Source organism: Nipponia nippon, unplaced genomic scaffold (genome assembly GCF_047370975.1).
Source record: "Nipponia nippon isolate SJK-2023a ecotype South Korea unplaced genomic scaffold, ASM4737097v1 scaffold_21, whole genome shotgun sequence".
Classification (NCBI taxonomy): Eukaryota; Metazoa; Chordata; class Aves; order Pelecaniformes; family Threskiornithidae; genus Nipponia; species Nipponia nippon.
The window spans coordinates 8,411,906-8,533,801 of record NW_028262338.1 but is presented as its reverse complement, the minus strand read 5'-3'; the positions used below and the strand labels follow the sequence as shown (position 1 = coordinate 8,533,801).

General features: G+C 41.5%; 1 protein-coding gene and 1 long non-coding RNA gene across 3 annotated transcripts; both read right to left on the bottom strand.

Moving 5' to 3' along the window:
• Window positions 1–347: 347 nt before the first annotated feature.
• On the bottom strand, window positions 348–57,301 carry LOC148055545 (uncharacterized). The gene is made up of 4 exons (XR_015705318.1): window positions 57,077–57,301; window positions 54,834–54,943; window positions 6,383–6,499; window positions 348–707 (listed from the first exon to the last, which is right to left on the bottom strand). It is a non-coding gene; the product is annotated as an uncharacterized LOC148055545 (long non-coding RNA).
• Window positions 57,302–96,343: 39,042 nt separating this feature from the next.
• LOC148055544 (uncharacterized) lies at window positions 96,344–108,950 on the bottom strand. Of its 2 annotated transcripts, none has more exons than XR_015705315.1 (3): window positions 99,200–99,298; window positions 97,106–97,276; window positions 96,344–96,826 (listed from the first exon to the last, which is right to left on the bottom strand). XR_015705315.1 is itself a non-coding variant. In XM_087760147.1 (3 exons), exons 1-3 carry the CDS (start codon window positions 108,896–108,898, stop codon window positions 96,672–96,674), a joined length of 372 nt encoding a protein of 123 aa, XP_087616273.1. In that variant the 5' UTR covers window positions 108,899–108,950; the 3' UTR covers window positions 96,344–96,671. The 2 variants fall into 2 exon arrangements, 1 of the variants encoding a protein (XP_087616273.1); XM_087760147.1 differs by lacking the exon at window positions 99,200–99,298 and adding an exon at window positions 108,853–108,950.
• Window positions 108,951–121,896: the final 12,946 nt, after the last annotated feature.

Sequence of the window (121,896 nt, the reverse complement as noted above, 5' to 3'; positions counted from 1 at the left end):
ATTTTGAGGAAGAGGAGTCTACAAATGTAAAATGGGACAGCCAGTGGATGTAAAGGCATGACACACAGGTAACTCTATGAGGGGAAAAAAAATCTATCTATACTTTTCCAGACAGAAAACATACTTGCTGTTCTGGACCCCGAGACATTTAAGGTGGAGCAGGTTCCATAGTCTGTCTTTTAGAAAGACCGTACGAAGGTACGTCCCTCCCGTCTCGGTGCTGCCGTGCAGGAAATGGTTCTGGTAAGAGGGAGAACAAATTTCAGCTGCAGCTGGGAGGTTGCCTGCCCCGAAGTACAGGCCACCTTCACCTCCTGCCCCCACCCCAGCGGCAGCAGTCAGTGCGGCTTGCTTAGGCCTTCAAACGCTGGCAACGTAGCTGAAAAGGTGTTAGGCTGCTCTTCGCAACCTTCCCTCTTTGCTTTCCCCTACAACTTGCCCTTCTATGCAGGAACCCAAAGCCAGGACCTCAGCTGACCAGGCTGAGTTTTAAAGAGCTCAGCTCCTGCAAATGGCCCTGCTGAGCCACCTCCAAGTAGGACTGGAACTTGAGGCGAAGGAGAGTAAGACTGAATGTTTAACGCAGCTTCCTAATGCTCTCGGCAGCAGGTCAGAAGTCACTCATCCAGCTCTGCAGCCCCAGGACACCGTTCAGCCACTTGGAGACGCTGAGACACGGCACACCCTGTCCCTCCTTTGCCGAGGATCTGAAAAAAGGAAGGAGCCTTCCAGAGCACTGAAAATACACGGCGTCTTTAAAGATTGTAACTAAATGAAGATTCAAAGGAGAAGCAGAGGAACACACTGCTGCCATTACAAGCACTCTCTGGAGTTGGTGGAGATCTAAAAGAACATTTTAAAGGTGGCAAAGAATACAGGAGAGGGGGAATCAGATCTTCTCGGGAGAAATGGCATCGTATTGATGAGAGTCTTTCAGCACGGAACAGTTAATAGGTCTTTTCTGTTATGTATAATACACACTGGATGGTGTTTCTCAGTAGTGGTTAACCAATCAGTGTATTTACTGGAAGACGAAGCAGCGCTGAGTTCAGACAAAAAGGTATTATCATCTTTCTTTATAAATTTGTTTTGGGTAAGACCAGTAGAGCACTCTGGGTCATACTGACAGATGCAGTATGCATTGTCTGAACTGGGCGAAGCCGGTGCTGGAATGTACCACGCATCTCCGGAGTTCCCCTCAGGACCTCCAGCGTCGGGGCGCTGGCCCTACCTTCAGCATCCTCACCTGTCCACCTCAACTGCGCTGCAAGCGCTCCTGCTTTTCCCTCCGCCTCTCAGCATCTGCTGAGGCACTTCTGAAGAAAACCACCTCAACGAGGTTTTCTCTCGCTTTTTGCAATATGCAGGTAGGAGAGCAACGGACCTCCTGGGATCAGCTAGGAACTAGCCCAAATGTAAAGGCAAAAATTATTCTTTGAAAGTAAGCGTAACAGTTGCACTGCAGCTTGTAACATTTGAAAATTCATCGCTTTGAACGCTAGAGGCTAAGGGAGCTAAATTCATAAGGATTTACAGTATAGTTGTGAAAAGGATCCAGGGCAAGCACCGGACTTTGACGAGGTTAACTAGGCACTAGAGTAGATGCTGTTCAGGAGCAGGATCATCCTGTCTCTCTTTCCAGGGGCTATAGGAGGCACTTAGCCCCTATGACTAGATGTTATAAATTCCCCGCTAAATTCCAGGACTGCTTAACTTTAACAAGAAAATTTGGTTTTGGCTTTTTTTTCCTCTCTGCTAATGGCAGGGATGGAAAAAAAAGCTACATTATTTATGCTGCTCAGAATACTGTATTTCTCTGCAGGATTTGAAAAAGCAAATATGGGCTTCCAGGTTACTGCCCTGGCTGAATAACCTCACATGAAAAATCTCAGCAAATGAAAAAACAAACAAAAAGCCTCCCCTGTTGCACTATATTATGGTAGTGGTCCACTGTTTTCAAGACTACTTCTACAGCTGTTATGAACAGAATGGATATCAATAATTACAACAGATTTTTTAAAGTTAGAGGTTGATAACCCATTTCAGCTCCTCTACCATAAAAATAAGCAATAAACATTAAGGCACAATGAGTTCTACGAACATGAAGTCATTCTTTAGGTGAGGCTTGAAAGACAGCAACATCAAAAGCTATCTAGACTATTTTTAGATGGCCCAAAAGTACAGACAAGTGTGGATTTTTACCATTTGGAAGTAAAAAAAGACACCCCAAGAGGTACGGTGACCGTAAGACAATGCATATAAAGGAGGAAAACAAGAATAGACACAGCAGACAGCGAAAGTGAATAATAGCTATGGGGAGCGTTAGCCAGGGCACTGCCAACTATTTCTCCACTTCTTATCTGCTATCTGGAGTCACTGTCACAGAAGTTGGTCACTATTATCTTGACTACAGACACTTTCTCTATACAAGATTATCAAGGTGGACATTTTTATGAAATACCTTTAGAAATAAAAAAAGTTCTTTTTTATTATTTTTCATAAAGTGAAGATAACTTGATGAGGAACTTTCAAAGCGTCTGACAGTTTTCTGATATAACAAATGTATTAGCTGTAAAATCTTTAATGTAAGATCAGTTTGCTAAAAGAGATTAGTATAAATCCATATGAAAACCTTTGTGTTCTTTTAGTGGAAAGAACCTGTCAAATGTTCTCAGTTGGCAATTACTATTGTACCTGTATTTTTTTTTGCTTTTCACGTATTATGAGCTAGGTGGGAAAAAAAAAATCTTTTACATCAAAGAACAAATACAAAAATAAGTTTTAAAAGCCTTGCAAAGAAGATGCTTTAGAAAACACATCAGGTGCCATTCTAGTGTCCAAGTGAAGTAGAAATTATTAAACCACACATCTAGAGTTAAAAAGAATGGTTCACACTGCAGGAAAAAGATTAAAGCCCCCTAGGTCTTAACAGAGAGAAATAATAAGTACCTGGTATCATCTGTATGGATACGAACAGTTACAAAAGAGCGGCTGCCATCACTACTGTGCACTGGCTAAAAACTGCACACCTCGTTACGTTTGTCACCTCTTTTCTATCAGCTTCTAAACGCTTTTTCAGTTGATGTTAATCCTGTGGACTACATTTGCACAGAACACCTCTGGGTAAATACCTGGTTCTGAGATAGCTTTAATGATTCAGAGAAGATTCAGAGAAAACCAGTTCCACTTCCACGAAAAGCTGATTCATACTCCTCTTGGTGTGCTGGCTGCACTCTCTCTCAGGCCAATTCCACTCACTTGCAAGGTGGCTTTAGCTCTTTGACCTGACATCCTCAGGAACACGGACGGTGAATTGCAGCTGCTTTTCTGCAAAGCAGAAGGCTTTTACCATGTGGTGCACTGTTTTTCTGCGTTTAGATCAGACGTGTGAAGCAAGCCGTTTGTATACGCATTTACTTCTGCATGTACTGCAGGCATTTCTGCTCATTCAAAAGAAGAGGAAATCTTTGGACACAATGAATATTCTTTTTGCTTTTAAATTAAATGTAGAATTTCACTCAAATGAAAACAAAAACTTTAAAAATTGATTGGTGGGGTCATCTGAGAAATTATTTCAACAGCAGAGAAGTTTTATAGTATAAAGATGTTTGCTCCAATTCAAGAACTGATGCACAGTGGACCCTACCTTTAGAACTGTATACAGCATTACCCATTCCACAATAAACTAATCACCTTACTTTTTCATCAGTTCAGAAACACACATCCAACTCTTCTAGCATCTAGGATTTTCACACTGTTCAAGACAAGCGGCACAGTACACAGAACCATTAAAATTCTGTCTTTATGTCTCTTCGAGTCCCAAAGTCAGGTTCTTTAGCCAAAGAAGCTGTACTACAATCTTTATGAAATGTTTTATTTATTTATTTAATCATTGAGTCGATTTACCGCCCCTGAAAATAAGAGCCTACTGAACTTTCCATTTATTCCAGTCTAGCTCTGACCCACCGTTTTATTTGACATAAGCAATTCATCTTGTTGAAGCCCCTGTTTAAAGGTTATGACAGTTTGCACAGGACACGATAGAACTGGTAATGTCACCACTGACAAGGCTACAACCTTCACTTATTGACGTCTTATCAAATAGTCTCATTCTTGTTCAAATCTTGGCCTGAGTTACTTAGAATGACACTTTTCCATTGCCAGCGACTGAGTCAGCCAGTAATTGCTGCCCAAAATAATACAAATTCATAAAAATAAATGATAGAAGATAGTTATTTTTAACATGTTTGACTTGGTTCCTGAAATATCACTCAGTGACACAGAATAACAACTCATGCAAAGGGTGAACCATCTAGAAAGCTGGAGTGGATTTACTCGTGGGATTGACAGCATTGCAAGTAACAACACAGGAGGCTCTGCCACCTCCTCCTTCCTTCCCCCCACTGCTGCACCCAGCTTTGCCCAGGACCTATAAAACCCACTCATTGTGCAGGTCGTGTATCTGCTGAACTCTGCCCAAAGAGCTGGAGGCCTTGAACTGCATGGCGAGGGACGCATGAGATGAGATGGCAAATTTCTAGGGTCATTCAAGGTAGTTTTCATTTGCCGTCTAACCAGGATTTTAAAACAAGCCTTCAGAGGAGAAAGAGTTAAATATTTTAACTGTTAAGTGTCTTCTCTCCAAAGCACAAGCTTGCAGGTACTGACACAGGTACACCCTTCGTAATACTCAGATGTAGCACATGAATAAGTTAGACAAGCTGAATTTCAATATCACGAGGACCACGAATCCCAAGTCAAATCCAGGTTTACAGCTACACAAAGCATGTTATGTTGGGCAACTATACATATGAACTTTTCATTATTGGTAGCCAGAGGCTTAGCACATTCTCACATTAGCATACAGCATAGGTCAGTGCTCCTGTGGAGAAATCCCTGTCCGCAGGCGCTCGGCCAGCTGGTCAGTTGTTTTATAGCAACCACGACCCTTCAGAGCTACCGCCACCCCTGCGGGTGAAAGAAGAGCAGCCTTACAGGAGCTGAAGTAAACCGGTGACCGTCAAAGCTGGTAGTGATGCTGAAGCTGACACTAGCTACACGTCTGCATTTGGTCTGGGAAAGGCAGACTCCCTCAGGGGAGGCACAGTGACACAGAAGGTACAAGTCTAGTCTTTGAAATGGAATGCTAAACATGTTAATAAAGTTGCTGAGCAGAACTGATAGTTGGGAATAGGAAGCTTAAAAAAAAAAAAAACCAAAACCCACAAAAACTCCAAAAAACCAACAACAACAAAAAGGGAGAGATCTGAAAGATCAAGACATGAAACGTTAGCAAGAATTTACTTCGTTACTCTTCACACAGCCATTGACTTGAACATTGTTTTTTAACTCTGGGTTCCCACTGCCAGCTCGTTTCTTTTCCTGAAATAGTTCCAAGTTCAATCGGAGGGAAAAGCAATGCATTTCTAATTAGAAGACTTTTTTTAACGTAATATGAAAAAAAAGGAGTAAGTTTGAAAGATCTGGAGATGAATATATGTTTCCTTTATCTTTTCCGTTCCCAAGGTGGTGATCTAGTCATGAAGACACGTGCCCATTTTTGTTAACAGTGTCTTATTCTCATGGATGCCTGCTGCCAATAGTGGAAAAGTCAAAATAAAACTGTGATGTCTGCACTGGGTTTCATTTGGGAGACCTTTTCTAGTTTTCATTCTGCCACAGGCTTGTTGTGTGACCTGCATCCCTTTGTGACACTTTTTAAACTACCTATCTGGATTGCAAGATCTTTGGGGCATGACTTCTTATTCCAAGTATGCCACCAGGGACTAACAGCAAATATATTTATCGCAACCCTTCCCTTAAAACTCTAAAATAAAAAAAAAAAAATAGAATTTAATTAATCATTGCCTGCTGAGCATCTGTTCTGAATTTATCATAACCTGCAACAAGATTCCCCTTTTTTGCTCTTCTTCCTCTTTCTACTGAGGGTGGGATTTTTGGTTTATGACAACTCACCTATTAAAATGAACATTTGTTTCTGGATCACAGTTCTCATCCACTACTGTTTTGAACATTGATCTAGCATGTTGTTCTGAAGCTACGTGATTTGTTTTTCAAGCTGATTTTGAACCTGGTTTAATCATGCTTTACATTTGTCTGCTATCTGTTTTGGAAGACCTCACCTACGCTAATACATCCTGCTGAATTAAGTAAATCTTCTGGAAAAATCTTTATGTCATGAACCAGATCAACCTCCTAACTCTGATACTTTTAAGCTAGCTTAATCCTTACTTGCATCATTAAGCTGTTCAATTATCAAGTTGAGATCTCTAGAAGCTCCAAGTCAAGGCAAAGGAACGCGTTACTATGTCTGTCTTGCTTTGTGTAAGAAGCAGCCTCTATATATAAGATGAAAACCTACCCGTATCTGCACTGCTGGGATAAAACTTTCTGCTTCTGCCCTTCTCAGACGTCCAAGATGCAGGTCTGCTGTTTCATTTGTGGCACAGCACATCACTCTGAATCTCTTCAGTGCTAACTGGAACACGAAAAGACAATTTTTCCACTAAGCAGTTGCTGTCCATGATTCCACCATCATTTATCTTTAATTAATATCCTGTTACTGTAGACAGTATTACATTGCAATATCCAGAGATCACAGAGAGCTTCCCTTTGCTTTGGCAACAGTATACTGCATTTCTAGATCAAAGAACAGCTGTTTCTCTTCATTAATCAGTTATTTAATCAATAAGTGCATGATACGCCAAGGAGGAGTTACAACTGAAAGATGGATAAAATTTGTGCAATTGGTTCTGAAACACTTCTTTGCTTGTGCACGTGTGGCTGCGGCTTACAGCACTCGGTTTGACAGAAACTGAAGCCCAATTCTGTGTTAGCAGACAATAAACCAGGGGCTAAAGCCAACAGAATCACACATATTTCAGTTTGCCCTCCTACACGTACCTCTGCTCTTGCCAGACAGATCCAGAGAACGAGCCGGCTGACCTAGTTAAAACTGCCCAATTAGCTGAATGAATGACACAGTATTGAAGAAAGTGAAAAAGAGCAATACTCTAGGGAGGGAGCTGTCAGGGACTCTGCTGGGAGTGGGGAGGATCATCCTACTTATAACGAGACCAGACTTAAGTTTCTAATCCTGTTACTCCTACTTCTTGCAGATATAGGAAACTTAACAAGGTAGGTCAAAAGACTTAAAGTGGAGGATGTAGTGCTTTCCTATGGATGAGACAGTTTGTACCCATCCTCAAAGAAGAAAGGCCAACACTTTTTCCTGATGCTATTATAAACTACACTGACTGGGAAACAAAATAGCAAAACAAAAAACAGAGCTCATATTGATTATTTTTTAATATTTTTCACTAACAAAATACTGAATTTCTCAGCAATATGCTTAAAAGGCTTATTTGCCAAATAGTAGCACCTTGTATGTTACTAGGAAACCAAACACATTTACCTTTTATTTCCCATTATTATCCTTAAGGACATACAGATCTCACCTCAAGATAGCAGAGGAAAAAATAGTGAAAGTACAGAAATAATAGCAACACATTTTTGGATCAAGGGAATGGACCAAATTCAGTTATGCTGACTTCCTTTGACAGCAGCTCTACAGAAGCAACAGAACACAGTGGATTTACAGAACATCGTAAAGCAAAGCCTCTCTCATCACATCAGCCAAGTAAGCCTCCCTACCCTGTTACCAGAACTGCTTCGGTGGTCTTCAAGACTTCCAGGCCACTGAGAAAAAGCCTGATGATGACACATTAACTAATACATTCAGAGTAATCCGAGTGCCTCATCCTCTTGACAAGGCCAGAAACTGAAAAGGAATATTTACTATTCAGAAGTTGAGCACAATGTCAGAGATTGCACAGGGTCTGAAAAAAACCCACCTGGTGTAACCTCTTTTCTGCTATTAGATTCTTCTGTACCCAATGAAAATCAGCAGAGTGAGTGCAATGTCACTCAATCATGCCTGGTGGTCAAACAGCATGGCAGGATTTCCTTATTACCAGGCACTAAGCATGTAGCATTTATGTGTGATTATTATTACAGTGAAAGGTTGCACAGTATCTCACAGCGATAGTGTTGCCAAATGAGCAATTAAAGAAGCAGGGTTTAGAGTCATTGCTTTTGACCAGCTGTAAAAGTAGATCCTAGCTGGCGGGATGGTAATTCTTCAGCAAGGGGTGTGCTCTGGTCCCTCCAAACCATTCCTCTGTGGTTTGCACGGAATTGATGCTGTTCAGGTAAAGCATTTTCTCATATTCCAATCCCACTCTTTTATTTCTCTAACCCATAGAAATTAGCGTGTTCTGACGCTAACTTCATTTTTTGATTCACCTCATTTGCCTAGCCAAATTATTTCAGGAGCGACAAACTCATGACACTACTGCAGTGTGTGCTGTATGGTGTTTTTTCCAAGCAAACAGAAAGAGTCTGAGTGGAACGGATTTTTCCTGACAGAGATGCTGAAAGCAAGAGAGCTGGGATCCAGGCATAAATCACAAGGTATAATTTCTTCCAGATGGTACAAAGCTATAAAACAGGCTATACATCTGATCTCCAGGCCCATGGTTTGGTGCCCTGCAAGTCCTTATATCAGATGCCTATAGGTGAAGAAATAAACATTCGCAGTGCAGAACAGGTATCAGGACCTAAATTCGCAGTGCAGAGCAGGTATCAGGACCTAAATAAGACTCTAAAGTAGAAGGGCTTTAGGCTCCCTCCCTCCCAGCAGCAATGCATCAGTTTTTGCATACCAGAAGGGAAAGGGCCTTGCAGTACAAGGCTGCAGCTTACAGGGATGAATCCCCTCCTCACGTGCTGCTGGAGGAGCTGAAGGGGAGGCACTAGTGACTGCATGCTGCATCTGCGAGATTAGTGGATGTGACAAAGCTATCCTTTGCAAGGACAATCAGTACCTCGAAAGGGATGTATAGTTTAAGCAGCAGAGCACGTAGCAATTCTGGGAATAAAATCACTTTTTATTCTTCTTCCCCGTACATAATTCTCCCGCACATTTTTTGCTTCAGCCCTTTCCTCTGCGTGAAAGCAAGAGAACAATGAGAACACATACACGTAACTTAAGACAGGAGAAGCCGCTAACACGAAACACAGGTCTCGTTCCCAGTCCTCATTTCCCAACAGAGAGCTTTTCTGGTAAGGGAGAGCAGTACAGAATGACGGTGAATCATACATCCTGGAACACGAAATTTCAACATTGCTACGGAAAATTGTTAATGTGATCCTTAACCTTCAAGATTCTGCAATCATCTCATTCAGTACTTACAGGTAGGACAAAACAGTTATTTTACAAAGGCATGGGAATGCTTCTTAATTTAAAGTCTGTGAACAAAACTGAACTCCAGAACAAACAAGGTCATTATAATAATTAGGAAAGTTGAGTGAACTTCGCTGTCCTCCAACTGTTTGATGTGACTCCTCACGTACACCTTAGCCAAAATGAGCTTGCTGTACAATGTATTTTCCTCATGGATAACCGTTTCAGTCCTTTGTAAGTCTTAAAATGTTTTTATAAGTCAAGGTGGGTTTTAACAACCTTTTCCACTCACAAAGATTTTAATATTGTCAAAATTATCCCTTCATCTTTCAATCAATTACGAAAATCAACAGAAGGGGAATTTAATGTTATTTATGTAATGAACAGCTTTTAAGTACATAGAACCTATGTGGCATACAAATTCCACAATACTTATAAAATCGATACATTCTGCATGATTGCCATATTAAATTAAATCACTAAACTCCATCTGCAGACAAATTCTCCAGATACTTTGGGTTTCTTCTCATCAAATAGCCTGCAGGTGTGCAAATAAGCATTCATAGTCCATACCAGACATCGATGTCTAATTAAAATACATAATTTTAAAGTGTATGCTCTTGATGCTATCTGCGATCTGTGATTTTTCTGTACAGCATATTGCTGCTCTTCACTATCAGTATGGAACAAAAAGACGTATTGACAGAAACTGGCGAAACACACAATACAATTATTAATAAACCAAATTCTATGTAGAAGTATAACGAAATCATTAAATTAAATCCAAAGATTGCCACTACTTTCTCAAGTACCAAAAGGAGCTAGAAGTTGCTTCTTTGTCTATCCTCTCTTATTATGAAAAATGCGAGACTGATTAGTACCTAGCTCATGCACACAATTAAGAGGATGACCACTATCACGGACAGTGGGAGAAGAGGAAGCTGCATCAGTCTGGATCTTCCACTTCTGATGGACCGGTCCTACAGAATTGCCTATCAATGGAGATTTATGAAAGTTCCAGTGTTCATAATAGTGACACCTCCAACGTAAGTGTTGTGGGGGGGACACGATGACGGCAACGCTGCTTTAATACAGCGTCAATTAGCTCAGAAGAGGACAATTGCTGTTAATAATTTTCTAGACAAGTAACGAGCAAACAGTCTGGCAGACCCAAGAAATATCGTAGTCTAGGAGAAGAGCTCTCCTCCGCATCCTTAATACAGGAAATCTAGTCCCACTTCCCCCTAAGGCAACATTCTAGATTTCAGTCGCAATTTCTTCTTTGGAAAAAAGCTTAGAAAAATAAAGGTCTCTGAGCAAGTGTTGGGACACTGAAATGTTTGATAGCTTACAGATACACAAGTTGGAATTTCTTTGAAACTCTAGAAATATCCCTCTTTTTTCTTCTTACAGAACGGAACTTGTACATGTTAATGAACGCTGCATCTAGATATCAGGGGAGGAGTACAGTCTCAAGTCTCAATGCTGATATCAAAGACAACACTAAAGCTAAGATCCTGCCCTTACCACGTAAATAAGTGACAAAGACACACACACGACTTATTGAACGTAGGTTAAGCACTGAGGGTGCTCAAGAGGAGCTACTCCACAAAACAACAGGACCTGGGGGGGCTGGGTATTCTACTTTTTCACCTTTTTTTTGCAAGTCTCAAATCAAGAATTTCTATTTCTTCTTTCATTTTTAACTAGCTACAGAAATTAGTTAAAACATGTAGATAAAGCAACACAAAGACTAAGAAATTTTTCCATTATTTTAGAGTTAGAACAATTTAACTACCTTTATTTCAGAGCTCACTTCTGTTATAGCCTGAGACTCACACATTCGCGTTCAAAGCGGGGAGGATATGGCTTACATAAATGTGGCTTTTCTACCTGTGCCAACATCTTTGTTTTAATCCTTTGTATGTTCCATCTGGCAAGGAGAAACACCATTACCATCTTAGAAGTTCGTCTTCAAGTGTAGCACAGGGATTGAGCGTTTTGAAAACATCCCCCAAATCTATGTAGTTCCAGGAAAAAAAAGCCCCACAACTAATGAGAAATCATTATCATTATAAAATTATAAAATGTGTTCTTTAGGTGAATGAAATGACAAGCACCAAAGCCTATTAATTATTGTTACAGAGAAGCTGTTTAAAAGTTGGCTCCAGCAAAAAAAAAAAAAAAAAAAAAGAAAAAAAAAAGAAAAACCCAAGACAGATTCAATAAAAAATGCAGTTATGGTGTTAAAGTTTTGTACAGCAGCTGCTCCATTGTGCAGTAAACACAATTATAGCATCAAGAGGCATTAATACTGTTTACAATAGTAAGACTAAAAGCAATTAATCAAAAGGCAATATGGTGGTATAGAATGGATTCTGGCTACTTGCCTCCATAAGCAAGAACGGAGTTCATTGAAATAATAATAATTGCACAGATTTTTTTTTTTTACTGGAGTGGAACTTTCCGTCCCCTATTTACACATCAAGTATTGGGTCAACGAGCATTTGAGAAGTCTTCTTTTTTTACATGCACATACGCAACCGAAGGACAGATTTCACATCAGCCCAAAATGAATACAAGCGTTTCTGCGCTCTTGTTTATAAGGGTAATAATTCTAGGCATTGTATTTCTACTGCATAAACAAATAAATAGTGACAAGTGGTATCAGAATATGCCACCATGATTGGGCTGGCAGAAGGTCTAGGCAGGCAAATCTAAAGAGTGCTCTGCAGACAGCCTTTTTAAAAAACTGATTTCTTGCTTATAAATTAGAACCATGGGTCATTAAGCTTTCTGTGCTAAACAGAATGCTACCCAACTAGTCAAGCAAGGCCATGAGCCATGAAGGACAAACTAGACTATATATTTTCCTAATTTCAGTTTGGAAAACAGAAGAGAAACCTTGTCAACTAGCGGCGATTTTGTTCAGCATCGATCTGCAGTCATGTAATCCAGCTATGACATTCAAGGAAATATTGCCTTGGAAGTTACTTGAGAAAGGGAAAGCTCCACATTCTCTGTGCAGAGAACTTTACATCCGTTTTACCTCCTCTTCATTACTTCATAGCACTTATATGCATTACTGAAGTACTGCAGAACATTCCAGGAAACAGAATGTGTGATGGTAAGAAAGAGCCTGTAGCCTTATCTGAACCTCTTTGCAGCCTTGTCTTTCTTCCCTTGTAGGATGTGTTCTTCCACTTACACTGCCTACAACAGTCCTGAACTTCCTTTCTGTGTAACCTTTTGTTAAGTCAAGCTTTGCTTGCAGCTCTTCAATAGTTTCTTTTAATTGCTTTCCTCACCTTGACATGACAACCTCATTCCTATCCTCTTACCCAAGGGACATGCCCTGGGTGTTTCTCACAAAGACTTGAGCTCCTCTGTTCCATACTGTGATAACCATCTCTTCACTGTCAAGTGATGGTCAAAACACACTTTGTAGATTTCTAAAATCCTGTATCCATCATCGCTTTCTGTAAATGGAATTATTTATTACAATAGAATAACAAGAGCACTATGAAATGGTCATTGAGGGACTGGGTTAACTATCGATTTTTTTAGTATGCTTCAAGGCTTCCCAACTTTTTGTGTTTTTAGTGGGCAGCATCATTATTTTACTCTTTTCTGACAGCAATATATTAATCTACATTTAAACTATCTATGATAGTTTAAAAATATTTTTTAAAAAAATTTTACATTATTTTTTTTTTTCAAAAGCACCATTCTGAATACATTCAATAATAATATTCGAAGTTCTACCTAGCCAGATATTTTAAATGAGGACACCTTGGCATAGTATACAGTTTACAGGCTTATCTATTCTCTTTATCCTTCATCAACTTATGCTGAAAAAGACAACAGAAATTCTTAAAAAGTTAGCACAAAAACTGTGACAGAGGGTGGTGGCAGAAATTGCTTGCTGTGGTAATTCACCTGAAGAAGACAGCGAACAAAGTTTTCTTTCAGACAGTGTATTTATGTACAAGATGTTCCAAAGTGATTTACAAAGTACCAAGCTATAAAGCAGCCTGGCACAGCAGATACTGTGAGCTGAAAGATACATTATACACTCACAAAGGCTCCGGAATGTTTTCAAAATAAGGCATGGGAAACTAGCTTCAAAACTGGAAATGCTTGGGTGGAGATGGAAAATGAGGAAGAAGAGCAGAGAGCATTACCAGATGACTACAACAGGGCCTGGTGGATGAAGGATCATCCAAATGTCAGGACAGGAATAGAAGAGGAACTTTTAGTTTTAATATTTGTCCCATTACCCCATTATGTTGACTGATATGCCATATTCAATTGAACCATCAGACCTTGAATAAATATCATTAGGATTATAACACTAGCCTTGAAGTAATGCCAAGTGGTTCATCAGTCTCAGCCTGTCATGGGAGACCACGGAGAAACTGCTAACTCCATCCTGACCACAGAGAAATGCATTAAGTAACACTAAATGGAAGTCCGTGGTTAACCCACAGCTTACTCTTGCTAGAAAATACTCAATACAAATAAATACTAATAATTAAAAAAGCATATTGCCAATCAAAACTGAACTCCCTTAGAATTCAGGTCCTCCTCAGACCTTCCGTAAGGAAAAAGCAGTAAGTGTGCTGATACACGTTGGTACACACACATACAATCTCTCATGCTATTTTTAATTGTGCTTCGATCATTTTTCTCTTCTAGGCCTTCAAACATGAAAATGAGAGTATGCATCCACACATTTGAGATGTGAGCACACACTGTATTTCCAAACCAAAAGCCTCTCTGTCTTCTTTTGAGTAACCAATCCCCGGGATCTCCCTATGTCAGAAACCAGCTGCTCTCAAGATGAATCCTTCTCGATGGTCATGCAGCGGTAGGCATGGAGAAGACAGCAGAACTGACCTCTGTTCTGCACCCAGACCCGCCCCCCCGACCGTTCCGCACGGGCTTTCCCAAGCCCCCCGGCCGGGCCAACGCAGGGGCCAAGCACACCTTCCAGACTGCCAACCAGCGCCTCGGACTCAGAGCGCGAGGTCTGTCTTCACAGCCAGCCCCACGCCGTGTGAAGTCTCTACGCCATGACAACTGAGGCTGAAAAATCTTTAATAAAATAGATGTCATATGGCAACAGGTTTAAGAAATTCTGAAAGTTAATTTTGTCTGTTTTTAGATAATCAGTCCCAAATGCATGCTGTGCTATAGAAAAAAAATCTGCTAAAATAAAAAAGGAATCACATTAAGAAAAAGTGATCAAACAGATAAAAACCCTATTCATTAAAGTTCGTTGTTGTAAAGGAGAAGAAATTTATGTCTCAGCTTCTGTAAATTGGACTTTCAGCATTTAAAAACCTTTCTTTGCTTATAATAAAGACATACAATAAGGCTGGAAACGGAAAACTCTTCACAGGAGGGGAACTTTCCTTTCTGTTCTGATCCAAGTGGTTGAAACAGGGATTAAGACCTGCAGGGTTTCACAGCTGTAGCTGAAACAAGCTGTCAAATGTGAAGGTTATTTTATGGAGAGTAATTAACCATCTAAATAGATGTACAGGTCTCTCACTTCGCAGTTTTTGTCGTAAGAAATTAGTAATGAAACGAGCATCGCTGATATCTTTTGTTGCAAAGTATTCTTCCCTCTCGCAATCAATGTTTTATTGTTTAGATAAAATAAGTGCAGTTTTTTTATCAACCCAAAGAAGAGCAAATGTCAATCTGAAAAAAAACACCCCAACATTTCAGCTCTACAAGAAGGAGCTTGTTGGAAACGATTATTGCCAAAAAATTTTTACTTAAAAGATTAGACCATTGATCCAGAAATGTTTCTTTCATAACATCAATTTTTTTTTCATTAATAAAGTTTTGATAAGTGAAAATTAAGCATGGAGTAACAGGTATTTAAAATATCTGTGTTTATTTACTGAAACTAAATGCCAAATGCAAACTGTATTTTATAAGAATTCACAGTAACCGTTAGTCCACAGACAATAAAATCTGTAGCTGATTTTCCCCTCCTGAACCCCACTGCCAAACACTGAATTGAAGTAGTAACTTTCCTTTTCCTTAAAAAAATAAAGATTTTTTTGAGTGTATTGCTCATGGTTAAGCCCACAGGAATAAACAGGACAATGAATACAGAATGAAAAAAGATAAAGTTTTCTAAGAAAAGAAATGTCACTGTTAAGCTTCTAAGCAGCATTCCCCCCCCCCCCCCCCCCCCTTATTGCTGGAGAAGGGATTTAAAAAGTTGTAAAAAGACACTAGAAGACACTGAATCTTTAGGCTTCTTAGTTGGGATCTTATTACTATGGCCTCAGACAATCAATATTTTGGGAACAGTTTTCTGGTTAAGGAGCTAAGAAGCACCAGCCTGTTCTTTCAGTTCTCTGGTGTGACTGAAGTACTCTCAGTGCGAGGAGATACAAAGAAACACTCCTGAAATCACCTCTCACTTTTAGAATTAACTTTTGGTTGGACAGATAGCAGCCGTGAATTATCAGACAATTAGGATTATGGCAACTTGTCCCATTCATTTGGTAACTTATTTTCAGTTCAAAATATTCCATGTACAAGAGCATAATGTCAAATGTATACTTTCTCTCTTTCTCACTTACTGAAGTCAGCAGAGCATCACAGTCTCAAAGATGAACAGTGCCAGATACGCCAATGTGACTCTGGGGTTTGTCTACTTATTATTATGGCTGCAGACGTAAGTTCACTCAACCCGTATTTTGAGCTCACTAGATGTGAATCAACTCAAAAGCAGAAAGCTGTGTATCTGTGGTTAAGAGTGCTGAGGCCAAGCCAATGAGCCCCTTCGAGGCTCACGATACAACGGCCTGGACTCGGCGCCTGCTAACACGGCTACGGCGCAGCCCCCGCCTCAGACAGGACTTGAGTTGAGTAGGTGGAGCAAAGTCTGCCAGCAAAGGCGTATCAGCATCCCCTTACGAGCCTGTGCCGTTGGTTTCATAGAGAAAAACTCCCAAATCACACAGGTACTTTTGATAATTCCGCTTGCCTTTCCTGAAAACCACTGGCAAATCTCGCAGCAGCAATTCAGCAGGTCACGTCCCTGAGCTCTCTGCCAGCGGTCACCGCTCCTCATCCCCGAACGCACGCCCATGCACACACCTCCAGCTCCTCGGGGCACCGGCTCACGGCTCCGCTCTGACCAGCGCGCTGCTCTGGGGCAGCAGCTACCAACCTTCCTGCCGATCCTCCGCCTGGCAGTGACCCAGAGCTGAGGTTAGCCATTTCTAAAACTGCTGTAACGAGGCTCACTCACACTCACCTCTCAAGAATAACTGCAAAACTCTGTGCAGCAGTGGGATAAATCAGCTCTGTGTTTAAATTATGTCCTAATTACTTGGTTGCTGTGGACAGCACTGAGAATCCAACTTTGATCAGGAACTGGACCTTCAGAAACCTGCCCACTCCTTAAAGAGCATCGCAGGTAGCAAAGGCAGATGCTAGGCACAAATAGATTGGATTGAAAAAAATGCTTTTCATGTCAAATATGAGTGCCTTCAGCTTCTAAGATCTTCAGTTACAGAGAGGCAGATCCTTTCGGCCAAGCTTTCTGCATGTAGCTCCACGTTAAAATGGGAGCTGGTGGCAGATTGTGTTATAGTCTTCATGGGCTTGTGAAGGACCAGTGACACTGGAGGAGTCTGGGGCAGCTTTTTGTGCTCCCTTCTGCTTCTCTTTTTGTTTGTTTACTAGTTTGATTTGGGTTCTGCAGTGCAGGATGAGACAGCAAGGTATCTTCCGTATTAAAGAAAGGGTTTTAATAAGAGTTGAGCCGAGTTGGATGTTTTAGCTCCACCTGTTACCAAAGAAGGCAATCCCTACTCTCTTTTGTACTGCAAAATGTTAATTTTGAGACTGTCATGGATTTTAAGGTGAAAAGACACTAATCAGTTCTAGAGCAGTAGTAACTGATCAATCTTTGCTTAGGAGTCATATTCCCCCTCTCAGCATTACACTATGAACTGGAAAACGCCCCATTCTGATTTCACTGAGCTAATTTTATTGAACTTCTAACTGTGAGTAAGAATGTAAGAAAAAAAAAAAATCTAACTTCAGGGGGATAGTTTTAAAGCATTTTTACAGGAAACTCTTATTTCATGACTTTCACTAGACATATGAAATGCTAAACCCCACAACTTTCTCCATGGACACTTACCTCACTTATTAAGACCAAAAAAACACTAGAGAGAATAATTCTCCAATATCGCTTTTTCTCATCCTCTGACAAGCTGTCTTTATAAGAAATTCACTTGCCTTTCCTCTTGTTGACTACTTCACCATGTTGGAAACAGTAAAACAACAGCAAGGGCAACACAGGCACTGTTTGAACCCATCTTGTTTGGAGCCCTTGTGCACAAACCACAGCAACTTCAAAACTTATGTTCCCTTAAGACATTAAAGAGGCAAAACCCAGGTTTTTTTCTCCCATTATCAGGAAAGGACACACATGAGTTGCTGCTAACCGAAACAGCACAGCAAACAAAACACTCCGCACAAGAACTTCAGCTATTTGGTATTTTAGTCTTGGAGGTACACAAAACCGCTAAACAACTCGTGAAACAGTACAGCCTATCAAGCTCAAGATGTAATGGGCGCTCTTCTAGTAAAGTCAATCCTTCCAATAATCCTCAGGGTCAGATTACGCTTCTTAAATACTTTATTAAACTGACCATTTTGCCTGCTGTTGGTTTGGTCACTCTCAACAACATGCAGACAATAAGCACTGACAAAAGATTAGGACTAGACTACTGCTACAATACCACTTTTCCTCATAAATACAGTCAAAACATGCAATTTCTTCTTACAGATCCTGTGTCTCCTGAGATTATCATAATACAAAGAGACAAGAGAGGGAAACCATGTCTCTTTTCCCAAGTGGTTTTACTTTGACTGCACTTTCTACTTAGTCAATATAATTGCTTTTCTTGTATTCTCACTTTGTGTGTCTACATCAACTCATTTAATTTCCTGGCATTATCACACCACTGGTGGGAGTAACATAGCTCTCACATCACCTACATTTTTTCTGAGGTCTGGAGGAAGCGGTGGCCATGGCAGCTCCCAGTCAACCACAGCAGATGTAATGCAGAGAGAGAACGAAGGAGAAGAGACCTTGAATGAAGGGAGGACCTTCATGTACCAGTTTCTGTCCTGGGCAGGTCTGACACAGGAACAGAGAAAAGATACAATTCAAAAAGACACTGAAGAGGAGGAATTTTGAACCACGTACAGCACCTGAACCTATCTTTCAAGAGGTGAACAGTTTAGTTAATGCTTGTAAATGAATAAGAGCTTCTGACAAGACACCATGTAAGCACAAAGCACAAATGAACAATGGTAAGTCAAATAATAAAATCTGTGGTCCTGCGAAACCACAGTAAGAACACTTATAGCTTCTATATGATTTATGTACTTTAAGAACTATTTAAGGCCAAATTTCCAGCTGTGAGTACTATGGCTGTTCCCCAAAGGTGTTTGAAAGCAGTGACTCATGTCCTCAAATGCTCTGATAGAAGCTTACTCAATGTGCCAATACGGTAATTAAGAGAGGAGAGGTGCGTGTACCTAATAGGATATTTGGCCTTAATATTTGCAAAACCTGCCAACTTTATAACCAGAAAAAAAAAGAAATCTGACTAGACTGAAATCAGAGGGGAGTTTGGCCTGAAAGCATACACACGCCCAGAGGCCCACACTCTACTGGCCACGCTGCTCAGCCAGCCTCAGAGCTCCCTAAACCTCTCTGGCTAATTACATTCCAGACAAGGTAGACAATTACTGTACTAGCTCTCTAGTCTCTGTGCTGGCTGGTTTTATAAGCAATTCCTAGTAGGGCTACCTGAGCAGCCTTTTGGCAAAAATAACATAGTGAGTTAGAAAAAAGCAATAATAAAGAGCACCCACCCACCCACATTTTACTTCACAAACAGCAAACTGTACGCTTAGTATGGAAAGGCCAATTCTGAGGATAACAATGTATCATCTTCCAAAGGATGCTAATGAAGAAGAGTTTCACTGAGCCCAGGGGGAGGAGGAGAGGCAGGGAGAGAGCACAGGGAGGATAGATTGGAAGAAATACTCCGTCCTTGCCTGCTCCCCAAGCACCTCTTACGTAAGCACTGGCAGTTTGCTCTCCAATCCAGAATAGACTATTTACAAGTCCCCTGCAAGACTCAAATCCACAAATTAATTTTAAATAAGCGGCTGTAAAATTGTTTCAGTGCGACAGGAACATTAACACTGCCCAGTATGCGCAAGTACCGACTTCCTGAATTTCTGCTTTTCAAATGTACTTTCAACTATTCCAGGCTAAAATATGTATGCTGCATGTTCAGGCAAACCTCCAGCTGCATAGAAATGAAATATTACTGCAAGAGGTTGTTTACAAGAGCCGGCTGGAGCAGCTAATACATATTATAAAGCTAAGCTCTGACAGTCCCGTATCAGTTGCAATTACTTAAAAATGCAGTAGCTCTAAGATTGAGGCAAATTAAATTCTCTTTATTCATGAAGTAACTAAAACAACGGGCAGGGAAATAAAAGAATACCTGTGCTAAAAGGTAACAATTGGTAATAGACAGACTGCAGGCAGCAAAATATGCCTGTTGACAGCACCCTGGAGAACGCTAAAGAAAACACCCAGTTTTCTTTAATTGTTTCTTACTTATATTGTTTGATCCAGGCACATAAGCTCTATTAAGCCACTGAAAACAACCTCCTTGGGTTTACTCATTACATGAAGTTTATTTCAAAATGAGACTCTGGGTACCTAGCAATGATTCTCAACTTTTCCAAAGAATTTTTCTGAGAACAGTATAGACACGCGCAAACCCAACCTGCACAGAGAGAGGCAGGCCCAGGTCCGCACCTTTGAACAGCTGGGCCCACTCAATCAAGATGTCTACTCAAATAATTAAAAAGCTTACCAAAAGCAAGAGTGGGGGAGAAAAAATGGTGTTGATTGGTTTGTTCAGGCTGATGTTGCACTCAAGGCAGGAGTAAAAGTGGCGCAGCCCGAGAACAAACACAGCACATGTGCCATTCTGCAAATTCAAGGGTTGTATTCTTTGCTTATGTGTGTACAGTACCAGCAAAATTCCACCTACCTTTGTTAGCCCTCGTAAATGGAGAATAACAATGAACGCTGGATCATTTTCAGTTTTGTAATTGGTGCAGAAACTACTAAAAGCTTGTTCCCAGAGTGACTGAGACCATTTACAATTAGATAACCTCAAATTAGGGCATTTGCTTGGAGGGATCCGCCTGAAACACTACATGGAAAAAAAAAATCAGCCCAAGTGCAGAATAACTCAAGGGTGTTTGTAATCAGAAGCGTGGGAGGGCAGGAGAGTGAGCACTGGCTGCTGAACCTGAGGTTGGCACAAGCTGAGGAAATGGGAACAGGCAATTCCCAGAACAACATTATCTAAACACTGGCGCCTCTGGAACGGGAAGAGAAACTTGTTAAGCAGAAAATCGCATTAAACCATAAATATGCATGCTTATTAATGAGCAAATAAAACCTTACTCTTCAGTAGAACCCAGAAATCTCTACTATAAAATGTAATAGCAGCATCTGCCAAAATTATCTTTGTTTCAGAACAGCAATGGGTATAGGGACAATGGAGTATAAGGTCTTGGTCTGTAAGGGGACACAGAGAGACTTACAGATATGGCTATTAGCAACCATTAAATAATTTAGAAAATGGCTCTCAGGGTCAGGAAGTTTGGTAGCCTCTGCCCTACAGCCTCACTATCTGCATTAACTAGTGCTCAATAGCTCAGAAGCTTAAATCCATACAAGATTTGCACAGAACTTACCCACGAAAGGTGGGAAGAACAAGAAGCTGAGCCAGTGGTCCAAATTAAGCCTCAGAAATACAACTGAATTCAAATATTGGCACATGTTCCTAGTCCACACCCTCCTAACCCTCCTGAAATTACCATATAAATAAAGTGTCACTGTGGATTTAGTCAGTTAGCGATCACTTGCAGGTAAACCTCATTCCTGGTTACACTAATAGGAAGACTGCAAACGGATAAGAAAATAAAGAGAAGGAGATTTGAGTCTCCCACAATTTTGTAAACAGAGTTTTTAAAATGAACCTTTTGGAGATCTTATCTTAATCACAATATTATTGCACAGATGGACAAAATACAGCATTAATGGTCTTATCTTTCTGAAACAAATTACTATTAGCCGTCACCACCACCACAGCCATCACCACACACACAACCCATACCCACGGACAAGCCTGACAGAGACTGATTTTTCAACTTCTCTAATTGTCCTGAGGATAGAGGAAATTAACTGGATCCTGCTCTGCCTGAGCTAGCAGCTCTTCTGTTTGCTAGGAACAGAAAGCAAGCAAGATTACATATTACTTATGTTATGTCAATGTTCTTGCTAGAAAATATTAGAGGTCGTTTTCTCTGCCAGGGTAATTATTTCTTTTGCATAGAAGCTTACAGTTTCTGTTTTGTTTGTTTGATGCTTGCTGTATTTATTTAATTTCTAAAAGCTTTTTTAAAAAACCGGAATTAAGGAGATTATTCCTCTGGAATGGGGAATGGTGAAGGATGACTCAAAATGCTCAGAGAGGTAAAAACGCAAACTCATCACTGCTTTTCTCAGAGTTCACACAATAGCCCTGCAATGAAATAGCTGAGGGCAAAGGAACAGGCAGAGCACTGATGCACCAGCATTATTAACATACCATGCATCCTTTTAAGCGCTTATTTTTAGACTCTGTAAGCGATTCATCTTTGCATTATTTTTTCCTTAATTAATCTTTCGGTACTTGAACCAGAATCAGTAGGCAACCTCTGAGAAACTCTGCTCTGAGCGCCACTACCAAAAAGCTGTTTTTCCTGTGGCTGCCTCCCAGTTAGACTTAGCACCCAATGTTGGGACTGAATTTACTCTGCAGCCTTTGCATGAGTGGGGTCACTTACTCTCCAGAAAACATGACAGATCTACCTGAAGCTGTTACAAAAGTCACCTGAGGATAAAGGGGACAACAGTTTCCACCAGTGCATAAGCTTCCCTCCCTAACTGCTCCCCACACCAGGCATAAAGCTCACAGAAGTTCCCAATACAGCATTCTCTTCTTGTTTTGTTAACAAAAGGATTAATTTTTTATTCTTGTCTCCTTGAGAACTCTTTCATTTTCATATTTAAACTTCTATATTTCTTCCCTGAATCTCCCTGGAAAGAGCTCTTCTGCAGTCTTCCGTGAAGTACCATCAATATTAGTATTCTGCTGCTAATTCAGCTCCTCTGCTCCACAGCCACACAGCAGAGTACCCTAATGTAATCATATTGCCTGCTATCCGCAGCAAAAAGAGAGAATCTTTCCTGAACTCCCTCACATATTGGCAGTCTGTGGTTTAATGAATACTCTTTAGAGTAGTTTAAGATCGTATCTGAAGTGTAAAATAAAACTTTACCAGAAACAGCTTCAAAAGTCAACAAGAAAAGTACTCTATATTAAAACTGAAAGTTCCTATTTTTATGCTTCATTTCTTTCCAACATGGATTACTTGTTACTGAAAAAGTCTCTATTTTGCCTGTTCCAAAACCTGGGTGTTTTTAAAGACCCTGGAAATACTAAAAAATCAAATCAGCAATGCATATTAATGTTGCTTTTTGTATTACTGAATTCTGCAGTAATGTTTACTGTTTCAAGGGGAGTTTATAATTATGCAAATTGCTAAGCAGTCTGTATAATGTACAACATGTTTGGGTTCACTGACTAGAAGCTGAGATACATTACTTTAATGCTGCTTGTATGCTACACAATTCAGTTTGCATTTCTTACGCTCCACTGCGCCGTACCTGTCTCCAGCAGCATCCCCTGCGTTTCAGAATTTATATGCAACCTCAGTACCTTTGCAGATATTTGGCTTTCAGAAATCACTTAATTTCTGTGTGCCAACTTAACACTTTGCAAAGCAACATTTTGATAGCCCTGTAGTTGCTGAAACCTTGTGAAGAGATTTTCACCCCTTTCATTATACGCTCAATTATTCTCATCATAGTTATAACTTAAACACTGTAAAAACTGTTCTAAGCTGCATATATGACATTTAAGTGGGTGGGGTTTTTTTCTTCCAAATCAAAGTCTCTTACGTGTACTCCATTGCTTTAAACACTACGTACCTCCTTCAAATCATAAATATCCTGGCTGTAGTCACTAATAGGCTGTTCCCCAATCCTGTTTCCAAAGGCATACATCATCGCACCTGCTTGTGCAAGGCAGTTCTGAATGGATGTGCCTGTTCTGCTCCTGGTGTCTGGTCACAGCACATGATAGCAGAATGGTAACAGAATGTTTTGAGGTGGCAGAGCCCAACAACTCCCCACGCCTCCATCAGCCTGTTGAAACATTCTGCCCTGTGTGAAAGGCTGATCCACTCAATCACCTTCTTAAAATACCATCTAGGCAATTACCAGGCCCCTGAAAGCCAAGCAAACGTGATTAAATACCCCTATGGACAACTGCAGGCAGCGATCCAGCTCTTCTGGTGTTCCCAGCTATGACTGGCTCTGTCACAACCTTGTGAACCCTGCGTCGCGTAGTGCAGGCTTCCTTGGCTTTGAGACAAGATCAGCGCTAGGCTCTAGCCCAAGGCACGGCTGAACACCCCAAACTGACGTGGTCAGCCCTGCGGCAGCACTGAACTCCTCGCTGCATCCCAGGGTTATCTCACAGGAAGGGGCTGAGGAGAAAAATGGCAGAAGCAGCATCAAGTTAAGCATGAAAGCAGCTGGATTACTGTCTTCAACATGTGCTGCTCACTGCTGCAGCAAGACAGCGCTCACTCTCTCTCGGGATTCGCCAGTGCTGACCAGTGAGGTGGGGTTTCCTATTTTAATGTTAACGACAGCCTCTCAGGATCACAGTCAGCACTGGCTTCTGCCCCTTCTGCATACATCCTCTGTGTGCCATAACAGCACAATTTTAGTAGCTGATTAATTAGACCCATTATTACCTTCAGCCCATCCTCAGGGTGTGGACCATGCTATGCAAACTGATAAGACTCAAAACCACAGAAGGTCTTGACTCAGCTCTGGTTATGCTTTTACATGGTCTCTGTGGGACAGCGATGCTCAATTAACTTATATTATTGTCTACAATCTTAATAGAGGTTTTATAACTAGAAGAAGTTTGTGACATTTTTTTCCAAGCTCTCATGTCTGAGATTAGCTGAAAATCGCTTTTGTCCTTCTGGTGCAAGCCTATAGTGGGTTAGACCTACCAAGTCTAGGTCTAGGCAAGGGAGAGGCTTGCCAGTCTTGATTTTCCCTGTTCTCCCTGGCAGTCAGTATGAAATACACTCTTATTAACTGTTTCTGAAAGAGGTAATACTCAATCCACATCCACTCTTCGTAATAAAAAAAAATAATCTGGAAGAGAAGATTTTTTTTCCACCTTGTGCCTGCTTTCCACATTAGTTATTTTATGTCTATAGTTCAGCTGAAAATAGATTTTATAATTTTCTTATATCCTCTTATTTTAAAAAAGGATTTTTTTTTCAGCACTTTCTAAGCTCCCTTGTATAATTGTATGAGGAATATCAAACATTCTTCCCTGAGAGAATAAGCCAGCTCATGCAGTTAAGAAGAAATGTTCCTTAGAGACAGATAATTTTATAATTAGCCACTACAGGATTTCTTGTGGCTTCCAGCTATTATGGGGGAAAAGATATTTGACCAGCCTGACTAACTGGCCTCACACAACATCACCATCACTGTGTTCTGACTGGACTGAAGTGGAGAGGACAAAAGCTCTGGTAAAAAGTAACAGCCTGCCAATGCCAGCAATGCCTTCCTTTTTTTTTTTTTTTTTAATACTGAACATAGATGTGCAAGATTCAGTGACATAGTGACGTGCGATGTCACTACAATGCCTGCTCGTTCTTTGTGAGACCTCAAGAAATACTTTACAATAATCAGATCTTTCTTGTGCCAAGACACGTAACTTATCAAAATACACAAAAGTTCCTGCTTGAAGGAATACACAATTTCACTGAACAAAAGAACAAGGGAATGAGAAAAGAAGAATATAGAACTACAGTGAGAAAATTATTTCTCCAACACTATAAGAAGAGACTCTTGAGAAATCTAGAGTACAAGTCCAGATCCTCAGTAACAGATCGCCTTTATTCCTCTTTCTGGAAGGTGCCCATTTTCATCTAAACAGATGAACCATTTCCTATGTAAATGCCAGATGTTACAGTGAAATTGAGCTGGTAGAGCATTTATTATCGTTGTACCTTGGACTCCACTGATCACAGTAACTAAACCAGATATTTAATTCCCATTGCTATTTGTGCACTAAATATCTCTCAGTCATTGCTTCCTGTTCAAGAAAACTGCTCAAATCAGTCATATCCTTTAACGTGCCATTCAGATGATTGTTGCCCAGTCAATTGCTAAGCAAACACTGCTTAACACTGTCCTATCAGTGGGTCTAGGCAGCAGGAAAGATTGAAAGAACACTTTGGACAAGAATAAACGACAATGTTATGTACTGCAATCTAGCCTGAGGAAAAAAATATCAAAGAACAGCTCTTAAAGGCTGAGAAGATGAAACCCAATGATGGATAGGATGTAAGGAGAAGAAAAGTTATGATCTGAAGCAGATGGAAAAGAACCATAATTGGAATACGTTAATTTTAATCCAAGTTATTTCCCTGATGCTTTTTATTTATTTTCTTCTCCCACAGTTTGGTCTTGCTGAAGTTAATGCTTTGTACCTACTTCCCTCCTCTTTCCCCATACAAGCTTCATACCCCACCCAAGCTTCACCTCTTCCATCTGCTTGGTGGTATCTCCCTGACGAGGCTCAGCTGCTGCCAGAGGGGAGCATGAGCTTCTGCCTCAACTGGCCAAGTTCACAGGCCGCTGTCTTGGCCAGAATTTACTTCTTTCTGGGGGGGGGGGGGGGGGGGGAAGACTCCTTGGTCACAGCCTTTGCTTCCCTGAAGAGCCAGGACTGCTCCCTCTCTATGGTCTCAGTGTCTAACACAGCACCACAAACACAAAGACCAAAACTAGTGTAAGCCAATACTCTTATATAGTAATTTTCAACACAACACATATTCCCCCCCGAAATTATTCAGACTAGCTACTGTCTACCAGTTCAGGAGCATTTTGAAGTGATGAAGCATTGTTAAATATAAATATCTCATATGACTACATTCATACTGCCTGTTAATTTCTGACCTATGACTCTCTCGTATTTTAAAAGAATCCTGAAGAAATGAACACCTAAACCAGCCTGATTAAGCAAAACAAGTGGTTTAGCCCTGCGCTCCAAAAGGAAAGAATTGAAGCCTCCCAAGGAAAACAAATGCTTAGCAGGCAGCCACACAGAGACCGTATCAAGGGCCTTATCTCAAAGGGGGATAGTTGAATGGAAAACAGATGAAGATGAAAGCAGCTTAGTTTTAAATGTATTTAAGCAAAATACAACCACCTCAGTATTCCCAAGGAGAAAATAAATTCCCGAAATGATCAGTTGCTATTGCTGAGAATTTGCAGACACTGACAATACCATAGTGCTGTGGCAACTATACTAACACAGTTGCGTGTTATGGCTATTAGGATGAATATGTTTATATAAAGGTTGTAGCGTTATTTCTAACACAAGTCTACAAACAGAAATCAACACGGTTTTTGAGAGGCCTAGCTAGGCGTTCTGTTTTTTGCTGAACAGAGAAACAGAACTTTTCAAAAAAAGGAGGCAAGACTCATACCACCTTGGAAAGAGAAATATGCTGGTTTATGGGTAAGGAGAGCATGATTTTCTTAGGTAGTAAAAGGAGCACTAACCCGATAATGCACATAATGTGCTATTTTGAAATGTTTGCAATTAAGCTACGATAGCTGCAAATGTCCTCATCAGAAATTAAATGAAAATAGATGGTAGTTATTATTAAATGAATACTGTAACTTCAAGTGATGCAAGTGTAACTATCTGAAAAACTTGTTTGGAAGTTATTATTAAGAACCTAACCAATGAAAATCGCTTATAAGGACAGGTAAATTGGACAGATTAACTGATGAAAATAGTGTGCCTGAGAGTTTAGTTAAAAGGTTGAGATCTCATATATTTGCAGTCCTTTTTCTCACCTCCAGAAATAGGTAACTGCTAACATTTTACTCTGCTGGAATGTTATGCAATGTTAATAACATACAGTGTCACCCTATATTTATTTTCTCTGTTTTGAAAGCATAAAACACTTCCTAAAAAAAGCTGTAATAATTTTTATCTGACTGTATACAATAATGAGCATCAATAAGTAACAAATATTTAACTGACTTATTTTCAATAGATAGCCAGGTGCACAACTGCTTATTCCTCAAATGGCACTAACATTTGCTTCCTAGAGACTTATTAATTTTAAATGCCTGTACTTATGTTAAAATAGTTTCAGAGTGGCTTTTTTTTTGCATTTCAGAAAAAACCAAAAAATATTCTCTTCATTTCACCATCACGTAGAAAGCTCTTTTGAGAGACATAGGAAATATTACAAGCGGAAAGAAAATGAAACATTCCGAGTTGTTTAATAAGTAATTCTGAATTCTGTAAGACAAACGGTACAAAAATAACACCAGCATACATTTTTTTTCTGGAAACAGATTTTAAATAGAGATGGGCTCTAACGTGGAACAGATATTTATGAAAGAAAATGGCCAGAGAATAGTCTTTTTTTTTATGAATCGCTGTGCTCAGATTTTTCATCACAAAAAACCTCAAGAAATAGATCAAATGAAAGTGTGACTACAAAAGTAACAGACATTTTTCATTAAACCTGGAGAACACAAGATCTGCTTTATCTCTGCATAGATTTCTATATTAGGTTTTGATTGCTTGATGGTATTCATAATGATTTGCAATTCTAATATCATTTTGTTTGGGATGGGAATCTGTAGCTATTTCAAGGGGTGAAGGGCTAATTCACATGCTATTTATTGCTACTTTGAGTGCACTGAAATATGAAGGACTAATCTTGCTCCAGCTACATTGCATACAGATTACCCAACAGAGCTACGGAAAGCATTGCTTTTGGTTTATTAACAAGTCTTGTGATAGCACCTGGGTTATTCATATTGGAGGGATACCCACCACCGAAGTAATCTCACGGGCTTTAGAGATTATTTTCATAATTTTATATTAATAAGAGCCTGGCAGAACACAGGCATGGCTGGTCAGCCGTTTCCTTGGTCTCCATGGAAATCAGTTACTCTCAAAGTGGGCAGTACTTGCCTGAAGGCAAGCTTTCTTTTCAGCTATGGCAGGATGAGGTAAGGTTCGGGCCAGACAGCCCCATGTAGAGTAGAAAAGAGAAACCATGGAAGCTCTCCAATTTCCACAGGTGAACGCCCTTGCTGTCATGTTTCTCTGACCTCTGATACAGAACTTCTTACTGGCTGATTTCACCCATCTTACATGTGCCTTTTTTCCACCTAAAATCTGAACCAGTGCATCCCTCTCCTGTAAAAACCTATGACAGTCACGTCTATGTACGGATGAACAACTCTACCTGAGCTCACACCACAAGCCTATAGCTTATAGTGGTTTATCAACTTGCCTGACGTTGAGAATGGGTTTGGAAGATCTTTACATCTGGAGGAATAGATTCACCTCCCTAGTGCCAATGCCTGCTGTTGAAATGAGAAAAATAAAATAACCCTCCATACCATAAGGTATGCATATTTGAAGTAACTTATAGTCCAGAGGAATGCAAGCATACTGTTAATGTATACAAGGAAGCCAATAATAAAATATTGCTTATCAACAGAAAGAAGTTGCTTCCAGTTCAGTTAGACACAACATTTACTTTTTCTATTAAATAAAGATCATTTTCCTTGGTTAGAAGATTTGCAAAGCTAATTTGTCTATGATCCTCCAATACATACACATTACAATTAAACACCACTTACATGTCAACTAAATATTAAATATTGTAGCAATGAGAACCTACAAAATACTACTTGCTTAAAAAAAAGTTTCATTAGTTTTCACTGAACAGGAAAAAGCCAAACACACAAGGAAAAAAATAGAACAAAACAAAACACAAAACCAACCAACAATCAAAACCAAACCAGAATTGCTTTCGTCATGCATGTGAGCAAAGCTTGCAATATGATTTGGTGAATTTGAGTATCTTTTTAGGTCTTGTATTATCTCATTCGGCAGGAGTATGAACTAGAAACAAAAGCCACATGAGCACTACATAAACAAGACCATAAACATAAAATATTCACTGGAGCAATTTATAAGTGTTCACAAAACTGTAGAGAAATGAAGTTTCTCTTAACTGAAGAAATGCACAGGCCTAAAGGCATATTAACCAACCCTGCCTGATTTATTTCCTCATCTCCCAGCCAAATAGTTTTTCATTTTTACATAAAATTTTCAAGATTGAGACTGTATTAAACACAAACAACAGCCACCTGCCAATCTTTTCATTAAGGGGAATCCCCAAATTTTGACACCTATCGATCTTCTATGTTTCTGAAGGGAAAATGGCAGTAATAAGACGTCTTCTAAAAATGCAGACAAACATGTTTCCCTATAGCTCAGCGCCAGGAAAAATAAAGGTATGACAATTACATATGATCACATCACAGATTTTGACTGTGAGGCATTCCGCAGTTCCTCTGAAACACTGTAATAGTTGGGGTCTGATCTCCGCGCTTACCATTGCGCTGAGCTCTGCTGAAGCCATGCTGCAGCGTACACAGCTGGAGGAAGGCTGAGCTGAAGTCTCCCGACTGTTTGGCACAGGCTGGCAAGATAGACCCTAAAGAAAGGGCTCTTCAAAAGATGGTTAAGGCAACTTGGTTCACAAGGAAATTCTTCATATTTGTGTTTGAAGAAAGAGAGAAAAGAAAAATCAATAGTGGGAATGTGTAGAAGAGTAAATCACGGGGATGCAATGGAGCAGTAGATAAACATGCAGTCTGACAGCCTGCTTGGGGCTATGAGGCTGCAATTCTGAAAGAAGTTTTCAGTGTAGCAGTTCATTTTACTTAAGAAGTGAATAGTCCTAAAAATCAATGCTTCTCTCAAAGAGGTATGTCTACCACTCTATGTACGCTTAAGTTATGTTACAAGCACCTAAACTAGGAATGGTAGCACACCTAGCCTCCTTATTCTACCACCCAGGATGCTCAGAGCCACAGACGAGGAGTTCTTCTGCAAGCTGCCTGGGGTCACTATTAAGAAACAGACTTTCCCCAATAAGACGTGACGCTGCTTTGTATTCAGAAAAGAATTCATAAGCCAGCCTGTGGGTAGCGGGAGCTGCAAGACAATTTTCAAGTTTTCCCTTGCAAAGCTGTGACTTGCATCTCAATGCACTTACGTCACCAGGGTAATGAAACTGCAATTTTCTAACAGAAGTTGCGTATATAGGCAGAAGTTTATTCCTCTCCGTGTCCTGAACACATTAGTTCTAAAAAAAAACAGAGACAGTAATAAAATGTTTTCTCAAATGGTTTTCCTTTCTCTGTGCGTCATTAACATTATTTTGATCACTCCTGTCACAGAACTGCTGGGACACCCTCTCCAAGTTATCCCCCCCCAGCTGAATCAGACTGCGTGGCAAGATGCTCATTTGTGTCAACTCTTCAATCAGCTTCTAGCAGAACAGTGAGAGGAAGAGCATGGTAGCAGAGTTCATTCTCTGCGCTTCCTATCCCAGTTGACTCTTCACAATACTGATCACAATCCTTTTGAAACTGTACAAAAGCCGAGACTCTCAGCATCATTATAAAACACAAAATGTTATTATGATGTTAGGCATAAAGTTATTCCTCTGAGAAAAAAGACTAAAATGGAAGTATTGGAAACAAACAACGTTTCTATCAACTGAGCACCCCACAGTTACAAATGATATTCAGAAAGGCCATCTCATACCACTGAACTAAAAAAGTATATATAATCAAGTATTTGGACACTAGATGGCAATGTTAGATTTTGTTTAGTCATGTGATTGAAACAATGATTAAATGGGATCTTCTAAGAGAGAAAAACCCTTTTTTGGATTAAAAAGGAAGAAAGGACTGTTTGATCTGGCTAAGTAAGAAAATAGATCTGAATCTTAGTGAACAACCCATCTAAAATCATGGAAAATCAGCAAAATTCTTTTCCGTGAGACACAAAATATAGGTAACCTGGATATGATCATCAAGTAGAAGATTAAGAAGAAAAGAACTTATTGTGGTAAGAGCATGACGTGCAGTAAAACCGTAAGGCTTTATTATTGCCCCTTAAAAAAATATTTTACAATACAGTTTCAGTGCTTCAAAGTAAGAAACAAAAGAAATGTAAATTTAACAGTCCTTCACTAAATTCTTCCCTTCTCTGTATTACAGGTATTGAGACATCTGAGGACACCAGGTTTCCCCCCAGCCATCATGAATTTAAGCTTAAATTTCACTACAGTCTTGGGCAGCCAGCTCTGTTTTAGTAAGGAAAAGTAGTATTTGCACCTAGCATATACAACCGCAAAGAAGAAATGTTTTTAGGGCTATTCTTGGGAGAAATGATGATAGGAGAAAGTTGAAGGAGAGATGGTAGTACAGTTTTATAATATGCAGAAAGCCTAGATTATTACCAAGACAGTCTTTTTAAACCTATTTCACAGAGACTTTAGGCTTGAGCCTGTCTCCCTACATAACAGAAAATGTGTGAAATAAAGGGTAATTTCTTTTATTTTGCCAGTCTAACAGCAGCAACAACTGTTTTCTCTTTGTCTTTCTTTCAAATAAGAACAAGAGTCAGGCAAAAGTATGGAGATCAGTTACATTCCTGCTTCTCTGGCTGTTTCATCTGCCCCTGCTGCAAAGCACCCTTTTATTCAAACCTATTTCGTGTTGAATGCTCCAAAGATTCTTAAAATTTTAAATATATGTCTCTCTACATTAGCAATCCTTGCATACAGTAATGAACAGGCAAATGAATAACATTTTATAAATAAAATGAACTGGTCTGGTTATATTGCCTTACAGCCAAACACCCTTTATCCTGTGCTGTGAAGCGAGTGTTAAACACGCGACCCCTCATCCTCTCTTTGGGAAACACATACCAATCTTGTACGCAATCAGATTTCAGAAATGTTGCTAGTAATTCAGTAATTGCTTTTCCTTATCATTATATTCAGGGAGAATCCCATTATTTAAAGAACATCCAAACCAAAACCACCCAAAAAGCCATCTTCCTTCAGCTGCAGTCATTCTTCTCTTCATAGGCTTTGACAAGACCACATATGCCAGAAAAATCTAACGTACCAACAGATTTAGTCTTGTGACTAAGTGACATTAATGGTCATTTTAATAATTCTGATATCAGAGATAATTTTCTCAGAGAAAAATAAGCTCAAGGTTAAATAATTTCAGAAAGAGGACAGGAGCACTGATTTAAATTTTACAGTGAATTTCCTAGTTTTCTTGTCTTAGGGTCTGCTGCTCTCTAACCTAGAACAGTAATCAAATCCAATCTGTCTGGTGGGATGCTATGCTGCTGCCTTTTCAAAGCCATCGGGACAAAAATGCTTGGATGTTAATCTAATTATGTGGTGGAAACACTTTAGGCAGTGCGGTTAAAAAGAGGAAAACACAGCAGGAGATGCAATACAATTGTGCTACTGAAACCAATCACAGTTGTTTTCTACCTGTCTCAGCCAAATTCATCCGTCATCTCTCCTTCTAGCAGCTCTGTGATGGTTCATATTTTGACTCATTTCCCTAACTACAACCATAAAAGAAACACAACAGGAAGAGAAAGAAACAGAAAAGACAGCTTAAAATTTATTTTTAAATTATATTTGAGATTCAAAAAAATGGCAGATGAACACTAAGTGTTCAGAGCAACTTGGCCTTGGAAATGCCAATAAGTCACAAAATTTGTAGACTAAAGTAGTCCCTTATATACTGGTTAGAGGAGATAAACAAAGCTAGGAAGTACATTTCTATTAGTGGTTATGAGGCACAACTCTCTGCCATCTGATTATTTGTTATTTATTCCTGGTGCAGTGCCTTGAGGTCCCTAGTACGAGAAGGGATAATTCTTGTCTTACAAGAGACAAAGGATGAAGGAAGGTAGAAGCAAAGGACTGACAAAGTTAAAGGATGCTCCTAAGTGATATGGTATACCAGTGGCAGAAAGAAAAACAGATCAAGGTTTCTGGAGCCCTGGTCTTGTGCACTGACCTCAGAGGCACTAGTCTCAACGCTTGTTGCCATTGTTTTGTTTACTTAGGACATACCAAAGTTCACCTTCCCCAGGCTCCTATCTCTCCATTAATATCTCTACGCTTTGTTAACTGGTGCTTTACAGTTGAGCTAGCTGGGCTGGCAATGGGCACAGACCCAAAATTAAGTGTGGGCAAAACTACAGCTAGAAACGTAGGCAGTAATGCAGTTCATCATTTGCATCAGTTCAGATGGCAGCTCGTCATGAACGACTAATGTAATTGCTCTGTGAAACCAGAATACAACATTGAGACATGGCTCGCTTGAGCTAAACGAGCCTGAAAATAATTCAGGTATATTAACTTAAACAAGCTGGCATGGTAAGAAGAAGCACCTGGTTTCACTGAAAGAAGAGGACTCCTGGTGCAGGCTGCCATCTTCTTTTTCCAATACAATCGTTTCATATAGAGTACAGGACAAGGACACAAAGAGAGGGCAAAGCATTCGAGGAGGATCATAAAATCATAGAACAGTTTGGGTTGGAAACCTTAAAGATCATCTGGTCCAACCCCCCCCTGCCATGGGCAGGGACACCTTCCACCAGACCGGGTTGCTCAGAGCCCCATCCAGCCTGGCCCTGAACACTTCCAGGGAGGGGGCATCCACAGCTCCTCTGGGCAACCTGTGCCGGTGCCTCACCACCCTCACAGTGACAAATTTCTTCCTTATATCTAACCTAAAGCTACCCTCTTTCAGTTTAAAGCCATTACCCCTTGTCCTGCCACTTCTAGCTGTTGCAAAGGGACGTCAGACTTAACACAGACTTTCTTGGGACTTGATGCTGCCCTTTTTGGCTAGACAGAGCTCTGATGGGGTGTAAGCTTTAGTCCTACCAGGGCAGCAAGCTCAAAGCCTTACTTCTGTATAAATAGAAAGAGGTTGCTTTGTCACAATGCTGAAGTGTAACAGCAAAATGTGTATAAAAAAAAAGAAAATCTACACCCTGCATCAAAGTTACTTTTTCTACATTTAAAGACTGTGTACATGTCACGATATCAGAAACATGCATCTAAACATCATGCAAGTTTTCCTAATATGTTCCATAACTCCCTTTAAGAGTTACAATAATTCTCCCGCTTTCAGGATTCCCTGAAACTGAAGTGAAAGCCATGAAGCCCTAAGGCCTGAATTAGTTTAGATCATCTCTCTACAATGAAGACTGCAGAGCTTACTTCTGTGAGCAACCCCCCCCCATATTAATTTTTAGTTACGTGATTAGCTTAAAAGGATCAAACATTTTTCACATTTGAAATATAAACAGATTGACATTGCCCATTATTGAAGAGCTTACAAAGATTCAAAGAAAGTATATTAGTATATAGGAGTTTTGAATTTACGTTGTTCTTTCAGAAGAAGAACATATTGAGCCTAGAAGATCAATAGGAAAAGAAAAAGGAAATACCCCAAATACCACCTGCTGTCGTTTTGTAGAGATCTCTCTGCTCTGGGCAGTCTGCCCAAGAAATAGCAAAAGGTTTGGTCCAAATAAAGATTGCATTACAAAACAACTATGTAGCCCTACTGCTTAAACAAGTGTTTGAGTTTTGCCTCTGAGGCTGCTCCTTGGCTCCTTTTCACTGCAGTTCCAGGATAGCACCATGCCATGCACTGATGGGTGTATGTCAGAGGGCATTTTGGCTTCACCTGTGGGAGTCAAGGCCCTCAGTTTCTAACACAATTGTTCATCCTCGATTTTTCATTCGAACTATGACATGCCAAAAAAGCCCCTGTTAAGCTTCTCTCCAAAGCAGACATCAATAATATTACATACCACTGATTTTAAAAAAAAGTTCAGTGAAAAAACCCAAGTAAAACAGGGCAAGGACCTAAGATTTAAGTTCTTCCTTTCCATTCAAACTCAAGGCATAAATCTTAGGACGTTTTCTTGTTTGTGTGTGTTTTTTTTTTTTAATGAAGGAAAGGTTTTGGTTTTTTTTTTAAAAAAAACAACCCCCAAAACACCCAAACCGAAAAACAAACAACAAATTTTGGTATTCCACTGATAAAGGCTACATCACTCCTAAGACATATACTTCCCTAAAAGATTTAGTACTTACAATAAAACTATAGTTCCAGTGCTCATGTAGCTTTAATGCCTTAAGAATGTAAATGAGGCCATGTTTACAGGGAATTATATACCTTTTATTAGACCAGCTGATGGAGCTGGGGAAAAAAATAGATAAGCTTTCAGGCACTTGTAAACTGAAGTGAGTCCCCTTTGTTACTTAGAGCAGAATTAGTCAGGAATGCAATATGATCATCTTATTTCTGATGATCGAAATAGTGTAAGATAGCATATTTATTAGCTGCTTTTTCTCTTTTCATATGCATTCTTGATTTTACTATTTTATTACTCTGAGGGTTAAATCTGGATGCTTGAATACTTTCAAATCTCAGTTCTACTTGACAGATAAAAAATAAGTTTCTAGGAGACTTTAATAATGAGAAGTTAAAAGTAACAAGGAGAAAATCCTGGGAAGACGACCAGAGCCAGAGGGCACAAGCACTTTTGATCATGACTGCAGATCTCGGAGAGGGCTCTAGAGGCTCCCTCCGCTCCTGCTCTGCATTGCATCCAAAAGCTCATACCTGAAGTATACGCATTCAAGGCATCTGGTAGGTCAGAGTTCCTGAAGAGCATATAAGTAACACAGCAGTTTGATGAGGCCCTTTAAGTTCAAGGTCTTGCCATTCAACAGACTTGTGAGAAGAGCTCAAGTGATTTTTTTTCTTATTACTGAGATAGTTCAGTTAAAGGGACTGCAGGGATAGGATGCTTTTCATGGTAAGAGAGCAGAGGAAGATATTGAAAAGCCAAGTATGCGGAATGTTTCACTGGATGTAACAACTTATTTATGTTGCTTTGCGAGACCTGGGCTGCTCTGCAAATACAGTTCTGCAAATGCCTGTCTTTAATAGTAGTACATATTGCTGTCCACATTATGGTACAGACACAAGGCACAATATCATTCTTTGTTCAGTTCAAGAACCCAGTTAACCAAACAAGAGCTTTATAGGCACTGGGACTTCAGATTAAGGTATTTGCCTGTAAAACATACTGAAAAGTTAAATTGCACCAGTATTCAGAATTTAAGGTATCAGTGCCTTACCATAGCAAATGCTCCCTGAAAACCTTGAGCATAGACAGATAACATGTCCAAAAAGCTCTGAACCACCATGAAAAGTAACACAGCTAACAACAGCTTGTGAAGAAGCGGTATGTTAAACACTAATTATTGAAAACATAAGCTTGTGTGCTCCAAGCAACAGCATTCCAAAACATTCCATTAAAAATAAAAAAAAAAAATTCTAAGAACACAGAAAACAAAACAGATGTTTGATAAGTCTTCTGGCTACTAAATTAAAATAGGCTTTCCTGAAGGCACCACATGCGTTCTTAATGTTTTGATGACAAATGTTTTAAATGTAGTATTAAATGGCAGCGGTGTAGGCACCAGATCTCAGGCTAAGCTGAATTATGTTCAGCATAGAGCCCAAGGCAGGACAGAGGTTAAAGTCACCTTTTCTCTGAGTGACGACTGCTCTCTTTGAAACACAGGCATGTCCAAGACATCCAGCAGCCTTTAAACTCCACTTCAATGAGCTTCTGAAGTTTTGCTCTACAGTTGTTGCAAAGGTGCTTTAAATGGCACAATGCCAGGGCACAGGTCTGTAATAGATGGGGCAGATACAATGCACAGCTCAGAACTGCACGCTTGTATCTGCATTTTGAGATAAAAATCATTAATATGTTAAATACCAATTGATTATCCAAACCATTAATTCAGGATTAAGGAATATTAAAAACACGCATCATGCGTAACTGCTAATCAGCAACAAATCCAAACTAAATAAACTGGTATTTAATTGTATCTTGTTAAATTTAGCAGTCTTAATCATAATTAAAAGCAATTCCAAGATGCAATTTAAATCATTACCAAAACCTCTTGCCAGTCCATTTCAAAACCCAAACTAAAATTATCTGAAGTTAGTACTGATTTTTTTCCTTCTCCAACCTGACTACATTAATTTATACACAACCCTGTGTCTCTCCCAGTAACCATGAATAACCCAGTAACCGCATCAGCCAGAGCCAGCAAAGCTGTCCAAGGTGACAGCCAAGACAGACAGGACAATAAAATATAACTGCACTATCAACAGCAGTAAAATGCTTTGCTTCACTGCACTGATTTCTTTGGAGGCTCACCTGGCCAGCAGCACTCTAGTGCTACAGCTCTACGCAAGATCGTAAGGGGACCACAGAAAAAATGGACTATGTTTGTACATGACTGTACAACGTTCCCATGGGTTGTTGGGTAAATATGAAATACTGCAGAACGAGGCACTTGTTTTGTAAATCACAGAAGTCAGCTGTAAGAAAAGGGACAAGGACCTTGGATTTACAGATTCCTTCATCTCAGCCACAAAGGACTGCAAGGCCCAATTATGTTCTGTTGGTCAGATTCAGGCAGCAGGAAGCTTCTATTTGCCCTGTTGTCTTTTCATCAGAGGAGACGGGGAAGAGCTTTTCAGGCGATACGTGCTGCCCCAACACCTGACTCTTTTCGGTTGTTCCCGAGAACGGTCTGAACACTACCCATGCATCTAGGTGACAAGAAGGGATGAGGCTGCGTGTAAATCATGTACATACGCATGGCTGAGGACAGAGCTGGGAAATGCTGCCACAGCCCATGAAGAGGGTCCACCTACCTCTGGTATGGCATTAGAGGCTGGACTAGACCCATGTCTCCTGCACTTCCAGTAACTCTGGTACAAACAGGCCTGTTTATGTAATCCACCTTCAAGTATTTTTGGACACACGGTCTACAACTGGATGGGTAGCATTTGGGAATACATTTACCTTATATCCATAGGCAGGAGAAATGGAGACACAGTGCGTTAGTCTAATAGAGAGACACTTTACTTCCTCCATAGACGCAGTTTGAAGACAGATTAAAAAAAGGGGGACCCCCACCACCAACAGCACAACATGTGTTTTTTTCCAGAGCAATGTGGGTGTATATCAGCACAATGCCAGAACTGACAGACGTAACGTTAATTTTGCTGAAAAACACATTTACGTGGAAAAAAAATAATTGTTCTTTTACCTTGAATCCCATAGTCCAAAATTTCACTTTTCTCCACATAACTGGACTCCTACAGATGGAGAAATGGATGAGACAGTTTTTACCACAGAATTGCCCCAATTGTTCTTACTGCTTTGAAAATCTGTGGTCAGAATTGCCTCAATTAGAATAATCCTCCGTGGGCCAAGTAATCAAGTACGTAAATATAGAAAAATCTGGTGCTACTTAAATGAATTAATTCAATGGGAAACAATGTAAGTAAAGACATGCTTTCTGTTTGCTCTTTGCATCTTTCTACGTAGTCTGTACAAGTTATAGCCCTTGAGTTTTATTCTTTTACAGTTGAAATGAACTTTTTTCTGTTTGAGCACTTTTCCTGTTTGCTCTATCGCGGTATACATCTGTCCGAATTCAAGCTCATCTAATACACCAGGGCTCGTACTTCAGTCTGAAATCCTTTCAAGTCTCCCTTTTTGTTTGTTTCACAGCCTCTGCTGCTCCAAATTTAGTTTCATCAGCAACTAACTAGTTCACTCTCCCTGTCGGTCATGTACATAGATTAGACACCGTCTATGTTCAAGGACTACCCTTGGGAACCCTGCTTAATACTTCTCTCCAATTTAGAGGAGCTTTTCTGACAAGCAATTGCTTGTTCCTTTTTCTTTTTAGCTAGTCTTTATCCTCTGTATCCACTCTTACGTCCTCCCTTGGCTAGCTGCAGCTTTCAGCTTAAGCAGAAGTCTGTGAAGCGGAACTTTTGTAAAGACTTTTCTCCAAATCCATAAATTAAGCTGTATACAGTGCACTATGAAGGCTATTGCTGCGTCGCCAAAAGAAACAGCAAGAAAGCTTGGCTTAGCAGGAGCCACACTGTTCCTGCAACGTTTCTTCTGCAGTCACGCTGGCTAGTTCCTCTGAGGTTAACGTAGAAGATGAATGTTTCATCACGCATTTCTTTCTAACGTGCTGAGAGAGATTCTGCTCTCGGTGACATCAAATTATCCCTGGAGTAACTTCACAGATTTCAGAGATTTAGTGTCTCCTGCACCTTTCCCCTAGCATGGATGTCAAAACTGAACAGCCGGTGTTACAGATTCTAGCATCTAGCACAGTTACAAACTAACATGCCTCCTAACTGGTTCGGGGAGTGAGACTTTTCTTAAAAAACCCACAAGCCAACCAACCAAACAAAAAAGGGACTCTGAGATCAATGCAAGCCCTGTGCATGGAACAAGGGCATGACATGCTTGGGATCTGTTCTGCAGAGGAGTTCAAGTTGAGAATTTTGCCCTAAGGGCCAGCTACTACCCTTAATCTGTGCCTCCAGCTTCCACCAGCATCACTGTAATATGAAGCAGTTAGACTTTTAATAAGCCTGCATCCAGCCAACCTTCATGACTATTTAAAGTCCCCGTAAGGAGACTCTTATGATTTGTAACCGGAACATCTGCCATCCCTTGTTCAGTTGTACATCTTTTCTACAGTCTCAAAGAGCATCCTGATTCTCTGTGAATACTGAGCCTAAATGCACATGTAAAGAGGCTGAAAATTGTTCCCAAAACTACCAAACACTTAATTCACCCGTCTCTCTGGGCATCTTAATGGTGTTGCAAGAAACTAGCCATATATTTGCTACTATTTTGCATGGAAGTCAACTGACATAGCAGTAATAATCTAACATGGCCAATGCATCAGCATTTGTGAAAGTGTTTTCAGCACACTGTTTCCCTACATTGGGAGACAACGTAAACTCCTTCCCCCTGTGCGAAATCCTAGGAGTATCCTTGGAAAAACAATATGAATACATCTGAGAGAGTGAAACGGCAGAAGGAAATAGGAATGAAACTGAACTGGAAGTCTAAGACCAATTCTTCCTTGCCTCTTGTTTTGGACTTTGTGACGCAGTCACAATCACGTTGCTTTAAGTTGAGAAAGAATGGAAACTGGATACAAGGAGAATATATCAAGCCATATAATCTGACCAAGGAAAGTCTCGTCAAAGGAAAAGTAAAAAACAGGCATGGACTTTATAAGCTAAGGTGTCCTTAATTTAATCGTTGCATAAGAATTCTTTCTCTTTTCCTCCAGTTAACTTGCATGCAGAACCCCCTCAAATCCAAGGAATGAATCCCCTTCACTTTGCATTCAGCACTTGAACAAGAGAGAATAAGCAAATCAATAAGAGGTCTCTGTACCATTAACAGGTTTGCTGCAACTTTTATATTAAACCAATGAGTGAGTCAAATCAAGACTGCCAGCAGAAGGCACATCTTAACTGTTATAAATGGACAGATGGGAAGTAAGGCTAATAAAATGAGAAGACAGCACCTCACTGGAAAAGGTGGAGGAGGACCTCTATCTGCGTTCTGTTTTAAATCCCACCTCTGTAAAGATAAAGTAAGTGCCTTTGGTGCAGATGAAGGAACAACGTGCAGATGTCCACCCTGGGGCTGAGATGAAGGACTAATCACAGATGTCCCGCCTAGGGCTGAAACATCCCCTTCATTATAGCATGTTTAAAAATAAAAGTTGAAACTACACCTTCTGTTACGGTAAACACCAAATAGTGAATATGCATTATTGTGGTAAACAAGGACATGGGAAGGGTGGGCTGCCAAGCCACCACTATACTTTCCAGGTGGACTGACCTAGGTTAAGGGTTCTAGCCATACCAGGGGCCCCTGCTGTGGGTTATGAACCGAATCGGAAACGGTGGCTCTCCAGACATTGTGCAAAGCCATTAGAAAAATCTCTGCAAAAAGTTTGAGGCTGAAATAAAATGTCACAAACTCTTCTGAAGCCATTCAGAGTCCCTGTTCCAAATTCTCCAACTAAATTTCAGTCTAGGTTTCATTGTAAAACTTCCTATACGGCTCTTAATTCCAATTTTTAGTCCATACTATTACTTTACTTCAGTAACACACACTACAGATCATTACTAAAAGATCCTACTTAAAGGCCCTAACTAATAGAAAACTCCTACTGCGCTATGCATCATAAAACAGATCATTCTTGCAAAGAAATCACAGTAGAAATAGGTAGCTGTTAACTTTATTATAGAAACAGAGGTAGGAATTGAATCATTTGCCTGAATCCCACAAGTTTTGGAGTACTGACAGAAATCAAATCTACTTTGTCTAAAGACTGTTCTTGTGTGCTCCTTCACAAAGCCAGTTTTTTTCTAGTTCCACCACCCTCTTACATGCACCTCCAACAGAAAATCAGCTCATTTAGCTTTCATATGCTACTAGATATGGAGCCGGAAGAATTTTTAGTCCAAAATCCTGAATGAAATACAAAATGTAAGTCTTTCATCAAGCTGATAATTTGAGGTGAAAGGAGACTTTCTGTCTTGGTATAATGGCTACAAGCAATCAGATAATCCAATAACTACAGTTTCAGTTTTTCTGAAAACTATATTTTTGCATGGAAAAAATATCTATTTCCTTCATGCAATGCTTTGAACAGATCATATTTATATTAGCACCAATAATTATTTTCTTTCTATAACTGTACATGGAACTACTACGATTCACTAAAGAATCCACTGCATAGTAAACATATATTTGGTGAGTTGCACACTTGCCATTTTTCAAGCCTGTAACTTCCGTACATACTGTTTATAACCAGGTGTCACATGGCTCATCCCTTGGCCTTCGTCAATGCCCTTAAAGCCAATTTCCTATGATCATTCTCTTTTCCTTCTCAGTTCTAAGATCAGCCGTCACAAACAGATCATTAGTGAGGCAGCATTTAGCTACACTGCAGAAACTTTGTTGGACCACAAACATAAGTGGGAGCAACTACTGAAATTTTGTAAGACAGCATAAGAAAAACTAATATTTTAAAGGATTTTTCCCTATTAATACAGAAAATAGTAAGCTCAGAACATTCATGTGTTTCACAGTAACCTTTTTAGCTTATGTTCAGGAACAGTTGAAAATGTTGGATATGCTCCATTATGTCCATCACAGCCTCTTTTCTCCCATTTCTCAAAGGTGTTCTGAGCTGTACATTTGCTTTTATAAATATGCCACTTACAAGCACATCCCTGCGTTAAACACACCCCTGTACCTGCAGCTGTAACACAGAAAATGGACACAATTTTAATACAATTTTTTGGTTAAAAAAAAGAAAACAAACCAAAAAAACCACCCCAAACCCCACAGATTTACTTCTGACATACCTGATCTCACCAGTTCATAGTCTCCATAAAACGAACGAAACAAAGAAATGTCACCAGTACCAGAAGGGAGAATTGCCACATCTATACTTTTGCACCAAGCATGACCAACGAAAATCTCCCATACTGAGAAGTAAATGACACTGACAAGCGTCACACAAAAACATCACCCATGCATCATAAAAAACACGCAAATATGATAGCCTCTTTTGCTGGAGGTCCTTATACAGCTACTTAGCAATTGGCAAAACAACTGCGCATAGGTTTAATAACTCTTTATGGAAAATAATCAATACATAACAAGAGAAATCTTCCACACATCTTCATGCGGAATAAAAAAAGTCAGTTTTCACGTGGAGTAAAAGCCTGTCGTCTCTCTGCCTCTCTGCACCCCACCCGCTTCCTCTCTCAGCTATACATATACCCCCTGTAGAGTTAACATCTATATATTCCCTAGCAATGTAGTAGTGTTTGACTGAGTTTTTTCAGAATGCTCAGTTATTAGATGACATTTGCTTGGTAGTAGAAGACGAAACACTTTCTTCATGCTGTAAGGCACTAGCAATTCAAGAAGAAAGCAAGATGTAACAAAGATGAGGTCTGCTGAGTTTATTTATATCAGACATTAGAAGCCACTGTCCTAAAAAATCTGGTGAAACATCGTTCAGTAGCATCAGTAGAGCCTTAAACTTGAAGGATAGGACCAAAAACCAAATGAATTTACCTCTGATCAAAGTGTAATGACATGAAGAAGCACAAAAGCATCTATCATTTTCCAATCTCACAGTAGCATTTTTAACACAGTACCTCTATGGGCTACGAATTTTAGAAAGGCAGACAGCACCGCCTGTGTCATTGTCCCAGACTCCCAGAAAAGCAGATGCAGCAGGGTGCCGCTGCGAGGCAGACTGCTCTGGGGAGCACATGCAGCCAGGGATTAGCCCACTGAAACCTCAGCCTTTGCTGGGGACAAACTGCGCAGAATATGGTCAATTACCTGTAAAGTGTTTTCCATCCTGTGCATCTAAGTGAGTTGGGAGCTGTTATACTCTGATTCTTCTGTTTTTGTATCTAATTTTATAAACAAACTAAGCCCCACACATATTAGAAATTCTTCAGGTTCTTTAAACATCGAGTGTTCACAAAACTCACTATATGATGGGTGCAAGACTTGTTTGGAAATAATGAACTGTAATTGATTTAGTAAGAAGACAGGATCTAAGGAGCCTGGCTGGATTTACCTGCTTTGCTAGCCAGTCAGAAATCCATGACTAAGTGAAACTGCTAATCATGTCTAGATACACCATGCTCGATTGCTATCTCTCTCAAGTATAGAGAAGCCCGTCTTCCTGGGGAAATGGAATAGAAAAAGAGGAAAATAGCATGAAAAATAAAATGACTTAATTTTAAATAACTGTTTTAGAGCTAGAGTAGAGAAATACTCATGAAAACACTGCTAAGGAGCATTTATACCTGAAGAGAGTAGCAACCATTGCAACAAATGGTATCCAATACTCTTGACATAGTATAGCTACAGTAAACAATAGCTGAGGACTGACGGCGTCCCCAGTTGTGACCATGCAGCCCTGTAATGAATCAGTCACATCTTTGACCCCAGAAAAGACATTAGTGAAAGATGAACGTGTATTAAAACAAAAAGGAAATATTTGTATTTCTTCCAGCTGCTTCTCTGGCAGGTAGCAATCACCAGTCCATTTAGGCCAAATCATTACTATAAAATTCAGTGACAGCTGGTAGAAGAGTAAGCTTGAAGCTAACGAGGGAGAGTAGTCTACAAATGAAGCAGTATGTTTGCATCTTGTTTACTGCCAGCAATGGGCACGTGGACTGCCAGATGCCAGCAATAACACACAGATGCTGAAAGGGAAATCTTGTCTCCCTTTACTCCCTGGAGAATCTGAAGAAATCAGTTGTATTCATGAAACAGCGACAAACACATTCCCTTTTTTACCAGGCTCCAAAGGATTTAGTACAGTAGGTGACAGAATCTGTTATAACATATAATGTCAAAAGAATTAATAAAAACAAAGAAAGAACTAGAGCTGCACACTAGACAGCAAGCCCCTTAAGACGCACACATGATGTCACTGGGATATGAAACGCTAATAATGTGAAATTTGTATCACCCTTGCAGAAAGCAGTTTGTTTAGCACAGCTGTTGGTCCTCCAGAAATGGACTTTGGCTGGCTTTTGCAACATCACTGTGCCTCATCTGAGAATTTATCACACTTAAACTATGATGCCCTTTGTGGTGGGACGACTCTGGCTCTCCAGTGAAAATATTTCCCTTTATACCTCACTCATCTGTTGTCAAACAAGCATCCCCTCCTTACCATAAAGTCATTTAGGAATTGCAGTTATTATATTGCAGGAAAACAGCAACAAGGTTCATATTTTCACTGCCCTATTTCTTTCCATTTCCACTCTACTTCACAGTTTGCCCCTTGCTTTCAACCTTCCCATTTTCTTCAGATTATATGCCCTAAATATCAGCTGCCAGCACTCCAACCTACTTACAGCCCATCTGGTAGGAAGCAATTGCTGCAGATACTCAACTCATCACCACATCAAACGTATCAGTACTTTATTTAATATAACTTTTTTTTTTTCACCTAGAAATTAACACAGAATATAAAGCTTTACAATTACCTTCAGTTGTTTAACTAAATAGCTGTTGACCTGCTCCCAAACAAAATGTTGGTTGAGTTGTCTACTCTGGTGGAATTTTAGCAAATCCTCTGGAACCTTGAAAATCAGACATTTATCTCTCTCCAGATGAGAAGCAGTGACAGAGCAGTGAGACTTCAGCATGTGCTAATAGCGACTGTAGGAACACACTGCAACTCTGTGGTAAGAAAGGTGGTTGCTCACCAATTTCAGAGCTATGTTGCCTCAACATTAAACCAGTCTGGAAAGGCACTACAATCAAACCATTAATCCCCCGTGCCCTAATCCTGGAAGGGGCAAATTTATCTCTATTCCAATAATGAAATTCGGGAATGGTATCTTAGATGTCATCCTTTACTCCAGTCGGTGTTTCATCTCTCATCCACCAGTGGAGGTAAGAACTAAAAAGTTATGCTTCTATAACAATAGTCTGAACAATCCACAGCAACTCCTCGTGGTACTTACACAAATGGGAGGTGGAAAGCAGGAGAGGGGAGGGATCTCAAACCTTTCTTTTCCCCCTTATGTGCTAAAACTCAGTTCAGTGTGTCCCTAGTAGTGGAACATATATTCACTATCCCAAAGGATATAAAATCAATAAAAAAAAAATAAAAGATTTGGTAACCACATCTTGATGAAGCAACAGAGAGCAAAATAAGAAGAAATATTTACGAATTAGAATAAAAGCAGAATTTAAATTAGTTCATATATGTGAAGAGGAAAAAAGGGCCGTCGATTCAAATTAGATGAAATATTCAGTAGATGCTATTATGGGCAGTTACAATAACATTCAGAAAAGAAAACAAAACATATGATTTGCCTGATTAGTAACTTAATATAACAGTTCATTTGTTAATAACCTGGAATCACTTGTTAATCATGGCTGCATAATTTCAAGACTTGAAAGCAGTGGAAGATTAGACACAGAGCTATATGTTAAGCCCCTCATCTACAGAAAACTTCAACTTTCTTACCTCAAAAAAGTTCATATTTATCATTTCAGAGGGAAATCTCCATTTTAAGGTTACAATGATGAGCCAAATAATAGCTTTAAATAGGTCCAAGTATATAATGCTAGCAAATACTGTATAAATAAAAGTCCACAAAAATTAGGACTTTTTAATGGCCTTGACTGCACATACTCTCACAATGCAATGCCTCTACCATCAGGCAGAAATCGAATGCAATTCATTTGCTGCTGTATAGGCGCAATTCTAAACTTAATTTTCTATCTGCCATGGAAGGATCAGTATAACAGCAGTTTGCCAACAGTCTACTACAGAGCGTCAAAAGGAAGGGAACACTAGAACTATTCTCCCACAGCGCACTCGCCTCCCACCTGAGGAGTCAAGATGAAACTTCAACAGAATATGTCATAACACCTTCATACCTGTCAAACACAATGTTGAGAAAAGCGGAGACTCCTGGCACTTGTATGAACCCTAATTTACCTTGTTTTATTAAAACGCACAGCGCTGGGCCAGGAACATACTTAAGAGCATAGGAATTGCTCTTCTCCCAGGTGGCTCGTGCATCTCATCTTTGAGAACTTATAGATTTGTCCACCTCCTTCACCTACATTTCAAGCCTTTAATCCAAAGCTAAACCATAGCTAATATTTTTGTGGCTGAAGCTGAAAAGGTGGGAATCTGTTTTTAACTGTTACTATTGCAGAGTTTCTCCTCAACTGTACACATTAAGCATTACGGATCAGCTGGGAATCCAGAAGGGAGATTCCCCTAAGATAATAAAATCAGCTAGCAAATAAATACAGGGTTAATGGATACAACGGTATTAACTTGAGTCTGCAGGCAGGCTGAATCAACAGCCCCAAGAAAAATGGATTTTTTCATTATGTGTTTGACTATGAAGTCAGGCAACTTTAAATGAAGAAGTTTAACTTTTTCACTATTATTTTAACTGAGGGGAGACAAAGTCACAGAAACTATAGCAACTTACAAGTTACTACATGGATGGCAAACTGCACGTTGGTATTGTAATGTGTACAAATCACTGCAACAAAGGATGAATATAACATGCAGGGTTATATTCTGCCCTGAGCAGACTGTCTTCAAGCCCCCTTTTTGCTCTTGACCCATTACAGAGCAAGAGCTAAGCCACTATGGGACAAGAGGTCCTAAGTGAAGAAGTGCTGAAAGCCGTTATTTTGCTTACGTAGTTCTAAAAGTGCGGACTAGCTATGCGTTTTAGTTTCAGCTGGAATAGAGTTAATTTTCTTCCTAGTAGCTGGTATAGTGCCATGGGTTTGGACTTAGGATGAGAATAATGCGATAACACACTGATGTTTCAGTTGTTGCTAAGTAGTGCTCACACCAAGTCAAGGACTTTTCAGCTTCTCATGCTCTGCCAATTGACAAGGCTGGAGGAGCACAAGAGGCTGGGAAGGGTCACGGCCGGGACAGCTGACCCAGACTGGCCAAAAGGACATCCCATACTGCATGGCGTCATGCTCAGTACATAAACTGGGGGAAAGCTGGCTGGGGACCACTGCTCGGGACTGGCTGGGCATCAGTTGGCGGGTGGTGAGCAACTGCATCATGCATCGCTTGCTTTGCATATTCTTTTATTATTACTATTTTATTTTATTTCAATTATTAAACCATTCTTATCTCAACCCACAAGTTTTCTCACTTCTACTCTTCAGATTCTCTCCCCCATCCCACAGTGGGGGGGAGCGATTGAGCGGCTGGGTGGTGCTCAGCTGCCGGCTGGGGTTAAACCACAACGTTATGTTTCCAGCATGATATTGGTAGAAAAAGAAGTCAGTTGCTAGATTGTGACACCATTTTTTCCCCTCCAGTTTCTTTGATTTAGGATTATTATAATCCAGTTTGTTTTGTGATATGGAATCCAATTGAGTAGCCATGTCTCAAGGACACTTGAATGTAAAAGTAAAGGCTTTTCAAACAGATTTTTATGTGCATATTGGCTATTACACCATGACCAAGGTCTATAAATCTCTTACTTGAAAGAATAATAGCTTTTATTGATTATAGTCTGATCATGCAAGATAAGGCAAGTGGGAATAATACATCACCTTTATGGATTATTTGTGTACATCAAGTAAATGGGATTAAACGCCTGTTTCACATGTTTACTGATGAATCTGATTTGTATGTAACTAAGGATGCTTCATGTATAATCTGTTAATGAACTGTCACACAGAAATGGAAGAAACATTTTCAGTCATTTTAAACCATCAGTCATCTGTCTCAAGAGCAAACGCACTGGCAGTGCAGCACTGGGACATACTGGCACGTAAATTATCTTATCACTCGTCCTAAAAACAGAATATTACATTAACTTAATCAAAAGGCTGGATAAGACCACCACTGAAATTCACTAAATGGAAGTAGATATACCTGGAAAACTACCCATACCTACTTTAATTGTGCATACAACAGCTGTTCTCTGATACTCTTCGGAATTAAACTCTTAAATTACAATGACTTTACAATTTACTTAGATTATCTGAGCCACCCAGGAGATATCTGTAACTTGCTATGAAGAGCAGCTCATTGCTGGATTCACCGCTTTTGAAAACTATGTCAAGATAATTTGTCAAGATGTTTTTCCCCACAAACATAACCACTTAGGCACTTTTCACTCTGCTGATTGTGCAGATTGTGCAAACCCCAGAAACGGAAGAGACAAAAATTCCTCCTACTTCCTAAGCTCTATTCCCGTTATTCCTGGAGGTATAGGATAAACTCCATTTGCAATAAACATTCAAAGGTCACTAGCTGAAATTCTGAATTTTGGTGAAATGTAACACGGTACTTAACACAGCAGTCATAAATCTGCCTTGGAAGAAATGCAGTGTTACCCACCCCAGTCTTCCCAAACTGGCCTCCCATCCATTAGTGTCAGATCTAACAGCGTCTTCTCTCTTACATTTCTCTCTCCATTCTTCCTGCCTCCCTTCCTGCTTCTTCCTCTTTTGTTCATCTGCTTCACTAAGAGAAAGAAATATGGGGGTTTAGTTAGCCTGTGCTTTTATGTGAGCAAGCAGAACTTGACTCTTTAGTCCCCATGAAAAACCCAATGTATTGCTCGGGAAAAATAAATAAGATTTAAGACCTCAGTTATGGGCTCTCAAAGTGCTAATGTGGTTAACTGACTGTTTTTTTTAAACTCATCATTACTGGTCAAAGGATCTTGCAATGTTTTGTTGTCACTAGTTCTCATAATATTCAGCGTGTCAGAGGAATGCTTCTCCCATTTTACAAACAGAAACAGACGCAAAACACACACAAGCAGCTGAATGGCCGAATTCACTACTTCCATTTCTGAATGGCAATTCACTATTTCATTGACTAGTGAAACAAAATCTTGCCTCAAGGACAGCTGGCTGTGCAATAAGGTTATATGGTGTCAGAAGGTTATATTTCTATTACATTATGGACTTCAGAAAACAATGACCTTATTATGGTAAGTCGTGTCTGCACAGAACACTAAAGATATTCTCTGTCTGGGAGACCTGAAGTTATACAGGCAACGGAACACAAGCGGGAAAGGCATTCTACAAGGTAGGAAAAGCGGGAAAACTTGCCATCCACTCCTCGTACCTCCCCGCCTGACAATCAAAAATTGGATTCTACGGCAGGAGGAGATAAGGTATGTATGGATAGTCACCCAGAATATCAGGCAAACTGTAAGCTAAATCATGTCAGTTCTTGACTCTAACCAGGACCTCTGGGACCCTTCAGAATACTGCTCAGGTCAAAATGTGACTTTGTCAAGGCATTGAAAATGTAAGCTTAAAAAACAAAACACCACCAGCAAACCCAGATCTTTGATGTTTTGAAAGAACAGCACGTTCAATAACTTTTAACCAATGAAAACCAATTTCCTTTCTAGACAGTAATGACTGTTGAAGCTCCCCATCTCCTAGATCGTTAAAATTCAAAGCAAGTGTGATAGAGCATTGGTAAAAGTCATTAGACAGTTATAGGGAAGAGCTTGCAATCCCTGGACTAACAATTAATTCAAATCAATACAGAAATTAGAAGGAAAGATTAGAAACTGCTGAAATTTACCCAGTGAGAACTAATTTATATTTTTAGCAAAATGAATCCTGATACATGATCAGTAAAGCCTCAATTAAGAGTCAAGCTGAAGTTCTCCAACTTCTTTTCAAATCACAGTGTCAATATACTACCAATCTTCAGAAAGAAATGCAGCCGTTTAGTTTGTAATAAACAGCTGTAAAGCTTTGAAACATAGCTCAAGGTCTGTGACAAACTAATTAAAATCTAGCAGAAATAAACAAATGGACAAGATTAGATTATTTAAGAGGTCTGAGCTGTTTTTTCTAAAATATGCAACAGGAAGACTGTAGCGCAATATCTAAGCCTGCCAGAAGAATCAGTCATGGTGTGTTGGAAGGAATACATTTGTTTTCAGAGTCAACACTGAAAAGACCGGCTACCACCTTATTAACACTGCAACAGCCAGCTCTCCACGTAGGCACAGAGGCAGAGGAGAGGCACCATCTTGTTGCCCAAGCACAGGAAAGTTTTGGTTACAGCTCACCACGTATGCACACACTGTACCACTACTGATGCATTCAAACAGAAACGGCACACTGTAAAATTCAATGCAAGAATTCAGAGCAATTTTCCCTCTGGATGTCTACCAACAAATTCTCATTATGTATCAAGGCTGACAGGCAAAGCTTTGCAACATTCTAGATAATTATCTGAACTTTCCCCTCAACAAATCAAATAAATAATGACTCCCTACTCATGTGCAGTCCTCCTCTCCCATTTCTCTTCTCTTCATTTGACAACAGAGAATGTTCTGATGACTTTCTCTTTTGCCTCTCTGAAAAAGGGCAATAAACCATGGAAAACACACGTGCACAGCAGCAATGACAGTGTGCCATGACTGTAAATTACTTGAGGAAAGAGCTGTTTCTTACAGGTCTCCTGAAAGCCTTTGACATATTGTTGGCATTTTGAAAACCAGCAAGCAATGATTGTAAGCAATGGTAATGAAGCATTCCCCTACAATATTTTTACAGGGGATGACATTACTGAATAGATTTCTTGCCTCTCCACCCATCTCATTTGCCTAAAGCATCACAACAGTGAATTAACAAACATCCCACTATCATGTCTGGTATGGTAAGAGGTCACTGTTGAAAGCACTCCTGTCATACCTGCAGCCTTCTGGAAAGAAAAATTCTGAGGAAGCCATGCCTCTTTTCATTTCTAAAGGTGTGAACAACCCTAACAGGTCTGCTATTAAGAAATTAAGACAACTGGGATTTCAGCAGTCTGCAATGTTAAGAGGAAGGACAGCGTGTTCAGGCCAGGCTCTTCAAGTGACTCTTGAGAAGGCATTTGCTTCAAACAAAAACACATTTGTACAAACGCTGACATTAAGATAAGCTGGTCAACTCTTTACCACGAGTTAACTGAGAGACAACACAGGAAAGCTGCATGCAGAGAAATAGTTCTTCTCCCTTCCCAGCACAAGAACCAGAGTCGGACAGTAGGACACTGGCATAGCTGGGATCACTCGGAGGCAAGAAATATGTGATCCTGATAAGAAGCACTTCCAGCTCACTCGTCTGTGAAACCGTTATAATACAAACACCTTCAGATTGCCCATTTCTCACAATTGGGCCATTTTATCACAAGTCCCGCTGCAGGCCTCTGCCTCATACACATGAAGCGCAGAGCCACAGCCTTTTCCCCATGCAACAGTTATGGTCCTGTACCACACATCTACAGCCCAGGGAGAATCCCATAAGGAAGCACAACTCTCATGAGCAGCCTGCTGCTGCTGGCCCTTCTCCACCATGGAGGTCCTCGCCAGCAACACGCTCCTGCAGAGATACCTGACCTGTCCCTGACCAGATATCCACCTGCACCTTGCCATCTGAGAGGTGCCAGCTTGAAAAGCAGCAGTGTTCATACCCTGGGGTTGAAAGGATTCTCCAACTGGGTCCTAAGGAGTTTGCACGCCATTGCCTGGCCCAGCGAGACGACCTGTGTTCCAGTACCTAGCAAATTACCTAGCTCCACAGGTGAAATACTTCAGGATGTGGGAAGGAGCAGAGTAGGAATGCAAGGCTAACAGCACTAACATGCACCCACCTTTGTACTTCTGCGGCCCCTTTGGAGGTTATTGAGCTCAGTGAATAGGTTTGTCATTTCACAGGAAAAACAAAGGGAAGAATTGTCCAAAGTATCGTCCAGATCTTTCAGGATGGTTCTCTTTCAAGACTAGCTCTTGCTAACCGCACCAACTGCCCCACCGCTGCTGCTTTTTCAAGCAAAAGTTTACTCCTGTCACCCTGGACCACTTGCCTGATGACAGTTGAGCACACCAGGGGAGAGGAGGGAGGGGAAATTAATCAGCAGCCAGACAAAACAGAGGCATTGTACAGAATATTTACCTAAGATAAATAAAGGGTAGGATATAGTAGGGATGCAGGAGAGGGGAAAGAGATAAAGCCACACAGACTACACAGGGAGGGGTGGGGGTGGGAAGAAAACAAAAATCTATGGAGTCATAGAACACAGCACAGCAGAACTTTAAACATCCTCCTCCTCTGATAAAGTTCTGACATGGAAATAAATCATCCAGTTCTACCAGCCTAACAATGCCCACCACATCTGCATAACAACATCTGACCAGAGAATAGCAAGATGTTTTCCTTTCCCTTTTAAGCCTATTTCTAATTAATGACCTCCTCAAAGGACTTCAGCTTCTTTTCTCACTCTTGAAACTTCCATTAAACTTTGCAGACTGGTTTCTTGTACTGTAACTCACGAGAGCTGGACTTACCTTTAAAAATGGGAAAACATTGTCAGCACATTAAGCCTCAAGCTCCATTTGCTTTCCAGTCAGCAATTTGAGAAATTAATAACCCCTTACTAGCAAATTTTCTAGAAATGAGTGAAAAGCTGCACATATTCCTTGGTGTTAGTAACTCAGCGATGAGGATGGGAGATGAGAATATCAGCATAGCAGTTGTGTAATTACTAAACACACAACGTATAAAGCGGTATTAACGATCCTAACATTTAATAAGTACTGAGCAATATGATATTAAAAACGTAATTTAGTTTTATCCCTATATTTAAGTAACTTTTAATATAAATTATACTAAAAATCCATTTTCAACTCTCTGCAAGGCCTGCATCTCTGAAAGACTACAGCATCTCAGGCACTGTGCAATGAAAGGCACCCAAGACTATCATTTTCGTTAGTGTTTTCTTTATCTTATACTTTCAGCTTTCCAGTAGGAAAATAGCTACTGGACTTTTTAACATAACAACGGCACTACTAGCATATTTTTGTACGTTTTGCATTGCACTGTATCTTGCATTGGGAAGTCTGTTATACTTGGCAATATGCTGTTATGAAGTGGCCTCAGCAATGATCACAGAATCATAATAGCCCACAAACCACCAGACTCCAAAACCCACAGATATGACCCTCTTGGTCAGCAAAGAACCCATTCTAGGCTAAAGGTAAGATGCTCTTCTGTCCAAACAGTCTATCTGCAGGAAATTCTGCAAGCCTCTGTCTACAGCCTTTCAGATTAAAAAGCCTCAAACAAAAATGGAAAGCTGCAAAACCAGGAAAAGGCTTGATTTCAGATACAACTGATGAGTCATGTAGAAAGACACCTAAGACTTTACTCACTGCCTGCTTTCTCATTGTATACTACTGTCATTTAATTTCTTAATAGCTTTTCTGCAGTATCAACTTCAGTATTTCACATAGCTTTATACAGAACAGAAAACTGCACAACAGATTACATTAAAAAAAAAAAAGGCAATGAAATCTGTTAACAAAACAGCTTTATAGAAGAATGGAGGACTGCAGAAAAGTATTGTTAGTCCCATTTGTAAGTCGAAAATATCAGGTATAGATATAAAACCAAACAATAACATTATTTGTCAGCGATGGTTAGACAAATTTAAGACCAAAAGTTATGACATTGACTAAAAACATATCCTTTTTTTTTTTTTGCACTGCTTCTGTTACTGTTGGCTGAAACCTCAGGAGATGAGTTCAGCATGGCAGAGATCATAGGAGAAATGGAAGTCAGTAGATTTCGGGAGAAGACATGTGAAATGTTGCCTGAATGTGAAAAGCAAGAAAAAGTGCTCTTGTGCTTTATGCAGAACTGAAACCTTGAGAAATTATTCCAATGCTATTTTGAAAACTGAAGGAATTTAAGGAATGTTGGTATTATTTACCTGTTCAAGCCCCTCTAAAATTTAATTAGGAAGATTTGCTATAGCAGCTGTCCATCTGGATTCCTACCTCTGCTGAACTGGAACCAGGCAGACTTGTGGAAGATAGCAAAAGGCACCAGAAGACAGCTTGAACAGTGTCAAAGCATCAACTGTGTCAACTGCAGCAGGAGACCTGCACTGAAATAAGGAAGAAGGCAGAGCAGATGTGAGCGTGCCATCATAAGTATGCTAGGAGTAGTGGTTAATTAGAAGATAAGGAAAATGTATTAGTATAATGAGCTCATAAAATTGAGTACATTTGACAAAGAATATTGGGGAGAATACCAAAGGTTACAGGAGGGGCAACTGCAATTTCCAGCCTTAACCATATCTAAGTTTAAGATTTTAATAGCATTTTTGAAGCTCCTTAAATTTAAAAACAAAAGGCTTCTGAGAAGTTCAAGCTATTTTACTATTCTTGACATGTGCACTTTGGTTCTTTCTGTTCACACTGTGCTCACAATGGAACTATAAACCTGATCGCCCTTGTTCTCTACAGCTGAAAACAGACATTCTCTCCTTGAATTCTTTTCCCACCTCTTCAAAGACACTTGCTTTGGTCTTTACTACACAAGTATTACACTGCACAGGTGCTTTATAAAAACATGCAGCTCACTGCAGGACTTATGGGCAGGATTTCAGTTGTTGCTACTTGAGATACTCCTGTCCTGTTCCATGATCTTAGAAAATGCGGGTTCACGAGTTTATTGATGGCCATGGGCATATCATCAAGGCAGACACAATGACTGAACCAGGTATTTGTGTTCTCACTAGTTTAACTTCTGAGGCTGCAAAACTGTGAGAACCTTGCAGCAAATTTTCTGAATGTCCACAGGCACCAACTAACCCCAGTGGCACATAAGAACTAAAGCAAAAGAGCACTCGCATGACTTAAGTCATTCCTAATTTTCTTCCCATAGATCACTTATTTCTTGCACATTTTTTTATCCACTCCCCTTCTCTGAAAGATCAATTCAACCCAAATCAGTAGCAGAGAAGGTTTAATGGGTACTGGGGAAGCCAGGGTACCCGTTAGAAGGATTGGTTTGTTTAGTGCAGAAAAAATTATGCTTACTAGTGGCCATGATTGCTGTCCATGAACATCGTTAAGTAGGAACAAACCACTTTCTTCCAGAGACACAAAAAGGATAATTGAAAAGGTACTTGATAGTATGGGCACAGTGGAAAGTTTAGGTGTGAGATGTTCCTGAATACATTCAGGGTAGACAGAAGATGACAGCTTCAAAACAAAGACTCCCCGGGCTCCCTCCCTCTCGGTCACCATTCCAGGACTAAAGAGGGTGCAGAGAAAACACCCACTTTGGTTTCATTAAGAGATTTGCTACATCTAACAAGACTGAGTTCAATAGTATGGAAAGGAAAGTGAGGACACAGGAAATACCTTTTGGTTCAATATTTTTGCTTTTTTTGTGTCTACCCACAGACATTTTTCCAAGCATTTGGCAGAAGCTGCACTTTTTGTTTAGCAAAAGCAGTTCATGATCATACAAAGTTAATGTACCCCTATCTAAAATTCATTAAGTATTTAAACAAAGGGTGGAATTATTGATTTTGCTCACAAAATTACACAGATTAATAGGAATTTCTAAAGTGTTTGACTTGTTACTGTACGTTGCTGCTCAGCAATCAGGATCCACAAAAATCAAGGAAACACTGAAGAGTCAGGGAAGTTAGTAACTATTGATTAACTAATAAACATTGGTAATTATCACAAATAATATTCATTGCTCTTCTGTTCCCAAAAAGGTGGAAGAAGGGCTGGATCTAACAACATTGACAGTTAAATATTTGTAGGCTGCTATGCTTTAAAGCATGTTTCTTTTTACTCTTCAGTTGAAAATGCTGACAATTCCATAATCTTTTGTAAAAAGTTTCAGTATATTCTTCAAGATGAAGTTTCTTAGGAAGCTGGAGACTTCTGTCTTTGGTGTAGGACATTAATTAGCTACATAATGATAAAAAAAAACGTTGGTAACACTTTCAGAAACCTAAGATTTTCTGGTCATGCTTCCAAGGCCCACCTTTTTTGCCTATGTTTTTGGAAGAAGTGGGAGTTATCTGAAAATTACTTACTTGTTAACTTTTGTTAACAGAAGTAGTCATTTGTTATCATGTATAATCATACTGGGCTGTCAACACCACTCAGAGTCAGCAAAAAGCAAGATGAATGTCTCTCAGAGAGGCAGTCTTAAATACAGAGAATTCATCAATTAGAAAAATAAAAAAATAAACTAAGAAATGCATATTTACTTAGAAAAGAAAGCAGAGCTGGGCCATTTCAGCATAGGATTGTGAAAAAAGCTTGAAGTGTGTGCAAAACCCTCTGAATGTCAATGAGATTCAGGAAGCTATATCCCTTCTGTATCCGTGGAAATTCCCAACTTATAAAACATTGGCTACAGGTCATAATGATCGTGGTGAATTGGATGTCTTTTGCTTTGATCTTCTGGGTCAATCCAAACCCCCAAACTGAAGCCAAATACGTGGCTTGGGGACCTGCAACAAGGAAAAATAGAAACCAGTTTATAAATCCCTGTAAAGAGATTAGTAAAGCCCTATGTATTTGGCTGTAATCAGAGAGAGGAAATGCAAAGCCATGATATAAATTACACAGACCAATGGTTTTGGTTAGAAAAAGAGAAAAATAACCCTTGGATGTTTCCTATGAAGGTGTTGCAACTAGTATGCTGTTTGAAGTTAAATGAAAAGGAAAAACTGTTAATCAAAAACTCAGCGACATACCATAATCGAGTTACTGCAGACTTGGTCATGGCTGTATTTTTTGGCTACACAATCTTTGTCCATCGACATAATGTGAATCTCAACAGTTTGCTGTCAGAAAAAGAACACTGAGAACCAAAACAGTACCTCATTCTCACACCCACGTAATTACCCACCAGCTTTTCCAAAGCACCTGTTTGCCCTCCTGCGCACGCCAGCATCGCAGCTAGCCTGAGCAGCCTGCTCTGCCCAGGGCTCTCCCAACCCTGAAAGGGCTGCTGTTGAAACATGCTCATTAAATCCTCACTAGAATTTCAGCTTGACCCCTTGGAAGAATTAAATTTAACCTTCTTTTCTTATGCCCCTGACCATCCTCCCTATAAACTATGCTAAAATAAGGGAATCACAGAAAATTCTAATTTTTACCTCTGCACTTCCTGCATTTTGCTTTTCACAGTATTACAGAACTAACAGTGATGTTAATATTTAACTGATAGTACTTTTAAAAGTGCATCATAGAATGAGACACTGTCCAACAGGATTCTTAATTGCAAAACACCTGAATAACAGAGTTCAGAAGTGGACTGCCCAATTGCAAACTATGACCGTGATTTTTTCCACTTCAGCTATTATGTGAATTATTAACAAAAGAAACAAAAAACAAAACCAAGAACAAAACCCACAAAAACCCCAAGAAACTAACCAACCAAAAAAAAAACCCCCAGCCCCAGCATCCCCCAACCTTCTGTCCCCAAACCTAAGCCATGGATTTCCATATTTCAGGATCAGCTGCATTAAAAAATTTGGCAAGTGTTCCACAAACTCAGTAACTACATTCAAATACCCTTACTATGCTTGAAAATATTTATTTTATGATTACCCATCTGTTTCAGTGAGGTTCATTATAGAGTAAGGTGCCACTCAACATGCATAAAGCAGCAGCATAAACCCAATATTTGCTCAGAATTTACATCAGGGCTTAAGCCTGCAAATGTTTTATTCATGTTGCTCTCAAGGTGTGCTTAGATAAATGACTGGTGGATTTGTAACCACCCATTACATGGCTCAGTCTTTTGGAAATTTCCTTCTCTAGAAAGCAGTTGTTTAAACCACTAGGAGACCGAAAGAGTAAGGGCAGCACTATGGGGGGCTTGATACTTCTGCATCTTCGACAGGGAGATCTCAAGTCACATACACTTCAGTCAGCCAGTTACCTCCAAACATAGCTGCATGTCTAATAATAACACCATTGCAGCTCTGGGTATATCCAGAATTTTTGTTTTACTAATCTGCAGAAAAAACAACCAGTCTAGCTGGCAGTTTATTAAAAAAAAAAAAAAAAAAAGAGAGAGAGAGAAGTTTTCACAACTTGTCTGTGGCTAGCCTGCCTGCTGAATTAATCTTCAGTTTCTATAGCTGTCCATTCAGTATCTTTCATATTTGTAAGCAGCAAGGAACGGCTTGTCAGCAGATCACTAGATGCGTGACTCAGTGGGGGCTACTAACAGTGAAAACACAGAACAGAACTTCTGTGAAAGTTTCCTTACAATACAGAATTCAGCCCAGGATGAACTCTCCGTGAAACTCACTTGTAGAGAAAACAAATACTCCACCTAAGGAAGGCTGTGAAAAGCTCATTAGCTAAGCCAAGCACAGCATCAGCACTTGCAGGCATTCACTGCTGTATCTCCAGCCGCTTTCTGATCACTGAGGCTTCACACATTTGCACAGAGGAAGCCCATTTAAATTCCACTGACGGTCAGGCCAGGAATCGGTATCAAACTTGGCTATGGAGCTATCTCACTTTACAGGCAGCATTTACTTTTTCAGCAACATAAACACAAGATTAATGAAGGTAAGCGTTAGAGGTGAATCCAGGCCCCGACCTAACAGACTGTCTCTGCTTGTGTCTCTGCTTCTTCGCTCAGATCATTAAGCAGGGCAGGGGGCATCTTACGAGCAACATTTTCCAATCTGAACGTTTCCAGAGTTCTTACAGACTACTGAACTTAATGCACTAGCTCCATCCCCAACACCGGGAAACCTTTAAATGGAAAGCTCACCACGCAGTGCAAGAACCAGTGAACACTGCAGTTCCCTGGAACAGTTCATACTCTGCAATTACGTAAGTGATCCGAATTGAGTGAGAACTACAGCTCTTGGGAGCAATTTCCAACAGCGCTAATGAGAGCACATTGAGTTCTTTATGTCCAGAAACTGTCACTGTCTGTGATAGTATTTAGAGCACATCTTGATGCTGACCCACAGGTGCCAAGCATATTATATCACCTTTCAGTGCTTCTGTTTAGTCAGCTAGAAAGTTCAGCATCTGGTTCACATGTGGGAGTGTATTTATATGGAGTATCTACTTATATTCTACACACAGGGAGATGAACTGTAAAGACACAAAGGACTGATGACTAAATGGAGCATTAGCAAAGATAAAGAAGAACACATTCAGCTATATATACATAGGACTGGGGGGGGGGGGGGGGGGAGACACAGCCAGGTTGAGAGGATTACTCCAGTGTTTCAAGTTGTGATTTCTAGGAGCCAGAATACTTAAATTGTTGAATTATCCAGGACAGTCATAGTGAAGCTATATCACTTATTCCTTAAATCAGTTGCAAATTTCTAAGGTGACCTTCCAAGTTTCTATCTTGTTTGCTGAATAGTTTTAATGGATATGTGTTTGAAATACTCTGGTATTAGCACACACTTGAAAAGGGGCAGCAAGTGAGCTGACTAGAAAAGCGAAGCTGTGCTGTTGTCTCCGATTCTCACCGAAAGATCAGTGTTTCACAAAGAAGCTTTTATTAACAGACAACACTAATAATGCTCAAGTACAAACCCTAGTTGTAAGGTAGGAAGCAATGGGAACTCGGTGGGAAGCAATGTTTTCTGTTTCTCACCACCATGTCTTGAAAAATACAACACTAGGTAGGTTCTGGTCCATCAGTGTATTCCTTGATATAATAGGCTATACAAAAGAGACTGTGCAACATTATATCTTAAAAATTAAAAAAAATAGAACGTTAGAAGTTACCCTCTGTTATCCCTCTTTTTCCTATGCTCAAAATCTCTCCTCCCTGACAATTTGTATTTAACATTTGATTTTGCTAGAGACTATTAAATTTGCAGGCTAGTGGTTTGTGCCACACCAAAGTCTGGAACCCCACCCCTCAGACCTTGCTCCAAGAGCCTCTGTTCTTGCCGTCTTTTTCTGACACTGTTTCAAACTCGGTATGGCAAATCCCAGCTCTCAGGCCAACCGACATTTCATTCTCTCTCATGTCAAAGCTACCCTCCAGAGAGTAGGCCTGTTATGTTTGGCATATTTATAACTGGAAGTATGCTGATTTCAAGTGTGCACCTTAGAACAGACTTGAAGGTTTCTCCCCCCCCCCCCCCCCAGCAGCTGTGTGATGGATATTTCAGACATTTGCCACCAGAGGGAGATGACAAAATTCCACAAATGAAAAAAGACAGGAATTGACTAAGACACCTAAAAATGTTTTGTGGCTTTTTTCTTCCCCTCTAAATGGCTAAACTACATTTCACAGTACAAACTAAGCTCAATGTGCATGCCATATTTGATGAACATTTAAACTTACTCTTTTTTTCCTCCAGTAGAGCAAGAACAAAAAGGAAGAAAGGATTTTCCTGTTATAGAACATTATCAAAATGCTACTTTTTAACAGTTAACATTGACTCATTGTCCCTTTTGTAAAAGCACATTTTTGATTAACTGAGATTCTGAGAGGTTGCTTTACTTCATATATAAAAGTACGTACGAGAAATGGAACTCCTCCTTAAAAAGTGTTTGAGACATGTTAGTTAAGCCAGAAATGCCCAGAGGAAGTGGAATCTTTAGGAGTCCTTTTCCCTTTTTGAAAGGGACAGTTACCATGAACACTGGCAATGGCAGAAGCTGGGATACAGCCCCAGGCTCCGAAAGCTCTGACCCGAGATCCGGGATACACGGAATACAGGAGACCCCAGGTCCACACAGGGCTTGCTGCTGATGGAACCAGACATACATACAACCTCCAAAGCTGAACAGCACTAGAATAACCTGCAATAAACTCAAGTGAAGAGTTAATCTACACTGAACTTACAAATTTCTTTCAGCCTGGCTTGAAACATTGAAAGGGAAACATAATGTATTTTGGATTTAAAAGAAAATAAATCTGAAGTTTGATGGTAAAAAGCAGCAGCCAGTTTCGTCATGAAAGAGAATTCAAAGCAAAGTCGAGATCAGCTTTTGGACAACAACATGCAAATATTCATTCAATTGGGTTACACTTAGCACAAGCCTCACACACAACCCTCCCTTCCCCCACATCTTCAACTTTTGTGCCCGTACAAAGACCTCAATTTGAGAGATCTAGTCTGTATATGAGTTACAAATTATCTTTCTAAGAAAGTCTGCTCAAGTCTGCCCTGCTGCCACGGAGGTACGCCAAGAACAACCGAAACCAAGGGCAGCCTCGAACGCCTTTCTTGCACAAAACCACCGAGGCCGCACAACAGAACCCGACGACGAACAGGGGCAAACCGAAGGCAGCCAACGCCCGGTAACGCCGGAGGCAGAGCGGGGCCGAGGCGCCAGGCGGGCAGGCCGCTGCCGCCGCACGGCCGCGCACGGGGCAACGAAGACCCGAGGCGCGCGCACGCTCCCTCGCTCCTGAAGGGGAAGCTCTCCCTCCCGCGGGTGCCCGGGGGCGCGGTCGCTCACCGGGGCGGCGCGGGCTGACGCGAGGACACCCCGGAGAAGATCGCCCACGGACGGGAGGCGGTGCGGGCTGACGCGAGGACACCCCGGAGAAGATCGCCCACGGAAGGGAGGCGAGGCAGCGCGGCGGCGCCTCAGCCCCGCGGAGCCTCCTCAGGCGCCCCGCGGCTGCGGCCCGGTCGCGACTATTTATACCCGGGGGGGGGCCGGACCCGCGCTTCAGCCATATTTGGTCATGATCCAGAAGCTTCCCCGAGCCCGGGCGCCTCATTGGCTGCTGCGCCTGCCGCGGGGTGCGCGTGGCGCGGGCGGGCGGAGCGCAACGGGCGCGAGGATGAGGCACGAAAAGCCGGTGGTCGCCATCTTAAGAGCCCGGGTCTGTGTGAGGGAGGAGGGCACCAGTCACATCTGGTTTCACCTGGAATAGAAGTAATTTTCCTCCTAGTGGCTGGTACAATGCTGTGGTTTGGATTTAGGATGAGAATAATGCAATGACACACTGATGTTTCAGTTGCTGCTAAGCAGTGCTTATGCTAAGTCAAGGACTTCTCAGCTTCCTATGCTCTGCTAGGTGCACAAGGAGCTGGGAGGGGGCACAGCCAGGCCAGCTGGCCCAAGGGCTATTCCATACTGTATGATGTCAAGTCCAGTATAGCAAATGGGGGGGTTGGCTGGGGGCAGCAATCGGTGCTTGGGGATGGGCTGGGTGTCGCTCAGCGGGTGGTCAGCAACTGCATTGTGCATTACTTGTTTTATACATTCTTTTATTATCATTGCTTTATCTTCCTTTGCTGTTCTATTAAACTGTCTTGATCTCAACCCACAGGTTTTACTTCCCCCCCTTCTTTTCTCCCCCATCCCACTGAGGGGGGCAAGCAAGCAGCTGGGTGGTGCTTAGTTGCCAACTGGGGTTAAACCACAACATATAATAATGGTAGAAATCTGTTCTGACTTAAAGTTCTTATTTTTATTCCAAGGCATTTCTTTAGCCTCTCTCTTTACAGCTGTAGGATTTCTTCTGAATACAATTTTTATCTTTTGTAGCAAGAGATTATATCTGTAAATGCTGTCTTTTCATACCATGCTTCTGCTGCTTCTCCAGATAACTAACGCTCCTAGTTTCTGAAGTTACATTTGGCAATTGCAGGACTAGAGTAGTACCTACTGGTGTCCAGAGCCGGTGCCTACACGAGAATCCACTTAGCCCAATTGCTGCTCATTACTCTATGAGGAAACCTGCATCCCCTCACTGTAAGGCTCGGAGGAGCTCAAGGTTTATTACATGCAAGCTGTGCTGTGCTGCAGGGCCAAAGGACCCTACCCATGGGACTGGCCCGCTGAGCTACCCAGACCATGCAGCTGTGGTCCTGCAGAGGCAGAAACAAGACTCAGAGAGCAAAGTCAAACTAAGAAGGGGCTGTTTCCCTGATTTCCTTAAAGCTGCTCTTACCATATTCTTAATATTCAAAACTGAGTGGGAGGGATTAGTATCACCTTAGAGAGAAATTGAAAGAGGCATATGAAAAAAATGTGCAAACTGAGTTAGTCAGGTGAGCCAGCCAGCAGAATCAGAAGTAACTGCTCGGAGTTGTACTGAGAAAACGTCCTCCAAACTACTAGCCTTGAAATTAATTAGATCGACTGTTCCCCAACTAGAATTTTTCTACTCACTTACTTTTAAAATAATTAGCTCATAACTTATGGATGTAATAGACATTTCTGGTATTTGTTGCAGTTTCAAGCAGAACACGTTTTAGGACTGCAGGTGTTTATCAGGCAGGGTGACATACTGGACAGTGCAGTGCTTTATGTAGTCTTTCCTGCTTCCATAGCATGCAGTGCTGGGCACAGTAAGAGGCACATTGCCAGACTGAAGGGGTCACTGGTCCACGCTGGTTTTCAATTGCTATCTTTTTATAAGCAGGGCCAGATTTTAGCAGAATCACCCTTTTAATTAGTGCAATTAGCTCCACTAAACTTTTTTTTATTTTAGTCTAATCAAGTAACAAGACAAAGAAGAACATCATGTGGTGGTTTCCTGTGCAATAACAGCAATAAAAACAGAGAACAACGAAATGAATAGTTCACACCCCATGAAGCAACATAACAACAGTCTGTTAATTAAGGCATTTTTTTCAGCATCTATCCCTTTCCCTTCTGAATTATTTCTTTTCCTTCAAGAGATGCAACTCAAAACCTCTCCACTTACATTATTAACCAAAATTGCTCTGCCACCAGACGTACTTTTTGCTTGAGCATTTAGATTAAAAATGCATGCTATATGCTGTCAGAAAGGCAATGCTCTGTTTTGAAGTCCCTACTATCACCCAGGACCCTTACTGTTTAGATTGCTGATCCTATTTTGGATTTCCTTGAAGAGATTCCTCTCTTTAACTGTGAGGAAGCCAAACAGGTTACGAGCTGGGTTTTGCCTTTTAGAGTTGCACCAGTGCTCCAGTTGTAAGGAACATTCCTAATGTTCCTGGCTATTCAAATGAGCACTACGAACGCACATGTGAAGTTTATGTCATACCTGGCTTGTAAGTCTGTGCTCTAGAAATATTTGGGAAAGACAAAAAAAAAGCCAAATTCTCCAAAGGACTGTTTCATACAAGAAGCTGAGATTTCTTTTAGTCTGTGCTTAAGAGTCCCTAGGAAAAGAGTTTCCAATTCTTTTCTTTCAGCAATACACTGGTTTTGCAGAATGGTTATTACAAACCAGCTTCCTCCCTAGAACCACACAGTTGTTTTAGTGAAGGAAAACGAAGAAGAAAATTATAGAAAAAAACCTCTGAGTTAATTCCACTCCCATTACAGGCCTTGCTTACCAGAGAAGCCTAACAGCTAAAAAACTAGAGAACTGAAGGAAGGTGGACTGTCGAGGTCCCACCAACCAAGCGAGGGTTTCTGGATCCCTTGGCTCAGTAGGCTTCAGCGGAAGGATCAGCTCTGCCCAAAGCAGCAGCAGCACGGCTCGCCCACCCTGCTGTCCCCACGGCCCACCTGGCACCCAGGCTGCCTAAGGGAGGAGCTGCCAACACAGGCGGGTAAGAGCAAAGGTTCACCTGTGCTCCAGGGCTACGTTTCTAATTAAGTGCTGTTCACAATCAGCAGGCCGAAAGTTTCCAACAACACCATCTATTATGCACGATGACTACCATTAAAATACTGCTTGCTAACAATTAGAGTGTTAATCATGACTTCATTAATGCATTTTTTTCCTCTATAAGATAAAATTATGGAACTGGAATAAGGGATGGAACACGACTAAGCTTTAAAATAAATCCATAGTGGTTCACTTCAAGGAAAGACTGAAATCTGTTAATGACTTGCAACTCCATGCTGTGGGAATGGAAAAAACTGTAAATTTACAAATAACTATATAGTAACTGAGAAGAAAAAAGTTACCTGTTTTTATTTCCATAGCCAAAGACTTAGCGATAGACATAATCTACCTTTTGATTAGGTCTGACCTTGAAACCTGCCTTCTTAGGAACATTGCAAGTCATTTTTTAGAAAACTGAGGTTGCAATTAAAGAAAATAGAACAAAGTATTATTGCTTGCATTACAGAACGTTTTCTCAAACAATTCACGTATTTGTTTTAAAAAATGAACTGCACTTTGGCTATTTGTTACATCAACTAATTAGTCATCACATCACATTCTCTTAATTACCAATTGTACATTTTCAACAGTTAAGTTTGTATTAATTATCAGAATTCTCATTAAACCGTGTCTGCCACATCGGGCATCACATTAAAAATTACACAGCAGAAGGAATGAGACTATCACTGGATCCTAGCAGACATGCTTTGGGCAGGCCTCTCCCTTTGCAACACGGGGTGCGGGAAGTGCCAGTCGGAAGCTCTGTAATGTACAAGTAGATCATTTTATAGTTTCAAATAAGATTTTCTGTTGCACTTGTAAACCTCTTACATCTTAACCTGTGTGAAACAATCTATCTCTCGCTGCAAAGCAGTATTTTGAGGTCTGTGGAGCAAGATCATAATATTTAAAGAAAAGATTTTAAAACAAGTGCAAGACAGTCACAGGTGATAAAGTAAATAATTATTTATGTGTTTATTGTTACAAAGTTACCAATATACAGAAGGATTCCAGCTACTAGAGGTGCTTGGATATTTTCGGCTAAAGTTTTTTTAAACTTCTGAGAAATTTTCAGGTAGAAACAGTTAGCAAGGTAAAATCAGTTGTGATATATTTCTAGGCTCAGTACAACTACTAAATCAAAACTAAAGATGGCATAATGGGATACAGACCTAGTTACTTGATAAATTTCAGTTTTAAACAACGCTTTGCCATTTAATTTAAAATATACTCTGACACAGCAGAAATACAAAATCAAAACACTTCGGTTAAGCCTATGTATGTTTGCTGGATTTTTTGTTTATTAATTTGTGAACGTTTTCTGCCCCACTTCAGGATGATGAAATTATTTCACCTTGTGATACTAGTCCCAAAGTAACTCTTAGGTGACAGGCACTGCCCCAAACCTCCTCCCTTGTTCAAGGAGACAAAACTGGAAAAACCCCCATGCTTTGGCAAGGTGAGTTGCTGAAACAGCGTGAGGCAGTGGTGGCTGTTCAACAGAACACAGTTGTATTCATTTCTGCTCCCTGCCAAATGTACAGGAAAAAAAAAAAGCAAGCTAACAGGACAGAGCAAATTAGTAGATGGAAATAAACAGACCTACCCCACTCCTCTAAACTCTCTTTAGCTTCCCTTGGCAGTGCTTTTCAAATTAAATATACAGAACTCAAACAACCAGGATAATAAGAAACATCACTACGCTAATAGACATTGGTGTGGGGAAAAAGGAGATAGGAGCAAAGGTTTGACTTGGATGTTCTCAGTATACAAACTTGAACAAATCAGTACTAGAAATACCGAGTAGGCTAGAGTAGGTTTACTTATGAATTATTAATCATTTAAATTGCTTAATATGCACACTGAAAGTATAACTTTTGCAAAGGTATTTGCAAAAGAAAATAACCCCTCCCAAAGCATAACCAAAAAGAGCTTAAAAATGTTAAATGTAATGACCTGCTCTATATATTGTCCAAATCTTAAAAAGATACCTATTTTTTTCTTCTAGTTGAAAGTCATCAGATTTTTAATTTAAAAGATCCAATATCAGTGGCAGATTAAAAAATAATGCAGGAAGCAATTTAAGACAAATGTAATGAACTACATTCTCTAAAAAGATAATGGAAATTGAGGACCAAATTATTAAAAAAGTTAATGCCATCTCAGAAGTCTAAACCCACGTAGTTTACAGCTTCATATCTCACACACACCTAAAGAACTACAATATCCTTGTAATAAAACTTCTTTTGGTATAAACTCATTGCATAACTTAAAGCATGGTCTCCAAATTTAGCTCAATGCAGAATCTGAGAAGCGTGGACTATCATATCATTTGGCTTCCACAGAATAATATAGGAGGAAAACCCCAACACCATCATATACATGAAAATAGGCCATGTTTGTGGATATTCAGGGATCCAGCTCAGACTGTAACTTTGATACCTACCGCTCAAAACCAAAATTGGGGCGCTACTGTATATAACAGTTTCATATAAGTCAGTGTATACCACAAACTGTGTACAAACTTTAAACAACTACCAGGAATTCAGTGGCAGAATAAAACCGAACCTCACAGAGAAAGCAACAGCCAAGTCACAGGTTAAAGAAAGTGGAAATGGAAGTCAAGAATCTGAACTTTCAGACCAGTGCTTTCTTAAAGACAGTTTAGTTTCCGATCCACTTTAGGTCAAATCCAACTACCGAAGTAATTTGTAAGCTTAAGAACTCTGAAAAAATGTTATCAAGTTGTCCTGGCTAAAGCTCAGCTCTGAATCTTCCTGCAGTTTGGAAACTCTCTAAAGGAACATTATAGTTTCCTGCTTAATTTATCTTTTCAATTTTAATGAGCTTTGATATGCACAAAAGCAAGCATATGGTTTTTTATAACAGCAACTGCAATAACTACAAATACAGCCTTTTGTCAATAAGCCAATTTAAATCATTGCATAAATACAGACTAATTGTTGGGTTTCGTTTAACTTTGCACTTCTATTGAAATTAACTGCCCTTCCTCCTTCAAGGAGGCAATTTACACCAATTTACACTGAAGGCCGCTGAGGAGACTTCATCATCCCTATAACAGACTTGCCAATGCTGTCAGAGTAAAACATTATCTTTTCATTCTGCAAATGTAGAAGAGCACAAAGAGTAATTCTGTCTGAGAAACAATTCTCCAAGACATTGCGAGAACGTCTGGTTTTACCAAACGTAATTTGTGCCTGAAGGAGCAGAGGGCAAATGAATTTCCATCCAATACTTTTAAAACAGCAGTTGAAGAAAGTAGAGTCACATTTATTTTTTTACGAAGAAACAAAACAAAGCAAAAAACCCCAACCAAACAAAAAATCCCCACCTAAAGTAAAACACCAAAAAACCCAACGCCGAAACAAAAGTACTGCCCACAAACTAAGCGGAATAAAGGTACGTTATCCACTGACTTCAGGTTCCCTTGTTACTGGTTGTTCCTCAATTAATAGAATGTGTAATTGTTCCTCGATTAATAAAATGTGTAATTCGTGGCAGCAAATGTAACTCTCATCTTTCTAAAACCATTTCCATTCAACTACCTCTGTTCCACCAAAAAAATTGCATTAATAGAGATCAAATGAAGAATCATATTGTGTTAAAATCTGGACAGAAAGCAGTTTCTAGCATTCAGATAGAACTTCTTTGTACTGTGCTGTGAGTTTCTTTGTACAAAGAGCTCATATAGAGCTTACAAAATTCTGACATTCTCTGCAATGTTAAAAAAAGTTATGCCCATTGTAGAGGAAGATGATGAGTGAACAAATGACTTCAGTAAAGCACAGTTTTGGAAAGAGTCTAGCAGTCCAGGTACTTGTGACTTCTTTGGAGACTTGTCAAATATAAGAAAAATCCTCATACCTCTGTAAGACTTACTGAAAGACAGCAAGAGTAGATTAGAGGCAAGAGTCCTGGTAGAGTAAATATACAATATCATATGTCTGTCTACGATAACATGTATCCTGTGCACATGGCTGCTGAACCCGTGCAGGACGAGGACTGGCATTTAAAAAGCAATAACCATGGCTTATGTGTGTGGGATTCTATAATCAGGGTGGATTCTCCCTGAAAGACAACATGTCTAATGGAGACTTGAGTTTTGGAACACCTGGGTTCTAACTTTTCGGAGCGGTTTTCAGCATCAAGTTGTACTTCTAAGCACAACATCATTTGGAAGGATGTTGCTCAAAAGAGCACAACTCACCATTTTTTACTTTTTCATCACGTACCAGCTAAATTACATGGGAATAAACATGTTAGCCTGGGAATCTGAAAGGGTGAGTCACACAGATTTTAAAATCCACTAAAATTAAGAGAGGGAAACATCATTATGAAAAATACTTCTCTTTAAATGCCTTGAAAATGTGACTCAAAAGTTAAGTGCCCAAAATTGAAATTCACACCAAGTACCTGAAATTGGTATTTCAACACTCCCAAATTAACTCAGTTTTTTTTTCCTGCTCATCAGTAGTGTTAATGAGGGCAAAGACGACAAATAATTTTTGCTTTGTTGCAATAGAACCACACATGTAAAGTTTATGCTCTGACATCTACAGAAGTTCTTTTACAAGAAAAAGTTCAAAAAATCATTAGAATATATTTGACTGTCTTTCAACACTTCTCAGTTACTTTCTTGTTTTCCGTTTTTTCATAATTGCTTAAAATCAAGCAAACAAGATCTATAAAATCAGTTCTTGATATAAGCATGCATCAGTGATTTAATTCAGGTCGGACATAAAATCATTGTTGCAAGTATTCATTTTCTAAGTCTTATAGATCTTGGGTATTGCGAGGGTCAAAGTCGTGAAAACTGTACTGACGATCCATCCCTGTGAGTAAAGGAGACGGAGACCACAAACACATTGTAAAAAGTTTTGTCTGTTACTGCTTGCAGCTTAGGCCCTATATTTTCCTTCTGACTTTGTCACTCCCGTGCCTGTGCCGTGTATGCATGCAGAAAAACAAATTGTCGTTTGGTTGTGGCTCATCTATAATGGAAAGAAATCGGATCTTTCTCACACTAGAGAGTTGCTGACAACGAAGCCTTCACAGGCAGAGACCTGACTGTTTCTGTAACAAGCATATTGATGTAAATGTAGGCACCAAAGTAAGTTAGTTAGTTAGAAGGAATCATTCATCCATGAAATAATGCTTCAGATATACACTAACAACTACCTTAAAGAAACAGAAAGGTAGAAAGAGGCTTTCTATATTTTAATAACATGCAAGTTCTTAAAAGTCTCATTAAGTCTCGTGTAGATTAAAAAGAGTGACTATTAATCAATTTATCATATTCAGTGACTACTCAGAGAATAAGGGGGTAAGAAAAAGAACCAATCTTAAAGTTAGTGTCATTTAAAAGCCAAGCCGTCTTATCTGTTTCAAGGGAGAATGGTGAAGATAAAATGCTGTTCTCTAGAAATCATTTTAAGGTAAAATTATTCTGGCCAAATTAATCCCAAAAGTAACTGTTCATTTCACTGGAAGTGCACCAGAATTGAATTTAGCCTATAGGGTCCAATGAAGTAAATAAGAGTATTTCAACCTGACTTCAGCAGGGCATTATATAAAGCTGTACACTATTTATATACAGAGTGGAGAACTTCATATCCGTATCAGTTACATGGAGATAATTTATTGTTATATTAGTTTTTTAGGTTTGGTTTTTTGTTTGTTTGTTTGTTTGTTTTTTCTCCAAAGTCTTCAAAAAATAAATTACAGCCATGAAAGGATAAAAGCACAAAACTCACGTGAAACCAGCCTGCAGAAGTTTATTCCTCTAAAACTGCCAGGCCATATCCTGTTTGTTTTCATACAGCCTTAAGTCAGAAATCATTCCACTGAGCCTTTAAGGAATTCCTTGGCTTTAAGGAATTTAACAGAACACTACCAGAATGTTATATAGCTTAGAGGCCCAACCTACAACGTTTCACAGATAATTGTATTCCTACCACACACTTTGATCCAAAGAGCTTAAGAAACATAGACAGGTATTCCCTAAAAATTGACAGAAATTAAGAGAGTAATTTCTATAAAATTGAACAGGCTACTCAATGGAGAGGTTATGCTAATGGCAGAGAATAGACGAAGTCTGACATAGCTAGCCAGTGCGAAATAAACCCATCACAATTTCTGAGTAAGTCTGAATGAGCAGAACAATCTCATACCAGACTGGGGCTTTGTGTTACATGGCCATAGCATTTTTGATTTAGGGTGGAAGGTCCCCAAATTGTATTTTTATACTGTCTAACCACAGTCTTGTCTTGTTTTTGTGTCTTGCAAACTTGTTTCTGTGTTTTTTCTTAAATAAGTTTTAGTCACCTGATTTTTTTATCCACTGAAAAAGTCCATCACGTCTTGTTTCCCTGACTTTAGCCAGGTAGATTGCAACCGTAAATTAATTTCTGGATAGTCCTTTATTTTTTCATCATAACGAGCACACGGGTAGGGGAACTGAAACATGCACAAAATGGTCTTAATTATCTACACATTTAAGGTGAGTTCTCAATAAACTAACTTGCACCAAACTCCATGCCTTGGTAGCTAAAGGAATGTGCATAAACAACTGAACAGAAACAGGAATTTTGTCTTTTAGATGCAATAGATAACTCTTATTCAGGTTCCCTGATGGTGCTCAGCAACTTTCTCCTCTTCATCAAGCAAAAGGCGTTAATCACCTACATACACTATAATTTAAAATTCCTAGGATCTCTGACTGAGAGACCACTTACTACTCCATCTGGAAATCTAGCTTTAAATATCCTTGAACCAGTTCTCCGGAAAGGTGAAATTCCTGGCGAAATATCGATAAATGGTATATATTCTTGGTACCATTGAAAGAAATAATTCGTACAGCGTGTTTCAGAGACACTGACTGCTACTGGAGTGAACTGTACAGATTGCTGAGGCTGCTCAGGGAAATGTATCGCTACACTTTCTTGCTTAGGCGTTCTAATGGAAAAGTACTCCTCTTCGTTGCTTAGTAAACTTCCAGATTTCAGAGATTTTCTTTATTAAGTTATTAAGTAGCATTTCTCAATTGCAATACTTATGAAAGACATATTACATCAAAACCTCCTAGTTCTGTCTTCAGAATATAGCCAATTATTTATGTGTACGTGCATATACTGTTTCACTGTTCATGAACGTTTGCATACTCAGCTGAATATTAACAACTGATGAGTATTTCTAAAACAGAGTAGTTCTGAAGAAGAAAGTTTACCTATGAAAACTACAGCAATGTATTCTCTTTTCAGCATTAAACGGAGCAATAAACAGGGACTGAAACAAACCCCAATGTCTTAAATGCTAGGTTACGGTACTTAGAAGCTATAGTATCGATAAGCTGTATTACGTTTCTTCCCTCTTCATGTGGCTTCTACAGCATACAGATCTTCCCTGTGCCATGCCTTTGTGCATAAGCTCAGTTTTTTCTTAGAAAAACAACTTATTGCTGCAACACTGAAACAAAAAATAGCTCTGGTCATTTCCTGTTACTCTCAGCCCAATGTCTTTGCCCCATCAAGTTTCTATTAATATTTTTTATTATTTCTCTAAGGTAATATTGGAAAAAATCATTACTATGCAGCTTGTTGTGTAATAGCATCTGTGACGCACGAATAAAGAAAGAGACACTTTCAGAACAGACTAAATTATATTTGTGTTTCCAATTGGTTAATTTGAATTTATTAAAAAGTTGTTTAGCTACTACAGCCTGTGGTAAGAAGCCGAGGTGAAACGTGGTCAGTGTACCTCACTGCTTACAGGAAATTATTTTTGTTATCAGAATTGGTGTGTAACTGCTTAGAGGCTTGGAAGCCTGTCTATAGAGCGTGCTTTTCCTAACCATTCTTCAAGTTGCAACTTACACAACTGCATCTTAAAAATCAAGCTTCTAATCTATGAATAGTGAGCAAACCACTTCTGCTTCTTACCTGTAAGATTTTCATCTTGAATAGTGAAAATGCTAAAGGCAAGCAAGTGTGCCAGAGGTAACGAGGAGATCAGGGATCTTCATTTCTCAGCCTTAAGCAGGTTTTAAGGTAAGGATTTTTACTTCTTAATCCATTTATTCAATTCCAATTGAATTCAAAAGGGCAGAGTTAATACCAGTAAGCTGAAAGCTAGATATGTCCTGAAACCCATGCAAATGTACTCCAGGTGATGAAGTTGGAATTTATGAATTCCCCCCCCCCCCCCCAAAAAAAAAAGAAAAAGCCAAACCAAAACAAAATAAATTACCTCTCATCTAATAGTTGCTATATGGAGAAATCTAAGGAAAGCTTCTACAAAATCAATTCTAAGTGTTAATCAGCTAGACATTACTTAATGACGAGACTCACCTTGGAGATAACCACTAACACAACTGAAACAAGTGATAAAACAAGATACCTTGCTGGCATGAAGAGGCAGAAGTACTATACATTTTGCTTAAGTACCTGTATGCATAGGAAACCATCCTGCTCTAACTTTTGAAGATGGCAGGCTCTGGTGGCTTGAATAGAGCTACAGTAACTAGGGATGCATACGCTCCAGTCTTAGGCCTACCACGCAGGTGGCAAGGTGGACAGCTGCTTATGCCGGATGCCTCAGTTTCCTCCCCCATAAAACGAAGGGCTTATTCATCTGCTTCATGGAGAAATCTGTGACTGTAATGCACTTCAAAGTAGTCAGTCTTTATGCATGTGCTAAAGGTGCCAAGGGGAATCAAGAAGATGGAAAGAACCACAGTCTGTCTTTTTCTAATAGCGAGAACGGAAAGCATTCAGATCTGTGGTTAACAGCGGGATCCACGTACCCTTCTCATCATTTGCAACAGACACTGAGGTTCAGGTTTATGAAAACATGATGCTGAGATGTAAACGTCTAGAAAAAGTAATTAAGACAAATAATTGCCACCATAAAAAAGAATACATTGCATTTTTTTTCTTACTTTCCCTGAATATTTCTTAATATTCCTGAAAATTTTCTTGGATGTTGTTGGGCAGCCACGTGAACTGGGAGGACCTCAAGCCCTGCAGCATGTTTTGACATGTGCTGAGTGACTAGAGACTTATTCGTTATATTTCTCCCTACAGCTGAGCAGCAGAGATTCTGCATTTCGTTGGCACAGTCCCCCTAGTGCATTGTGCCAAGCAGACTTACAGTGTTGTATCATTAATAACGTTTTTGCAGTAGGCACTTACGCTTTTTAGCAGATGTACCATGGGGACATACGGTCTATTGCCTCAGCCTTAGTAAGCTCCAGTTTTTACCTACCAGGAAAATACTTTTTTCTCGTGAATCCACAGATCGGAATTTTCCTGTCATATTTCCACAAGTAATCGCCTGAAGCATCACAAGGAACAGTTATGCATTGGTGCAAATCACCCAGTGGGCACACTGAAGGAAAACGTCTCATCTCCTGGCCTTGTCCTGAAGAGCAGAACACTAATGCCAGCTGTTTATTGATAAAAATCAGTGTCAGATTTACCTCAGTCCCTTCCACTTTAAAAAGATGCAGTCAAGCTTGCTAAAATTGACTTGACTTTAGGCTTGGGACCGTTGTCATATTACGCTGTTACCGGCATTTTTTTCCTTTGATGTTTATTATTTCTTCCCAGTCTATTTAGAAGTGCATTCAAAAGGAATTATAAGAGCATTATCCTGCAAAATAAGACATCATAGAAAAGTCTGGCTTGACTTCTGAAATTATATGGAAGATCAGTCTTTCTCCCTAAATTTCCTTTTCAGATTAATACATACGTTTAGCAGTTACAGACGCGGTCTCTGCCTTCTGACAACAACCCAGCTCGGAACAGCACAGGTGTTTGAAACGAGCAGTTCATAACGCAGCACGTGAAAGCAGCTAGCTGACGTCAGTGTAGTCCTTTATGCCTTTTTGTAACGCGAGCCGTATGTAAGGACACAACGCCGTGCAGGCAGATTCTGGTCATGAGGCACTCACATGTCCATCTCTTAAAGGCATTAAGAGACAGAAACTAAGTAAGGATACCGATTTCTATCTGAAAGTACAGCGCAAACTGGCTCCCAATAATGGGAGCCATACAGTCAAGGAAACAATTTTGTTACAGTGGAATTCTCACAGCTCTACATTTTCATTGTTTGAACAATGACAACCAGTTCCAGGTAGAAAAATGGCAAGCACGGTTTGAGCTTCAGTGATAATTTTTTTAAAATAGCAAAGTAGATTAAAATTGGACTGTGGACAGTTAAAAATCTTGGAAGACTAAAATACTGCAGCAATTTTAGTTGGAATACAGAGGTTTATTTTTAACACAAAAATGTGACAACCTATGATGATATTTTTATATTATTTAATTTTTTTAAACAGTAGAATTGTCCCAGAGAATATATTTTTGGGAACTGATTTAATGCAGTGTCCTATGAATTAAATAATAAAAAAAAGAACTTGCTGCTTTACCTACAAACAGTTGAAGATTTCCAGACACTGTTAAAGAGATTCACAATATCAGCTTATTGCGGTACTTTATTTGGACTTCAAAATAATCACTAAGGTCTTCCTTAAGACTTATTTTATGCCATCAGTCCAAATACTTACGTGTCTGGGGGGCAACTGTTAGTAATCTTTTAATTTAAAAAACCCAAACCAATATATATACACCACTGCAGCCTATTTTAGAATTTGACATTAAAGAACTACCTTTGTGAACTGAGTCAAATCCAGCTACTGTTGGCTGGGTCGTGTTTGCAGATGATAATGTCCTTGGATGAGGGACGCCATCACTTACTTTGATCTGTAAAAATCTTCTAAGTAATATGTAAAATTTACTTAAAAAAAACCAAAAAACAAAAGCACCATTTGCCCTTTTCTTAACAAATCTGTTTATACCAGTTCCAACAAAACACTGTTATTAATAACAAGGTGGAATATTGTCCCTATAGAAAGAAGCATCCTGCTGCGACACACTATCTTGTTTGCCTTTCATCACTGAGAATATTAATCTCAATGCAGTTCCTGCTGGGATAAAGATTTATAGTTTCTCAGATTTTGGAAACAGTTAATTAAGCAGCTGCACTAACTGAGTTTCAGTAAAGGGAAGCCCAGAACGTGCTGCAAAATGCAAAGTAAAGCTCCATAGTCAACGTCCTGGTTCCAGCTGGAGCAACTAGTGCAGCCTGAAAGGAAAAGCAGCCCTTTTCTAGACATGAAGTGATCCATGTATTTCACAGAGTCCCATCCCCCTGGCACTTTCATAGCTAAATACTAGGACAAACAGGGATAAGACTGGAACAAAAGACATTTCTTACCTCCTTAGAGCGTGCACTTGGAAAGAAAAGATCCTGTTTGAAGGGGAAACCTTGATCCACAATTAGCAAGGACAGGCGAGCTAGATTCAGAGGCACAAGTTATTCCCACCTTGTTGATTTTATTAGAATGTGGGATGAAAGTGGTACTGGAGAGGGCTTCCTTAGCTGTTCAGAGATAAGAAAAAGAGATCTTTTGTTCCTCTGAGAGGCTCAGAAGTAACTGCTGGGTTAAAGATGAAGCTTAGGATACTTTGCAAAAGTTGCCCTTGTTTATAAAGTGGTGTGTGGTGTCTAGGAGGGAAGAAGGGAGGAGTTGGGAAGTTTGACAGCTTTAACCTCTTTTCTTGCTTTGCTTGGTAGCTAATAGATCAAAGCTGCTAAATGGACTGAAGTCCTTGTTTGTGACTATAAACAAGGCGTCTCCTGGAATTCCCCGTCCCCTGGTAGACAAGCTCAAAGGATTCTCTTCACTCTTTCTTCTACTCCAGGCCAAGAACGCAGAGAATGAGATGAAGAGGGACGTAACGAACTGAGGGGCTGCTTAAAGCCCCACCAAAAGCACGGGCTGTGCTCTCCCAGATGTCAGACTGTCAGAGAAGGATCAGTTAACGTGTGGGCTTCAGCAGGAATGTTGCATTAAGAAGGGCTTTTTTTTTTCTTTGTAATGACATTACACTGGAGTTTTCACTCCAAAGCTGGTGGGCAGAAACAAATACCTTGGTGACTGTTAGCCTCCTCACATTAACTTGCTAATGTTTGCTCAGAGCCTTGAGGAATTTAACTGTTAACAGTAACACCCAGTGAATGTTGGAATACCCAGACAAGCTCCTGCTTCCCTGACTTAACCAGACTGGATTTAAAAGAAGGAAAAGAAAAATTTCCCCTCAGAAGTTCTGTTCTGGCATCCCTAGAAGTAGGAATATATATGAGACACATTTTACTGTGTTCACATAAGCTCTGACTGACTTCTGGGAAGTCTTATATGCATGATTTCTGTGTGAAGAGGGGTGCCTGCTTGGATCAGTCAGTGCAGTTAATCAGATGTGCACGTTGAACACTGCGCTGTTTGTACTGCGTACAAGGAAGGAAATCCTTTGTAGCAGAGACAGAATATTGCATAGTTTTAGCTTCCATAGCTTTCTGTAAAAAGTCATTTATGGACTATAAATACCTTTAAAACGGAGTATGGGTGTCACACTCATTGGTCTATAATAGCCAAGCAGTTTTAGAATTGATGGAACACAAGCAGAGGACTGGAGAGCAGAACTTTCTATCTGGGTGGTTTTTTTGGCATGTTTTTACAGTACCATGGCAAATAGGACCATTCAGAATCATACAAGAGCCACAGCTGTTTGCATATGCATCAGGATGGATGCTTTTAACGGGCATTACATTTTCTACAAACGCAGAAGCGTGACCAAACCTGTAGAACAAATATACAATTACATTTCTATTGCGCGTCCTTTGTTCTGCCAGAATCAGGCTGCTGAACCTTTCAACAAACCTAGCAAAATAAGGACAAATAATTACTGAGGCTGTTTGTTTTGAAGAAATGCTATATGATATCTTTTTGAAAGCTATGGCATATAAGAAAGATAATTACTCTTAACTGTTGTCATTTACTGCAGCCTTAATTAATATGCTTGTTTTGCTAGCTCGAGTAGCATTCAGGAGACAAAACCCAACAAATTTGTCCATAGCAAGAAAAGCACAGAACAGCATTTCCAGGATTTATTTCCTACAGTGTCAAAAAAATGACAGTTCCTTGCTGTTCCCTACCAGCTTCTGCTTTACAGCTTCGGTTACCTACAAACAGTAATTGATAAAGTTTCATAGCAACTCTGCCAAGGAAGGAAGCTGCCTGTTCCATCGCATAGGAAAACACAGTGATCTTTGCACCAGAATAAAACAGCAAACCCACAATTTTTAAAGAGGAAATTGTTAAAATAGCAAACGGAAGTCCAAATACGCTATGACAGAAGGAAATTTTATAGTTAGAAATTTCACTAGGATATAATGATTAATTAGGAAAAAAAACACTTAGGAAAAGGGGATTTGGTGGTTGTTTTTTTGGGGGTGTGTGGGTTTTTTCCCTTTTTTGGGGGGTGTGTGGGTTTTCCCCCCCCCCCCCCCCTTTTTTTTTTTCCTTTTTACACTCTAATCTTCCTTGAGCATAGTTAGAAAGTACCTTAGCTTTAACTGTCACTTAAAGAAGGTACCTTAAGCTGAGAAGTGACAACAAATTTGAAGTTCATCAATTCTGCTAGCCCCTACAAGATATGCTTTGCAAAGCTGTTATGCAAATATTGATCTACTAAGCTGCAATTCCACCGCAGCTCCCTGGTGGAACGCCACGGTGCTTTCACTACAGGCAGCATAGGGAAGATGGTCTGTCAGGGAGAACTGTGATCTGAAAACAACACCGATACGATACAGCCTCGCATCACTTACACAATGTCCGAACTGTATGTTGTAAGTCTTGAGGAAAAGAGGGTATTACTATGGCTCTTGTTCAATTTAGGAACCTACCAGAGTTAATCACTTCATAAATAAACCAGCCTGAATAATACCCCATTCGTATATTTACTTTTACTCTGTGTATTTCTGTGATCAGCCTTCAGGGAGGAAAGATTTAAGATAGAAAGTGAAACTATAGCTAGTTACCTACAGACAATAAAACCAGTGTTGGACATTACATTGCTACAGGATTTCAGCATATGCCTAAGTGCTTTGCTGGAATAGGGCCTAAATGTGAAAAATCTTTGTTAACCCTCTGACCTGTCTTGGCTGAAAGTCATCAGACTGACCTCAGAGCATTGACTTGGCATTCTGGCATGAATTCAAGATTGAAGCATCTGATCCTGATTTTAGTCCTACTTCTGACTTTCCTGGGGTTTTGTAGGGTTAAGTCAGAATGGTGATGCTATTCCAGGGTAGAATTTTTGTTCTGTTTTACACAGAAGAAAGTATTTAATGCAGAAGTAGCGTGCTTACTTGCCGAGTTGTAGACCTGTTTAACAAAAGTTAAATTGTATCAAACACATAAACCATGAGTTTTTCTTAGGCTGCAGAGAACAAAAAGGCTTTATGGGCACCCTTCCAGTTCCCATGCAAACGGCAAAGAAAGGTGTGAGAGCTCCTAACGCAACAAATACAGGAAAACATCCATCCGTGTATCATCGCTCTCAAAACAACTGTTTTCAATAGCATAAGCTATGCTGCGTGTAAATGGATGTTTAGGAGCAAAAGTACAAAGCAATACTTGTTGCAAAATCTGTTGTATCGGTTTTTGACATGCAGGAGAGAATGTTTTCTTGTCGTCTCCCTCCCTTTCAACACTTTTTTCCTTCCTCTTTACAGAGCAGGGAAGAGTATCATGTCAATTCTGAAGTTTGAACCAGCGTATCTGAAACTAAAGCCACGGTGCCACTTCTTTAATTAAAGCATCTCTCACAAGGGCTTCCAGATGCAGGAGAAAAATCCTAAGGCACATGGATTTAATTTTATGCAAGTTCTTCATTGAATTGCAAATACATACAGTCTGCTTTCAATCAGCGAAGGAAGGGAGCTCGAGCAGCCAATCAGGCTCCACTCTTGCACGTTAATGAATACCCCATAGAGCAGTCTGATATCCGAGAAAAGACTATCAAAATTATATTGCTTTTATTATTTCGCAACAGTCCACGACACAACGTAATGCAGTATCGTTTCAGCAGAACAACTAATGCCTTGGGAAGCAGAACAGTTCTGTCACAACAAGTATCTTTCCAAGTACTTACATAAGCAAGAGGTACAAGACTGTTTCTGTACGCCTTTAAGCCAGCCAGCCTGTATTTCCTTCTGAGGTACTGGCTCTGGCAGAAGGTACAGCAAAAGACCACCACAGTTCGTGTACTGGGCATTTGTCCTCTGTAGTTAGAACTAGACAATAGCATTGTATTACTAAAGAACACCTTTTAAAGAAGGAAGCAAACTGTGTGTAATGGGGAAAAAAAAAGTTTTCTTAGAAAATTTCCTGCCATTCTAAATTTTTAAGACATACGAGTGTTACAACAAGAAAATAATTCCCAATCAACTTTTACATAGTTTAAAATATTTTTTCACAGGATTCCGTAACATTTCCATTAACACTGTTGGTTCTATCAGGTTGTTTGCAAAGGCTATCTGAACAACAGGTATTCATCCTAACTATTGGCGCAGTGCTCTTTTTAAGGTCTCCTATCTGTGGTCACTGAAGAGAATGGGAAAATTCCTATGTTTATTATTGGTGCTGGGTCAGACAAAGACTTCCGTGCCAGCTACTCCAGTCACATTGGTATAAAATGTAAAGAATTTTTTTTTAAGCTATTCTGGGCCTCAGTTTGTCAAATGGGCACAGTCACAGTATAGTAGGTTGGGTACCCCAGAACTGTTTACTCTGAATTGCACCTTTTTCTACTTCTGAGTGGCCTACGAGGAAACTCTTAGCTTCTCAAATACATTTTCTGTAAAGGTTCTAGAATTATTTCTTGGTCTTGTGGCATGTATAAAATATTTATAACCTGAGTTTCTATAATCTCACAGAAATTAAATTGCGCAACGTTGCAATTTCCCTTAATTTAACAGGTAGGATCATATTCTCAGTGGAAACACTGACACGAGAGTTTACCTGCTATGAAATTTTTTTTTGGGGGGGGAGTGGCAGGGAAGAACATTCCTTATTGGTTTGAATAGTTGTGAAGAACACATGAAAGGGGTAGTAAAACAGTCAAGTGACATCACTTCAAAAAACCAAACTAGTATTGATGCAAAATGTTTTACAGTATTCATGCTGCACTTTTTTAATGCAGTGGGGGAGGTTAGAAAGGTAACCTAAAGTGTTCCAAAGTAGTTATTAAACGCAAAGTACTCCTGGCTTTGTTTAGCAGGTGGAGATCAACTCCTGAAAGATCTGTATGTACTCGACTACCAAGGAAATCATCCCAAGTATCTGTGGGAAAGGGAGGTGAGGACTCCCTGTCCTCCTCCAAGTCAGGCGGCATAACAACGTTCACCTGCAATGCAGTACCTTTCTCCGGAGGGGCACAGTCAGAGAGTCTCATTGCAAAGTGTCCTTTGTGGGGCCTGGTCTGTACAATACGGCACAGATTTTGGGCAGGATAATTCATTCCACGCTGAACTCTCTGCTGCCATAGCTAGGCTGCTGCTAACAGCTGAGCTGCCGCCCTGCAGCGCACTGGGATCTGCAAGGTAGACCTACTTAGTGCGCTGCAAATCTTTTTGCCCCCACTGCTTTATAACAAGAAGATAACACTCGTCACCTTGTGTGTGCGGAACTTAAGAGTTTGTTCATTTGCATGCTGTTTGCAGTTGTGACTGTATCAGAAACTGTACTGATCTAATGGAAATATCTGTACTATGCCAAAGCAATTTCTGTGTGCCTCTTCCTCCCACAGACCTTATGTAGCATAGGGCCAGTTAATCAGCTGACCTGTTCTTGTGCCACTGAGCTGGAAACTGCTCTTAGGGTAAAAGTGCACAAATATTCCATTCCCAGGGAGAAATTAAAAAAAAAAAAAAAAAAAAGATTGTTCAGTCCTCTTCTAAACAGAGAATCAGGTTTACCTGTTTATTCCTTGATCTCGAGAGCTAGTATCATTTAAGAAACTATGGAAATAAAACCATGTTGAATGCAAGAGGCCAAAGCTTTTCAGCTTACAGTAAATTCTCAGTTTTGAAGCTTCTAGAGAAGCACAGTTAATTAAATGACATGAAGCAGTACTACACCTGGGTGATATCTGTTTATTCTGATTCAGCCACTTCTGGAATTTCTATAGATTAAAATAATCTAGCAAACAAATGTAATTTGTTTAAATCCAGCTAATCCATAATCAATGACTACCATAATAAATGTTATCATAATAAATGATAGCAAGTCACGAGGAGGTAAGGTAACCTTACTGATTCATAAGGGCTTAAAGTTAAATTGTGCACCTACTGATGTTCCAGTTCACCTTTGAGGTAATTTTTCCTGAATTACTTCACGTACCAGAAACCAAGTATACGTGTGTAGGCAACGTGAGAGAACCTCAGTGTTTCCTGGAACATAGACATTAATTCATTTCCACCATGCAGCTGGTGAAATAAAAGTTCATTCCTAGAGATCATGTTCTTCAAGGGCAGAGGTTACAGAGATCATGCAAACTGAATGTGGAGCCTTTGGAAGTTTGGGGCCTTATAAATGAAATTGAAGTAAAGCCAATTAAATGGAACCTATCATTTTAAACTAGATGAGAATCTGAAATCCTGGACCTCTGAATCATGGATGTTCAAATGTAACGACTCTCCACCCAGCTTATTTCTGGTAATTAAACAATTGGTATAAAGAACACATTGCTAACGAATGTTTCTGTATGCCACTTTTGGCACCAAACTCACCAGACCCAAATGTTGGGTTTCCCCCTCAAAAATGGATTATTAATGTGGTATTTAATCTCAAAGGGAGGAAGGTAAACTCCTTTTGGATTTCATGCAGTTTCCTTCTCCAGTACCCAAATATGCATTGGAAATTCAACAGCAGTGCCACTCAGCACTCTTGCAAGTAGTGACAAATAACATCTGCAATGGAAATGGCAGGGAAAATTAGACAGACAGAATGTAATTACTTGCATTGGAATCTGGCCAAGACATTCAAATTAGCAACAGAATGATGAGAAAAATCTTGTAACAAAATCTGAAGCCAAGTAACACCTGGAGCGCTCTTTTTGCTAGGCAGATGCAATATCGAAAGCTGGAGGATGGTAGCAGCAGCCAGAAAGTTAAACAAGACTGCGATCCGAACACCAGGTGGATGCCACTTGTAAGGCTACGCCCAGCGTATCTGCCCGAAGGACGTGGCAAACCTCCTCGAGGCGCCCCTCAAGCGTGAAGGGGAGGAAAATCAGCTTCTGGACAAAAGGATTAGAACACATTGGAACGTGGCTGGCGGCCTCTGCTCCAGGAAGTGCAGGAGAAGCAGCAGCTGGCGCAAACTGTCATCAAGTGTATCATAACTTGAGTCAGATTTTCCTGATGTCTTAGGTTGCATGACACCTCCCGGAAGAGATGGAATAACCACAGAAACTGCTTCTGGCCTTGTTCACTATGACTTAATGAAATAATACTTATTTTCTTAAGATCTGACCTGCAGAACCAAGAACTAAGAAAACAGATCAGATGCTCTTAAAACTACACACTTCACAGGAGGGCCTCTGTTGTAACATAAAGAAAACATCTGCATCTGTGTTTCCGTGTGACCTAAGGAAGAGATGGGCTCGGTAGCATAACAACCTGTAACAGTGTTCAAATTCATTAGACTTCGATTCTAGAATCAGCCTGCTATCTCCCCTTTTTCTGCTCCTCCTTTACTGTAAAACAAACAAACGAACAAACAGAAGATGTTTCCCTTATGGAGAAGTAAAGAAGCCAGAAGGATGGTTAGTGACTAAAGGCACGACACTGAAGGATGGAGACAGAACCTGTTGTCCCTCCCTGCTTCAGATGCTGTCTGGTTGGAGCACGGCTTTAAGATGCAGACTGGTGCCTATGGCATTTTCCAAGGTGGCCCTTCCCCCCGCCTGAAGCTCCTTTCTGTACAGTGAAGATAACAACGCTTGTTTGCCTCCTGGAGAAAGCAAAAGATAGAAGTAACTGGTATCAGTAACTGATGTGTACAAAATGTTATGTTCTCTTTAGATAACTGTTGTATGAGTCCAGAAAATGAAGATGGAAAAACCAAATCTAAACTTGGGGTTGGATTTTTGAGGAGACAAAAGCATGAGCCTCCTAACTGTTACTGATTTTTGCCTTCTTAATCTTTTATCTTTAGACCTTCTGCAAAAAAACCCCAAAGCAGCCCACAATCAAAAATACAGTAAAACCAAAAAGGTTAACTTTTAATAACATTACCTAGCAGATGCCATCACGATTCATCATCGGGGCTAAGGAAATGCTCACTCTGTGATGGAGCACGGAGCTCTGCGATGGGCCTCTGAATGTGCTGGCACATCCTTTTGTTGGAGCTCGTCAGCGCTGGTACGGTAACAGCTGGTTTAATAACAAAGGCAGCACGGCTGCTGGTAGCTTGGAGACCCCAAGTTACGTGCAGTATTTCGTAGGGATGGATGCCGCTGAAGGAGAGGAGAAGCACAGCCTGCAAGGGAGGTCCCAAACTCTGAATCTGGCGTCTTCGACAGAGCGCCGGACAGCTCTGCCGTACCACAGGAGAGCGGAAGGAAAACAGGGAAGGAGACAGGCTACTAGAAAAGAAAATTGCTGAACTAGGAATTGCAACAAGAACCACAATTATCAGTTCTAAAATAGCCTCAATTCAAGTCATTTCTGTGAATTTTGGGGGGCTGAGACATCCTGTATTATACAATATATACACACTCCAGGTATGTGTACGTTACCTAAGCTTATTGCTTGTCTCCTGTTTTCCCACATCTAGCTTTCAAATCCTCTAGCTCCCCCAATTTTGAGCAGTAACTTTTTATTACTTTAATCTGTAGGCAAGCCTACATCAGAACAAGCAAGCAGCTACCGATTATACTCTACTGGTTCTCGGAGAAGGCAAGGAAAATGCAGTGAGACTTTGAAGGGGCTCTGAATATCAGAAAAATCTTTGGCAATAACTAAAGCTCATAGTATTTCTGAATTAGGGGAACCTAAAGCAGTAGAGAAGATGAGAAGAACTGAACAGGCTTAAAAATACCCTCAAAGATGAGTGCTGCTCAGAGGTGACAGGCAACGTGAGACATCCCACCAGACAGATAGTAAGGAACAGCTTCAGGAGCACGTTTCTGATTTGCAGTCAGCAGGACAAGAAAAGTGTTCTTGTGCCATGCGATGAGACAGCCTGAGTATAGCCCCAAGAAATACCCAACACAGTTCCTTCTGAGGGAAATGAAGAATACAGATAACCCAGCAAACCGGCTTCAAATCACTACAGTCCATACGTTTGCTAATGCCTGGTCGTATACAATGTCATTGCTGTTACAGAGCCAGCTGAACCCTTTACATTCCTGACCGAGGGCCAGTAGGTGCAGCCAGGTTCCCAGCGCAAATGGACTGGAGCGGGCACGTGTGCCATCAGGTCCAGCGAGGCAGTCTCCACGAACGGGGAAGCAATAGCTGCCTGCCAGCTACCTAATTGTGGAGTTGGTGTCTGCTGGGAAGCCAGCTGCCTTCCAGATGGAAATGAGAATGGAGAAGAAAGTAGACGATGAAGGGTACATGGAGATCAAGTTAAATAAACACTATTTGCACTACAATTGTGATCTGTTTTGACTGGCTCTCTTACATGAAAAGCACTTCAGGGATTTTCTTTTTCTGCATGTAGTAAAAAAGTCAGTCGAGTACAGAAGGTGGTGATGAAGGAAAAGTATTAGATAGCTTCTCTTGCGTTTGGAGCAGCCGTCTTTAATCTCCAAGTACACAAGCACGTGTAGCAGCTGAGTGAAAAGTTCAGAGGTACCTCTTTGATTACTGCAGTTTGGACCTTTAACATGAATCTTCTCTAAATCCTTTCGGTCTGCAAGGTGAAACAATCGCTTGCATTCCTTCTCTTACTCCTTCCATTCAGGGCAGTAATGCCAAGACCTCCTCCTAGGCCCAATCAATAAGAACAAGAGATAGCGGCCTTTTGGAGCCCCAGAAGAAGAGGGTAGGTAATTTCTTACTCAAACAACACTGAGATGATGCCTGAGATAAGATAAATACTTACCTCAACAAGCTTCCTTAGACAGAATATTAGCAGAGCATCGAGGGTAGAGTTCCAGCTGACTCACTGATGTCAATACGAAGGTATTTATTTCAGTGCGGCATATTTATCCTTAATTACCTGAGAAACCATTTTCAACAGTGTCGCACGAATGCAAAATTAGCCCATGTTCCCCTGTTGCCGGTACCTGGTTATGCCCGTTAAGCCATGGCTGAAAATGTCTGCAGAAATCCGATCAGGTCATTGCTGGATTGCAAATCCCTGCGACTTCAGCACGAGCAAGTCCGCGCAAAACATCAGACAATCCTCCCAAAACTCTGGATCTGACCACTGTCATCAGGAGAGTTTAAAAAGAAAAATACATGCTTCTCTTTCAGGTGAAATCAGTGTCTAAGTAGGATAAGAGCTAGTTCAGATAATACCGCACAGTGTTTTGTGATTTTTATAAAAAGATGCAAGTTTTATTACGCAGAAGAAAAGGGAGCACAGGCGCCATCTAAACAAATCGGAGTATGAACAACTAGAAATGGCAGGAATTCTCACCTCTCTCTTTCTTGAGCTACAAATATTTTGCAGAGATGCAAAATCAGTTTTTAGGCCTTACAGATATTTTCCTCCGTAAGAAACAGCCCCGCCAGTTCTTATTGCCAGTAAAGGTGTCTGCGTGTATATTTCTATATTCGTGCCAGTATTCATACGGGAACAGTCCAGTGATTTCGATAGAACAGTAATCGGGTAAGGTGTATTTTACAGGAACAAACTTGAAATACTTTACCGTTAATTTAGCAGCTTACTTAAGTAATTAAGTGCTCAGGTTAAATATTCTTGGGTATTTTCCTAACGTACGTGGTAGCAGGAGCAAGCCCAGGTTCCTTGAATGATGCTGCAGCTAGATCCAAATGAGGAGTTTTCCTTAGTACCTCCCTGTTGCTGGCTCGTGGGTCCTTTCCATAGACAGAGACGTCTCTCAGCAAAAGGAGCTTTGATCCAGGTTCACAGCCAATGGAAACTGATTTGAACGCGGCTCCCGGCTGGTGTGAACTAGAGGAGGGCAGCTGACCTTACTCCAATGGGATAGCTTCTACCACTAGACTTGCATTTAGAAATTAAACTCATCAATTCCAAATACTTCCGTATCCTCTCCAATCACAGAGACCATAAGAAGTGCATGTTCTGTGGCCTTCACCTGTAATTATTAGTCAGAAAAATACTCGACTAAATGAATCTCTCCCTCTTGACATCTCCTCTCTTTTCTAGGCCTGCTTTACAATACATTTTCCCCTACTTTGCGTTCCAGAATTCATCTTCCTCCGTTACTGCAACTGAATTTAAATACTTGATTTTAACATTAGATAAACTTACTATAAAAATTCAGCTGATTTTTCCTTTTGATAGATAGTCTTGTATGTAGTTCAGTTCCTTCAAGTACCAGGCGCACAGCGATGAGCTTATCCTTTGCTCCTAAGCAGGGATCTGACCTTACAAGTTTGTACAACCCTCACAAACCCAAGCACGTAAGTACAGCAAGCCAGCAGCTGTTTGACAGAGCACTTTCTAGACAAATACAAAACATGCTCTCAGTAGCAACAGACTAAAAGAAGGGCAATAGCTCTGTTTTTAAGGGTGCCCGCTCAGCGACAAAAGCTTACACGGGCAGTCTTGTGACTAAATCAATTGGCAGGATGACAGATCTCTTCCAGGGCTATGGCTGCGTCGTTGGCGAGCAGATGCCAAGCCCAAGCCCCCAGAGATTCGTAGACCTTAAAATTCCTACAAATGCCTGCTGGAAGGTGTTTAAAACTATCACTCTGTGCTGCAGGAGCCGACCTCCTCACTCGTCAGCACAGACGCAGCTGGCAGCTGGCCCGGGACCACATCAGAGGCTCAGGTTCTCTTTTCCTTCTTATCCCCTCTGGTTATGCAGGACTACTTGTATTTCCTTTCAGCTTCATGGGAGACCCTTTACTTCTCCCCCATCAAACTGGTATTTATCAGGAAACCATTTCTGGCATCTAACGCCTGCACAGCATCCCTTCTTTCTGTTTTTATCGTATCTATGACCTTAGAATGTCTCCTGTAGTTCTTCCACCTGACGCTGCTGTAGCGGTATGCCAGGTATCTCCAGGTATGACAGATGGCAGAGGAGCTGTCTGTATGTTCAGTTCGGAGGCAATCTTTTCAACAGGTTACGACAGTTTATGCGACTACCCTTCTTTATGCTGCTTCTGCCTTTTTTTTTTTAAAAAAAAAAACCCAACCACCCCGCTGTGTTCTGCAGTCGGAACAAGAAAGACGTTTGGGGTGGTGCAGGGTTAATCACAGTTTTGAGGTGTGGGTAGATGTGAAGTAGTTCATATTACCAGGATAGGGAAGATCTATTTCTTTAAACATCTTCGTAAAAGTATCTATAAAACTGTCTGTTCATCGTAATTTCTGGCCTTAAAAGCCTCCTGTCATTTCAGAGTACGGGAGAGAGGGGAGAGGCAGAAATCCAAGTTCTGTTTAGCATCTCTATTGCTTTTTAATGATCTTTTCAGCGTCTTAAATGATCATTTAATATCTTCTGTCATCATTTTTTAGAGTCCCACACAATCCCGAGCATTACTGCCTGTTTTCACGGCTCTCAGCTCTCTAGCGTTGCAAGGCATCAGCAAGCTTTTGCTCCTGTCTAAACCGGCTGGGACAACAGTCGCACCCATCACAACGCAGGTTCAGTGGCAATTCACCCTACTCAGCCTCAACGCGGTTCCTTACTTGCAGTCCGTGAAGTCTGTTTTCCCTCTGCCCAGTGGGAATCTGTCCCCTCCGTCTCTTGTCAGGCCGCTGTCTCGTACTCGGAACACCAAACGCTGCATATTCCCGCTTGGTTGCACCAATGCCTGTGAAAAGCCACCGCCTCTCATTTGGGCCCTTCCATCACAATCATCCATCCTTATAAAAGTCCATTATTAGTTTTAAGGCTTGGTAAATTCTATCTTCTTTCTTTTTGTGGAATTGAAGAAATAAAAATTACTTCCACTTCATTTTTCTGTCAAAATTGATACCATCTCCTTAGGACCCTCTCCTCTTTTGCTCATTTCCCAGGATCTCACTAAAATTTTGCTATTTTCTCCTCTGATCGTATTTTTGTTTTATGTCTTCATTAAATGCATCAATTCCTGCTTTCACTAACATCTAACTTATTGGTATTTAGTTTGGCTAGAAACACCGTGAATGTACTTTTTACATTAACTGTCTCTCTTAGAAGTTTATTTGAAGTGAGGATCAATGCGCATGCCCTTTTCTTCTCTTTTTACTTTTCGTATTGTATGACGAGTACTCTATGGAAAGCTACAAGCTGTTTGTTTTCTTTCCAAGAACTCCTGATGTCCGCCTAGATGTTTACAAATACGTTTCCAAATTCAGGCAAAGTAAAAACCGACTTATCAAACCCCACCGGTTTATTTCACAATTTATACCCTCTAAAACCAGAAAGCACACACTACCATTAGAAAAACAAACAAATATTCTGCAAGAACTAAATACCAAGCAAAACATGTAAATGAGTAACTAAGAGCTGGCACTCATTTTGGTAGCACTCAGAATAGGCGCACACGGATACCCGCTTGAGGCTTAGGCGCCCAGTACCGATAGTCTGAGACCGGCGACGTCGGGACCTTTCCCCGCGCGGTCCTCGGGCTGCTGCTCGCGGGGCTGGGGCAGGCCCGACGCCGCGCAGCCCCAGGCCGCCCAGGCAGCTAGCCTGGCAGAAGCACCGCTGTTCTGCTGCTTTCTCTCGTTCACTTTTTGTTTCCCAACAAGTTTTTCCTATTTAGAGATGAGAGAGAAGAAAAAGCATCCCATGTGGAGACACGTTCCAAGTGAGATAGATTTGTGACTTTTTATTTACGCTGGCCGTGAGACAGACTTCCTCCAGATACAGGCATCTGAACACCGAATAATGATTTTATTCTAACGTGAGTTTGTGTACCGTAACTTTCTACAACACTTCTGGTTTTGTATGCGTTTTCATCCAGTTCATGACTATCCAGGAAGTTAAAAACGAAAGAAAAAATAAAAGCAAAAAGCGTGACAATTTTGCCTTCCTGTCCCTTAAAAAAACTCAGATTTGAAATTGATAAAATACGCGTTGAAGGCGTTTATTTTCAAATCAACAGAACAACCCCGTGTTGCTTCCCCCCCGAACGTGAATACAATAGGTGTATTTAGAGATCCTCGTTTGCCGAGGCTCGTGCGGATCTCGCCTCGCGGGGGGCCAGCGCAGCCGGTGCCGCCCCAGGCTTCTGCCCTGCGCTGCCAGCAAGAGCCCAGCTCACGGCAGCAGGACCGGTTCCCTCTGCTGCTTGTGCCCAGGCGAGTCCTCACACCCATATTCCTGAAACTGCAGCCACTGCCTTTTTTTCAAGTTTTTAGAAAAAACAAACAAAGAGAAAGAAAATCCCTCCCGCATTAATTTTTTGTGTCCCTTCCTCATTCCCTACATCAGCGAAAAGTCAAGGAAGCATCCAAGGGCAACAGAACTGGGACTTGGAATGAAAGATGGGCAATGGATAGTAGGAGCAAAAGCGTCCAGAGAGAGCACACAGAAAGAAACGTAGACTTAGAATCATTGGGAAATCCTGTACACCACCTTTTGTGAGAGAAAAACCGAGGACAAATTCTAAACGCCGCTCCTGAACGCAGGGACGCAGCCGAGCTCCCCAGTCAGACTACGCCTCCCCCGATTAACGCGCAAAAACATACCTAAACGGAGGAGCCTTCTTCACCTCCCGTGAGAAAGCAAAGCCTACAGCAATGCTGGCAAACTCTGAGAAAGTACTTTTGGCCCAAACCAAATGCAAAGCTACGTAGGAAAAAAAATAGAACCAAACCTCAAACCTACCGTTGTCTTTATTAAGAGGAAGCAATAAAATCCAACGCTCCCTCCTCCTCCTCCTCCCTCCTCTATTAGCACTTGGTTAAATTTATTGAGCCGTTATTTCCCGGGAGCCACCTTCCCAGTCACTCTGTCTCCCTTCCCTCACTACAGGGCAGCAGAGGAGCTGGGAGACGCTCGACCTTGGAGCAGAGGGCAGCACTGCTAGGAGAACGGAAGAAGTAGGTAACAACCGGGCACAGAGCCATCCGTTCTTTAGCTGGAACATTTTGCCTTTTCAGGGCTTTGGACTGAGAAGTGGGAGTAGGGGTACGGGAGAAGGTTTAAAGGGAGCCTCTGGGAAGAGACAGAGAACGGGGCAGGAGAAGCAGCAAGGTAAGCAGCAAGGTAAGCAATATACAGAGATTTCCAGGAGCCCTTGTGCGTCCTGAACGGGAAGCTTATCAAAAAGAGCGTAAAGCTGGTCTGACAAGATAATGCAGTGAGTGGTATTGAGGAAAAAACCCACCCAAACCTGTTAGCACAGCCTTCACAAGGCACTTTTTTTGTGACCTGGGAAGCGGCCGCGGGCACGCGCACAGCGGCACGCCTCCCGCTGAACGGCGGGACGGTCAAGTGGCCGGTCTCCGAGCTCACCAGCAACGCTCAGGGAGCAGTGGTTCACAAAAAGCAAACACTTTTCAAATGGCGAGATGCTGACAGGCAATTCATTGTCTGTCAGAGATACCAATACAGGTTTCAGGGACTTGTGAGGAAAACCTTTATCTCTTGCTGCTGTTAGCTTTCTATCTGTGACTCTGGGGTTTTTAGTATTTTTTAACTTCTGTTTGTGCCTGGGAAACAGCAAAAGCAATTCATGTGCTCCATCTGCTCAGGGTAAATAGCGATTAGCATCGTTACTCCCTTGAAAGAGGGCTGTTTTATGAAACCTGGGCTGGCTTGTTGGCGCCTTGGGTTTTTATCAGCACGTTTTGCCTCATAGAATGGCACTTCAGCATCTTCTGCTAGCGCTGGATGCAGGGCGTGGGGGTCACATTTCCACAGGCTTGAGAACCCCAGAATGATGAAAAAGCATAATCCGTTACGTTTTAAACGTAAGTTTTGATCTCCAGAGATAGGTGTGGACTAGAAGTGCCAGAAGTATTCAGCTGGCTGTAAAATAATAGCAAAATCACCAGGGACTCTTGTGGACTTCTTCAAGAATGGCACAGAATCAAAAAATTCAGGGTGCACTCATCAGAATTTTGAAGTGAGGGGATAAGCTACTCGAAGCGAAAGGATACAACCTGAAACAGGTCCGATATCCAGGCTCTGCTGTGAAGGAGGACATGTGTCAGAATACATGTTCTCATCCAAAGTTCACAGTTACTTTTTCTCACGAGAAATTAAAGCACGTTTTCTTCTAGAAGAAGATAAGGAATGCCCTGTTGAGTAAGACACTCCTCAGCCAAGCCTCGTCTTCTGCTCCGGACAGCGGCATACAGGACACGGCTCAGGAGAACAAGTCAGCTTTGCCCCGTCCTGCAGCCCACTGCCCTTGCTGCTCCCTTGTAGTAAAGATAAGGGCTGGCGACCGGAAGATCACGTGCTGTACGGAAAGAGTTAAGGGTCGACCCTCCCTTGTCTCCGCCCCTTATAACATGACACACCTACTGCTGGGGGTATAAAGCCCGGGTCGGCTGGAGATCTAGGGGGATAACCTTGATGTGTAGTGTTTGCTACACAGTGGTGACCCCGACGTGATCAGGCAACAGCGATGGAGCTCGCGGAACTCATAAAGGTACTAAAGTCGGTAACGACAAGGGTGCTCAAGCGGGGGTTTGCGGCAAGGCGGCGCCGACCTGCTGCACGTGGTGTGCTGATGGGGCAGGAATCTCCTGGGAACGAAAAGCCAACAAGTTTAGTTTCGGAGGGGACCCAGGCTGGCTGGGAAGGAGTGGCCTGTGGGACACAGACGGAACCGTTGTTACTGGGGGCTGAGCCAACTGAGGAAGGGGAGGTGCAGGGAGACTATGGTGCAGCGGGAACAAAGGAGTCGGGAAAGGTGTTCCCGATACAAGTGGGGAGTTTAGAGCGGCCGCCCACGGAACCTTCGGCACCTCCTGCACCGGCGGATCTGCCACTTCCTCAGTACCCCTGGGGCGAGTTGCAACAATGTGTGGAAAGGGAGCTGACTGATAGGTTGCTGGATTGGGTCCCGGGGGCTGATGTGGGATCCCAGCAGTATCGTGAACTACGTGAAGGAAGATGGCGGGAAGGAGAAAAAGAAGGCAAAACACCTGAGGACGCCCCATTGTATCCCAGTGATCGACGAGTGCTGGACACACAGAGAGCGGAGCGCAGGACATCGAGGGGGGGTGGTAGGGCTCCCCCGGCACTGTCAGTGATACCTGAGCCACCAGAGGGAACCCCTATCCCTGGGGCAATGGGAAATCAAAGTGGTATTCCCTCACAGTGGAGGGAGCCTGTACACGATTACCCCATGAGCTCTGATAGCAGTGAGGGCGAAGGGGGTGACGAGGGATCCTCGATTGTTGCTCATCCGCCCCCGCTTCCGAGACGGACTAACGAGGTTTCAAGGGAACTCGAGGCATTGATCAGCCGATTGAGAGGGGTGGTGGCAAATGCGGAAAGTCTTATGCCAGGGGGAATGCCGAAAGAGAGGGCAAACGGGACAGATTGGCAGATGATTGCAAAAAATTGTGTCTTGGAAGGAGTGCGATTCCAGGCCCCTCCGATTCAAGCATTTCCTATCCGAGCAGCCCCAGGTGGAGGATATGAGTGGCAACCGTTAGATGCAAAGTTGGTGAAAGAATTGGTCACAACGGTGAAAAGTCATGGATTAAATTCCCCAGAGACCCAAGTCCTATTAGACTGTGTTTTTGCAACGCCGCTTGCACCTTTTGATATCATTCAGTTGATGCGGGCCGTATTGACCCCCTCGATGATGGTATTGTTTAGGGAGGAGTGGAGGAATCGGTGCACCCAAGTTGTTATTGAGGCGCAACAGGCCAACCATCCCATGGCCCTGATTTACATGACCGATACCGCTGGCCATGGTTTACTAATTCAAAATAATGGTGAAAAAGGCTGGCCTTTTGCTTGGTTGTATCAAGGCAAACCAAAGACGGCTTTAATTTCTTGGCCAACATTATTATCCCAGCTTATTCTCCGCTGTCGGAGGCAAACTCAACACTTAACAGGGAAGGACCCGGAGGTCATCGCATTGCCCTGTTCTTTGGCACAGTGGGAGTTGGTACTTCCACAAGTGGGGCTCCTGCAAGCGGCGATAGCTGAATTTACGGGTCGTATTGAAGGTCTAAGACCACACCCCTGTGGGGAGATAATCCAGGTACTCCATTTTTTGCCAGCTAGTGCCATAGTTGAACAACCCACCGGAGGCCGCACAGTTTTTACCGACGCGTCATCGATTACTGGGAAAGCTGTCGTTACATGGCAGGAGGATGGTCAGTGGACCCACATTAGTTATCAAGATCAAGGGCAATCCGTGCAGTATCTTGAGGCCAAAGCGGTATGGATGGCTCTCACTCAATGGCCCGAAGAGGCCTTGGATCTAATCACAGACTCTTGCTATGTATATAAGTTACTGAAGAAGTGCCGATGGGCACTTGGGGCAACGTCAGAGATTGCCGGAATGTTGCTCACCGCACTGCAAATGAGAACCGCTCCTGTCTGTCCTATCCATGTTAATAGTCATAGTTCCATACCGAGTTTTCTTTCTGCTGGGAATGAAATAGCGGACAGCTTAGCAAAGAGCGTACTGGCGGTTGAAGAAACTTCTAACCTAAGGCGAGCTTTCCGCCTGCATGAGCTCCTCCACTGTGGAGCTCGCGGTTTAGCTAGGCTCGCTGGCATTACGTTGCAAGATGCTCGCTCTGTGATTGCTGCTTGTCCTGTGTGTTCCAAAGGTCCCCTCTGGGAGGCAGGGGTAAACCCTCGAGGGTTGCAGCCCAACCAAATATGGCAGTCTGATGTTACGATTTATGAACCCTTTAATCCACGTAAGTATCTGCATGTCACAGTTGATACCTGCAGTGGAGTTATTTTAGCGACTATGCATGCTAAACAAAATGCTCTCTCAGTTATTTTACATTGGCAGGACTGTATGGCGCAACTTGGCATCCCACAAAAAATTAAAACAGATAATGGAGCGGCATATGTCAGCAAGAAGACAAAGGACTTTTGCGCGCGCTGGGATATTCAGTTGAGTCATGGCATTCCCTATAACAGTACGGGCCAAAGCATTGTAGAACGCGCGCACCGCACATTAAAAGAGTTACTCGACCGACTTAGGGAGGGGGAAAAGATAAGCCCAGGAACAGGGGTTCCCCCTCCCCTTGACCCTCCCTTATTTCGGGCACAGCGTCTGTTGACGACGGCACTAATTACCTTAAATCATACCATTCGAGGGAACACCTATAAAACCCAGACTGCAACCCAGGCACATTTCCGGCTCGATGAGAACGAAGGGCCTTACCCTTTGGTTCAAGTACGGGACCTGCAAACCCGTGAATGGGGGGCCCTTATTCCCTCCGTTGCTTGGGACGTGGGTATGCGTGTGTGCAAACCGAGAAAGGGACGCTAGAATGGGTACCCAGTCGAAATATTCGACCGTATAGACATTAATCAATCTATTGAGTCTTATTTTGACAGGTTACCATTTCCCTATGCATCCTGATGGTGTGGGGGAGTAATGAGGGAGCCGCGACGAACTACTGGCTGGACTGGGCAAAATCTATGAACGTAACGGATGCGTGTCTGTATAAGTCTTACCATATATCGATTATTTTACACGCAGCTTCCCCAGCAAGATCCAGAACTACTGGAGCTAAGGGAGGGGGAAATGTAGTAAAGATAAGGGCTGGCGACCGGAAGATCACGTGCTGTACGGAAAGAGTTAAGGGTCGACCCTCCCTTGTCTCCGCCCCTTATAACATGACACACCTACTGCTGGGGGTATAAAGCCCGGGTCGGCTGGAGATCTAGGGGGATAACCTTGATGTGTAGTGTTTGCTACACTCCCTTGCATCCGCACCAGCTGCGTCAGCGCTCCCAGAGCCTACACTGCTGCTAGTTCCCTTTAATAACTAATTTACTCCTTTTACAAAAGGAATTTGTCTAATTCCTTCTGCTCCTTGCTGATACTGTCCATCTGTCACCTCAGCCTCCTGTGGCAACAAATTCCAGAAGTTCGCACCCATCTTAATAGAAGAATACCTCCTTTGCTTTAAACCAGCCTCCCACCAGCGTCAGGCAGTACCTGTTCGTTCTAGCACCGAGGGATTTGGTGGACACGAGTTCTTCATTCACTTCGTCGTCATGATTTTGTAAACCTTCGTCGCGTCCCCAGCTTTAGCCTTTTCTTCTCCAGACTGAAGAGTCCCAGCTTTTCTTACTCTCCTTATAAGACAGTGTCCACATCTTTACTGATTTCAGCTGCCATTCTCTGCACCTTTTCTCACTCCATCGCATCTTTCTTGAGCTGCGGAAAGCAGGACTGCCCACAGCTGGGCACACCAAGGTTTCGTTTAGTCACAAAACGTTACCTTCTCTGCTGTTCCCATTTCTCTCCCTCTGCACTCAGAATTTGGCTGCCTTTCCAGACCCCCTGCCCTGCCTTCCGTCTCTTCTCCATCGTGAGAGAGGACCATTTTGTCCCATCCCTTAATTCTTATCCTTTAACCAGCTTTCCGATACGTAAAAGAACATTTAATTCTAATCCAATAGCATCACGATTTATTTAACAAACTTTGGTGTTTCCCAAAGACTTTCTAAACCCCAAATACCTTGCACTGTCGGGATCCTCTTTCGCCGTACTGCGCACTGACGGCCTCGCACAGCACTCCGGCGAGTCGCTGGAACAGGGTTTCCCCTGCGGATCCCACGCTTTTTCAGCATGCACTCCCCCGTCTCGCTGGAGATGGAAACCTTTGTTCTACAGTTCCCAGGACCCACCACTGCGATGAAAGGCAAACAATTATTTCATGCCTACCAGGAGCAACAGGGATAAATAAGACCATTCAGCCTACAGTATCCATATGCAGTTTTTTGTTAGCTCTCTTCCAGGAATCTTTTGAGGATTTCCTCACACCATCGTATCACATGCAGTACGACAAACAGCCCTCTACTGAAAGGCTGCCTTTCTTTTCCCTAGGAAAGAGTACGCAGATTATACCCAGGTTCTCCATGACAGGAGCCTTATGTGCTAGAACAAGACGTTAAAGTGGGCACTTTTTCCCCCCAGGTAAATCTAACGGGAGAGAAGACTCCTGCACCTGGATGGTCTGTCTCCTTGCATGAACCCGATACATGAAAGGAAGCCCCTGGTGTACCTGGGCCGTGACGGAAGAGCAAGATTCCCGAGAGCAGAAACTGGTACTTGCTGTGAAAGAATCATACAGCCATGACCTTTAGGATTTCCATTTATTCGAGAGAAGGTCTTTAAAGCTGAAAACAACCGAAATACTAATTCGTCTCATTGTCTTCCTACGCACTATTTCTTTCCAGTGACCCCTAGTTTTTCCTGCTCCACAACAGGGAGACTGGAAGGTCAGTGGACATCATAAACATAATAGAACGGGAAACAGGAGAGCACGTGGAGCCCAAAATGCAGCTGAATGGCTTTGTTTCCTCATGCTTGAGGAAAACCGAGTACATAAAACTGTCGATTGTGCCAGGGTTCTTACGTTCAGAGGAGAATCACCACAGTACAGTCACCAGCAGAAATACGAGCATGGTCTGTCAGCTAGTCCTTATCATGTGGCATCTATGCTGTGCCTGTCTAGCTGACAGGGCTTCCTCCAATGCCTGACAGAGAGTACAACCGAAATCAACGGGGAGGCTCTTGCCAGCTCATTAAGACCTGCCAATTACTACCTCTTCTTCAGCACATTACCAGCCAGCTGCTTGCTACAGAACAGACAGGCAGACTAGCAGTCTTCGTGTACCTGTGCATGCACGTGAGGGATTAAAAAAATAAAAAGCATCTACAACATTAGATCAAGTAAGAGTAAAAAACCTTATGAGCTTCCAGTCTTTCAAGGTGATCTGGTTTTGTTTATTTCTACAAACACTTAAGAATATTCACAAAAAATATTGTCTTTAGGTTTCAAGGCAGGCATTGGAGAAAGTCCAGCCAGATTTTTCCTCTGAAGACCGCTGTCCTAGCTTTTTGATGCTTCCAGACACACCACCACAGAATGTGCTCCCCTGATCAGTGGGAGCATCAGAATTCACCGTTCCTCAGCTGAGGCCCGAGGCCGACGCTGGCCAGTGGAATTAGCCGCGGTTTACGGGTGTCTCCCCAGCAGTCCTGCTCTCTAGCGAGGGAATGCCCGGTGCGCTCCTGCGTACTGCTCGAGCTCCTGTCGCGCTTACCAGCCCAGGCTATCAGCACGTTCTGATGCTGTTTACGGTGTAGGCCAACCTATGCACCAAAAGCTAAGGAGTAAATAACAACAGGCAGACCAAGACGGAAGGTCCCTGTAGCGCAGTATGCTGTCTCCAGCAGCGGCAGTAGAACAGTAAGGCAGGGAAAGCATGCCATTCTCCTCCTACAGCTTCTAGCCATTTTCAGCACCTTCTCTTCCCGTCCGTCTCCCGGTGCCCCCCGATCTGGCATGGGTCTCTCCTGTTGATCTGTCTCGTCCCCACATCAAGTTAATTAAACCTTCAGCACCCACAACATCCTTGGCAAGGAGTTCCAGGGGCCAATCATTCACTGTATGAAAATTTATCTCCTTTGTTTTGAACTTAGCTCCTTTCAGTTTCATGTGATGCCCCCTTATTCTTGCATCCCTGATTTTTCTTATAAATTTATAAACCTCTCAGTCCTTTCTTTTCCGGACTGAAGTGTTGTACCTCACCGAACTCCTCCTCACCCAGAAGCCTGACGAGACACATCCCAGTCATCAGCAGCCTTCAGCAACGGCTGCAGGGACGCCCACGCTGCGCAGCCCTGTCGGGTTCTTCCCCTTTTGTCTGCTGGCAAATGAGAGGCAGAAGCACGAGAGACCTGGCCACGTGTCAACTCCCAAGCTACTGAAAAAGGCAAAACGGAACAGGTGAACTTAACCCACACAGGCAAAGCTAAGGTGGGCCTTTATTTTCAAGCTCAGAAATTCCCTTTTCGGTATGTTGGGAGGGAGAAAAAAGGAAAGAAAGCCTTGATAAAAGCAGCTGTACTTAATAAAAGGGGATAAATTTCAAGAATTTTTTCCTATAGGGTAAGCATACAATGACCTTAAAAACCTGATGACATTTTCCCTTGGACTACGAGCTTAGACTCCTTTAACAGTTCCATCTATACCACTGAGAACTATAACCCACTTACTGCATGTGTCAAACTTCTAACAAGACCCCCTAATACTTCACAGTTTTTTCCCCTCAGATATTGTACAGAAATATAATCTCTACTGGGATTTTGAGAGAATTGTGAAGACATTTATCTCTAAACCACTGTTTCAACTATCTGCACACAAACATCACACTCTTGGCTTTACCTGATTTAAACAAGAAAATCAGATGCACACTTGTCATTTAAGGCTTTGCTCCTTTCCTCACTTAAAAAAAAAATAAACAAACCTTCGCTCTAAGCAATGAAGTTCTTCTAGCCAGCTCGTCTCATGCCGAGAGAAAAGCATGCTTCGTCCATTACTCTCTCTTCAAACCTCCTAAGGAGATAATGAGGCACTGCAATTGATTGCCATTTATTAATCAGACAGTCTGTTATACCTTTTTTTTTTTAAAAAAAAACATAACTTTATAGCTAGAGAAAAAGAGGTAGAATATCCAGCCAGATTTCCTTAAGTGCAATTCATTCTAAATCATTCTTGGTTTATTTTTATCCACTATGTCTTGTCCAAGATTTTAAATGGATCATTGAAAAGTGTTCAGCTACAATGTCATGGCACACAGCATTTGTTTCAGAGACAAAAACAGACAGCATTTTATCCCATCCATAGCACACCAACGATTTTATGGCTCACAGCTTCCCCGTAACCTTCACTGCCCATCTGTATTGTTTAGGACTGATAAAAAAAAAAAAAAGACACTGTCTCAACGTTCATGCCTTCCAATTACTTCAGTCACCTGCAGCAAGTTTGCGTATAATGTTCCAGTTGTTGCCCAGATAAATATTTTTGTGGAATTAAGCACCGTTCAGCCATACACAATTTGCTAAGGGAAATGCATATTTGGAAACAAACACATGAAAACATTGTTCACCAATGCTTTCATGTAACTTATTTTGTTCTATTTTTGTGTGTGGTAGCGTTGCTGAAGGGTTTCCATGACACGTTTAAGGATACTGTGGGGACACACTGACATAATATCTGTGATATTCCCAACAAAGTCCTAAATTCCAGTGGTGACTTGGACCTCTCAAACCAGAAACCTATAGAACTAGAAGCATGAGCTCCTAACAGCCTGGTTCAGTAAAGCTCCATAGCTGGTCCCATGCCAGACAAATCACGATCCCTCGCCTTCAGAGTGCTCGGACTCACCGCCTGCCACTTTGCAATGGGTACAGAGCTGTTGCAATAAAAGCAGAAGAGATTTCCTCCGACCATCGGATGTTAAGTGGTAATCATTTACCGGAAACAGACAACACACGGAGATTTCAACAGGCATTTCCAAAACAGATTTCACCGCTTCCAACACTGGTCCCTTGAGCTTTTAGGTTTCTGTGGCCTTTTATTGGTTTTATGACTTTTCCAGAAGTTTGTAACCACACTAAACATCACAGAGCTGCCTTAAGTGCTCTGCCATCTTTATTTTGATGATCGGCCTCAATGTCGACTCCATTTTCAAATCTGTCAAACCACAATGACCAAACCCACGCCTCTCTCTCTCCCTGCCATACCCAAACTCTTCCCACGACAAAGAGATGGTATGTAATGAATCACTCATCCTGAAACACAGTACAGGCTTTAAAGCAGAGCAGCAGACTCAAAGGGAACATTGTGCTCGGCTTGGAAGTTTTTACGATAGGTAGGCTGAAAATTTCAAATTTCATTTGTCTCAAGTTGCATTTTTTCCCCCTTTTACCACAAGGTATACAAAACCGGCATTGTTTCTGAAGTGCAGAGGTCCTTTCGAGCTGGTAACATTAGACTTTACCCATTCTGTTTTCATTTGGCTGGCAGATATTGCTCATTTCCAGCCTATCAAAAGGAGAAAAAACCCAGAATACCTTCCCCCCCCCCCCCCCCCAACTACAGCAACAGGGGTTCACTTATTTCCCCTTTAGCATCTCCCAGACGAAGGAACACCTCATGGGAAGATCTTCTAGTAATCACGTGCCAGCTTCTTGATCTGATTCTATTCTTCACAAAACCTTTTCACCGAGAGCATTCTTGAACAGAAGAAAACAAAACAGCTCCCTCTCAGTTGCCATATCACTAAAAAACCAAACCAAAGCCCAAAAACTTAACAAACAAACCAACCCCAATGTTTTGAATGGACATACTTATTCTGAAAAAAAATTTAAACAGAGATGTTGTCTGGACCATGTTGTAGCCTAAGAGAGGATGAGATGCAGATCTGTCTGCCCGTCTCAAAGTCAGCACCGTGCTTGCAGCTCAGCTCTAGAACAGAAGGTGCAATGTGAATTTTCATCCTGCCTCATCTTTCCCCCCCCTCTTCCCCTATGCAATGTGTTGAAGACGGTTACTTTAGTTTTGGTTTTCACAAAGTTTTGACCCACTAACATGGCTCCCTTGGTTTCTTTTACCTGTTTTTGCAGAGCTAGAAAAGAGTAAGAACGTTTCATTCAAGTAAACAGAACAAGAAGTACCTGCGTTAATCAGCATTTTTGATGCAAGTCATCAAAATCAATTTTGGTGGAGATCCGTGAGGCTGATTTGTCTCAACAAGAACAGGCACTCCTACGTACGCTTGTTACGGGAAATTACGTGTTTGCTTCAGTGTGGCACTTCACATTGCTTCTCCGTTTTGAGGGGGGCTCTCTGTGAATCAGAATCTTTCTCCCTTCAGTTTTCAAGGATTGGGTATTGTTGAACTGAGCAGGGGAATTAATGGAGAGCCACCGAGTTCACTTTGGCCATGGGACTATAACCGTGTCTTCCACCAGACATCCTCTACTTTCAGCAAGGACCTTTACAACCCTGCTGAAACCATTACCATGCGTTAGTTGCCACTTCACTAGTCTTTTACCTTTTTAAGTGCGTGTTTACATGCACCGTTCATCAGCATTTCAAACTGATGGTACTCTCTTATGTCATCACATTTTTCTTCTCTTGTCGATAGACTGCAAGAAGTCATCAGTTCCAACAGAGTAACGCAGCGAATTATGACAGGACCAGGTCCCGTTGATGAGAAGCACCACTCAATGCTGAAGAACTCCCACTGGAGTCTTTGTGCAGAACCACAACAATCGCTGTTTTATAAAAAACATATTGGCTTTTTCTCCCCTCCTCACCACTATCTCTGAGTACAGAAATCCTGGAAAAAAGCATTTGAACACATTAGAATATAATCAGCAAGTAGTAATTTGAGCTAAAGCTGGGGAATAATCAACATCCTTAGGAGAACCGAGCATTTTCTCATAACCACAGTATGCACCATGACTGGCACATACATGTCATTGCTGCTTCTGCTAAGTACAAACCTCTGAGCAGTTTTATTTTTGTAGTGTCTCAGTCTAAGGAGAGACACGCGTTTGTGGCATAACGCACAGATACACCTCATCTTGTTCCTCTTCTGTAGGTTACAATACTCCTGCAACAGTCACTATTAACTTCCACGTTGTTTTGCTTATTCCATGGGATTGTTGGAAGCTGGGAGTTTGTTAATACTACAAAAGGTGAGAATATCCTCTACAGAAACGAGGGAGTATCGTCTCCTGGAGTTTTTTGTGTCAGCACGCCTGCTGCAAGAAACTGAAAATTCCTTATCAAAAATACACCTTAGATGGGAAGAAGCATGCATGTGCAAAACGCTCGTGTAAAAATGCTCTCAGGTTAGATGCAGGACATAACGTCGTGAAGTAAGACTGCCGTTCTATTACACTACTCCTTACTATAGTATGGGATGGCTTTCCAAGATCTAAGCGATAATCCCATCTTGAAAATGGGGGGAAAACATTTCTTTAATTTGGGAGAACGTGCCAATAAGACCTTACTTACGTTAGAAACGCGGATGAATTTTCCGGCCTCTAAAAAACAATGGTATTGGATGGGTACTCGCAGCAACTGAAGCGCCAATATTGCCTGCCTGCCTGCCTGCCAGCGTCTTTGCCATGAAGAGTTAGACAAGTCAGTGATTGAAATGCAGGAGCCTCGCCCCAGGGAAGCAGTGGCAGTAGGAGCAACTACTTTTCAAAAGTAAGAAAAAGTACTTAGAGTCAGCACTGGTAAGGTGTCCATGCCTGGAATATTTTACGCAGAATCCAGAAGCCAAAACTGATGAGCATTGTTGGTTCAGTTAACGTACGTAACAATCTTCGGAAAAAAGCCTCATAGCCTGACAAACCTTTTGAGAGTACGAACTGTAACTTCCCTCTTTCTCCAAGCATCGCAGATATACGGTATTTCAGAAGCAGCTGTGATCCAAGATCTCTCTCTCATACACACTAAAATAACAAAATATCATGACTCTCTCCTTAACAGTACAATTAAATATTTCCAGTCCTGCTCTCATGGACTCAGAAACCAGTTTATATCCTGCTCATGAGGAATTTTTGTTTAGCATTTATAGGCTCATTGGACAGGTTCTTGTTTTATACCTAGCACAATGGGAAGAAAGGGTATCGCTCGTTCTACTATAGGTTACCATACTACAAAATGTGTTTAAAGGCAGCAATTCTTTACAATTTAGTAGCTTGCATGAGATTTCCCAAATCATTTTTAGTAGCCGAACTAAAAAGACTCAACCCAAAACATGATGTTGAAGTAACAAAAACTCAGTTTTAAAAGACTTATCCCTCATTTCTGGCTTATTTCAAAATTGAACCAAAGAAGTTAAGGTGAAAGCAAGGAGAACGTGCAACTGAGCAACCGAATGGCAGTCGTCAGCACAATGAGAAGAAATTGTCGCTGTGTCCATGCTGGATTTCACCCGCTCCCCTTCCCCGTCTCTCACAGCAAATGGCAGTAATTAGTGCATAATATCGCTTTTGGGCACAGTATAAAAAAGCAGGGGAGAAAAGGAAAGGTTAGAAGCTTAGATCTAGGAAATCATTCAATCCCTTTGCTAGATTTTTGGCATGAATAGGACCAGGTTCAGTCAACTGGCTTAATTATCAAGAACTTGAAATCAAGGTGTTGTGATGACTTTGGAATACGTTCACTATGAAGAATCTGCAAGAGCTGTAGACCTCATGAGAAGTTCCTAGGTGTAACCTACTGGCAGGCTTTGGCTCTGTATGTAATAATATCAGATTGTGTATGAAAAAAGTTTAAATGAGGTTTGATTTTTTTCACCTTGCTGAAAGAAAAAAAAGAAAAAAAAAAAAAGGATCTCACCTCCTTGTGTGCCTACATGGAACAAATAAGACTGATCCTGGTGAGTAAAATCAGCTTGCGGCACATTCCTATAACGTTAGCATATATCTATGCCACTCTAAAACAATCTTTGTTTGGAGAATGAGTCATGTTTTTATTATTCTCTATAAATATGAAGAAATTATTCATCAGCATTAATCATGTGAAATTCTTTGCACTTGGCTCCCTTCAGAGCTACAAGATCAAAACCTAACCCTTTCACTGCATCTTGGCTGGAATTTAGAAGCACCCATTGAAGAACAGAGAAAGGCACTACAGATAATTGCATGACTTGTAAACATGTATTATCTGGGTTTGCAGTGTTGGGTTATCTAAAAGAAATGAGTTGCTTAAATCTGGATAAAGAGAGATTACATTTCAGCCTATTTAATGATTGAAAATTTTTCCAGGAGTCCATCCACTCAACCTCTGACAAGAAGCAAAGGAAAGCTGCAGGATGACAGCAGGCCACAGGCAGTAGGTAGCCACAATTTGGAAGCAGAGCGATAAAAGGTGCTGATTCTCCCTCTTCCAGTTGATGCTGGCAAAAAACCCTCGGGGATTACAGCGCACTTGGACCGCTTGCTCCATTCCATGCTAGTCACGTAGGCTTCCACTGCGGCGTTTAAAGAGAAATTTGGCTGCTTATAGGCACTGAAGGTCTGCCTTCCCTTTCCGCTCCCTCCCTTCCCTTATTTTCTCATCTGAAATATTGTGCAAACACTGTCAAATTCTCATCATAACAAGGCTATGTATTTTGTTTATTCTCCATTTTCTGTATTATTCCTGTAGTCTTCCTCAATACATTACCACAACCTGGTTATTTTCCCTTGCTTTCTTTCCTCTTTTTTCCATGATAGTCAAACAAATAGAGTTTCTTTATATATAAAAGCAATAAAATGCAAGAAATAGTTCTGAATGCAGAACACTGTAAATAATGTTTCGTAATTAACTGTTGCTCTTCTGCACATTCATTGTCAGTCTTTGCAGGCTGTGTGAAATCTGTTTATCTGGGTGTACTGAATTCTGACTTGTCTTAGGATGAGAAAGAATAAACACGAGGGATGAAACGTCTCCTGCGCCGGGAGTTCCCCAACTCCTTCTTTTACTGCTGGATAACGCTGCTATCGGTCATTACGTTTCAAGAGACTTACATATCACTTGAAGTACAGAAACCTAGTTTGGAAGTCTCTGGTGCATGGCAACGCGGGTAAAATTTGGCGGTGTTGTAGTAGCAAGGGGACGAGCGGTAACTGAACCAGAAACTTCATACCAAGAACGCATGCAGTTGCTGGTTTTGTCCAGGTTGTACTGCCTGCTTTGTCTTCCTCAATCCTTTGGTGAAAGACACTAGAGATGTACAGATTTATTCTCCTCTGCCTCTGACACTCTTGAAGTACGTGGCACAGAGCAGCACGTTCTACTTTGCTGCTGACCAAGGACAGGGTGAAGGCTGTAGCACGAGACTACAGCAGGGAAGTGTGCACGTTTCAGTGGAAAGCTCAAAGGAAGCCTGCAAACCAGCTCACCGCTTTCTAATGGCTTAGTAGTACCCACGACACACCTCCTCCAAGACTTTAACATGCAGGTGGCTGATAAGCCATCCAAAAACCTAGAGCAGGAGGGAAGCTACTGCATCAACGTATTGTTAGCACCTTTCGTGGTTTAACCCCAGCTGGCAACTCAGCCCCCCCCAGCCGCTCGCTCGCTCGCTCCCCCCTGGTGGGATGGGGGAGAGAATCGGAAGGGTAACAGGGAGAAAACTCGTGGGCTGAGATAAAGACAGTTTCATAGGCAAAGCAGAAGCCGCGCACGCAAGCAAAGCCAAGCAAGGAATCCATTCCCTCCTTCCCGCGGGCAGGCAGGCGCTCGGCCATCCCCAGAAAAGCAGGGCTCCAGCACGCGTAACGGTCGCTGGGCCAGACCAACGCCATCGCTCCCAACGTCCCCCCTTCCTCCTCCTCCCCAGCTCTCTCTGCCGAGCGTGGCGCCCCGTGGTGTGGGATGTCCCTTGGGGCAGCGGGGGGCAGCCGTCCCGGCCGTGCCCCCTCCCAGCTCCTTGTGCCCCCAGCCTGCTGGCTGCTGGGGTGGGGTGAGGAGCAGAAAAGGCCTCGCCTCTGGGGGAGCGCTGCTCAGCGGGAACCAAGCCCTCCCTGGGTGAGCAACGCTGCTTCCGGCACAAATCCAGAACACAGCCCCACACTGGCTGCTATGGGGAAAATTAACTCTACCCCAGCCAAAACCAGCACAGCACCCCAGGCAGCCTACAGGCATGGACCAGGCGTTCAGGACAGGTGCGTAACAGACAAAAGCGTCCTGCACAGGGAGTCTCAAGATCCCTGGTACAGATACAACATCAGACAGCACCGATGTTGGTTGCTGTGACTGCCTTGCAAACCCTGGCTTCAGCGTCCGGCAGCCTACAATGTGTCAGGGATTTCAGACTGCGCTCCCCCGCCGAGGAGCGCCCTTCAGTCAACTGTCACAAACCATGGTTGTTCTTATGGTTAAATTGTGCAGACAAGAATCTGATGCATGCACCGAAATCCAAGCCATTCGCTTAGGATTATCGATCATGACACAGTTTCTATCACCTCTCCACGTTCTTCAGTCTGTCTGAATCCCTGAGCACCACTAATGAATGGTGATCAGTTCTTGGCAGGCGTTCTTTTCTACCAGTAGCTTCTGAACATAGCGAAGATTTTGGAAATGGTAGCTGTTGCAGAGATACCTGTGCCATTTTGGTATTTCATGTCATGCCTAAGAGGTTGTTACACTGTGCAGATCAGACATCAGGGACCGAGCAACATGCAGTTAGCTCAGTCATGCAGAACAGCGAAGATCAGCAGTGCCTAAAGAATGAGAACTTGTTTGTCACATCAGGACAAAAATCACTGAATGCCATACCAAATGATGCAGATGGTGAACCTATTAAAATTTACTGCTTGATATCCAGCCAATTTCTTCCACCCTGGATGTAAATTGACACGATAATCAAATGCTATAAACAAAATTAGAATGAACTGTAGTACAGCATGATATATTAAAATTTCAATTCAGATACCATATAATAGCTACGGCTTTATGATTTCAAAACTTAAAAAAAAAGTTACGTTTATCGTCACAAGTTACCAAAAGTATTAGCTAGATACCTTGAAAACAAAAACCCCACAAAAATTCAAAATGCAAACATCCCACCACAGGGATTATTTCCCCTAGCGTGAAGCCAGCAGCGGATTTGTTTGTTTGAAATGCACACAACGAGAAGTCATACTTTCCCTACCTAATGTGCTGTCAATGCAGAACTGATGTGGTGTGATTTGGCTCAAGACTTGCAAAAGCAACCAACCTTTACGGAACGCCTGTGACTCCCCAGCTGAATACACCGCTTCCAGGTGCTGAGCCCATGTTTTAAAGAGTAACAATCGTGATCATGACCAACTTCTCCTTCCTCCTCAAACAACTTTTTGTGCACAGAAAGAATGGAAGCTCCATTTGAAATACGTTTAACACACCTCTGAGGGACATCTCCCGTCCTGTCATGATTCCCATTACGTTAATCTTTCTGTGTGGAGCTACTACTGAAAGATGCGTAACAGCGATAAGGTTAAAAACTGAAAAATTTGCTATTGTAATAGTAAGCACAATTTGGCCTGATTCATATATCTAACTCTCTTTTCTAAGCTGGAAAAGCATTCTAGTCAACAGAATTTAGCACATACTTTAATCTGTCACTAACTACTTTTGAAACTGTTCTCTGTAACATTACAAAGGATCGGTTTTTAACTGCCGCAAGAAGAAACAAAGCTCCATAGAATCACGTATGAAGCATCCTGTATCGCTATGCCGGATTTTGGCGAGACACACACTCGCACATTCAGAAACAAGCAAAACTACGAATCTGCTGACGACGTCTGTTGTGCCTATGCGTGGACATGCAGAAGGTTAAGATGCAGCCAAGTCGGGATTATGAAGTGTCAGACACTAGCCTCAAAACGTGGAAGGGAACACGTCCTCCACCACCAAATTACCTTCTCTCTTTGCCACCGTGAGCTGCCTCTGCCCTATCCGATCCATCAGGGAGCTGCTGTTTCCGCTATCGCTGACTGCGACACTGCAGCAGTTCTGCTGTTTCTTTGCTGACCATTTCCTACTTCTGTCTCCTCTGTACAGCATCGGCATACATCCTGATCCTGAACTAGGCACGCTGGAGGGGGTGGAAGGAAGAATTGCTGAGGATGACAGAACAAAATAGCAAGCAAAAAGACTGTTAGAATGGGAAAATCTCTTAATACACCTCAAGACTACAAACCAATGCAAAAATCATGATTAAATCAAGGCTTTCCCAGCCAAAAGCCACTGAGAAAACCCAGATGAAATACCTGTTTTTCTCATGGTGTTTTTTATCTGCCTTTTCTCTGCTGTCTCCTCCTTTCCTGAATGAATAAGAGCAAGGAGAATGGATCCTGCCATCCAGTACAGCCCAAAGGATTATGCCCCTGCTCTCTTCTGTGAGAACTTTTCAGTTTCTGAGGAGCTGGATAAATCCAAGACAGAGCAGAAGAGGTATTTATGTTCTAATACTGTTGAAATAATGTCCTTATGCTGCGTAACTCCTCATCCAAGTACCTGCTGACAAGGTTCCCCAGTTGGAATAGGCTGCATATAGCCACACTGCCTGGAAGAACACAAAAAGTAAACCCAGAATCTGGCGTCAGTGATTTAGATGACTACATACTCTGTTCCATGACAGCTATTTAAGATAATCAACATTACTGAGCTTTACTAATGACGCGTTGCAATGTGTATTCCAAATCCAAACAGGATGCATTTCTCCTTTTTCATCCCTAACAAACAGAGAGAGTATAATGCATAATAGGAAGGATTAGGCATTCAGCAACTTACAGTGAAATCCTGTTTGCTTATCAAGGAAAAACACTCCTGGAGAACTGGCTTGCATACCCTATTTTTTTTTTTTTTAAGCCATCATTTAATATTTCAGCAATAACAGGGAGCTACGACACGGTATTTTCTATCTGGTAACAAAACCGAAGTATTTTCCACTTGCTTCTGTGTTCAGGGGACGAACAGAGTATTCGGGCACTATTTTTTAAGTGAAACAGGCTACAATACAGAACATTCCTGTCCTGGCAGAACACGAACCAAGAGGGAGGTGAGGAGGTTTCACCTTAGACAGCATTATTCAGAAGCCTTGTTAGTCCCCAAGTTCTTGATCTGATGCTTCTCAGATGGAACATATCATCCGAAAGTCAGTTATTTTCAACCAAGAAATTTGATTCACAAGGGTAATTAAAGCGATCCCTTACTTTCATTCCGATCCTGTTTCTCCTACTATAGTAATATTTAGTTGCGTTGTCCTCATAGGTAACTTGGAGGGAGCGGGATGGACAAACTTCTAGACCCAATACATGGACCCAAGATCACTACTTCCATTTCGTCCCTCTCTATTCTTCAGCTCGTTCCATTCTGCATCCTTAAAGATCCCTCTCAGCAGAAGTGAAGGCAACCAGAAGTCTTGTATTCCCTAACTAAAGAAAGGCCAACCGCAGTAACTATTAGCACGAGAGAAGGAAAACATTAGGAAGAAGGCATGCTTGCCTCACTTCACTGGACAATCAAGAGTGGAAGATTTTGTTTTTCCCTTTTGCAGTTAGCAAATGAAGATAAAGGTTGCATCCAGAGGCATATAAGACACAGGTGTAAGAAATGATGAGACTAGTCACGAACTCTTGATTCTGCTAAAATTAACAGCGCAGTTAATGACACAGTGGGGTCAAAATTTCACCCGGCGCGTCACATTTATTTATACGCGAAGAGCGCTCAGAAGCTCTAGCCAGGATTGGGTTTCCTGACAGAGGAGCATATTCTGGACAAAGCTTTAGCCTCTCCTTCCTGGAAGCAGAGCGTATCATTAGCATCACAGAGGCGGGACGCTAAAAGCTACAAACATGTTGTTTGGTGCACTCGGACCCCAAAGTAAAACTTAACCTTTGGTCATGCCTTTTATAGTGTTAACACTAGAACATCTACGCTGTAATTAAACCATCAAAAGAGAAGTTCCCCCAGACATGCTTCTGCATACGAAGTTTTCACGACAGAACAGAAAAAACAACAAACCTCTTGTTAAGGGGCACGACTCATGAATTGTTCAAGGTTTTTCTACTCCAAAGAAGGGCAACCGAGGGACTGTGTAAAACAATGTTTGTTGCAAACTCTTTAAAATCCTCCATCCATGAATTCTGGTTACTTATGAGAAAAATGAACTAAGGCATTTGCATTTTATAATTGGCCAAACTTTATATGTGTTGCCTGCAATACATATCAGATACCTCTATGGGTGATTCAAATGACCGTTACCTTTTTAGGAGATATAAACCAAGTTTTACTAAAGCAGTTCAGTCAGTCTAATTCCCGAAAGCTATATGCCTCTCGAGATTCCTCAACAATGCTGCTGGAAAACGAGGTTTCAGTGTTTACAATATACTTGTATCCAGAACGCACCTCTCACTGAAACGAAGTTGTCATTCCAGAACGAGGAATGGAGCATTGCTTCACATTTGATATAAACTCTAAGACGATATTCTGGGAGAAAGGGCTGCCAGGACAGGCCTCTAGAAAAGATCCATTTTTTAGACTGTCTAACAAAGGATTCTGAAGCTATTTTCATCCCATTAGCTTAAGTGAGAAAGAAAGAATAAAAGCAAATGTTGTTTCAAAGATTAGTTTGGAAACCTGATGTGCGATGAACGAACACAACTGGCACTCCCCCTTCTCCTTCCCTCCTATCTTTAAGATTGGGGTCATTCTCTTTTTCCATACGAACTGAAGCGCAAAGTTATTTTTCTTTTTTTTTTTGAGCCTGGTGTCCAAGTGCAGGACAATGATTTTTTTTTTTTTTTTGACACAAAAAAAATCAAATTCATTATTTCAGGAATTTTCTCAAAGGCAATTGTCCTTTTCATTTCAGACAGGTGATCAGCACTCAGAGAGCCTCCTATGCTTATTCATAAGCAAAATAAGCACCTTGATTGTTCACTTTACTATATCACCACCCTCCTTTTTTAAAGCTACCTAGTGATAGCAAAAGATGGTGCGTTTGCAGTATCAGTGATGAAAATAGGTGAAGCAAGAGAAATAAGATTCATCTGATTCTACTGGAAAAATCATTCCACTTTACTTGCAACAACAGGACCTGCTGGAATGCACTGTAGTGCGTTACATACAAATCTGTGTGCAAAAGCCAGGGTTGTTCAGCACTTCAGCGTCTGTCTGAGCTTTGGTAGAGAAACAAGGGAATACAAGTTTTGCTTGTGACTACAAACCCTGTACGACGTAAGAGACACTTTCTTTCCCCAGATCTTGGATGAACTAAATAGCAGAGAACACAAAAGGAAGATTTTTTTCCCCTCTAGGAAGAGGAGTCTCCGCCGATACTTGGTTATCTAGTCCACGTTTAGAATCTCAGATGATGATGGTTCTGCGGTCTCCTCCTAGAACACATACACGGCAGTAAAACAAGAGGTAAAATTCCCTGTAATTTAAGTTTATGTTTTCTTCAAGGATCTTTAAGTCCATTACTGTTGTTCTGCTCTCACTGAGGAAGAGCAACCATTTTTACCTACCTTTCAAAAGCAAAAGCTTCAGAGAGCTAACGTTTCCTTAAAAAACAAACCAAACCAAACTCCCTCAAAGTATCTGTAGGCAGTTCCGTATCTCCTTGATATTTCGGTCTAGGCTGGCAGATAGCCAGTTCTAGAAACCTTACTTCATAGATTCCATCTTTAGTTTTTGTTGTTTTATTGTAAATCTAATTGCTTTTTAAGATGTTAGATGAAAAATAAACCCTCAGTGTTTCAGCTAGGGATCAAGCACTGCCAAATAGAGCTGAATAATTATCTATCTCGCCCGTTTTCTGCATGATAGGTCTCTTACAGCCGCGCTCCAACAAAAATGTAATGCTCCGCACGCAACATTATTTTTGTCAACAGAGTTACAAAGTCTCCAACAGCCGCGATTAACCTAAAACGCACTCCAGGAGCATCTTTAATCCAGCTACCGTCTCCGTGGAACAAGGCAAGGGCTGGAAGCACAGTGCGAGGCGAAGGGCTGCGGGCCGGCCCAAGAACAGCCACGAGGGGCTGGTCAGTCCCCAGGGCTGCCCGCGCGGGCCCGAGCGAACCCGGCCGAAGGCGCGTCGGTTCCAGGCACCGCCAGCCAGCAGCGCGTTTTACGCAGAGAGTACCCCGGGTCTTTTGCTAAACAGTATGTTCAATGAAAGGCTTTTTTTCAGGATACATTTCAAATCAGAATTGAATCAGCTTGTGCAAGAAGTCTTCTGACCACCTGAAAGTTCCGCATTTGAGCCAGCTCTATTGCTAATTCGTACTCCAACACCTTTTGCAACTTCTAATCTCCTGTCTAAACGCAGTCTTGAAACACACCCACAAAAGAAGACCTCCCGTGTTACAGCAGATGACCTCAGATCCCCTACCCACCCCACGGATCTCAGAGAGGCACAGCCAGCCTCTGAACCCCCTGGCCCGCTCCAGCGATCCCCAGCTGCCGGGCCACCAAGTCGCACGGTGCAACAGCCCGCGCCACAGGCTGCGCCGAGAGACTGCTGCAGCCCTGCAAACGCGACACGGAGAGCTCGTACGCCTTTAAAGGAAAAGCGGCTGAAGGTATAGTACTAGCCAACAGTTACGGTGTAACAGTTTAAAAAAATTTATTTCTAGAGCTTTTTTCCTCCATTATTTTTTGTCCCCCACCCTGTTCTCCACCTGTTCCATTTTCCCAGTTCTCTTTGCTCCCTCAAAATAATGAAATAAATCTATTTATACACAGATTTATAGTAGATTAAAAGCTATGACCACAAGCAGATGTTTTCAGGTGGATGTATTCAGATATGAATATAACAAGGGTGGATTCAATAAAACAGCTACATCAGCAGAGGAAAGAGTTCTGACTCAGTAGAGAGGGGCTGTAACACTGAATTTATTAAACTGGGTCCACCGTGTCTTCGTCCACTCAGCTGTAAAGGATTAAATAAGCCTCCGGGGGAACATTTATGACAAAATGCATAATGTTGGAGAGATGCAGGTGATACCTGCCTGAAGACTGTGAGAATTACGTGTCTCAACTCTGGACTGACCTAAGTGAAGGCAGGGAAAAGGGAGCAGGAGAGAGAGGAGTGTATTTTATACTAACTGACCCCAAATCGCAGATGAAGAGCATTGAAGATTTCACTTTGTGACATTTACGTTCTTTACTTATACAGGATTTCTGTCCTCATTGTTGCTCTATCTTTACAGCTTTTTTAACAAAACAGCATATTAAATAAACATTGCTGACTCTGCAAGACACGGGCAGGGCACCCGTTCCTGCTCTTCATGCACACCAGCAGAGATTACCCACCACATCTGACTGCATTTTGCCACTCTGTATCACTGCTTTGCAGCAAGATCTGCATCTATTATTGGAAGACTGAACTAAACAGTTCCAAATTAAATTATATCGTATCAGAGCTGGCCAGTATTACTTCACAGACTTCTCTAACAATCTTGGCAAGTCAACAAATTGTTTCCTCTATAGTTGCATATATATGAAGTTTTAGGAAAACAAACAAACCCAAGAAATTGAAACCGTGAAACATCTTTTAAATGCATAAATTTTGCTTCATGGACAGCTGAAAACAGCTGGACTGATAGCAGCGGAACAAAGAGCACAGAGAAACCTGAATTATGGCCAAGCACTATCTGAAACATTAGCCCTGACCTAAGGTGATCCCTTCTTCCTCAGCACAACCGATCCGATGCTCTTACAAGACCTTGCTGTCCTAAAGTCATGGTTGAGGCTACGAGCCAGGGAAGCCGTCAGCGATAACTGTAGCTTTTATTAGTATGAACGTATATTTAATAGGCCACAGGATACGTTTGCAAGACAAACGATGTCAGTTTATGAAAGATAATAATAATAATACCGGGCAGTCACTTGGGATTCACAGGCCGCACTGCTGAGTTGGATACGTGCACAGCACCAGCCTGCACACGTTGGACAGTCTGCATCCAGGAGACCCCAGCTGACAGGCTGCATTTCTAGGCCTTAAATCAAGTCATTGCCCCTTTAGTCAAGGTGGTAAGTGTTTATCGCAGATAAAAGACGACGTAATTACTGATTAGCGAGAAGAGGGTTACTTCTCGCCCTACAAGGGAGCCAGGAGCCACCCAGCCAGGCGAGCTGGGAGCCATCGCGCGAGCGCTGCCAGGGCTCCAGAGAGGTGCTACCGTTATTTCTGGAACCTGATTGCCGCCAAAGCAAAATCAGCAGGCCAAGTCGGGGGGGACTGGCACAGCAAACGGAACAGCGAGTGGCGTTATGCATCGAATCTCTCTGACCTCCCATCGTCTACCAGAGACCTGCAAACACGGTCAGAAAACAACAAGAAACACAATCCCTTGCGGAGCCCCATTCTCTGCTCCCCCAACGTGCCTGCTGCGTTTACCCAGAGGACCCTACGCTCTGTTTGTATCTCTGAGTGGTCATGATATAGTAATATAGTAGCTTCTGAGAACGCTACTACAGCTATTAAGTGTAAGAAATGGGATCACAAATAAGAGCATGCAGTATTAATGCACTCTGAGGTACCTGACAACGAAAGCAAGTAAAAACCTCAATTATCACACAGCTCCTGACTGTCAGATCCCCTTGACACTGCCTAGGAAAGAGGGAATGTCCAAAATAGCCGTAGTCCAAACAAAGTTAGTCACGGGGACTTCATCGATCCTCATTCACGGAAGGGGATGTTTCTCAACCAAGCTAGTAACTTATGAACTAACTTAACAGTGGTATCTCTGGTCCACCCATACTGGTCCACGCAATGAGAAGATTATACACTGGGACTGCAGGAGCTCAGTCAAGATATGTGTAGGAAACAGAAAGGTTATTAATGAATAACTCTGGGACTCTAACTTTCAAGAGCAAAAGTGGTTAAGACATACAGGACAAGAACGCTTAAGTAAAAAATTAACTTTCACAATGCGTTTCACAGGGTCAGGAGCACTCTTTCCTTTCACCATGAGTAGATTAATATTGTCTTTAACCTAACCAATTTTGTGCTATTTGCTTCCCTGATAGCCTTGCACGCTCATTAGCGCAGAATTGATTCTCTGTTCTGGCCTCTGTTACTCAATCACTCGTCAGCGTTATCTCAGGAGAACAGGTAATCATTGCGGCTGAAGGGGTCGAGCTCGCCTGCCTGGCATATTAAAACATTCCCCTTGCAAGCACTGTCTTCAAGAACATGCAACTTTGAAGCACTCTCTCTGACGAGATGCTGAACTGTCGCCGGATTATCGCTGCAGAGCCCCGCTCCACAACCTGCTGGTAAGTACCGTTCATGTACTGACCTTCCAGAACCGAACGGACACAGGTCTGGGTGGGGCTGGGGGGCTTTTCTGGTTTGGGTGTGGGGTTGGGAATTTTTCCCCCCCTCCCTTTTTCAAAAAATAATTTGATCAACAGGAGCGTTCGTACGCAGAGCCCCTCAGAGGCTCTTCCACCGCAGATCACACGGGGAGCATTCCCGGGGAGCGAACGCCAGGAGGGACCCCAACAGAGCACCACCATTGCGGCAGCGCTGCTCTCCCGGCTGACGGGAAGGAGCAAGAGCAGCAAAATATTTAACTTCCGAACAGGCAAGCGGGAAGTTGAACAGCCGTAACTACTATATAATTAACAAGTGTCCTTTTCAGTCGGACACTGGCAACTTAATTATGTGCCAGCAGTTACACAAAGTTCCAGGTGTTTCAGGAACTTCTTGTTTGTGGTTCAGCCTTGACCAAGAAAGGGCCTGCACACGCAGCCCCTAGCCCACGCTGCGGAAGCCAAGCCAGAAGCGAAGCCAGGATCTGCCGGCGCCGCGCTTCCCACCCGCAGCCCCCGCCGTCAGCGTACACCTACAGCGTACTGCCTGGATACACCCATCGCCGCGAGGCTGCCGGAAAGGGGTTTATCTTCGGGAACCCTTGGTGTTTCCATGTATATTACGAAACAACAAAAAAGCAAACAAAAATCACAGGAACAAGGAAAAATCCACCTTATACGTACACAAATGGAAAAATGAAGTTGACTAATCCAAATGGCGAACTGCCAAAGGCAGAAGTGAGAATTCACAGTAAATCTAATCCAAAACTTTCATAAATTCTATTCAAATGGATTGTTTCATGTCAAGAGAACTTTCTCCCGCTAATTCCCAAGTTCTTCAAAGGCTAAGAAGTGATGTCCTAGGCTGTAGCAATTCTATATCAATTCACTCCACTTTTGTTTTTCCCCTTCAAAAAGCGATCCGATCACACAGTCCCTAAGCATCAGAAGAATCCATTTCAGATGTAATTTTCCCAGATATTCTTTTAGTCGTGTTCTTATCACAGCAATGCTCCTATGATTTACCATATAAAAACATCATAATTAGCAAAGGCTGTGTATAATACTCAGACATTTTGGCTGCCAGATTTGTCCTTCAGTAATTAACTCCTAGTGCCTTCGTTAAAAGGAAGATGACATGCACTCTCCAGGAGCAGGTTAGTACTGCCTAGAGGCTTTTCCCTTCACAGAGTTTGTTGCCCTTGACTAACTAAACAGGGTACCCGAGTTCTTCCACACAGGTCTACGGAAGAAAACCAATGGCCATTACATACAGACACTCTCTTCTTCTCTGTAACCCAGATGATGAGGTCCTGGTCACCCTTCTGCAGGCACACCGCTCTGTACGGGACAAGTTAGGAGGGACCGCCCAGATCCGACAGCTCCCCGAGACACACATACAGTGAAGCCTTACTCTCCCTGCCCGTTTTAACCACGTCTGCTCCCAGGCACGCAGTTCTACCTCACGTTTGCATGGCCATGACGCCTTGCAGCTGAGCTGATTCAGCCCCTTGACTCGGGAGAAAGTTCTCCCATTTGTTTTGCTGGCTTAGCAAACCATGTCAGACCACGGCGAGGGCTGATGGATACCTGAGCTGGTGCAACAGGGTGCTCAAGATTTTGAGCAGACAACTACCATAATTTCAACCAAACCACAAGCAAACAAACAAAGCCAACAGATGTTTCTTATTAGGTCATGGCAGATTTGTCCATCGGTTGAGGAAGATAAAAATCTATTGCTTTTTAATTTGGTGCATACATATTCTATTTTATTCACTAATATAACTAGACACAGCTCCGATGGTTTCGGAGAATTTACAACTTCCAACAATCAGTCTGGCTAATGGTACAAAAGGATCATTATAACCACCTCATGGAGGGAAATAAGTAATGAAATTTTAGAAAAAACATATTTAATAACTTCCTTAACGTGTAGAGGAAGTATTCCAAGGGCAAGCTGGGCAGAGTAGAAACTCCTTCTATATTGCGACTGCAAGTTTGAGAGATATGCAGAGTTCACAAACAGAGTAACATCTGGGCACCAGAATCGATTCACAGCCATGCAGTGACACTGCTAGTGGGCTAAAACATGCCAGTTTTTATATACGGGGGTGGGAACTTCAGCTGAACTTTAACTCAAAGTTTTACGTAGTACAAGATATGTTTTTTTGCATCCTCTACCATATTTGTCGGATAAACCCCTTGGAACTGCCTAATAGTCCACGTAGTATTAATTAAATATTCAATCTGAAGAACAGTACATCTAGAACCGTAACCCCCTACTCTAAACCCTCACAGAAGTTAGTCCCTTCATCAAGACAGGAAGGTTTTATCCTTCAGCAGAGTCTGCTCTTCAAAAATTAACTGTTTCCATACAACCCTTATTAATCTTCTGAGAGGCGACAAGAACTGAGACAGGAAGGGTAGCAAACATGGTATCAGATGCATCTTGAAATCACGGTGAGTCTTATCTGGCTGTCTCTTATTGCCTGGCAGAATAGTGTGGAGAAAAACCCCGCCTATCAACCACGCAGCCCTTCGCTTTATAGGCAGGTTTAATCAGACGAGATCCTAATGATACCTTTCAGAATGTTATTTATGTTGAACATTCCACAGTTAGATCTTCCAAATAATAGGCCAAGCAACACATTTGGAGCTTTGTAAATGGTTTCTGTCACCCAGACTCATTTATTTGGACAGGAAAGCCCTTTCAGCGTTAGTCTTCAACAGCAAAGCGGCTAAAACACATCACTGAAGCCCTTGTAAAGTCTGTGCCATGACGCCAGATTATGTCACTGTACAGTTACCCCTCAGCTCTGATGCTTCTGTCACGGATCATCAGCCAGGTGCTAAGGAGACAAATGGTAGCATTTGCCACTTGACAGCTTGCACTGTTTGTGTACCAAGAGCTTATTTTGTCAACAAACAGTTCTACCTTCTTGATTCGCGTTCTGCATGCTTATGACAATTCCGTAAAGACACTGAAGTAAAGTTTTATTAGAGAACAAATTACTTTCTTGCGCACAATTATCTCAAAAGTTTAAAACCCTAATGGCAATTTATCCGCTATATTAGCCATTTCCAGGTGTAATTTGCTCTCCCTGAGCCTCACCTTTTCATTTCATTATACTGCTCTTCTGAAACCAATGAGTCAGTATTTTTCAGTACAACCAAACATCTTAAAGTAGTAGCCACCGCCAATTTTCAGTGGCTGTTTTACTTCAAAGTATTGTACGACAAATGCAGGTCAACCCCATCTGCTAAGTCTGCCCATTTTGCACCCACAGCAAAAGAACGGAGTTAAACGGGTCGGAAGAGGGAGAACTAGGCTGGTTTCAGGATGCCCTGATACAGTCTGCGCACCTCCAGCAGCGTACGTGGTTGCACCCTCCTCCCATCACAGTAAACCAGCACCAACCACTGAAGGACACGGGAACTTGCCTAAATCACGTGAATGTTTTACAGCTGGAAAGGGCTCATCTAAATCCTTTAGGTATGCAATTTTTTTAATACTTAAGACCAGGATGGCTTTTAGATATACTTTTGCTTTATATATAACCTGTATTATGCTAGGAGAGCAACATGCCTCCCTTCTCTTGAAGTGAATAGGGCAAGGTCTAAAAACCAACCAACCAAACCCCAAATATTTTGTTGCCATTATAGCAGCAAGCCGTTAGCCAGATTAAACCAAAATATTTTTAAGCAGTTAATGTAATTGATTACTCAGAATCAGGAGACAGTAAATAATTATTTAACAGGTTCCAAAGGTGAACACAATGAAAATAATTAGCTATGTTGAGCAATAAATTTTTCTGCTCAATACTGGTCCAATGAAATAAAGAATCTTTAAAAAACAACTAGTGAGACATTTACAACTCAGATTCTCCAAAGCCCAGGCTATAACAATGCAACATATGAAAATCTATGGGTTTTCAGCAGTATCAGTTATCTGAAAATATATTTTAGCTGTACTTCTCAGGTTACTGTATAACCTCAGGAAATAAAGAAGTGGTTGTGACACAGGTGCATCTGAATAACTGATTGGAGTTAGCCTACGTATTTGTAGCAAGCTTAGCAGCTTTCCTTGCAATAGCCTCAGATTCCTTAGTTCAAAATGGATTTGTGGGATTCCATACAGAAAGAATGTATCCTACAATGGGAAAAGCTAGGCAAATATGGTCACTAAGGAGCCGAAACGTAACTTCAACCGAGTCTTGACTAAGAAGCCTTCTTCGAATAGTGCGCTCCACAACGAAGCACTGCATTGCATACGTACTCTGAAAATTAATCTCTGAGCAGGGGTTAATTATTAAAAAGTTCGGCACACAGCAGTTGTCCATTAGTTAGCAAAGACTGCCAATTTTTTAATGTATATTCTGCTCTTCCCTCTGTATTCCTTATGTTAAACAGTATACGGAACAGCAAATAAATAGGAAGGCTGACATAAATGTACCACAGTGAATTTTACGTGAAGAAGCTGCAGTATGATATGGTCCTGAAATCAGACAGAAGCTGTCATTTAACATAAAATGTATTTATGACTGCATGTACGACATCTGGGTTTTCCCACAGTTAAGTTAGAATTGGGTACAGTAGAAAGACTTGGTACATTATTGCTAAGCTTGTGACCCTACGCACTTGGAAAACATCCTCACAAAGAAGCAAACCTATCCCAGAAAGGGATCTGGTCTTCCCTCTTATGAGCAGGAGACCAGAAATTTTATGGGATGACGTAAAGACAATCTTTGCATCCACAGTAAAAGAAATTAAACTTTTGTAAAAGAAGAGTTTTACAAGATCCAAGTCTCGGATAAAAAGTCTCAGAGAACCTAAAAGACAGAGAAAACACACTGATTTAAAAGAACATAATTTAGAGCCCACGAGAATGGAAACAAAGTGCAAATTATCAAGGATCAAGCAGGGTTGGCCCATGAAAGGTAATTAAGATAATTTCCAAACGTAAACTATTCTGATATCCTTACAGTGCCAAAAATAGATAGACCTGATCCACACCACAGCATAGGCTTTCAAGGTTATGATGGCAGATGTAAACCTCTGAACACAAGGAGTTTTAAGGGATGCTTCCTCCTTTGAAAATGAGGAAAATGGATCATCGGTATTCTCCCCCTCCCTACACGTCTGCTCTTGTTCTCCTTGCTACCCAAAAGGAGCCTCGCTAGTGGGTCAGAGGCCCACCCGTGCTCTTCTCCTCAACAGTGGCTAATACCTCAGCCTAACAGAGATTTCTGCAGTTTAACTACCCATTACGTGAAGCAGCATTTAATTTTGTTCCGAATCTGCTATCTATTACTTTATCCGAGGACCCCTGCTCTTACAGGGAAAGGAAACGTTTTGTCCTTCTCTGCTTCACCATCTTTTTTTTTTCCTCCTTGCTCGTATTCTTTCCCAGTCATACCTTTAACACAGATCGTGATGGCACTCTGCCGAGACCCTTCCCCCCCATGAAAACTGGTCATTAGTTTTTACCTCATGTTTCTCCTTCTTTGTCCAATCCTTTGTCCACTTGACTTCTCTATCTTGTGACAGCTTAGCTAGAGTTCCTCTGGTGAGGGAGCTTGTAGAATATATTTTAACGCTCAAAACAGATTACCTCAGCTGGATCTTCCAAGTCC

What these genes read in the sequence shown, in the direction of transcription:
- LOC148055544 (XM_087760147.1), bottom strand. Translation starts at nt 108,898, where the DNA reads ATGGATCGGATAGGGCAGAGGCAGCTCACGGTGGCAAAGAGAGAAG. An exon ending in CACGGTGGCAAAGAGAGAAG is followed by an intron (nt 97,277 to 108,852) that starts GTAATTTGGTGG and finishes CTTTCATCGCAG; the next exon opens with TGGTGGGTCCTGGGAACTGT. An exon ending in GAGGATCCCGACAGTGCAAG is followed by an intron (nt 96,827 to 97,105) that starts GTATTTGGGGTT and finishes TGGTGTGCCCAG; the next exon opens with CTGTGGGCAGTCCTGCTTTC.